The following is a 137,872-nucleotide window of genomic DNA, read 5'->3' as shown; positions in this document are numbered from 1 at the left end:
AGTGCAAATGAAAGACGAGGAAAATGGCCAAGCAGTGGGCAATGAGTACTGTGAAGGTTCAGCTGTGGATGGTCATTTGTCTCAACCTCCCCACACCCAGGCCTCAGGGAACGTCTCAAAAGTGGGGTCAGAAAAAAACAATCTAAGTGCTGGAGAGTGCAGGGAAGAGCCCTGGCTTTTGCATGCATTAACCCACGGCAGCTGTGGCCACTTATGTAAGATCCACTGATCCAACTCGGCAGCATGAAGAGGGCGGTTGTTCCTGAGGGCCCACCCTGAGCTGAGGAGCTATTGACATGTTGGATCCTGAAAGAGGGAGCCTCCGTGAGTTCAAGGGTAGCACTACTGAACTCAGTGGGTGAGAGACAGGGGGGAGGGAGCTGGGGGTTGGGAGGTCGACACACATGATATTTCTGACATGAAGTTGGGCGGAGGCATGATAGGGATAAGGGGTTATCTGCAGGAGTTGGAGCAGGAAGGGTAGGTGGATATAATCAAAATACGTTGTAAACATATATGGAACTTTCAAAGAATAAATTAAGCCGGGCACGGTGGTACCTGCCTTTAATCCCAGCACTGTGCGATCAGAGTTCGAAGCCAGCTTGGTCTATAGGATGAGTTCCAGGACAGCCAGAGCTACACAGAGATACCCTGTCTCAAAACAAAACAAAACAAAACAACAACAACAACAACAAAACCCAGAAGACAAAAGCAAAAGAATAAATTAAGAACATTACTTAAAATTATTACAGTTGTCAAAATTCCTTCATAACTGTGTACTTAATTCTTCCTAAATTTCAGAACTGAGAAAATGTTGGACCACTCATCCTGCTTCCTCCTGGGAAAATCTGAGCCCTGATCTCTCCAGGTGGCCATTTGTTGACTCACTGACACCCCCTGCTGTCGGAGATATAGAAACCTGAAAATGATATAAGAAGAAAGTGCCAAAACCTGGAAGCTGTGTGCAAAAATGTCCATAGCATTTTATTCAGAGCAGACACAAATTAGAATATTTCCCAGTGTCCCTCTACAGGAAGGCAGGCACGCAACGGTAACTTCACAGTGCATCACAGCATCAAAACGTGTGGTGGGCAAAGCTTCTCATCACAAGGGGGTCGGGAAGGAAAGGCAGAGCAGAGAGATCTAGAACAATACAAATGCTTCTTTTAAAGATTTGTTTATTTTATGTATGTGAGTACACTGTCGATGTCTTCAGACACATCAGAAGAGGGCATCAGATCTCACTTCAGATGGTTGTGAGCCACCATGTGGTTGCTGGGATTTGAACTCAGGACCTGAGGAAGAGCAGTCAGTGCTTTCAACCACTAAGCCATCTCTCCAGCCCAATATAAATCCTTCTTGGTCCCAGTGATCTACTTCCTCACTAGCCCATCCTGCTGTGGACTGTCAGTGGATTGCCCTGCTGATGAACTTACAGCCCTCTGAGCACCTGGAATCAAGCTCTCGACATGAGCCTTTGGGGACAGTTTACGTCCAGCCCACAATACCCAGCCATAAATAAGAACAAACCACAGAAGCAGGCAGCAATTAGACATGCTCATGATCACGTCAGCTCTCCACATCTGCTGCTTCTGCAGCCATGGATTCAGTCAATCATAGAATCAAGTCCCAGTGGTAGAAAGCTAACCTAGTGGGTGTAAGCTCTGGGTCCAGTCCCTAGTTCTGGGGGTGAGAATCAATCACAAATTGAAATGTTATGTTTTGTTTAAGATGGTCTGGTGATCAATATAGTTAACTTGACAGGATCTAGAATCATCTAGAAGACAAGCCTCTGGGCATGCCTGTGATACAGATTGGTGAAACTGAGATGAGAAGATTCACTGTAATTGTGGACAATATCATTCCATAGACTGGGGTCCTGGACTGATAGGGAGAATCAGATGTCTGAGCTGTTTTCTAAGCCAGGCACAGGGGTCCATCCCCTCTGTTTGCTGATATGAGGACAACGCAGCCAGCAGCTTCATTCTACTGCTTCTGTGCCTGCCTTCCTCCCTCCCTCCGCGTGAGGGAAACCTGTCTGCCCTCTCTTCGGTTGCTTTGGTCAGATTTTGTGTCAAAGCAATGAGGACAGTAACAAGACATACAGGATCTTGTTTTATCTCTCTGTCTGCCTTGGCTCAGGTAGGCTGTCCTCAATCCTCCTGCCTCAGGTTCTTCAGTGTTGGAATTGCACGTGCGTGTCACCACTCCTGATATATTGAAGATACTGAAAACATGTGCTGATCTCACAGAAGACCAGGGTCCAATCCCATCACCCACGCCAAGTGGCTCACAGCTCCAGCTCTGGAAGAATTCAGTGCTTCTGGCCTTTGTTGGCACTTGCACTTTGCACATGCACATGCACTCCCTCACACACGCATGCACACACGCACACACACAATTAAAACAAACAACAAACAAACAAAACTAAGAGGCTAAAGGATGGCTCAGCAGTTAAGAGCATTGGCTGCTCTTCCACAGCTTTAGGCAATTCTAGCATCGTAGACTGCTCTTTTTTTTTTTTTTCAAGAAACATTTATTTATTCTATTTGAGTACAGTGTCATTGTCTTCAGGCACACCAGAAGAGGACATCAGATCTCATTACAGATGGTTGTGAGCCACCATGTGGTTGCTGGGATTTGAACTCAGGACCTCTGGAAGAGCAGTCAGTGCTCTCAACTGTTGAGCCATCTCTCCAGCCCAGAAGACTGCTCTGTAGCTGCAATATTATAGGATCTCTTTCTTCTGGCCTCGACCAGCACCAGGCACACATGTGGTACACTGACGTACACGCGGGCAAAACACCCACGCACATAAAATAAAACAAAAAAATTTAAAAACAAACCATTCAAAAATTGCTATTTGCTTATTGTTTTCAGTGTTGTATTGCAGTCAAGGCCTCATGCTTAGCAAATGTAAGCAGTGAGCGGATTAGGTTAGAGAGAGACCTCAGAAACCAGAGGATCTGAAATATTCCTGGAGGAAAATGACTGCCAGGGGGTCTCAGTGACAGAGCACTTGCTACTACAACAAAAACAAAACAAAACAATAACAAGAAACCCCAGCAAACCTAGAGGGAAATGGCTCTCCAAGGACTTCAGTCACCCACCTAGATGACGCACCATCCAGACCCAGAGCCCCCGAATAGCCATCCTGTCCATAGATCCACAAGCACACCACTCAGCTATAGCAGGCTGGGCTCCGGGCTGGTCCAGGCTGTGCGCACCTCAGTTTCCACATCTGCTCTTGACTGTGGGTGTGACTAGCTACTCAAGTTCCTGCCTTGGTTTCCCAATAATGGTGAACCGTAACTTGGAATTGTAAGCTGGATAAACCCTTTGTCCCTCAAAATTGTTTTCGACAGGGTATTTGATCCAGAAATGAAACTGGGACACAGGTCTGGCGTAGCCCAGGCTGGCCTCAAGCTCTATACATAGCCTTCACCTCCTCAGTGTTAGGATTACAGTCATGCGCTACCACACCCAACCTATGCTCAGGGCTTGCTGCATGCTAGGCTGTGTTAAGTCCCCAGCCTCTCTCCGTTGCTTTTTATTCTACTCTTTGTATCCAGTCATGGTTGTGCCATGAAGTTCATTGCTTTAGATAGCTTTTTCACAACAGTTTTTAATATGATTTAATGCTATATATTTATAATGTATACATTGTTTCCCAGAACACTTACTATCTTTACCATTCAGTTATTATTCTTCCGTTTGTTTTGTTTTTTTAAGACAAGTTTTCTTTGTTTAGTCCCGACTGTCCTAGAGCTCACTCCGAAGACCAGACTGGCTTCTAATTCAGAGATCTACCCACCTCTGCCTCCGTAGAGCTGGGATTAACGGTGTGGACCACCACCACCTGGGTGGATGTTTGTTATTCTTTGTGAGGTGTTTTTGTTGTTGTTTTGCCTTTTGTTTGCTTGGCTTGGTTTTGGCTAGTTAGGTGTTGTTGTTGCTTCTGTTTGAAGAAAGAGTGCAAAGCCTCGCTCCACTTTGAGTTTCCTGTGTTTCCGGTATGAGGTTAAGATGTGATCTCCCAGCTTCCGGCCCCTGCCGCCATGCCTGCCTGTGGCAGACTCAAGTCCTCAGAAACCATAAGCCAAAATCAACTCTTCCTTAAATTGCTTTTCTTTTGTAATAGTATTCTAGTATTCTATCCCAGCAACAGAAAAGCGATTGATAAAAGTCCCCATGACATTTTAATAATTTTACACACACACAATCTAGAAAAGTACCATCTGTGCTTCGTATTCGTGCTGTGTAGATCTGAGCTGCACTTCAGAAAGTAGATTCATTCCGAAGATGCAAGAAAATGCAAGTGGTGATCTTCTGACCTTCAAAGTCTCAGTCACGTGTTTCATATCACCCTAGCCCTTGGCTCAACATTTTTACTGCCTACAGTGGCTGGGAGTCCCTGAAGGGTTGCGTAAGACTTTTTGATATTGTTGTGTGCTTTGATACATTTTGTCAACATTTTTGTATTCAATAAGTTTTGAACTGGAAATGGTAGCATGCGTCCATAATCCTAACATTCAGGAAGCTGAAGCAGCAGAATTTAGGTCAGCCTAAGCTACATAGAGAGACTTGTTCTCCGAACATTAAAAAAAATCCCCCCAAAACAAAACTCAAACCCACACAGATTTTCATCTTCGCCCCTGCACATCGGTTTGGTAGAAGCTGCCAATGAGGCCATCTGTGCTTAGAATTTTATTTGGGGAAAGATTTTTTTTTTAATCCATTGATTCAATATCTCTAAAATCTTTCTCAGAGCTAATTTTGTTGTTTCCAGAGTTTTTCATTATGTCTTTGATTTTCAAATTTATTGGCACAGAATTTACAAAACCTCTCATTTTAAAATATCTGACACACTTTAATAAATGTGCCTGAAATTTGTGAATTGAATGGTTTTGTGTGTGTGTGTGTGTGTGTGTGTGTGTGTGTGTGTGTGTGTGTTATATGCATGCATTGGATTGGAGCATTTGCTTGCCCGTGTGTGCAGTGTGCCCACTCGTGTGTATGCCTGCATGTAGAGGCTAGAGGTCTAAAGTGGATGTCTTCCTCTATCGCCTCTCACCGAACCTGAAGATTGCTGTTTTGCTTGCTAGACTAAATGGCCAGGGGGCCCCCCTCTTTACGCTCTCAGGCACTGGGTTACAGACGTATGTGGCTGTTAGGATTTGAATTCATGTCCTCACTGTGGCACTGCAGCCACAACATCTGAGTCATCCATCCAGTCCCTCTGTGGGTTTTCAAGATCCGACTACTTCTTTTTTGCTCTTAAGGATTCTTGTTTTTGACTGGAGTTAGAAGTAGAAGCTCTAAACGAGGACAGCCTATGTCGCTTGGCAGTCTGTCTCTGGCATTTTTCTTTGGCCTCCTTTACTCTCTTGGACAAAATTGTAGTGTATAATACAGCACCATCTTACTTTTCTTAGTGAGTTAGTTGTTCCCTCAGAGAAATACATTGGTGTTTGTGTCTCAGGACAGTGGAGTAATAGGACACTGAGCCTTGGGTGCTTTGGCCCCAAGCTTCTTAGCTTTTTTTTTTTGGACTGGGGATCAACAGGGCCTTTTTAGGCAATGCTCACTAAGCTAAATCCCCAACCCCACTTCTTAGCTTCTTGAAGGGTTTTTATCACAGATATCATCTTTAGAGAGATTGAAGGCTTTAGAGATTGCTAGCTAGCTTTTTCTAGCCCCAGCTGTCAAGACACAATCCAGGAGTCATCCCCACACACATGCACACACACACACACACACACACACACACACACACACCACAGAGAGAACACTCAGACTAAAACGTAATGAATCAACCAACTAGACTTTGCTCTTTCTCTCACCCATTCTCCCTGTCTATAACAAAAGTGCCCCTGCTCCAGGGCAGGCAAGCACTTGAGTTTCTGATAGCTGCTGTCAGGGAAGGACATATTCAGGTCCATGACTGCTGCCAAAAAAAAAAAAAAAAAAAAAAAAAAGGGTATTTTTAAGCCTCCAGTGGTATTTTTTAAGTAGACTCTGGCCCCTTAAAAAAAAGAAAAGAAAAGAAAAAAAAGTTTTTATTTTTCTATTGTACTTTCCTCCAATTTCATGAATTTTTGTCTTAGAGTTATTAACTCTTTTCACTATATTTGAGTTTGATCTGTTAGTTTTCTAAGTCCCTGAAATAGAGAGAGAAAACAATCCTTGAATCTGCCAACAACCCTGCCCCAAAGCCATGTTGCTATTCTACTAGTTAACAAAAGAGATTTGAGAAGGCCGGGCGTGGTGGTGGTGTTCACCTTTAATCCTAGCACTTAGAAGCCAAGACAAGGAGATCTCAAAGTGGGTTCCAGGACCGACCAAGCTATGTAGAGGTCTTGTCTCAAAAAAAAAAAAAACAAAACCCAAAAGCAAAAGCCTTACATGGTGCTGTGCTGCATAAGGACATTTTTATTTATATGAATACACTGTAGCTGTCTTCAGACACACCAGAAGAGGGCATCGAATCCCCTTACAGACGGTTATGAGCCACCATGTGGTTGCTGGGATTTGAACTCAGGACCTCTGGAAGAGCAGCCAGTGCCCTTAACCACTGAGCCGTTTCTCCAGCCCTATAAGGGCATTTTCATATAGATGTATAATGCTCTTTGAGCACATCTCCAGAGTCCTTCCCTCCCCCTTTCTCACTTCTCTGGAGTCCTATTAGTTTCTTCTGATCCTCCAGACACATGCACACACTCCCACGCGCGCGCACACACACACACGCATGCACACATGCACACAAAATGTGTGGCAGGGGTGAGTGGAGAGAGATGGCTTAGAGGTTAGGGGTGCACTCTGCTAAGAACCAGCACTCAGTTCCCAGCACCCAAATTGGTCAGCTCCCACTCATGTATAACTTCAGCTCCAGGGTGTCTGATGCCCTCTTCTGGCCTCCTTGGGAACTGCTCTCACATGTACAAAACCACTTTTTTTTTTTTTGGTTCTTTTTTTCGGAGCTGGGGACCGAACCCAGGGCCTTGCGCTTCCTAGGTAAGCGCTCTACCACTGAGCTAAATCCCCAGCCCTATGTACAAAACCTCTTAACATACACAATCCCACATGTAGATACACACATAAAAATATAAACACAAAAAATTAAAATCTAGGAACCACACATAAACGAAGACATTTGATATCTGTCTTCCTGAACTGACCTAACTCACTTAACATGATTGTCTCCACTCACACCTATTTGCCTAAAATAATAATTCCATTTTTGTTTTTTATTGTTTTATTTTTTCAGATAGGGTTTCTCTGTGTGGCCCTGGCTGTCCTGGAACTTTCTTTGTAGACAGGGTTTCCCCTTACAGAGATCCACCTACCTCCATTCATATGGCTGAAAAATCCCATCGTATATATACAACATGGCTTTCCTATCTGTTCCTCTATGGTTGGATACCTCAGTCAGTTTCGTAACAGCTATTGTGAAAAGAGCTGTAGCAAATCCTCATATACAATTATAATCTGTGAGGTACTGATGTGAAGTCCTTTGGGGTGAACACCCAAGCTTGGCATAGCTGGACCATCAGGTAGAGAGATCTGCTGCTTCACAATTTTGAGGAATTCCCATAATGCCAGCGCTGGTTTATAGCCCCACCCCCACCACGTAAAGGAATCTCCTTCATCCACAACCTCAGAGATACCTGCTGCTGTTAGTTTTCCTTTAAAATTAATTTTCTAAAAATTTATAAGCATGAGTGTTTTGCCTGCGTGCATTTCTGGTATCCTTGGAGACCAGAAGAAGGTGTTAGATCCCCCAGAACTAGAGTCACAGATGGCTGCGAGTCATCATGCAGGTGCTGGGAATTGAACCAGGAGCCTCTAGAAGAGCAGCCAGAGCTCTTAGCTGTTGAACCACCTCTACAGTACTGGCATTTGGTTTCTTTCTTTTTCTTTCTTCTTTTCTGTTTTGTTGTTGTTGTTAAGACAGAGTTTCACTCTGTAGCCCTGTCTGTCCCTGGAACTCCTCTGTAGAGCAGGCCGGGCCTGGACTCAGAGATCCACCTGCCTCTGCCTCTCGAGTGCTAGGATTAAAGGTGTGCACTGCCACTGCCTGGACTATGTCTGATTTCTTAATCACTATCATTCTGATAGGGTCTCATGTAGGTCTGACTAACTGAAAACAATATGTCACCAAGGATGGCCCATATTCTTCCTTCTCCACAGATGGGGGGCTGGGGTTACCGGCATGTGTCACTGCTCCCAGCTAGGCGTATGGATTTTTTTTAAAGATTATATATATATATATATTAAGATTATATATATATTATATATATATTATATTAAGATTAATATATATATACACTGTCACTGCCTTCACACCAGAAGCAGGCATCAGATCCCATTACAGATGGTTATGAGTCACCATGTGGTTGCTGGGATTTGAACTCAGACCTCTGGAAGAGCAGTCAGTGCTCTTAACCACTGAGCCATCTCTCAGCCCCAGGCGTATGGATTTTTAATGTGGACACATGTAATGGCAACTGACCTTGGCTGCGTAGCCCCCCTTTTGCCTTTAGATGCTTTGACCTGATGTTTGCAGCTCGGGTTGGGGAATGCCATGTGTGGCTTTCACAGTATTTCACCTTGGTGACTACTGTCTCGGTCCTGGGATGTTGAAAAGCCTTTTTTTTTTTTTTTTTTTTTTTTTTTTTTTTTTTTGGTTCCTTTTTTGAGCTGTTGAAACCAGCCTTTTCCTAGGTAAGCGCTACCACTGAGCTAAATCCCCAGCCCTGAAAAAAAGCCTTTTTCTAACGTCGTTTTATCCTTTGACCAACATGTGTCATTCAAAGTGTAGTCCCTATTTCCAAGCATATGGGCACACTCTGCTTGTCTTCTTACTGATTTCTAGCTTAATTGCATTATGGTCAGACAATATGCTCAATGTGATTTGTAGTTTTAATTCTTTGAGGTTTTTTTTTTTTTTTTTTTGAGACTTGTCTAGAGTATGGGTGGCATTTAGAGTTTCTGCTTGTGTTTAAAAACATTATGTCACTGGCAGCAGCTTTCTAGATGAGCCTATCCGGTCAAGTTTGTTTACTCTATTCAGAATTTATGTGTGGTTAGGGTCCGCTTATTTGTCTGTCTGATTATTTTCGTTTTATTTTATTCTGTGTGCATGGGTGTTTTGCCTGTACATTTCTCTGTGCATCATGTGCATGCTTGGTGGCTGAGAAGGCCAGAAGAGGGATTTGCTCTCCGGGGACTGGAATTATATGTAGTTGTGAGTGCTGGAAATGAAACCCGGGTCCTTTGGAAGAGCAGCCAGTGCTGTTAACTACCAACCCATCTCTCCACCAACCCCAATCCCCCTTATGTTTTTTTTTTTTCCTTAAATGTGGGATCTCAGTACACTGCTCAGGATGCTCTGCAATTCTTGAACTCAAGTGATCCTCCTGCCTCAGACTTCTAAGTACCATAATGCCCAACTGCTAATAATTATTGAAAGGGGGGCATTGATTTCTCTCATATTGTTATAGAGTGTTTGCATTTTTCTTAATATGCTTGTCAAATTTTGCTTTCTATGTTTTAACTTGTACCATTGTGTAATATATATTGAAAACTCATGCTCCCAATGAGTTGATTTCCTTCTTCTGAGTGGCCATCATACTTTCTGGAAATGCGTCTTGCCTTTAGTCTATTTTGTTGGATGGAAGGAAAAAGACAGCAGCTGCCTTGGGGCTGGGCTGTTGGAATTTGTCCATAGTCTGCCTTCTCTGTTTTACTCACTTTTACTTTCAAGTTGCTTTTAGATTTTTAGAGATTCGGGAGGGCTGGAGAGATGGGTCAGCAGTAAGAACACTGAATGCTTTTCTGGAGAGCCCCAGGGTGATTCCCAGCATCCATATGAGCAGCTAACAACCATCTGTAACTATAGTTCCAGGGGATCTGATGACCTTTCCTGACCTCCCAGGCATAGCACACATGTGGTACACAGACATACATGCAAAACACTTACACATGTAAGATAAAAATAAACCTAAAGAATTAAACAAGAATAGAACATAGGTCTGGAGAGATGGTTCAGTAGTTACGAGTTCTTGCTGTTCTTGCAGAGGACCTGAGTTCAGTTCCCAGTACCTGTGTTAAACAACTCACAACTGCCTGCAACTCCAGCTCCAGGGGATCTGATGCCCTCTTCTGGCCTCAGTGGGCATTGCACACAGATGGCATACATTTACACAGATAGACACATATCCACAAATAAAAATAATAACATAGATCTTAAAAATTAATTCTAAAGGGGATAACATTTGAGATGAAAATAAATATCCAATAAATGAAAAGAAAAATAGAAAAATAAATAAGTAAATAAATTCTAGGCCAGACAGTGGGTCGCACACCTTTAATCTTAGCACTTTTGAGGCAGAGGCAGGTGGATCTCTGAGTTTGGGGCCAGTCTGGTCTACAGGATGAGCTCAAGGACAGCCAGCTACACAGAGAAATCCTGTCTCAAAACCAAACAAAATACCCCCCATAATACCAATAAACAAACAAATAAATACATTTTAGAATGTGCCTTTGTTCCTGAGGACACTTTTTCTATTTGTTTGTTTATTTTTGTTTGTTTGTTTGTTTGTTTGTTTGTTTTTCAAGGCAGGGTTTCTCGGTGTAGAACCTGGCTGTCCTTGAACTCACTCTGTAGACCTGGCTGACCTCAAACTCATAGAGATCTGCCTGCCTCTGCCTCCAGAGTGTTGAGATTAAAGGCATCACCATATCTTGCTAAAAATATCTGTTTCACTTCCTTTCCTGAAGAGTATATTTTCTAGATATACATTTCTGACAACTCTCCCGGATCTCTTTTTATCCTCCTCCCTCTCCTCCTTTTCCTCCTCCTCCTCTTCTCTTCCTCCTCCTCCTCCTCCTCCTCCTCCTTCCACATAGCCCAGGATGCCCTTGAACTCACAGCAACCTTCTCTCTCCTTAGTCTCTTTAGTGCTGAATTGCAGGCATTTGGCCCAAGAATTCTTTTTCTTCTTATAATGCAGTACCATTCACAAGTCTTCCTCACACAGGAACCAATTTTGGAATTAGTACAAGTGCCACCATGGGAACACTGAGACTTCCTGTATTTGGGAATTCTAAGAAAATTATGTCCCTCCTGTCTTCCATATGTTTTGCTTAATGAGTTGTTGGTTTCCCAACGTGCTTGTTGTTTTCTCTGTAGATACTTTAAAAAGAAAAGCGAGAAGGAGAAAGGAAGGAAGTTAGTCACTTGTGCAAGGTGATTTGTCCTTGTAATTCCAGCACTGAGGAGACGAAGGTAGCCTGGACTTCATGAGATTGTATCTAAAGTAAATAAAATAATAAATAAAATGCCTTTCTCACAGTGAAATGCCTCACCTTTGGTATGTCCTCTAAGGACTGGACTGCACTTGCTCTGTACCCAGGATTGAGTATTTGTCCCTCTGCTCTGAAAGCAAACACTGTTTTTTGTAGCTATGGCCAAATGAGGTGGCAAAAGTTCCTTTTCTCCACCTGTCACAGAGTAACAGGCTGACTTGTGCTCACTGTGGGCCGCCTGTGTGTTTGGAGCTGAGGTATACAGGCTGCTGTGTTAGAACGGCTTATCTCCAGCAGGGCAGGGTGCTTATGGAGCTTAAGGAACCGTTTGGGACGGAGCCTAATGGGCAGATGCAACCTCTGGGGGTGGGCACTGAAGGTAACAGTCACCTCTGGTTCTGGCCAAAATTCTTTGCTTTCTAATCCTCCAAGATGGTAAAAAGCCATTCCTGAAGTTTCTGACTCTACAAAACAGGAACCTCTTTGGCCACCGTGGTTTCTCCACCGGTGGGACTGGCTGCCTCTGAACTGTGAGCCGAAATTAACCTCTCCTCCCTTGAGAGGCTCCGTCAGATATTCTGTGGCAGCAACCAGACAAGCAACTAATACAGCATGTCCTTGTGGGCTTATTTTAACAGCTTCCCAACTCTGCTAACTCTACTCTTCGCCACAATTTAGTCCAGAGGAACCCAGGCCAGTGGCACTGAGTCCTACTGGAGTGTGTGTGTGTGTGTGCGTGTATGTGTGTGTGTATGTGTACATGATATATATATATATATATATATATATATATATATATATATATATATATATATCATCTACAGGTTCCACAGGCAAGAAGCAGCCACCAGGACACCTGACTGAAGACAGAGACCAAGAACCTGCTACAGCACTAGTTCCTGGGGGACAGGGGACTGGGGCAATTCTGCAAAGCGAGAGGAGGCAGCATATTGCAACTTATGTCTTTCACACAAACAGTAAACTTTGGGGACAATATGTACCAAATTTGGGCATGCATCTGTTTGCCAAGTAAATTCGAGTGGGGAATCAGAGAGGGGAAGTGCTGAGGAGGCCGCAAGGCGACATGCTTCCACATGGCTTTGTTACCAGTGAAGCTGTCATGTTCTAAGTGTTGGTGGGACGTAAGAGCATTGTGTTACAGACTTGAGGGGATAATCACAGTCAAGGCAGGCATATGGAAAGATATGAGATCCCACATGGGATCTTAGCAGAACTACCCTACAATAGTTCATTTGTCACCAAGACCATGCAATAGAAATTTCCGACCATCCCTAGGTATTATTGGAGCCAATAAACTTTGAAGATGGGTATGCAACACAAAATGGCACTGTAAAAAGGAAGAGGTATTTTCGAGACTTGTTGTGGGCTGAATTATCTCCTGCTAGCCACTAGCAATCCGTACGTTGAATCCTCTACTTGAATTCGACTGTTCAGAGAAAGGTCCTTAAAACACCAGGATGAGCCAGACGGTGGCCGCACTTGCCTTCAGTCACAGCATTTGGGAGGCAGAGGCAAGTGGATCTCTGAGTTTGAGGTCAACCTGGTCTACAGAGTGAGTTCCAGAATAGCCATGCCTACGCAGAGAAACCAAAACCCTATTTGAGGACATAGCAAGAAGATGGCCATGTGCAAGCTGAAGAAAGAGGTCTCAAGAGAAATGAATCCCATCAGCATTTGACCTTGGACTCGCAGTCTCCAGAACTGTGGATGGTGACTCCCTGTTGTCTGAGCTCATCAGCTAGTCTGCGCTGTGTTATTAAGAGAGGTGTGAATCTATCTATAACGTGAGGAATGTGCCTCGCTTTGAATTATTCTGCTTTCTAAAGCAACAGCCTTGACCTGAGTTAGTTCACTTTGAGTATAAATGCCAAGGAAGACTAATTCTGTGCATCCTGTTTACCCAAGAGATCACCACCATCTGTTAGCGAAGCAGAAGACACAGATTGGTAAATAACTTCTTTCTGTCGATCAATATGGATACCTGAAAGTATACCACATTATGCCAGAAATTCGAGACACACGAGCTTATCACCCGCAGCAGATGCGAACCTGTTACCAGGACTATAACAGAAGAAGCGCCCCAGTACCAAGATGCAGAAGGAAAGACTGATCAGTTTCACGAGCCTTGCCCAGGAAAACTGTCAGAGGAAAGGACTACTGCCTCCATCCTCAGGCTCCAGTCCAAGGGTGTCTCCTGACGTGTGGCCCACGCTAATCCAACTGTGGCTTGAAAACCTGTCACCAGAGCTGCCCCTGACACTGCTGTACCTGAATAGCTTTGTGCCCACAGGTTAGCGAGGCTCCTTATCTGGATCCTACCGACGATTCCCTGTGACCGAGCCTGTATCGCTGCTGCTTCTCATCACCCCATTGTGTGAAGTACAATGTAATCTGGAGAGTAATATTAGAAATTAAAATTAGGATGCAAAGGGCTGGAGAGCTGGCTCAGTAGTTACGACACCCCCTGCCGCTCTTTCAGAAGACCTGAGTTATGATTCCCAGCACCCACATCGCACAGCTCACAAACACCTGTAACTCCAGCTGCAGTATGCTCTAGCTTCTGCATATTAACACACACACTCACACACACACGCATATGCACACTCACACACACACGCACACTCACACACACGCACACATACGCACATGCACACTCACACACACACACACGCGCGCGCACACACACATAAATAATAAAATAAACCTTTAAGAAAAGATTGGCATGAACCTGTGATTTAGCAATGGCTGGCTAGCAAACCAAGTCAAGACTACTTGGTCAGTTACAGCCAATGAAACTGAGATAGCTTGTGACTTTTCAAATGTGTCTATGATTTTGATATAATTCAAACACTCCAATAAACCAAATAAGTACAAGGCTGCTTCCATTTGGATGTGCTTGGTCAAGTCCAGCACTCGGGAGGTAGAGGCAGGAAGATCAGGATTTCAAGGTTAGCCTTAGTTATACAGCAAGTTCAAGGTCAGCCTGAGCTACGTGGAAATCTGTTTCAAATAAAAATTTTAAAAACTAAAGGAGCTCGGTATGGTGGCTCATGGCATTCTTTTTATCTCAGCACTGAGGCAGGATCAGAAATTCAGTACCAGCCTCAGCTACCTGTGAGTCCTAGGCCAGTTTGGCTCCATTAGACTCTGTCATACCCAGAAGAGTTCTCTCGGGCACATCTTCATTTCATGGCACGGGCAGCGTCCCTCTGAGTGCATTTGCTTTCCCGCTCCCCCTCCTGGTCCTTCCACCTGCAGTAACAGTTTTATGAGAAGGTCCCTAAAAGCAAGTTGGCGCAAGTATGAGAAGTAGAGCCAGGGGACAGACGAGTCTGCCTGGGTGATTGGCACTGGCTCAAAGCTGCATGGCAGGACCAGAGCTCTCCACCTGGTCTGCAATGTGGCCCCATCCCGAAAGACCCTTATTCTGGATATGATTTTCTTTCTCAGTTCACTGATCTCACACTGGTATTGTCACTTAGAGCTGTTACCTGGAGACCCCTTCACCTTACACACCCCCTCCCCCCCACACTTGCTTGTGTGCCTGTTGTGTGTGTGTGCACGGGTGCACGCATGTTTATGTGCACATGCACACTACGTGGTGTAGTCTGCTGGATCGTGGGCTACCGGAATGGAGCTGTTCACTCCAGTACTCACCCTCTTCCTGCATCTATCTACCCTGTCAGTCAACCCTCCAGCTGTTCAGAACTCTCTCTGTCGTGTGAAAGCCCAGACAAGATACTTATGTATTCTGTGAAGTTTCTTGTTGTTCTCTTTTGAGACAGAATCTTACTGTGCTAGTCTGATATTCACTATGTAGCCCAGGCTGACCTCCGGCAATCTTCTGGCCCCAGCCTTCTGGGCTGGGATTGTGCCACCATGCCTGGACACATTTGGAAATGAGTACGAAACCCAGCATGGAGGTATAGACCTGAAATCTCAGCTGCTCAGAAGGCTGAGGTGAGAACATTGCAAATTCAAGAGCTGCCTGGAAGAGAGGGAAACCTGTCACAGGATTAAAAGGAGGAGGAAGAAGGGGAGTAGCAGGAGGAAGAGGAAGAGGAGCAGCCAGTTGTTAGTGTGTCTGTAATTCTAGCCCTTTGGAGGCAGACGCAGTCAGGAGCTCATTATAAGCTGAGGCCAGCCTGGTTAATATACAGTAAGTTTCAGAACACCCAAGGATCCTAAGCAATGGTTAGGTTTGCTTGGTTGCAGGGTTTTATTATGTAGCCCTGGCTCCCCTGGAACTCTCTATGTAAACCAGGCTGGCCTTGAACTCAGAGAGTTCTGCCCATGCTCAGCCTCCCAAGCGCTGGGATTAGAGGCATGCACCACAAAGTCTGGATTCGATGATTACCTTTAATTGTCTTGTGGCACAACCTAGAGTCACCTGGGGAGAGAGTCTTACTGAGAGTTCGTTTACAAGGGGCAGGCCTGTGAGCATTTCTGTGAGGAAGTAATGAATTGATGTGATATGACCCCGCCCTATGTGTGGGGAACCCACCCCTCCAACCTCCCTCACCCCCGCTTCAAGTGAAGAAATGGAGCTGAACACGAGCGAGTAAGCAAGTGAGAGCATTCATTTCTCTCAGCTCTTGACTGCAGGTACGTGCAACGAGCTGTTCGAAGTTCCTGCCCTGACTTTCCCACAGTGATAGGCTGTAACCTGGAACTGCATGCTGAAATATACGTACTTGTTCCCTAAGTTACTTTTCATCAGGGACTATATTACAGCAGCGGAAATGAAACTAGAACGCACTATCACAGGAGAAAACAAACAAGCAAACAAAAAAAGGTGAGGTGAGGGAACGAGAGGGCTGAGATACAGTTTATTGACAGAGCACCTGGCCCTAGGTTCCATGTCCAGTATAGGAAGGAGCAGAGGCAAAGAGAAGCAGGGAGGACAGAACTGTAAGTCTTGGGATCAGGAATAACATTTGTTCCCCGAAGCCTGAAAATGTTTCTCTCCCTACAGAGCCCTGGAAAGCAGCTTTTGGAGCCGGGAAGCAAGGGGTTAAGGGTTGGGACACCCACGTGCAACTCGCGGGCGCTGCTCATGGCTGCTCACATCCAGCACGCAATGAGGGTGAGTGATTCCTACCACTGATAGTCCCTCGTAGGCGTGTGGCCCTGGGCGACCTGCAAGCACATTTAACCTGGCTGGATTTTAGATCCCCACCCGGCACAGCGGGGTCCTTTAAATCACCAGGGTCATCTTCGGCAATGTCGTTTCGCACTTTAAGGGACCCAAGACTTATTTCTTAAAGGAATAAGCACCGCGATCTGGGGAAGCCAGGGGGCAGGCGACGCTGGGCCGGCGCGGGCTGGAGCGCCCGCAGGGGCGGGCCGGGGTTCGGGGCGCTGCCCGTGGTGACGCGCGGTCCCCGCCCGCCGCGCCACTGCGATGGCTGAGCCCGGCCGTCGGACGCCGCCGCCAGAAGCCTGATCGAGGGGAACCTTGGTGAGCAGAGGTGGGATCCTCAGGATCCCACGCACCCTACAGCTGACCCGGGAGGGGATGAGGGACGCGCTCTGCAGGGCTCTTTTCGCTCCACCGGCTCCTGGCACTGAGTATTCAGGGCTGGCGGATGCCCTGCGCTGCGGACTGGAGGTGCATTGGGGTGCCGGGGATGACACAGAATGGAGCGAGGTGGTGACGCCCAGGGTAGCGGAGATGGCACCGGAATAGAAAAGGGTGGCGACGCCCAGGGTGTATGGGATGGCGCAGGGCAGCGACTCTCGGGGTGGCGCCGGGATGGAGCAGGATGGCACCGGGATGGAGCAGGGTGGCGGGGCTTGCTCCACTCCCCCTGGTGATCCGGGGTCCGGAGGCCTTGCCAGAGTTGGGGTTTTTGCCTCTCTGGGAGATTTTTCGCGTTCCACTGGCCGTTTATTTCACCGCGCCGGTTTCCCGCGGTGTGTGGGAGTAGGGCCAGCCCAGCGCAGGCCTTGGGAGCTGCCGGTGACGCTGCGCTGGGTGTGGACACGCAGGTGCGCCGCCGCCGCCAGGGACTCGTCGTCTTAACAGTACCTCCTCCAGGATGGTGCTGCCGAGCCTTTTTAGATTTTTATTTTTTGGCAGATGGTTCAAATTTTTCCCATGTTCCCGTTTCCGGGATGAACGCACAGCAGTGGGACCCATGCTGAGGATATGCAAGGCCACCGAATTACCATTTGCTTGCGTTTGGGACTAGGTGAGAGGACGCTGGCCTGGGCAGTTTCCTTAGGAAAGGGATATATGCCTATCCATTTGACCTTGCCTATTTAAAAAAATAAATAATAATAGTTGGGGTTTAAAAAAAAAAACCCAAATCCAAAAACCTTCTGCTTCCCAGCTAGATTCAGGCTTTCTCCACAAGGTGGTGAAACGCGCAAAGCCCGCTTTGCCGACTGCCTGCAAATACAGAAGCTGGTGGTGAAACACTCAGATCTGGGTGCTCTCTGGCAGAACAGCAGGGCACCAGAAAAAGCTCTGGCCTCGGTTGTGGGGCCCAAGCTGGAGAGCTAGAGAGCAGAATTGCAGAATTGCGGGAGGGAGTGCTTCCAGCTTGCCCTGTGGGTGGAGTGAAGAAGGACAGGGTCCTCTTTCCATCAAGATACAGACTTAAAACACAGGGCACAAGGCCTTGGCCCTCTTTTCTCAGGAAGCCAACGTGTGGCTGTGAATTTAAACCCTTATAGCAATCGCCTGCAGCATTTCACTTTACGCTGGTGGGACTAGCAGTCTTGTTTACTTTCTTGTTGCCAAGCTTTGAGGCACACAAACACGGAAGACATTAGAGTGTTTTCTGCAGGAAGAGCGCTGGCCAAGCCCACATGGGTCCCTGTGGTTTCTGTGCCTGTGGGGGTCTCTTCCTGGGGGTTGCCCAGTCAGAACCAAGTTCTGTGACTATAAGGGAATGCCGTAACCACTGATCTGACCCTAGTCTAAAAGAGAATAGTCAGCCATATATAAGCCACCACAGCTAGTTCAAAAAAATAGGTAAGTAAGCTTTGTGGTTTGGAGAGGAGATGGTGGATGTTGGCTGAGTCCTGATGAAACAGAGAGCCTGTCACTAGTGGCTTTTGCTGCCCTGCCTCTCCCGTTTCTCATAAGAATCTCCCACCCACAATCTGATCCTAGTAGCGGCTGATGGCCGTCAGCCAGTCAGTTCAAGGTTTGAGGTTTGGGTACCAAAGTTTGTATTCTTTGTGATTTCAAAATCCAGGAGAATGAACAATGCTATGATAATTTAAAAAATTACTGAACGTGGTGGCTCACACCCCCTGGAGTCTGAGGCAGGATTGCTTTGAGTTCAGGCTGGGCTATATAATATGTTCTGGACCTACGTGGCGTCGAGAATATGACAGTGTCTCAATACTAAATATGTCAGGGGCTGCAGAATAGGACGTTGTCTCGATACTGAGATTGGTAGAACGTGTTATTATGTGAAGTGAAAAGGTAAAAAGGCATCCTGTGGTAAGGAGCACTCCCTACTGGGCGGGGGTTTCACCTGAATCTTTCACCATCACCTGGCCTAGGTCTCAGGTGAGATCAGCATGGGCTTTTCCATCAGAACAACCAGATGGGCTCTTTTCTATTTTTGCCTTTATTTTTATGGCGGGTGAGAGCACTTTTCTGGATGTCGGGCCTCTTAACAGATTCTAAGTATAATGGTTTTGGTGTGAAACGTCTCCTGCAGGCTTGGGTGTGAACATCTTGTCCTCGAGCCCTAGCCCTCATGCTCCCCTCTCCCCCACTCTGCTGTGAAACTGAGCTACAGTAAAACCTCTTCCTCTTTTAAGTTCTCCTTGGCTTAGTACTAGGCGGCAGCAATGAGAAAAGCCACACACAAAGCTCATAATACTTCCAGTGTCATTCATGGCCAATTACCAGCTACGACTGCAGTGGCCTATAGTAGACTCCTAGAGCACATGCCTACTTCTACTGCCCACTATTGCAATCTTACAAACGTCTGACTTGACCATGTTGGATTTCTCAGAATGGAGCCACGTGGCTCTTATCTGTCTGAGATTGGCTTGTTTGACTTTCCATCATGGCCTTAGCCTGGTGCCATTTCCTTTTTTGTCAAGTACTAGTTCACTATGGGCACCCCACATTTTCCAACCCCTTCTAGATGAACATTCTTGGCCCACTCTATGCTAATGCATTTGCTGTGGGTCACCTACAACAGCGTGAGTGTGTTCCAGGGAGTCAGCAGTTGGCTGGGAAGGAAGTGTCCTCAGAGGGCTATGTGTGCTCCGCTGGGCTTGCCCTGTCCTAGTGAGGTTGCCTGTGGGAGCCAAGAATGGTGCTGGGGAAGAGGACAGCACCAAGGGCTGTGTTTCTGGATCTGGTGGCCTAGCTTGGACACAGGTGCCACAGCGTGGGGTTGGGGTGGGCATGCAGTTAGCAGAGGTCCCAGACTGGCGAACTGCTTCCTTTGAGTGTCAGGAGAGTATAGGAGGCTTGGTTGTGGTATAGCCCATACTGGCTAGCCTAGGCCAGCAAGACTACTGTATCCACTGGGTCTCTGCACACCTGTAGTTATACATTATAGTTAGTGGTGGTCCAGGAACAGATAGAATTAAACAGAGGCTGGTGCTTGGTGTGGCTGTTACAGTAAAGGGCACACCTGAGCTGCAGAGGGCTTAAACTATCCCTGGCCGTAAGTAGAACTCAAGGGCAGGGTCTACCGTGGTGTCCACAAGGATCTTCCCCCTGGTCTGCCCTGTGGAGGCCCCAGCTTCCTTTCCATGTTGTGTATCTCTTTCTTCATTCCTCTCCTTAGTGAGCCAGGTTGGATCACCTAGTGTTCCTTGTCCCCACTGGGACTGAAGGTCCAGTATGGAGTGACTAATGACAGCAGTCCTTTAACCAGGGCCTTGGTGACATTGCAACCATGCTTTCATACTCTGGGTCTCTCTACAGCCTGATGTTCAAGCTGGGGCAGCACAACCCAGAAGGGTGGCCATCCCAATCACCCTTCGGATATCAGACATAATAGTAGACTGGGCTCTCAGAAAGTCACTTCTGAGTTAGCACCCGATAGTCCAGGAAGCCCTTCCTCGTGGCTTATTTGCCTTCCTTCTCCCGTTTCTCTTTTGTGTGTGTGTGTGTGGTGTGTGTGTGTGTATGTGGTGTGTGTGTGTGTGGTATGTGTGTGTGTGTGTGTGTGTGTGTGTGTGTGTGGTGTGTGTGGGTGTGTGTGTGGTGTGTGTGTGTATGGTGTGTGTATGGTGTGTGTGTGTATGGTGTGTGTGTGTGTGTGTGTGTGTGTGTATGTGTGTGTGGTGTGTGTGTGTGTGTATGGTATGTGTTTGTGTGGTGTGTGTGTGTGTGTGGTGTGTGGTGTGTGTGTATGTGTGTGTGTGTGGTATGTGGTGTGTGTGTGTGTGTGTGTGTGTGTGTGTGTGGTGTGTGTGTGTGGTGTGTGTGTGTGTGTGTGGTGTGGTGTGTGTGTGTGTGTGTGTGTGTGTGTGGTGTGTGTGTGTGTGTGTGTATATGTGGTGTGTGTGTGTGTGGTGTGTGTGTGTGTGTGTGTGGTGTGGTATGTGTGTGTATATGTGATGTGTGTGTATGAGTATGTGGTGTGTGTGTATGTGTGTATATGTGGTGTGTGTGTATGTGGTGTGTGTGTTCGTGTGTGGTGTGTATGTGTATATGGGGTGTGTGTGTGTTTGTGTGTGTGTGTGTGTATGCATGTGTATGCAGGCACATGCATGTGGGTGCACCCGTCATATCACACATATATGGAGGTCAGAGTCAAATGAATCCTTACTTCTATCTTGAGACAGGGTCTCTTGTTGTTCGCTACTGCACACGTCAGCTTAGCTGTCTCCAGAGCTTCTGGGATTCTCCTGTCTCCAACTCCCATCTCACAGCAGGGTCCTAGGAACACAGACATTACCCATGCCTGGTTTTTTCTCATGGGTCCTGGGGATTCAAACTCAGGTTTTTTATACTTTCATAGAGTGGTAAAGATCTATTGATAAATCTCCCAGCCCTATCTCTTTTTCTTTTCTTTTCCTTTTTTATTTCATTTTTTCTTTTGCTATTTTTTTTTTTTTTTGGAGCTGGGGACCGAACCCAGGGCCTTGCGCTTCCTAGGCAAGCGCTCTACCACTGGGCTAAATCCCCAACCCCTCTTTTGCTATTTTGAGTCTCGCTGTGCGATTCAGACTGCCTTGGGTTGAACTCACTATGTCATCCAGCCTGGCTTTGAACTTATGGCCGATCTCCTGTCCTAGCCTCCTGTGTGTTGGGATAGCTGGTGTGCGCCACCACACTTAGCTTTTTGACAGCTTTCTTTCTAACTTGGCTGTTTCCTCTCAGCTGATGTTTTATGACCTTGGTACTTCAATTCTGTGTTCCTGCTACACCCAGGCTACTCTTGGGGTTGGTGTCTTTTACAGTGGACAAGTGACAGCTGGATTGTGTTGTCTCTGGTGCTCACCTTTGATTGGATTTGGCTGGCAGGTGCTTGGTCTTTCCATGTCCACCGGACATTGGCGACGCCTGTGCCCTCAGCAGTTCAGGGTGAAGTGTTAAAGAATCACCAGGAAGCCTGAGTTAGGGAACCCTCTAACTGAAACTAGCAGGCTGAAACTCCAGGGCTTGGGATCCTGTGTGTTCCAAGGCTAAAGATCTTCTGTTTTTGTTTTTGTTTTGTTTTGTTTTTCTGTAGCATTTGAATTAAAACCCTAAGAGGAGAAGAACATGTTGGATGTACGCCAGGAAGCAAACACAAGTGGAAGTGAGATTCAAGATTCCCCCTTCTGCACTCTTGCCTACCTTTATCTTAGCATGAGCCCTGACTCTCCCTGAGGGCAGGGACAGGGCAGGTAGGGCTACCCAGGACAAGTCATAAGGCCTTTCTGGAGTCAGAGGAAGCTGCTATCTCCCACACTCCCCAGAGATTCCATTGCATGATAGGAGAGGGGTGGAGGTGAATTTGTAGGCTGTGTGTGTTTTAACTGTGGCAAAGTATGCACATTATAAAATTCAGCACCTGGGCCTCTTAGCAGAGTACAGTTCTGTAGTATTAAGTACATTTACACTTTTACGAAACCGTCACGGCTGTCACCCACCTCTAGATCTATTTTTGTCTTGCAAACTTAAAGTTCAGGGGCTGAAGAGAGCTGCGCAGTTAAGAGCCCTTTCTGCTCTTCCAAGTGTAAGAAACGGAATAATCCCGATGTCTCACAAAGGGATAAGGTGATTTCTTTTTGATAAAGGGGTGTTCCACCACCCAAAAGGGGCTATCAAGCACAGCAGGGGAGGAATAGCAATTGGTCTCTATTCTAAGGCAGATGGTGACTGTATCCATGGAGACCTTTGTAAACAAAAGTTCTACCAGGTTGGGGAGGCTTGTGGACTGTTGGCCCTTGGCAGGCTGGCAACCTTTAGTAGAATAAAGCATCATTCTCACCAGGGACCCGAGTACAGTTCCCAACACCCACGTTGGCCATCTTGTAAGTGCCTGTAACTCCAGCTCCAGGAGATAGGACACTGTCTTCTGACTTCTGTAGAAACCTGCACGTGCAGACTCACAAACCCATAAAATTAAGAAGTAGTAGAAATCTTTTTTAAAACTCTGACACTTTATCCTCCTTAGAGGCCAACCCCCCATTGACCCCCCAGGCTCCCATCACCTCTGATCCGCCCACTCTGGGGACCTCAGAAGTGAAGTCGTAGTGTGGACCTCCTCGTGCCTGCTTATCTCACCAAACATCACTTCTTCAAGACTCATCCATGGTGCACTGGGAGGTGCTGGCACCCCCTTCTGTCTTCTTTTTAATTAAAAAAATAATTTATTTTTACTCATGTGTGCATGTCTCTGGTGTTAGTAGGGCCAGAACAGGGCATCAGATTCCCTGGAGCGGGGGTTCCCCACAGTTGTGATTTGCCTGACATGGGTGCTGGGATTTGAACTACTATCCTCTGGGAGAACAGCAAGTGCTCTTAGCCAATAAGCCATCTCTCCAGCCTTTAAGGCTGAGGAGGACCATAATCTGTTTGTGTTTATCCTTCAGCATGCGTCTGTGTGTCTCTCCACATTTTAGCTTGTGTACAGTGTCGCTGTGGATGTGGCTACGACAATAGCTAAGACTGTTTTAATACTGTCTATATTCAGAGTCTACTATAAACACAGTTTCATGACTATATCATCTATATCTATCTATCTATCTATCTATCTATCTATCTATCTATCTATCTACCTACCTACCTACCTACCTACCTATCTATCTATATCATCTATCCATTTTGAAACAAGGTGTGACTATGTAGCCCTGGTTGGCCTGGAGCTTTCTATGGCCTCAAACTCACAGATATCTGCCTGCCGCTGCTTCCCAAGTGCTGGGATTAAAAGTGTGCACCACCACACCCAGCCCTGAGACCTTAAAAGACAAAAACTAAAACAAAAGACAACCCCCAAACCCAATCCACCCAGAGTGGAGCCTGCAATCACATGGCCTTCTGTTTGATGTACTGCCCTGCTGTTTCCGTGGTGTCTGCCTCGGTTTCCACTCCCACCAGTGGTCGCAGTTCCCATGAAGACTTGCTTTCTGTTTATCCTGAGGATTCCCGCCATCCTGTGGATGCAAGACGGTGTCTCACCGGTTTGGATTGGCATGTCCCTAGTGGTCACTGACTGTAAGCATCCACCCCTATGCTTGCTGCCATCTGTACTCTGGCGTCCTTCTTCTTGACATCTTTTGGGGACACACATATGCCTCTTCCAGCAGATTTTAAGCTCTTTGAGAAGAACGGTACTTGACTTTCCCCCACCCACCCCCAGGCGCAGGTAAGGAAGGCTGTAGGTGTAGTTCAGGCCTTCCGCATCTTCCCCTGTTAGAGGAGCCTGGAGGGCAGTGAGCGAAGTCAGTGAAAAAATTAGTGCACATATAGTGCTTTATGAAACTAGGCTTTTATCTTTAGTTTTTTTTTTTAGGGGGCAGTAGAATTTACACAGTGGCATCTCTTGGTGGCGACCACCTTTCCTCTTGGGGGTGTGCAATCATGAGGACACTTACCTCAGCCCTGGCACACGCCAGAGAATCCCCATCCCCAAAGCCCTCCCCAGCCCTGCAGCCCTGACAGGAAGAGGTGTCTGTCTCTCTTTCCTCAGCACATTAGCTCAACCTCTGCACTTCACAGGAACAGACCCACTGGGCTGTGCCTTTGTATCTGGGCTCTTTCAGGAGCGCTGTGTTTCCGGGCTGACCCACTTTGATCTGAGATGACAGTTCTTTCCTCATTGCGTCTGTCCCATTGTAGCTGTGTCCCCCTTTCACCCACTCACCTGCTGATGGACACAGGCAGCTGCCCGGCTCCGACTCTTATAAAAATGATCTCTCTTGATGTTTCTCCTCCTCTCCTCCTTCTCTTTCCTCTGTTACCCGAGTGCTGGGATTAAAGGCATACAGCACTCTGCATAGCTTCATATTCTTTTCCTAAAAAGGAAAGTTTTATTTTTGCCCAAGTTTGTTTTGGTTCATTTTTTTAAACATGTATTTATTTGTGTGCGTGTGAATGTGTGTGTGTGTATGTATGTGTATGTGTGTGTATGTGTGTATGTGTGTATGTGTATATGTGTGTATGTGTGTATGTGTGTATGCATGTATGTATGTGTGTATGTATGTGTGTGAATGTGTGTGTGAATATGTGTGTCTGTGTGTGCATGCATGTATGTGTATATGTATGTGTGTGTGAATGTGTGTGTGAATATGTGTGTGTGAATGTGTGTGTGTGTGTGTGTGTGTTTATGTTTGTGTGTGTTAGCTGAAGGATAATTTGCAGGAGACAGTTCTCTTCTTCCATCATGGGGGTGGTAGGACTTGAACTCAGGTCCTCAGGCTTGGCAGCAGGTACCTTTTTTACCCACTGAGTTATCTAGCTGATCCTAATTATTTATTTTTTCAGTCAAATATTTTAGATTAGCATACAAAATAATGAGTTACACTGTGGCTTCTTCATACAGAGTTAAAATATACTTACGTTTTGGTTAGCATACAAAGAAATGGGTTTCACTATCTCATTTCCACACAGCCATGTTTCGTTCTTATTTGCCCCTCTGCTCTCCCTTTTGCCAGTCCCCTCCCTCTCAGGTTCACCCCTCTTCTGCTTTTGTGTTTTACTCTCTTACCTCTCCCTACCTTCCCTCCTTTTAGACCTCCTCCTCCCCCTCACAGTCCCCTTCTACATTCATGCCTCAATTTTAGATTTACAGAAAATCTACAAAACTCCTCTGAGTTCTGTTCACCCTTCACCTGGTTCCCTGTGGTCACCATCTTGTGTGAACAACCCATGTTTATCAGAAGCAGGACATTAAAACAGAACTATCAGCCTGGCCTTTAGTCCTGGTACTCAGGAGGCAGAGGCAAGATTTCTGTGAGTTTGAGGCCAGCATGGCCTACCTAATGAGTTCCAGTCAGGGCTACATAGTGAGACTCTTACACAATTAATTAATTAATGAAAATGGACTAGAAACCTTACTTATTTTCTGACCCAGAGTCCCATCCTGGTCCCCATATTGTACCGGTGGTATGTCCCCTGACTCAGCCTTCCTGTTTTCCATGGCTTTGAGGTTGGAAAGCCACTGATGTTATTTGGAGAGCTTTGCTAGTTGAGTTTTATCTGGTGTGTCACTATCCAAAGAAGGGTGTGATCTGGGACTAGAAGCCCTCAGCAGGGACACTGGATGCAAGGTGTGGTCATCCTGCTGTTCCCAGCACCAGTGCCCCTACCCTGTGAGACGTGCTCTGTAAGGGGTGCTTTCCTTTGCTAGTTGGTCAATGTCACACTGAGCCAGTACAATCCTCCCAGCTTCTCCTGCTCACTGGAAATGTCGACACGTGCATCTCGTGGGTTCTGATGGGGAGCTCCCCAGGCTGCGAGACCCTTCTTCCCATTCGCATCCATTAAGTGGAGTGAAGTGATGAGGAAAGGTGGTTCCCACTCCTGGGCGATGGACCCAGGTAGTTACTTTACGCCAAGGCTAAATCCCAGAGACAACAGCCTTTACTTAGCTCTATAAATGTCTCTAGCTTCAGCTTTCAGAGACAGGGAGGCCCCTGCAAGCTTCCCATGAGCCCGGGTGTAGCGGTTTGAATAGGAATGGCCCTCATATTCCCATGTGTTTGAATGCTTGGTCCATAGGGAGTGGCCCTGTTAGGAGGTGTGGTCTTGGGGAGTAGGTGTGGCTTTACTGGAGGAATATGTTGCTAGGGGGGTGGGCTTTAAGGTCTCACGAGCTCAAAACTAGGCCGAGTGGTTCACAGTTCTTTTTCTACTGCCTGCTGGTGCAGACGTGGAACTCTGCGCTACCTCTCCGGCATCAAGTCTGCCTGCGTGCTACCGTGCATTCCGCCATGACAATAGTGAGCTAAACCTTTGAACTGTAAGCCAACCCCAATGAAATCTTTTCCTTTATAAGTGTTGCTGTAGTCATGGTGTCTCCTCACAATAAAACCCTAACTAAGACACTGGGACAGGAGAGAGGGTCTCACTCTGTAGCCCAGGCTGGCCTTGAACCAAGAACCCAGTGCCTTAGCCTCCCTTAGTGCTGGGATAACAGACATGCACTCACTGTACCAGCTCTGTGTCCCAAGCTTGATGCCTGCTGTTTGCTCTTGCTTCTGGAACTTTATTGATCTTTTTTGCCTGAAAGCCTTGAGGATTTTTTTCTTTAGCTTTGATGTCTCATAGTTTTAGTAGATATGTGTTGAAGCCAATAAACTGGATTTAGTTTTCAAGGGACCTGGTGAGCCCTTTGAAATTCAGGTGGTTTTAAAATCTACATGGGAAGCTTTCTTGTTATAGCTTTATATTTTATTTATTTATTTATTATTTGTTTGTTTGTTTGTTTTTTGGATATTTTGGCTATATATATGTCAGTGCAGCATGTGTGTGCAGTGTCCAAGAAGGCCAGGAGAGGGTGTTGGATCCCCTGGAACTGGAGTTAAAGAAAGCCTGACTCTCTGTGTGGGTGCTGTAATAACCCGCGCCCTCTGGAAGGGCAACCAGTGCTCTTAACCGCTGAGACGGTCTCCAGTCTTCCCGGTTATAGCTTTAAATATGATCTTTGTTTTGCTATTCTGTTCTTATCTGCTCTTTGGCCCCTTTGTCTGTTTTTGCCTCAGTCTCTGTTTCCTGTCCTCTTCTCTCCTCTTCTCTTTTCCCTTTCTTGAGACACCGTCTCATTCTGTAGCCCAGGGTGGCTTGGAATTCACTGTGTATCCCACCCCGACCTTGAACTTACCATGAGTCTGCACAGTCCACTCAGGTGGCTGAAGATTAAGAACACGAGCCATGTGCTGGTTCCTATTCATACTTTTCTTTACTGTCTTTTGTTCTTGTCTCTTCTCTCCTCTCCTCTCCTCTCCTCTTCTCTCCTCTGCTCTTCTCTCCTCTGCTCTCCTCTTCTCTGCTCTCCTCTTCTCTTCTCTTCCCCTTTGTCAGGGTCTCTATACATATCCCTGACTGGCCTGGAGCTCACTGTATTGACTAGGCTTGCTTTGAAGTCAGAGAAATCCTCCTGCCTCTACTTTCCAAGTGATGAGTTTAGAAACATGCTACCACACCTGGGCCTTTTACTGTTTTCTTTATGTCATTTTAGTTTTTAAGATTACCTGGCTTATTGATTCTTCAATGCTTCTTTTTTTAAAATTATTTATTGTGTATATATCATACAGCTTTCTGCCTGCATATATGCCTGCAGGCCTAAAGAGGGCACCATATCTCATTACAGATGGTTGTGAGCCACCATGTGGTTGATGGGAATTGAACTCAGGACCTCTGGAAGAGCAGGCAGTGCTCTTAATCTCTGAGCCATCTCTCCAGCCCCTTCAATGCTTCTTATTAAATCATTTGAGTCTATTCTCCCCTGAGCATTTCAATATTAATTTCTCATTTTAAGGTATTTTTGGTGTTTCTTCTTCCCCCTCCTCCCCTACCACCACCACCACCTCCTCCTCCTCCTCCTCCTCCTCTTCTTCATCTTCTTTGTCTTCTTCCCCCCCCTCTCTCTCTCTCTTTGTGGTATTTCTTGTTTTACTTCTTGTGGCAGGATCCCATGTGGTCCAAGTAGGCCTTGAACTCATTGTATAGCTGAGGCTGGCCTTGAACTACTGATCCTCCTGCCTCCACCTGCAGAGAGCTGGGATTATAGGTGTTTGAACCATGTGCAGGTTGGTTTTTCATTTGTTTTGTTTTGTTTGGCTTTGCTTTTGTTGGTGTCTTGTTTTTTGTTGTTGGTTTTCTTGGCTTTCCTGTACAAGATTGCTGAGTGGCACATTCTATCAGGTTGATGGAATCCAGACACTCCTTTTCTCTCTCCTTCTTCCGTAGATCATCCTTCTCCCCCTTTCCTTCCTCTCTGTGTAGTCCAGACTTGCTCTGAGTTTGCTTGTTCGCTGACCTCAGCTTTCTCAGTGTCAGGACTACAGCTGTGGACACTATGCCTAGCAACCCTTGCCTCTTCAGGCAAGTCCTATGGCACAGAGGTACTATCCCAGAGCTTAGATTTTTATGGGTGGCTCCGGGGATTGAACCTAGGACTTCAAACTGGCTACGTAAAGCACTCTGCTGCAGAACTACGTCCCCACCCCTACCCTTACCTGTCTTTAAGTCATAAGAAAGCCTGTCTGCTCTTTTCCCAAAAGGGACCTTCTGTGTTCTTTGAGATCCCTGCTGTGACCTGGCCGGCAACTGCCCTGCCCAGTTTCCTCTGGCTGGTGACTCTCACCTGCCTGGGCTGTGCACTAGCTCCTTCCTCTTCTGTCTGTTTCTGGAGTGTGTTCTGGGCCTGCCTTTGCTTGCCTGGAGGGCCCATGGTTGGAGTGGGCAAGCAGCAGGAGTGATACAGGCTGGGGTCTGCTCCATTTTCCTTTTACTTTCATTTGCTTGGCAGTTTTGGTATTTTCTGTCTTTAAGTGTAGATCTGTGAAGACCTTTTAAGGCGGTGAAATTACTTGTATGGTTTAGGGAGTTGATTAGGGAAGTTAGATCTTCCGTGATGAAAGAAAGTTCTTTTTGTTTAACTTTTTATTGATTCTTTGTGAATTTCACATCATGCACCCCAATCCCAATCATCTTCCCATTCTGTTGTACTAGCCCTCCACCCTTGCAACCTCTCTCTCCACAAAAGAAAAAAAAAAGTCTTGTGGAAGCTGCAGTGTGTCACAATGTGTCCCCTCAGTATATCCTTTTGTCCACACATCTTCACTTGTAAATTTTATTCCAATGAGTCATTGGTCTGGTTCAAGGCCTCTGAGTTCTGCTATGCTGTCAATACTTGATCCTCATGGGGACTCCTCTCAGATACCCTGGTGTCCTGTATCATGGAGATCCTGCAGCTTTGGATCTGCAGGACTGGCCTCTTCATATGCTATAGCAGGTCATAGATGGGGTAGATATTGGGGTGAACCAAATCAAAGCCCTGGATCTGGTAACTAAGCTGGTCAGCCTGCCTGTTCTCCTGCACCCATACCACAAGGGCAGGCTCTCCAGCAATGCCCTGGCTGGCCAGCTCATCCAGTACTGCAATCTGCAAGGGACAGACTCATGCCCTCCCACACCAGCATGGACAGCTCTATGTGCTGCCCAGGTGAGGCGCATGGCCCATCCATCCAGGCCCCATGGTGTCAGAGGGGGAGCAGGGGGTGGGCATCTCTCCACCTGGACCCCATGGCACCAGACTGGGAGGTTGGCTCAGACTTGTTCCCTGCCTAGGTCCTGTTGTGCCAGGCTAGGGGGGTTGTCTCAAGCATGGTCTGACCATTCTTGTACAAGTCTGTGGACACTTAAGTATTTTGGGGGCAATTCCTTGGAGTAGAGCTGCTGGATCATAGGGTGTGTGTGTGTGTGTGTGTGTGTGTGTGTGTGTGTGTGTGTGTGTGTGTGTTCACATGCACATGCATGTGGAGGTTGATATCCGTATCTTCCTAAATATTCATCTTTACTTTTTGAGGCAGGGGCATGGTAGTGGTGGTGTGCACTTTTAATCGCACCACTCGGGCAGAAGCAGGCAGTTCTCTGAGTTCAAAGCCATCCTGGTCTACAGAGTGAGTTCTAGGACTACCAGTGCTAAACAAAGAAACCATGTCTTGAGAAAAATAAAACAACAAACATTTTGTGGTAGGATCTCTGGAGCTCACTGATTTCACTAAATTGGCTGACCAGCAAGCCTTGGGATCCTTCTTTCCTGCCTCTCGGCTGACGGTTCTAGGGCTAGCCACTGGCACTCAGGCTGTTCCTTCTGTCTCCCCATGAGCTCTTCAACAGCTGTGAAAGTTGGGCTTGAGCAAGACTTTCACACGAGTTCTTTAGTTCTTTGTTTTGTTTTTGTTTTTCAAGACAGGGTTTCTCTTTGTAGCCCTGGCTATCCTGGAACTCTCTTTGTAGACCAGGCTGGCCTCGAACTCACAGAGATCCACCTGCCTCTGCCTCCCAAGTGCTGGGATTAAAGGTGTGAGCCACCACATCCAACTGAGGCCTTTGGTTCTTGGTTAGCAGCAAAACCGGCTCACCACCAAAGGCCTCAGGCTCCTCTCAGCATCCTCACAGACAGCCTCAGAGAGGCTGGAGCAGGTATGAAGTGGGCTGACCCAGTACCCATGATGAACATCTTCCCTGAGTGACACAAAGCACGTGAGTTTGTGCCTTGTTGCCTTGTGTGGAGTGAGCATCACCGGCATTTGAGATGTGATGTGAGGAGTTAAGGTACAACCTTCCTGCCCCAGCAGTAGAGGGTGCTAGATGCCAGTCAGCTTTCCCAGGTTGCCTGGCAACTGCCATGGAACGGAGAGGAGGAAAAGGAAATGGTGGCAAAGCAGAACCATGGTCCATGTGCCAGCAGAGCCAGCTGGCAGGATCTGGGCATGGAGACTGCCTCAAGCCTCAGCTTTAATTAATGCCTGCCCGCATGTGTGGTGTCCCTGCCTGACCTTCCTGCTTCTCTCTGACTGACATCTCAAACCATTTGTTTGAACGTGGGGACTTTGTCAGCAGGAGCTTAGCATTGGTGTCCTGGTTTTGACCCCTCTCCCATCAAAGGTTGTACGGCTTCATGCCAATAATCAGTCTTCCCTACATGTGGGTGTCAAACCCCAATTTCCTTATCTGGTTCAAAGACCCTGAGGAGAAGTTTTAGCCCCACCTGTGCACTGGAATTTGACAGGAAACCATGTTATTCCAAATGAATTTTCAGTGTTGTTGACCCTGGTCTACCTGGGCACTGGTGCTACCCCGTCTGCCTGTCTGCCTGTCTGCCTGTCTGTCTGTCTGCTCTTACCAGCGTTGGCTACAAACTTATCATTATGTTTGGGTGAGGTTTCTGTTCCTATGATATTCAGCTTACAAAGAAGGAAGGTTTATTTGGTTCAGGATTGTAGAGGCCATGACTAACTTCCAGAGTCACAGCCTTGCACAGCATAGCACAGGAGGCTGCTCATCTAGTGGTGATCAATAACTGCAGTTCGATGTCCCCTTCGATGCACACCCTCTAACCTAGCACCCTCTGCTAGGACCTACCTCTTAAAGGTTCACTTTCCAGACTTTCAAACTTTATCTTTGGAGAATATTCATTCAAGACAGTGGTGTTCATGGATCAAAGTTTGGCTCCATAGATTAAAATCTGGGCACAGCCTGGTCCTGTCCCCAGTGGTTAGTGGGATTTGGGCACCTCTTCTTGCCTTGCCAAGTCCTGCCTTCCCAACACCTTGACCTTTTCCTCAGCTCAGCCTGTGAGGGTGAGTAAGGAAGGTGCCCGGAGTCAGATGCCTGGAAGTAGTAAATACAGCGTGTCTCTGACGCTCTTGTAGCTTGCTGCTTACAAGTTGTCCACAAGCAGGATAAAAGCCTTAGAGAGGCACATGTCTAATAACCTTGGCATTGAGGGAAGTCCCAGAGGTGAGTCTCACAGGAGGAGAAGGGGTATTAGGCTCTTTAGAAGGATGTGGGTGGTGTGGATCTTCCTGACCCTGTCCCGGGCTTTCAATGCTTGGAAAACATCCTTGCTCCTGAGTATAGAGGCACTGAACTGCCTGCCTTGCCTGGCCTGCATGCTCTGTCCTCACAGTAATGATGAGTGGGCTGTAAAAGCTTTGAAAGAACAAAGCAGGTCTTCCTTAGACTCAACACTTTAAAGCCTCAAATCAGACTCTGCCTGCTGCTGTCTGGGTTGCTAGGTATGTCAGGTAAACAGGACTCATCATAGTGGACTGCTGTTGCAAGTGGAACTCACAGCGTAGTTTATCAACACTTATGAATGAGAGTGGCAGTTTTCCTTGTTGCCCCAAAGGCGAGCTGCCTCTTCAGGGTGTTACAGTGGCTCCTTTAGTTCCTGTGGCCATAGATTGTGACGTGGGCAGACATCTCTTAATGCCTGCATCATCCACACTGAATTTAGCACCCAAGGGGAATTTATGGAGGTTCAGGGACTTGGTCACAGCATGCATATAGAGTCAGTAGCAGATGAGTGTCCCCAGCAGGTGGACATAGGTAGCAGACCCTCTGAGGCTTGCAAGTGAGGAGACCACAAAGCATGTGGAAGTAGGGACTGCAGAGAGGAGAGGGGCTTCTGTTCAGGGTTAGTTGGTGGCTGGTCAGGGGAGGAGCTTCCCACAGGACTGGTTTAAGGTTGGGGGACTACTACAGGGCAGAGAGTTTCCCACAGAGTAGGCAGGGACACATGCCCTCTTTCCATTGCAGTTTTGGAGTGCATCTCCTACATCCCCGGGCATCTTTGTATAAAGGCAACCAAAGCCCAAGCATACAGCATACACTCACAAGCCTTTCCTAAGGAGAGTTCATTGGCTTCACGTTCCTTAGCAGGTTAAGGACATAGTCCCTGGCCTTGTGTACCCAGGCCATCTTCCTATAACATACCATCTGGTTTTCTTCTTAAACACTTAAAATAAGGGGCTGGAGTGATGGCCCAGTGGTTAAGAGTACTGTCTGCTCTTTCAAAGGACCCAGGTTCAATTCCCAGCACCCATATGGCAGCTCGCAACTGTCTATAACTCCAGTTCGAGGGGATCTGATGCCTTCATGCCAGTGCACCTAACATAAAGTTCAATAAATCATTAACAGCATTTAAAATTACATTTATTTATTTTTGTGTGGAGTACAGCGTGTGTGCAGGTTAGAGGACACCGTGGGAGTCGGTTTCTCTCCTTCTAACATCTGAGTCCCGGGACTGAAGTCAGATTCTTATGATTGGTACCAGGTACCATTGCCCTCTGAGCTATCTCACCAGCCACCAGAAACTTGTTTCTCCTCATCATTCTTTCAGCTATGGTGCCTCTTGCATGGATTTTCCTGTCACCTATGCCCTTAGTGGCCTCTCGTTCTTGGTCTACCTTGGGTGCTGCTCTTCTGTACCAGGTCTGTTTGCATTTGTGATCTGCTCTGAATGTGTCATGCCAAGACTGTGGACTTGGTGCAGAAAGGGACTAGATTCCTGCTGTGAACTGCTCTCGCAGGCCTCTGAACTATAGAGTTCTTCCCTACCCATGGCCCACAGGTGTAACTAGCAAAGCTCCATTCTACATGCATCCTACAAGATCCCCGACATGACTGAAGTCTGCTTAGATCTCTGTGAGTCCACCATGGGTGGAACTGGGGGTCTTCACAACCTTAGATAAGTCCAGGGGGAGGAGGGATGACTGATGCCTCTCCTATGTGGAAAGAAGCTGTTGTTCTTGCCATTGGGGTTTGAAAAGGAGGTGGTTGCTAGGTGACTGGTGGAACAGCTGGCCTGGGCTCTCCTGGTCTGAGCAGTGAAGACCTATATCAGGCATGGTAGCTGCCACTGGAGCACAGAGAGTTTCTCCTGCTCCTGACCCTACCATGGCTGACTGGTTCCAGGTCTTCCAGGTATACTGGGAGACATTGATGTGGCTGCTCCCTGACCTTCTTAGCTTCTGAAGCTCAATTCTGGGCCTTGTCCTGGAGTAAAGAGGTTCTCCCTGGTGGCTCAGCCAGAATGTGGAGACCTGTGTGCTTCCTCTGACTTCTCAGAGAAGGAGCCCTGTGTGGAGGCTCTGCAGATACAGGGCCTCTCTCCCAGCTCTGCATCTGGGAGGCTGGGTGTTTTGTGGCTTTTCTTGGGCAGATGTTAAAAAGAAATCTATTCCCCCAAGAAAGATAGGCCATCAACCAAACAAGGAAAGGGTTCAATTAAGCCCAGGCTAGTGAGTTTGGGTTACTTCTGGAGCATGGGGGATTTACCATTGGGAAGTCCCTTGGGTGACTTACAGGCAGCTACACTTCTGGAAGTTTCGCAGCCAACTGATTGGTTTTTACATATTGACAATCGACATCTTTGGGAAGTTTAGAAACTACTTATGGATCTCAGAAAGGCCTTGTGAGTCCTGAGACCCTCTTCCCTCCTTCCAGGAGAGAACATAATGGGCACAATTCCACAAAACCTGGAGGAGGTCACCATAGCTACTCTGTTGCAAGATGCCGGTGGTTATGACAGTAAAGTCTGGAGGAAACAGCTGTACCACACTGGCTTCATCCACTACCCAGAGGAGCTCCACCCACACTCCCCAGGAACCCTCGATGGCATTTGATATATCTGTGGTCACTGTCATCTTGGACTCTACATCTAACATCCTCAGAAGTTCCGTGCTTCTCTCCCCCGATACAGTCTCTGTGAGGGGTCGCTGCAGGCCTATCAGTAGAGAGGAGGAGATCAGGGTGTGCTCGTGACTATTCCACATGGGTGATGTAATTCCTCAGAGATGGGCTCTCCCACCATCCAGATTCCCGCCCTGGATCCCAGACTGTCATCCTGGCTTGCAAACTCCACTGTGAGTTCCAGACTCCCACCCTGGATTCAGACTCTGCCCTGGGTTACAGGCTCCTTCTGTGGGGTCAAGATTCCCACCAGGGTTCCAGACTCTCACTGTGGGTTCCAAACCACTCTCCCATGTTCCAGCCATCCTCCTTGAATTCCAGACTCTTTGTCCTGGGTTCCAGACTCCCACCGTGGGTTCCAGGTTCTCACCCAGGGTTCTAGATTCCCACCATAGTTTCCAGACTCCAGTTTCCCATTGTGGATTCCAGATTCCCTACCCTGGGTTCTAGACTCCCATCTAGACTCCCAACTCTGTATTTCAGGCTCCTTCTTTAGCTCCCAGAATCATATTTTGGGGATTTCTACCACCAGACCCTGACCCCAGGCACAAGCTGTCAGCTTGTGTTCAATCACATTCTTCTCCTCCTCCTCATTGGGATTTGAGACCAGGTCTGTTTTAGGAAGGGATCAGTGATAGGGGTGACCACTTCATGGAGGGAGGGTAGACCATCCACAGGGTGTGTGTGTGTGGTGTGTGGGTTACTGTTTTTTTGTTTTTTGTTTTTTTTGCTTTTTTTCGGAGCTGGGGACCGAACCCAGGGCCTTGCGCATGCTAGGCAAGCGCTCTACCGCTGAGCTAAATCCCCAACCCCGTGTGGGTTACTGTTATCTGGCTCCTATGATTGGCTGTGTTTTGGATGTCATCCCCCAGTAACAAAAGCATTTGGACTAAAGCTCACAGTTGCCATCCTCAGAAAGGAAAGGGGAGTGCAGAATGCCCCCTCCTGACCTTGCTGGCAGGACATTGCTTATGTGTGCATTTCGTGAAGGAAACTGCTTCTAGGGTGTGGAGAAGGTCCTGGGCCGCAGCCTGGGGTAGCAGCAAAGCTAGCACCTGGAGTGTGCAGGAATACATGGCCAAGCACTCTACCAGGCCAGGCTTGGACAGAGGATGATGAGAACATACACAGCCTTTCAGTTGGTATCAGGACCTCTGGCTGAGACCCAGTGCAGAGCACACAGGTGAACCCAGCTTACAGCCAAAGCCAAGAGACCAGCAGTCATGCTCATGGCCTAAAAGCTTTGCCTTTCTACAGCCCCACGGAAAGTTACCTTCTCCCTTCCAATGTGGCAGGGATGTGGGGCCCTCAGTGCTGGGTGCTCTGGCTGAAGGCAGCAGCTGTGCCCCATATTAACCCACGTGAAAGCGGCACCATCCTCTTCCCTGCCCCGCCAGCATGAATGCTGTGCATTCTCTGCTATGGCTCGCATAACATATGCCAATTAGCAGCGAGCATAATGGTGCTGTGTTCACTTTGCACACTGAGTGCAAGTCAGAGAGAGGACCTGCCGTCAGCCGTTCTCAGGGCCAGATTGCTGTTTTGTGGGATCCTTAGCTCTCCTTCCTACGAGTGTGTGCTGGCCCACATCTCTCCTGGGCACTGCTCAGGTCTCGGGGCTCCTAGAGAGGAGTATGCATGGTACCCTATTGGTGCTTCCCCAGAACCTGTGAGTGCCACTGTCTCCGGAGTGGACCCAGCCCAGGCCTTGGAGCCTAGCTAGTATGGGAGATTGGTCAATGACTTTGTGCACGTGCGTGTGCGTTGCGTGTGCGTGTGCGTGTGCGTGTGCGTGTGTGTGCATGCATGCATGCGTGCATGCGTGTGTGTATTCTCACCTGTCACACAGTGCTATGGGAAGAGCTGCATCAGGGGTAGGGGATCACACTCTTCTGGGTGGATGGCACTATTGACAATGCTTACCTTAGGTTTCAGAGTCCCAGTTGTGATTCACTGGCCACCCTTTCCAGGCTTGTGGTATCCATCCCTCAGCACAGCTCCCAAGGTGGTTCTGACAGACGGTGGCTGCTGACTTGTCTAACCCTGGGCAGTCAGTCACAGTGATGCCAAAGCAGTGTCAGCTATACACCCATACTGGAACTTTCTTTGGGTTTTGCAGGTATGAAAAAAAAAAAGCTTTTTTCCCTTCTAAACTTTGCTTCTTCTCTGGGAGGCCCCATGCCAGCCCCTCTGTTGCCAGTGTCTGGCAGGCAGGGTGGGGACATCACTATGGTGCAAATGGTGGCACTGGCTGTGCTGCCATCGGCTTTTTGTTCTCTAGCTGAGGATAGTATTGCTTTTGTAGAAGCCACGCTTTGCTGTGTTTCTGTGGATGTGGGAAGGGACTCTGACATCTCCAGCATCCACCTATTGCTACATACTTAACAGTGTGACCATGGCCACGGTGAGGAGGCAGCCCCAACCATGTAGGAAAGCAGAGGTCAGGACCAGGCCCATTATTCTTGTCTTCCGATTTCCACCTCCACAATAACAAGTGACACTAAGCCAGCCCGAGAATGCCCCAGCCTCAAGTGCCACACTGAAGCCATTAGCTCCACAATGCGGGGCTCCGAGGGCCCTCAGGAGAAGCTGGCAGCTGTTAGTTTGCAAGCGTCACAGACTGTTGCAGAGGCCCTATCCACTCACAGTGGAGGTGGGGGACAGAGTGTTGGCCTGAGCTACCCAGGCTACACAGCCACCCACCAGTCATCAGCTGCAGTGACTCCATAGTCGGGCAGCCAGAGAAAAAGCTTACTTCAACCTTGAGGGGTGCTGGGAGGGTCAGAGTACAGACGCTACTTTAAGAAATAAATAGAATTGCTGAACCCCCGCTACATGCTCCTTCACCAACTCTTATGATGCTGGGCTTACATGCCTCTGGAATTGGCTCTACCTCAGGTTCCAGAGGAAGAGATGGAGAGATAGACAAGGAAGAGAGAAAGGGAGAGGCCGGTTTAGGCCTCAGAAATAGGAACCCTGGACTAAAAGCCAAGAGCCACAGCTGTAGCTGCTGGGTCCAGTGGCACATCTTCCTTTCCAACCCATGTGTGTTTTCTTACCATTCACAGGCAGGACTGGGAGGCAAACTCTAATGTAGGAAGCTGCAACTTAGACCCTGCTTAGTTAGTGCTCACCCCCAGCCCCTCCAGCTCCCTGATATGAGATCAGATTAAAAACTTCCACTAAGCCCCAAGAAAAACGTACCTGTCACCATCAGCTCTGTGTGGAAGCATTTTAGGGAGAGCATGAAAAGCCAGGTCTTTCCTTCCCCACCCTCGAGGCTTGCCTTGAAACTTTCCATTGTAGAGGCAATGGTGAGGTGCGTCTGCATGGTACCCTGGTCAGCAGGGACAGTGAGCCACAGATCTGAGGTTCCCCTGGAGGGGCATGACGAAAACAACATAAAGGTTCTAATAGATATAAAGGGAGAATTCTGTAAATGGCAGCATCCATTCATGGTGACGAAACACAAACCTTTAGCAAATTCGGAATGCGGGTGGGCTCTCGAACCCAATGAAAGGAGCCCAGTGGCTCCTGCAGCCAACATGGTTGCTCCAGGGGAGACCATTGGGAATTTCTCAAGTCTGAACAGGAAGAGGCTCCCTTAGTGTTCTCAAGTATTACTGTTACTTCTCCAAGGTAACAAACCCCAGCATAGGTAGGAAAATCAAAAGTAGAATTGGGAAGGAAAAAAACAAAACAACATCACCCATACATAATATCATCTATGCAGAAGACATGCATGTATATGGAACAAACTTTCAGAGCTTTTTATTAGTTTATCAACTTTCTAGTCCAAGGCCAATATCATAAGGATCACAGGCATTTTAGTGAGGGTTCTCTAGAAGAACAGAGCCAATGGCATATATATGCATATGTTGTATGTATAGAGAGTTTATTAATTCCAGCTCTAAAATGATAATAACAAGGGCTGGAGAGATGGTTCAGCAGTTAAGGGCACTGACCAGAGGTTCTGAGTTCAAATCTCAGCAACCACATGGTGGCTCACAGCCATCTGCAATGGGATCTGATGCCCTCTTCTGGTGTGTCTGAAGGCAACTACAGTGTACTCATCTACATAAAACAAATAAATAAATCTTTAAAATGAGAGCAGCTAAATTGCACCTGAGTTGCTGAGAAGCCTTTAGTTATTTATTCCATGAGGCTTGACTGCCTCAACAGCCACACAGTAGCTGCCTCTCACTGGGTAACAACTGCTAGCTACTCAGTCTATAAGGCAGGTTCCTTAGTTCCAGTCTGGTGTCTGGAGCCTGAAAGGTTCCTGAGGATTGGCTGTCTCCTAATCCATGATGGAAGCTTGGAAAGTCTGGCTTTGTCCACAGGGAGGGACCTGGTGATAGCAGCAACAGGGCAAATCTACTCAGGAAGGAGCAAGCGTGGGGCCTAGATAGCAACAGGGAGGGTGACCCTTCTTTTGATACATTTTTCCACTGGACTGCTACCAGAGGTGCCGACCACAATCAGGCTGGGTTTCCCACCCCAATGGAGACAGTTGGGACGGTTCTTCAGGTCAGGATCCCTACTCAGGTGACTAATTCGTAGCAAGCTGACATTTAAACCAGCCACAGTAGCTGGCAGTCTCTGCACCACCTCCTTGCCACTTATGGTGAGAAACAGTACTTGTCTTCCATATGGTTCTCAAATGTTAGGCACCTGGTTACTCGCATCTGAAGTCAGGCACAACCTTTCGGATAAAATTATACAACCTCACTGATACGGTGATTAGCGTTAATTGTCAGTTTGACAGAATCCCAGAATTACCCAGGGGCTGGGCCTCTGGGCATGCATGTGGATGGTTTAGCCTCATTGAGGTGGGAAGATCTGCCCACTGTGAACATTGCTGGGGTGGAGATCCTGGAGTGAATGGAGAACAGAGGGAGAGAGCCATGCATGTATGCATTGCTCCCTGTGGCGGATGGTAGATGTGACGTGACTAAGTGCACCGAACTCCTCACGGTGATAAACTGCACCCTTGAACTGAGAGCCAGAATGCGCACTTTCTCCCTCAAGTCGCTTTTGTCAGATTTTTAGTCACAGAAACATGAAAAGAAACTAAGGCAACAAAAACAACTTGTGTGCGTGTGCGTGTGCGTGTGCGTGCGTGTGCGTGTGCTTGTGTATGCATGTGTGTATTGCTAGGGATCAAGCCCAGGGCCTTGTGAAATCTAGATAGGCACCCTACCACCAAATCACATACAAGAAGGCAATGTTGTCACGGTTTCTTTCCAGTAACCCTTTAACCTCAGGACAGACCCAAAGTCCAAACAGGACTTCACTGAACGTGGCGAGTTGGCTCAGACATTAAGTCTGATTAGGAAGGCAGAGGACAGGAGCTTTCCAGACTCCAGACCCTTGTCCAGCATTAGAGAGGTAACGCTGGTGGCCATGCCAGTGACAGAGGCCAGCACGCTGTGAGGTGGTTACAGCCAAGTAAGAGTCACTGGGTTAGCAGACATGGGAAGACCACAGGTGGAAATCAGAACTGAAAATCCTTCCAAAGAATTCCTAGAGGGCAGGCCACGGAGGTACAGGCTTTTTTTTTTTTTTTTTTTTTGGTTCTTTTTTTTTTTTTTCCGGCTGGGGATCGAACCCAGGGCCTTGCGCTTCCTAGGTAAGCGCCCTACCGCTGAGCTAAATCCCCAGCCCCAGGTACAGGCTTTTAATCCAAGCACTCGGGAGGTAGAGGCAGGCAGATCTCTGTGAGTTCAAGGCCAGCCTGGTCTACAGAGGGAGCAGAGTGAGGTCCATGACAGCCAGCGCCACACAGAGAAACCTTGCCTCAGGAAACCAAGAACAAACAAACAAACAAACAAAAAACCAACCTCCTAAAGAAGACTTTTTACTTTACAAAGTAAGATTTCTTAAGCAACAAATATAATAAACATCATAAAATATAGAAGAAAGGGTAAATAAAATGTTTAAGGTCCCTGTAGAGAGAAGACAATCTAAATAATGAAAGAAAAAAAAAGAACAGTGACAATTTCACCAGCAAGAGTTAATAGCCAAGAAAGCCTCATTCAAGGCATCGAAGGACAATTACTCCCAGAGAGAAAGAGGGTGCAGGAAGGGACCCTGTGAGCCATGCACACAGAGGCCTGAGCAGCCAGCAAGCACAGCTAACATGGTTCTCGCTGGTCATTAGGGAAAGCAAATCATATTGAGTCAGTGCAGCCAGTGTGGGGGGCAGCCAGGCATGGCGAGGAGGCAGTTTACCACAACTGGCCACCTCTTGGGAGACTTCCATGTTTAGCAAAGTCAAGAATCCTGTTTCCCATAGCTAGACACCCCTCCCTCCCACCTGGGTGCCTGCTTTAGAGACACCTGAGCAGGTGGGTGTGAGATTCACACCAGAGTTTCATGGTAGCGCCATTTATCATAATACGAAAATGGAAACTCCTCACCAGTAGAGAGGAGGTGGAAAATTCAGCGATACGATTTTGTTTTATATCCGTGGGGATCCAAAGAAAGACAAATGAAGATCTGCTCACCCCAGTGTGGATAGACGTCAAGAGCACGATGCTGGGCATAGGCTCTGCAGAGTGTGATGTCACTTATGCTGTGCTCCATGACGCGTGAAGCGGTAACCGATGGTCATGAATATAGACCTGTGGAGTGAAAGTACAAAGCCATGGGAGAGTGAGAGGAGGTCTGAGTCACCAGCAAGTGCTGTGCAAGGTGTGAGCAGGGATGGGACACAGGAGCCCCACCAGAGAGGCTCCTGGCCGATGCTGACTTGGTGGTAGCTCAGACGGGTGGTGGGGCTGTGAGGTGCCGGAGAGGCAGGGGCCCGGAGTCCACTCAGCTGATTAGGGAGTCAGGAGCTGAAATAGAAGGAAGAACAGACTTGTGGGGAGGACAGACTCTACGGGTCTGAGACACGCCTGAGAGGCCAGCGGGAGAATGTATGGAACTGGGTTGCCGGGTGAGGCGGCAGGTGGCTGGGTGTGGGGATCACTGAGTAACCCAAGTTCTAAGGAGAACAGGTGACAGTGACCCCTAAAGGGAAGGGAGGATGAGGGCGACCTGGCAGAGGTCAATCCAGGGCCACTGGGTGACCAGAAAGATGACACACGATTCCCTAGGGGGGCACATTTGCCCGGGTGCTGTGACTCGAGTAGCCCTGTTATTTGAAGTTCAGGCCTGAGACTGTAGCCTCAGGGTCCACCCCTGTTAGTCTGCTGACCAGGGAGCTGGGCCACCCTGGAGGCCGAGCCCTGGATGTGACAGGTGGAAAGGGTTGTGCAGGAGCCCCAGAAAGGATTGCTGGGGGTTTTGTTTGTTTGTTTTACTATTTTCTCCTTTATTTTCCAAATTCTCTACAATGAATAGATTTATTTTTAAATTATGTGTGTGTCTGTGCCCAGCATGGGTACTGGAAACGGAAACCAGGTTCTCGGCAATCAGAGTGCATGCTCTTGATGGCAGAGCCCTCTCCCCAGCCCCCAAAGAATTTTTTTAAAGTTAGGGTCACACTGTTTAACCCTGGCTGTCCTGGACCTTACTTTGCAGTCCAGGCTGATTTCAAAATCATAGTGATCCATCCATCTCCGCCTCCTCTTTGAGCAATTTTGTTTTTGTTTTTATAGTTAGGAAACATGCATCCTTTAAATCAGCTAGCTGCTACTGAAGGGTTGTGCCTTAGTGTGGCAGACCCTGCCCCCTTTACTCCCACTCAGCCTGGGGACTCCGGAAGGATGCGGTCCTTCTCTGAGGCCCAGGTAAGGACAGCCTTTGGGGAACGAATTTTCGAATCTTCGCAGTGACAAATGAATACATCTACTCAACACATTTGCATATTTTGTTTTACAATAAAGACCAGACTCCTCTGACTGATAATACATATTCATTGTCTTAAAAATGCATGCAATTCAGAAATACAGAATGCAAAGTGTCACCTACCTTGTCACTTAGAGGTAAAGCCTGTAAGTATATGCGTGTTCAGACTTTTTTTTTTTAAATGTGGGTTTCGGGGATCAGACTTGGGTTAGGGCTTGTTCTGAGCTGTGCCCACAGCCCTTACTTTTTATTTGTCTGTGAGTGTTATGTGACTGATGTGAGGAGCCCATGCAAAGGTACTCATGTACTCTTGCAAACACATATGCACACACACACACACACACACACACGTACACCTATGTGCATGCATGAGTGCGTGCACACACAAACACACACATACACACATACATACACAAACACATGCACACACACACACACACAAACATACACACACAGAGACACACACACTTTGCATACTTTTTTCTTTCTCAGCATACCGGGACTGGAGCCTGGGATCCACCGTGTGGTGGGTATCTGTATACATGTAGAGCCCTTTTAAAAACAGCAGCAGTGTAAGCAGTTTCTGTCTCACCGGTGGGCTGGGAGCTCAGACAGGCACTTGTCAATGGTACCATTTATACACCAGTTCGCCTTTTGCTGTTGGGGTGAATTCTGTTTCCACTGTTGGACCTTCTGTTTGCTTCCGGTTTCCTGCTCTTGCACTATTGGAAACGCTGCTATAATCCTCTTCAGATGAGTCGTATTTAGTTCTTACTGCACTGCATGGCTCAGGGTGAAACTGAGTGGATTGTAAAATAAAGCAAAACCTGTGGACATTCTAATAGTTGCCAGCCCCTGACAGGGAGGGAAGACGCCATCCTCTCAGTGGATGCTGGGATTCAGGATAGCCCCACTCTGTTGATGTTCTAGCTTCATGGTCCACCTCGTGCTACAGCACAGGGGATGGTTGAGATCCTGACCTCAGTTTCCCCATCTGGTGACCCACTGGTTGGTTGTGAGGTTGAGGGCAGGTGACTTGACCTAAGTTCCCTCAGCTGTGGAAGGGCAGAAACAGTAGTGATCAGCTGTGGGGTCGCCATGACTAGCGGGTGAGATGGGACAGGAAGGAGTGTGGGACAGCATCTGCTCAGAGCATTACTGCTGTGGCCACAAACTGGTCATTTCCCCCAACAGATTATAACCCCCAGACCCAGACGGACAGCAGCTATCAGGCCTCCTGTCTCAGTATGCTACGTTCTACCATATCAGTCTTCTCTGTGAAGTACAATGCCTGCTGTTTTAGGGACATGACTTTGGGGCCTGACTAGAAGAGGCTGGTGGGAGCAAAGTGGGGATGCAGTGTCTCCCTGGTTAGCTCCATAGAGCCAGGCCTGGATTCTCATATCTAAACTGGATCAAGACTCAGCCATAGCCACAGTTCTTTTCCTGGTGCTTAAGTCCTGGCAGGGCAGCCAGGGTTACTTTGTTTCTCCCCTAGTTCAACCAAACCAGATGGAGCCACAGTGCCCTCCTACTGGAGGGGGAACTCAGAAGGACCCCCGCCCCCACTTTTCCTTTTTTGAAAGATTTTATTTATTTTATGTGAGTACACCGTCACTGTCCTCAGACACACCAGAAGAGGGCATCAGATCCGGTTGCTATGGTTGTGAGCCACTATATAGTTGCTGGGAATTGAACTCAGGACCTCTGGAAGAGCAGTCAGTGCTCTTAACCACTGGGCCATCTCTGCAGTCCGATCCCGTACTTTCTAAGGAGCTGTTTCTTCAGGGTGAGCTGAGTCACTCAGACCGTAGTGCTGAGCTTGAGTACGCTCTTCCACTTTTGTTATTCAGTGTTTGCCTATGTGTCCTTCAGAATGAAAATACCCTCCTTAGTGGGAACACATCACGCGAGTGACCTTACAGTGACATAAAATCCCTATGGGGATTCAGTGTCCCAGAGGAAGAGAGCAGCAGGATGTACACAGAGGCAGCTTGTGATGGGGAACGGCTGGAGTGGGAGCTGTCCAGCTCTGCCCTCCCCTCCTCACCCTCCCGTTTATGTGAGGACCTGTCTAGATCCTCTCAAAAGCCAGCATTGGCTGTATAGCTCAGAGCAGTCGGGATCCCCGGGGGCAGTACAGTGCTGGAGCCTCCCCAGTTGTTATCCTGAACTCTGGGCCTCCACATCCAGTGAGTGAGCCTAGGGTGCCAAGAGAAACCTCTGCCTTTGGGGAGAGCTCCAGCCATGCTGGCTGCAGGGCTCTGCTTAGAAACAGCTGAAGAAATGGTTCCTCCCCCTGGATGTAATCACGGCGTGGTAAATTCCATCTGAAAAATAAAAGCGGACTTCTTTGCTGAGTCATAGAAGCTTCAGAGCTGATTTGCAGAAGCCCGGCAAAGAGAGAGAGAGCCACAGCATCTAAATGAGAGCTGGGCAAAGAGCAGAACCCGAGGTTCGAGAATGTAAGTATGTGTTCTGAGTACAGCAAAGACTTTGTTATTTTTCCATCCAGGGTAAAGCTTGCCTCTCTAGGTTTTATTCTGTTTGAGTTCTCTGCTGTATTTAGCATGCACATGTATGTGCTTAAAGTTAGCAGTTTGTGGTATCCTGAGTGTGCAGTGACCATGTAGAGGAGGATGCTTTTATATGCACATTCATGCGTGTACTTGGGGGGTGGCTGGGGCCTGCTTCTCATATAATGCTCCTTTAAAACATGGCTGTCTTATTTGATTGACTGTGCGAGCAGAGCCTTGTCCCTGGCAGCTGGGATGGGGTGGAGGATCTGGGTGGCAACTTTGATTCCATGGTGACAAAAATCCCATGAGCAGAGTCTCTGGAAACTCTGGGCACAGCCTGGGAGCCTCCACTGCCTTTCCATTCCTCGATGAATGGGGTGATGGATTGGCTTGCCTTTGTTTCTTTGAGTGGTTTTGGCTTCGGTCCTCATCTTCTGCCTGCCCTCTGATTCCAGGGTGTCTTCTCTTAAAACTTAGTTAAGAATCACTTCTAAGCAGGACGCTAGGGGAAGCAGCAGCTTGTATCAAGAGATATTCTTCTGATATCCTAGAAAGGAGCCGCGGTCATTACGGTGTGCCTCAGTCTCTCCAGTTGCTCAGAGAAAACCCAGTGTTGACTGGGGCTGGCAGGGCCACAGTGGAAAGATTGCAGGGAACTGGCAATAGCTAAGTTATTCTACTGGTACCACGAGGCATCTGAGCAGCCAGGAACCTGCATACACCGGCTACCTTTACAGGCCATCACCAGTCATTTTGATGTTGGTTTGCTAATAGAGAAGATGTTGCAAATAGGTCAGTCTTCCTCATTTGAATCCAAGATCAAAGTTGGAGATGCAAAACCTCCTGGATTGCAGCCTCTGAATAGATGAGCACCAGCACGCTGCCCTCGTCCCCTAGATAACAGGAAAAGGCTAAGCATCAGGGGATGTGAGGAGCACACACTGAGTCCTCCATTCACACCCCAGCATCCAGCGCTGCTTGCCCAGCCTTAGAAGGAGGCTTTATCAAACCCTTGACCAGATCAAAGATGGCACCCTGCTTGCTCTACCCTGGGGTTTCCCTGGAAGACCCCAGGAGCCGCACCAGGACAGCTACACTGTGCAACAGCTTGAGAACTGTGCTCAAGGCTGTCTGTGTTGTCATTCGGCTGGTGTCTTAGCACATGGATGCCACGGGGATCATGTCAGCAGCACAGAGAGCTTGAACATCTAGCCTTGGAGGAGCCTCAATTCTGTGCCTGGTGGTTCAGGCCAGCTTGTACGAAGGAGTTCATTCAAGGAGAAGGCTGAAGCACATGGCCCTGTTGATATGGGGGTAACTTCTGCTTCAGCTGGGCAAATGGGATGTTTAACCTACTAAAGGAGAAATCCTGCCCTAGGTTGTATTTTTCCTAGGTTGTGAACTTACTAAAATCCTCTTGGGGCTGGAGAGATGGCTCCATGGTTAAGAGCACTGGTTGCTCTTGCAGAAGTCCTGAGTTCAATTCCCAGCAACCACATGGTGGCTCAAAACCGTCTATGATGGGGTCTGATGCCCTCTTCTGGCATGTAAGTGTACATGCAGATAAAGCACTCATATACATAAAATAAATAAATTAAATCTTAAAAAAAATTCTCTCTGGGCCGCATGTATGGTGGTGAGTGCCTTTAAGTTCAGCACTCAGGAGGTAGAGGTACGTGGATCTCTGAGTTCGAGGTCAGCCTGGTACATTAAAAGTTACATAGAAAGTTCTGAGCCACCCAGGGTGACACAGTGAGACCCTGTTTGGTATTTTTGTTTGTTTGCAAATTTAAATGCTTTCTAAGCCAAGAGCAGAGGTGGAAATGTCTCAGTGGCCTTTCCTGTCACTGTAACATTACCCCAACACAAACATGTATGGGAGAAAAGGTTTACTTTGTTTCACAGTCAAAAGTCCACCACAGTGAGGAAGTCCCAGCAGTGGGAGCTCGCAGCCCCTGGTTATAATGAACCTGCAGAGAATGGTGAATGCTTGGGCTCGGCTTGCCGGCTCTGTTGTTGTTGTTGTTGTTGCTGCTGCTGCTCCTGCTGCTGCTGCTGCTGCTGTTGTTGTTGTTGTCGTCATTGTTGTTGTTTTGTTTTTACAGTATGGGATCCCTGGCCTAGGGGATCGTCCTACTCACAGTTAGGATGGATTTTAACTTCAGTTGATATAATCAAAATAATCACCTTCAGGTGATTTTCTAAGGATATACTGTGGGACACATGGTGACACACCACAACTTCCATGGTGAGATGTTTTCTATGCTTTTTTTTTTTTTTAAGATTTATTTATATATAAGTACACTGTAGCTGTCTTCAGACACCAGAAGAGGGCATCAGATCTGATTACAGATGGTTGTGAGCCACCATGTGGTTGCTGGGAATTGAACTCAGGACCTCTGGAAGAGCAGTCAGTGTTCTTAATCGCTGAGCCATCTCTCCAGCCCACTCAGGTGACTTTCAAGTCTGTCGACTTAACAATTAACATTAACCAGCCCAGCACACTTGTAACTCCAGCACTCAGGAAACTAAGGCAGGAGAATAGCTGACAGTTTCCAGCCAGCCTACAAAATGAGACTGTCTCAAAACAAACATCACCAACAACAAAACAAAATTTCTTATGAGCCCCTGCTTTAAAAAATGTAATTTATTATGCTTATATGTGTGTGTACACACATGTGCATGCGTGTGTGCCTGTGTGTCCATAGCATGGTAGGTGTGCATGTAGGAGTCAGAGGACACCTTTGAGGAGTAGGTTGCTTCCACCTTTAGGTGGGACCCAGGGATCAAACTCAGGTCTCCAGGTTGGTACAGCAAGTATCTTTACCCACTGAGCCATCCCACCAGCCCTGAATCTTCTTATACAACATCACCTTGCCTTCTGGTTGTGTCTGGCTTTGACCCCCTAGAAAATCTAGGGTTTGAAGTCTCCACTAGAAATCTGTGTGAACACACAGTCAGGGTTAGCTATGGAACAGCCTAGCCAGCAGGGTCTGTGCTGTGAGGGAGTTTGGCGTCCGTGTGATGCCCACACTTCCAGGTCCACACCATCATCTACTCTGCATTAAGTTAAATCCAGTGTCGCCTTGGTTATGAGAGGAGAATCAGAGGTGGAGAGGCCTTCGGGTGCTTTAATCTCCTCACAGAACCCTCAGTGACCTTCATGGACCCCTGATAAACTCGCTCACTGAAAAGAGATAAGACCGGGCTAGTTCCTGAAGTTCAAGGGCGCGTTTGAAGTGGCTTCCCATGATTACACAGGGCTAACCGTGAGTGCTAACCTCAGGTTTCTGTGGTTGGCTTCCGGCAGTGCCAGCTGGCAAATCCCACGACAGTTTATTCAAAAGTACCCTTGGCAGTGGCTTGGATGTCGTTGTTTGCTCTATCTATGCCTTTGACCTCAGAACAAGAAGGAAATGACGCCAAGGACAGAGGCCCTACCTGAGACCTTAAAGCAAGAAAGGCGAGCTGGGTTGGAAAGTTAGTCACTGGAACATTCACAGACCATCTCTTCTGTTTATGCATCGGCAAGCATCTTCTCCTGTCCTCCAACTCCCTCCTCTTCCTCCTCTTTCCCTTCTTCTTTCACCTCCTTTCTCTCTACCCACCCTCCATAGAGTCTTGCTAAGCACTCCGGGATGATCTGGAACTCTCTCTGCCTCAGCTTCCCGAGTGCTGGATTACAGCATTACCATCCCGATTTAGGTTCCACAATGTTCTTGTCTAAGCAGTCGTTTCCTGGTCCAGCAATCTGGAGAGGCTACCTGTTTTCATCTCCACATCCGCGTTCGTCTAGGTGGTCTCTGACAGTCATGGAGTGGTGTGCTTCATCCTGGAGATGTATATGCAAATGTACATGGTCCTAGCATGATGAGAGGTTACTTTTCTTTAAATGTATAGTAGTTACTCACTGTCTGTGACAAAGTGCCTGACCAAAGTAGTTAAGGAAAGAAAACGGGTACATTTTAGCTTAAGGTCTAAAGAGAAGGTCTGGTCCATTATGGCAGGGAAAGCATAGCAATGTGAGAGGGAGAGCCTGGTCATGCTGCATTTGAATGGTGGCGAACAGCTGGTTTCTCCTCTTTCTTTCCCCTCCTACTGAGACCCCATTCGATGGGTTGGTGCTGCCCACATTCAATGGCGGGTCCTCCTGCCTCATTTATGCCTCTGGAAATGCTCTCATAGACACCTAGAGGTATTCCTCCTAGATGACTACAAATCCCACCAAGTTGACCAGACCAACCATTGGAGGTCTTTTAAGCCCTTTATCATAAATCAGTGATGACATAGTATGAGGACATTCCTTCCTTCCTTCCTTCCTTCCTTCCTTCCTTCCTTCCTTCCTTCCTTCCTCCCCTCCCTCCCTCCCTCTCTTCCTTCTTCCCCTCCCTCCCTTCCTCCCTTTCTTTCTCCCTTCCCTCCCCTCCCTCCCTCCCTCCCGCTTTCTCCCCCCCCATCTGTATACCAGTCCTTATGCAAACCCACGCTATCATGGTTGCTATAGCTTTATTGTAAATTTGAAGTCAAGTAGAAATTTCTAAGTCTAAGTTGGCCCTTTGTTTCCCAGAGTTGCTTGAGTAATCTAGATGCCTCTTTTCCTACATTTTTATTTAGGAACAGGTTGTTTGGGATTTTCACTTGGATTCTTCTCAATCTATATTGTATTTTGGAAAACAATAGCTTAGCCTCATCAAATTCCCCAGTCCACGAACATGGCTTGTTTCTCTGTGTACTGCAGGGTTCTTTAATTTCCTCTCATGAATGTCTTCCTAGCTCCAAGTACACACACACTGTAACTACTTAGTTATATTTATGCCTAAGCATTTCATTTTATTTTGGTGCTAAACTGTATGGAGTTGTCTTCAAGTAAAATTCAGAAATATAATGGTAAACAGAATTGATAAACATACTTTATTTTTCTCTTTGACCTTCTATCATTCTAACTTCCGGAACTCACATGTGCTCCTGGTAGACTCTTTCGTCCTTAATATGTAGATGATCACACCCTGTGGATTACCAAAGAGTCCTTTCTCTATATGGCATGGCCTTTAGCACTTCTGCTCAACCCCTAACCTGTACAATTCTGGACAGACGTATTAGGGAGCGAGGCTCTTGTGTTGCTTTCTGTTCTAGAGAAAAGAAAATAACTCTTCAAATGGGCTGTTAGCTACAGTCTTTACTACACTTTATTTACTTCATTGAGGGGACATGCACACATGCCAAGGTACACAAGTGGATGTCACAAGGTAGCTTGTAGGAGCTGGTTTTCTCTCTCTCTCTCTCTCTCTCTCTCTCTCTCTCTCTCTCTTTCTTTCTCTCTCTCTCATAAATATTTTAATTGGATTTTTATTTACATTTCAATTGTTATCCCCTTTCTTGATTTCCTGTCCATAAACCCCTATCCAATCCCCCCTCCCCCTGCTTCTATGAGGGTATTCCGCCAGCCACCCACCCGCATCTCCACCCTGACATTCCCTTATACTGGGGCATGGAGCCTTGGCAGGACCAAAGGCTTCTCTTCCCATTGGTGCCCAATAAGGCCATTCTCTGCTACTTATGCAGCTGGAGCCATGGGTCTGTCCATGTGTACTCTTTGGATGGTGGTTTAGTCCCTGGGAGCTCTGGCTGATTGGTATTGTTGCTCTTATAGGGTCACAAGCCCCTTCAGCTCCTTCAATCCTTTCTCTAACTCCTCCAATGGGGATCCCGTTCTCAGTTCAATGGTTGGTTGAGAGCATCCACCTCTGTATTTGTCAGGCTCTGGCAGAGCCTCTCAGGAGACAGCTCTATCGGGCTCCTGTCAGCACGCACTTCTTGGCATCTGCAATGCTGTCTGGGTTTGGTGGCTGTGTATGGTCTGGATCCCCAGGTGGGTCAGTCTCTGGATGGTCTTTCCTCCAGTCTCTGCTCCAAACTTTGTCTCAGTATCTCCTCCTGTGAATACTTTTGTTCCCCCTTCTAAGAAGGACTGAAGCATTCACACTTTGGTCATCCTTCTTGACTTCATGTGGTCTGTGGATGTGGGTCCCCAGGTTGGAACTCAGGTGGTGAGGCTTGGTGGCCTTCACCCACTAAACCACCTCAAAGCACAGCTCAGTTATTAAAGAGCTGCCATTTATCAAGCTAAAATGGCTTCTCTCATTCTTCAGTCACTGGATGGGTTTGTGTGGATGTATTTAGAATGTTTTTAATGACTTCTGCATCTTTTGAGTTGCTTATTTTTTCAGTATATTAATATAGTGAGAAGTGGAATGGATTCATTTGAAAATATTTAACCAATTGTCCTTATCTTTAATATGTCTCCATATGTTCAAAGGATGAATTTTTGAATAGCTAGTTTTGTTAAGAAGTTTTTAATCCATCTTCATGAGGGATATTCTCACTTTGGGGATATTTTTGCTGTGTGTGTGTGTGTGTGTGTGTGTGTGTGTGTATGAGTGTGTGTGTATGAGTGTGTGTATACATGTGTGTATGTGTGTATATGAGTGTTTGTATGTGTATGTGTGTATATGAGTGTGTGTGTATGTGTGTATGAGTGTGTGGGTGTGTGATGTGTGTGTGTGTGTAGTGTGTGTGCGTGTGATGTGTATGTGTGTGAGAGTGTGTGTGTGAGTGAGTGTGTGTGTATGTGTGTGAGTGTGAGTGGGTGTATGTGTTGTGAGTGTGTTAATGTGTGTGTGTGCATGTGTGTGAATGTGTTTGTATGTGTGTGTGAGTGTGTGTATTAGTGTGTGAGTGTGTGTGCGTGTGTGTGAGTATGAGTGTATGTGTGTGAGTGTGTGTGAATATGTGTGTGAGTGTGTGAGTGTGTGTATGTTTGTGTGTGTGAGTGTGTATGTGTGTGTGTGTGTGTGTGTATCTTTGTGCATGGATAGCAGCAATCAACCTCAGATGCTATTCTTTAGGAGGAACCCACTTTATTTTTTGAGAGAGGGTCTTTTGCTGGCCTCAAGCTCACCAGTTAGGTTATGTTGTCTGGACAAGTCTGAGTGATCTGTTTGTCTCTGCTCCATCAGCACTGAGATTTCAACCACACACCACCATGCCTGGATTTTTACGTGGGTTCTAGGGGTTGACCTCAGGTCCCCATGCTCACTGACTGAGGCATCCCTTCAGCCTAGTTTTGGTGTCAGGATGGGCTGGCCTTGTGAGGTGACTTGGGAAGTAGTCTCTTTTATTTTTCTGAAGCTGTGAATACAGACTTGGTACCACTGCACTTTGAACCATGGGCACATTTCACCAGCGGATGCCTCTGTGCTGATGCCAGTGAGCATCCTCTTCTGGGGGATTTTAAAGGATTGGTCACAGGGTATGTGGTGACACCCCTCTTTCCTCCTGATAATTGGTATTGCGTTTCCTCTTTTTAATTTCATCAGTTTAAACCGATGTTTATCACTGTTATTGTATTTTTAAAAAATATTTTGGTTTTATTTTCCTGTTTTCAGATATATTGATTTCTGCCTAATATGTCTTCCCACATTATTAACTTTTCTTTTTCCTATATTCTTAACTGAGGAGGGTTTGAGCATGATTAGAGATCTTTTTGTGTTTTGACATAAGCATTTTAAAAGGATTTCTTCTTATTTTTTATTTAAAAATTGTATGGTATTGATGGACTGACTGATTTGTACGTTTGTGCGGGGGCACACACGGGTCACATGCCACAGTATGCATGTGGAAGTCAGAGGACAGCTTGTGGAGCCAGTTGTCTCCTTCACCATTGGTGTCCCAGGAATTGAATTCAGGTCATTAGGCTTGGTGCCAAGTTCTTTCACCAACCGAGCCATCTTGCCAGCCCTCCAACATAAGAATTTGTTTAACTAAAAATGTACAACTAATAAGTAAAATAATTTATTGTCACAATGCTCTTTGTTTCTACCTTTAATGTGTCCCATAAGTCTTGGTATATTGTGTTATATTTTTTAGTTCAAAAATATTTTCCAATTTCTTCATCCATAATCTTTTTGTCTACAAGTTACTTAGTAATTGTAGTTGTTGTTTAAATTTCAAGATAACTAACTGGGTGATGTGTTACACATCTGTAATCCCAGGATATGGAGGTAGAGGCAGGAAGATCAAGGCCTTCTTTATCTCTAAGGATAGTGACTTTGGAACCAACTTGGGCTACATGAGAAATTGTTTCAAACACATACACAGTTAATATTTTATACCTTTCTAGTACATATCCCCAATTCAGTTTGTTTTTAGCCAGATAATATACATTGGGTCATTTCATTAATTTAACTAATATTTATATTTATTACCCAACACACTACATACAGTTTGGAGGTAATTAGACCCTACCAATGTCAGTTAGGTCGCATTGGTTGATAATGTTGGGGCCTTCCACATCCTGACTCACATCTGTGTACTTATTTCTTCTCACTGAGGTTAAATGTGCCACTGTAACTGCAGCACAGCTGGGACACAGCTGCTCCTACTGTTTCCGTTGGCCTCTGTCCTAGGGAGCTTTGAAGCTTTGTAGCTTAGAGCACTCACAGTTAGGATGGCTGTGTCTCCTTGATGAAGTGGTTGCTTTATTGTCATAGAGTGCCCCTCCTGGTCCTTGGAACCCTCCTTACTCTCAAACCAACCTTTGGCTAACAGGAAAGGAGCCACTTCAGGGTCTCACTTGCCCCATTACCCTGTTCTTTTCACCCATCTACGGCTTCTAGTTGAAGAGGGTGTTTTGTTTTGTTTCGTTTTGGGTTTTGGGTGTGTGCGTGTGTTTTAAGGATTATTTTATTTTTACTTGTGCTTGTGTGTCCATGTGCACATGTGCCTTTGGGTGTCCTCAGAGACCAGAAGAGGGTGTTAGATCCTCTGGAGCTGGAGTTACAGGTGACTGTGAGATGCTCAGTGTGGGTGCTGGGAACTGAGCCTGGGTCTTCTGCAAGAGCAGTGTGCACTCCTAACCACAGAGCCTTCTCTCAGCCTCTGGTTCTGGGACTTTGAGTCTGAGCTACAGCCAAGGACACCCTTGAACTCTTGGCCTCCTCCTGACCTTTGAAGTGAGTTTGTTGTAGATGGGATAAAGCAGATTCTTGCCTTTAAAAAAGTATGGCCTGAAAGTGTCTTATGTAGTTATCTTATTTTGTATAAGATTTGGTGATATGCATCAGATTTAGCTTTTTTCTTTCTCTTTGTACTTTTTTCTTTCTTTCTTTTTGGTTATTTTTTATTGGTTATTTTATTTATTTACATTTCAAATGTTATCCCCCTTCCCACAAACCCCGTATTCTGTATTCTGTCCTCCCTCCCCCTGCTTCTATGAGAGTGCTCTCCCACTCACCCACCCACTCCCACCTCCCCACCCTAGCATTCCCCATACCCTGGGGCATTGAGCCTTCACAGGACCAAGGACCTCCCCTCCCATTGATATCCAACAAGGCCATCCTCTGCTACATATGTATCTGGAGCCATGGGTCCCTCTAAGTGTACTCTTTGCTCTTTGGTTGGTGGTTTAGTCCCTGGAAGCTCTGCGGGGGGGGGGTCCAGTTGGACGTTATCATTCTTCTTATGAGTCATCTTCTCTCTCTCTCTCTCTCTCTCTCTCTCTCTCTCTCTCTCTCTCTCTCTCTCACCATTCTGCCTCTCTGCCACCATGTCAACAATACCTTTCTTGTTCAGTTTTTAGTGCTTGTTGCAATAAAAATAAAAAAGCGGTGGAACTGGTTCCATGCGTACTCTGGCAGTTCAACGGGCCATTTGAACTAGCGCTAATTTATCTCAGATTAGTATCTCTCCTGATGGCTCTCTGCTAGTGTCGAACTCTCTGGTTCCAGTTACCCGGCAAAATAATGGTTTTAGAAGTCTGGCAGCAGCTGGCCTATCACAGCTCCCTGCCCATACTCCCAGCAACCTCCCCCGGTAGTTAAAGTAAAAACTCCCAACCACCCCATAAAATCAAGACTCAACAAACTCTAACCCAACAATCAGATTTATATGTTAAATTCTCAATCCACAATACACCCACACAATACATTCACCGCCAATTAATCAAGATATAAAACGCCCACCTAGACAAGATAAAATTGACCTAGTCCACCTGGATCTGGATCATCCCGCTCTGTCTCTCCATTTTAATTCTCCTCCTTCTCCCTCCTTCCCAGATCTTTTCCCCGCCTACTCTTCCTTCTCATCCAATGATAGGCTTCACCTTTTCCGCCTACTCTTCCTTCTCATCCAATGATAGGCTTCACCTTATCCTGGACCCACCTTGCTGCATAATGACATCGTCCTACAAGTGCTCACTTTAGAGTTTTAAAATCACTAGCTGGCCATAGTCCTTCCCAAACTGCTCCCCCTCCCCTTCTTCGGGTGTTGTATCAGGTGTTTTCTGCTTCTTATCATTACCGCAGTGCTCTGTCGCTGGCTCTACTCTGGGTGAACTATTCTTTCAAGGGTGGAAAGTTGGAAAAAAGCCTCCCGTGACATCCAGCCTCGCGTTTGCTACCCTGGGCGGCATTGGGTTATGTGTAGATTTGGCTTCCATTCATCCATTTCTGCCCAGATGACTTTCTCCCGCATTGTTTGTGTGCAGCTTTATCTGATGCAGAAAGCACTTCCAACGTGTGCTTGCCTGGAAAAGTCTCGATTGCTCCTTTGCACTTTTAAGAACCACTTTAACAATGTACAATGCACACACCATGCAGCTTATTTATGTAAAGACAACTCATGAGACTTAACATCTATAAATTAAGACCCTATAAATCCATCAATCCTGAACTCTGAACTTTTGGCAGTCACATACCATGTCTGCCTGCCCAGCCACAAGGACAAATCTATTTGTCGCTTCCGTGGCTTCACCCATTCTGGACATTTCATATAAATAGAACCTTAAATGTTATGTTTCCTGCCTGACTTCTGTCATTGAGAACAGTGTTTTCAAGGCGTGTATTGGCTCCCGTTCTTTTAATCTACAGAATCCCATCTGTCCTCCAGCCCACTGGAGAACTTAAGGGATCTCAGGGGGCTGAAGCCCAGTGACAAATGGAGAACCTGGCCACAAGACCTCCAGAGAAAAACCTGAGTAAGGAGAATGCAGGTGAAATGCCAACAACCAGATATGGCTCGTGCATTGGGAGACCATTGTGTGCCATCATTTGTGGATCAATAGCTCATTGTGTAGATAGACCCCATTTTGCTTCTTAACTGATGATGTTTTGGTGGTTCCTACCCTTAGACTAACATGAACAACACTGCGGTGGATGCTCGTGTGCAGTCTTTTGATGGACAATATTTTGCTCCTTTCAGGTAAACTGAGGCACAGCATTGCTGTTTCTGAAGCAGCTGCAAAGCTTCTGTATCTCTACCTGTTGTGTATGAGCCTTTCTATAGGCCCCGGCAGCAGCCAGCTCTACATGCTTGACAAAGGAGTCTGTCTTAGGGTTTCCATTGCTGTGAACAGACACCATGACCAAGGCAACTCTTATAAGGACAACATTTAATTGGGGCTGTCTTATAGGTTCTGAGGTTCAGTCCATTATCATCATGGCGGAAAGCACGGTGGCATCCAGACAGGCTTGGTGCAGAAGGAGCTGAGAGTTCTACATCTTGTTCCAAAGACAAACAGAAGACAGGTTTCCAGGCAGCTAGGAGAAGGGTCTCAAGACCAACCCCCACAGTGAAACACTTCCTCTAACAAGGCCACATTTCCTAATACTGTCACTCCTTGGGCCAAGCATATACAAACCATCACAGACACTGACGAAGGATCGAATTCTTCAATTCCTTCATCTAGCCAGTGTTTCTTGCTGCTTTCATTGTCTTGTCCTGGAGCAGTAAGGAGGAACTGACTTTCACACCCTCAGGGACCCAGGTGCCCCCCTCCCAGGGGCTTAGGGCTTTTGCAATAAAGGATGTCCAAGGGACAGGCTCTGGGAGGTGAGAAGGGCTTCATTCTGTCCCCAGCAGTGTCTGGCTTTGCTGCACACTCCAGCTCTCCCAGTGTCTGCGCTCTGTCTCTCTGGTGGGTGCATGGATGAGCCTCTCAGGAGGAACATGGTCTGAGTTCCCCACATGCTAGCCATATCTGGTTGTTGGCATTTCACCTGGATTCTCCTTACTCAGGTCTTTCTCCTGTGCTCTGGAAGTCTTACACCCAAGTTCTTCATTCGTCACTGGGATTCAGCCCCCTGAGATCTTTTAATTTCCTCACTGGGCTGGAGGACAGATGGGATATTGTAGATTATGTGCCTTTTCAGGAAGACATTCTCTTGTGATTTCCTAAATCTTAAGCAGAAGCAGTTATTCTCATGATTAACACTCTCTCTCTCTCTCTCTCTCTCTCTCTCTCTCTCTCTCTCTCTCTCTCTGTGTGTGTGTGTGTGTGTGTGTGTGTGTGTGTGTGTGTGTGTTAGCTGAAATTGGAACCTATCACCTCATGTGTATTAGGCAAATGATCTACCACTGAGCTATATTCTCATTTCTATTAGATATTTCGGACATGTTTTTGCTATGTTGCTCAGGTTTGCTATGCTCTTGTCTCAGCTCCCCTCTTGAGTTCTGGGAGCATAAGTGTGCACCATCACACTCAGCTCTCACATCTACACGTATGTACCTCTGATCCTTCTGACTCCATCTTCCAAGCATTGGAATTAAAGATCCATACCAGACTGATGTGGTGCTTGGAATCCAACCCCAGGGCTTATGTATACTAGACAAGCACGCTGCCAACTGATCCTTCTTTTAACTGTTTGTTTCTCTTTGTTTTTCTGTTTATTTATATTTTTACTTATTTTTGTAGTGGGGTCTTTCTATGCATCCCTGGCTGTTCTGGAACTTGCCCTATAGACCAGGCAGGTCACAGATCAAAGGTGTGCACCACCACTGCCACCACTGCCCAGCTGGTTCATTTTATTTTGATTTATGTGCAAGCGTCTGTGTGGATGAATGTCACAGATGCGTGAGGGCCAGAAGAGAGTGTTGAATCCCCTGGGTCTTGGGTTACAAGTAGTGGTGAGCTTCCTCGCCTGGGTGCTTGGAACTAAACTCCAGCCCTCTGAAAGTAGCCAATGCTTTTCCCACAGCCGCACCTCTCTAGCTGCCTCATCACGATTTCTGCAATCAATTTAACTTCTCTTTTCTGTAAACTGCCCCATCTGGAAGTGTGTCTAGTAAGGTGGGCTCTCCCCACCCACATCTTGTTAACACATTGCAGATACTTCCCGGTGCATTCCTGCAAGCCTGGTCCCCACTGTTAGCCTCCTAATTGCACTGCACATCTATAATACAGATATGTAGTGTGGAAGTTATTGATCCTTCCCGTGTGAATCCCTTTCATCTTGTTTAAGGCTGGGAAGGCTCTTCTCTCCTGAGCTTCGATGAATGTTTGCTCTCACTTGGTCCCAACAGCATTCATGCTTTGATATCTCCCCCGCCCTCAATTCTCTTTAATCCACTTGGAGTTTGGCAGCAGGGAAATAATATCGATGGGGTTATTTTCCTCTCTCATCAGCCAGCCCGCCCTTTCAATGTGAAGGACTATGTTCCTTATTCGCCCATTGTCTAGTGCCTTAGCTGGGTTACTTTTGCTGTGATGAAACACCAGGACCTAAAGGGACTTAGGAAGAAAGGGTTTATTTCACTCACGGTTCCATAGAACAGTTCATCATCAGAAGCAGTGAGAGCAGGAACTCAAGCAGGGCAGGCACCTGGAGGCAGGACCTGAGGCAAAGGTCATGGGATGCTACTTACTGGCTTGCTCGTCATGCTCCCTCAGCCTGCTTTCTTATAGAACCCAGGAGCACCAGCCCAGGAATTTCCCACCCACAATGGGCTGGGCCTTCCTCCATCACTCATTAAGAAAATGCCCTCAGCCAGATTTTATGGAATTTTCTCAGTCAAGGGTCCCTCCTTTCAGATGACTCTAGCTTATGCCAAGTTGGCATAAAACTAGCATATCCCATGCTTACATAGAAGGTAGGGTCTGCCCCAGGACCCTATGCTCTTTTTCAATTATTTGGGCATCAATGAGGTTACCCCAACCCCTGAGGTAGCAAACTTGTATTACTTAGAATAAAGAAATTACCCTTTTCTCCTGCTAGAAACAGTTGATTCCTTTGTTAAGCATGCCTTTCCAGAACCTCAGGAGAGATTGGTTTCTGTTACCGACGTACATGTCGTGGCTAGTGGGCCCCTCCCTGAGTCTGAGTATTAACCACAGCAAACCTAGCTGCCCTTGGCACGCTGGCATATGTTCAGCAGGCTGCAGAGTTGGGCAAGCACAAGGCCTGCTCTGTTATCTTCCCTATCCCACTAACCCCTGGTGACCTGCTGCCTGAGGGAAACTGGGGGTGGTTTGCAGATGGCTCTGCACAATGCATGGTGCCACCTACAGGGGACAGCTGTAGCATCATACACCCCTGCTTCCGCCACGAATGCCTGTGCTCATTTTCTATTGCCGTTGTGAACAGTTGCACGTGCTTATAGTTTAAAGTGAGGGTGTGTGTGTGTGTGTGTGTGTGTGTGTGTGTGTGTGTGTGTGTGTGTGTTAGAACCCAAAGCTAGCAGATCAGGGTCACCCACAGTGCTAAAGAGCTGCTGACCTGGAGACTCTTTCCTCCTCGCTCACTGGATTAGTTCCTGGTGGTCTCCAGACTGATGTCCACATGCTTGTCCTGGAACAAGCCCTACCTTCTGTGTGAGCATAGAATATGCTAGCTGTGATAGCTAGTTTTTGTTTGTTTGTTTGGTTTTTTTGGTTCTTTTTTTTCGGAGCTGGGGACCGAACCCAGGGCCTTGCGCTTCCTAGGCAAGCGCTCTACCACTGAGCTAAATCCCCAACCCGTGATAGCTAGTTTTATATCGACTTGACAACTGTGGTTTCAGGTCTGAAAGATGTTCATTTAAGCACAGGTGCCAATAGTTAACTGGGTGCTTCCCAAGACAGAATCTGAGCTGGTAGTTTTGACTATTTCTGTACAAACGAGAGTAAAGATGGTGTTGTGGGACACTCGTAAATACCACTGCTTGAGCTTTTGATTGTCGCGATGCGATAGACAATTAAATAGATGTACGATAGGATTTATCATCACAATTCACAGTCTCACGATTCAGGGTATTTAATAGATCCGTTTTGCTGTGCTGCTGATCTCCAGGGCCTTTCATCTTAGGAAACTGAACTTCTCCTGGCCAGTTGTGCGACGCTGTTTCACTCTCTGTCCCTGTGAGGCTGACACTTCAGGACCTCCTGTAAGTGAATTCCTACACTAGTATCTTTTTGTGGTGGCTTATTTCACTCGGCACAATGTCTTCAAGCCCATCCATGTTGTGACACGTGCTATCATTTTTTCCCCTCCTAAGGCTACTCAACTTTAGAAGTTGTAGTTCATATGAAGTGTCCTTCATAGGCTCATGTGTTTGAACATTGGGCCCCAGTTGATAGCTATGAGTTAGAAGGCTGTGGAAGCAGCATAAAGTAAAAGCTTGCTGGAGGCAGTGGGTCAGAGAGTCAGAGGGTCAGAGAGTCAGTGGGTCAGTAGGTCAGTGGGTTAGTGGGTCAGTAGGAGCAGGCTTTGAGACTTTACGTTCATCCTTACTTCCTGTTTTCTTTGTGACCATATGACCATCCACTTCATACATCTGCCAGGAGACCTTCCCTGCCTGTATCTCTTCTTAACCACAAACCAGAAGAAACCCATTCCTAAGTTGTTTTTGTCACAACACCAAGAAAAGTAACCAATAAAGTGATGTTCCTGCTCACCTGTGAACTACAATGGCTCATCTGTAGATGGGTTCTCTGGTGGCATCCGCCTTTGGGTACATAACAATGAGTGTTGCCACTATACATTAGGGTGTGCAACATCTCTTCAAGATTCTACTTTCAATCATCCTGTGTGCCCAGAAGTGGAGTTTCCGGGGGCCCATGGCAATTCTATTTTTGATTTTGTAGGAATTGCCAGACTGCACTCTGTAGCAGTCGCACCATTTTACATTGGCATCAGTAATGCACAAGGTGCCATTCTCCACATCCTTCCCTACACTAATTTAGTTCTGACAGCAGTCAACCTAGTTGGTGGCATCAGGTGACATCTCTTGATGGTTTTGTTTATTTCCAGAGACAGTTAGCATCTCTAAGCATCTTGCCAAGTGCTTGATGACTGTTGACTATCTTCTTTAGGGGAGTATCTGTTCAAAGTCTTTACCCACTTAAGTAAGATAATGTGCTCTCTCATTGTGCTATGGGAACCACCTGCACGCTGCGGATATCAACCTCATGAGGTCCATGATCTGCCAGTGCTCTCTCTCCTCTTGTGGGCCTTTTCACTCTTTGATGCAAGGAAGGTTTTGGTCCAGTCTAATTTGTCTCATTTTCTCTGCCTTAGTGTCAGAGAACTAATCACTAACTCCAATGTCATGAAGCTTTTGCCCTGCGTTATCTTCTAAAACAGTGGATTCTCAACCTTCCTAATACTGCCACCTTTTAATATAGTTCCTCATGTTGTGGTAACCCCTCCCCCAACCATAAAATCATTTTGGTTGCTACTTCATAAGTATATATTTGCTACTGTTATGAATCTTAATGTAAATAGCTGTGTTTTCTGATGGTAACCCCATGAAAGGGTCATTTGGCTTTCTAACAGGATCATGACCCACAGGTTGAGACCACTGGTCTAGGAGTTTTGTGGGTTTACCTTGAAGACTCGATCTGCTTTAGTTAGTTGTATATGGTGGAGGCTAGGGTCCAGCCAGAAGTACTGTTCTGCACCTGGGTCTGCAGGTCCCTCATTACTGTGAGTTGGAAAGGCTGTCCTGCCTCTGCTGAGTGATGTAGGCACCCTTGTCAAAAATGCTTTGCTTATGTGTTGCCTACAGTGAAACTAGTGCACAGTGTCTGAAAGTCCACATGCTGGAGGGTTCCATATATGCATATTTAATCCTTTACTGCTTAGCTTGTGTGTGTGTGTGTGTGTGTGTGTGTGTGTGTGTGTGTGTGTGTGTACGTGCGTGAATACACGAGCATGTATGGAAGCCAGAGGACAACTTTTTTGGGGAGTGGCCAGTTCTTTCTTTCCCCTTTGCTTCAAGAAGAGTCTCTCTTGTTTCTGTTATCATGCAGTGCACTTCAGATTAGCTGCCTGTGATTCTCCTGTCTGCCTCCCATCTTACCCTGGGATTAGAAATGCATGCCACTGAATCTAGATTTTGTCATGGGTTCTGGGGATCAAACTGAGGTTGTCAGGCTTGGGTGGCTAGCATTTTTATCAGCTGAGCCATCTCCTGCGACCTGCCACCCAGTGTTTATTATAGGGCTTGGCCATGAGTTTGAAGGCCCTCCTCCTTTGCTCTGTGTAACCTAGTGGCATGTGCCAGTACTTGATTAGGGTCACCTCCTCAGGGACACCAAGTTTCTGTTTATTGAGACAGGATTTCTCTGTGCAGCCCTGGCTGTCCTGGAACTTGGTCTGTAGACCAGGCTGGCCTCTACCTCACTGAGAACCACCTGCCTCTGCCACTCAAGAGATAGGATTAAAGGTGTACCCCACCACTACCTGGCTCGCAAGTCCTTCTTATGCCGATCTACCTAACCCCTGTGTGGAAGACACTCGCATTTTGGGATGTACGTGGCTAGATGGGGCCACCTGATAGCCAGGTCCTGAGTCATCTATGTAGTACTGCTGTGATACAACACAGTCACAGTCCTCTTCAGAGCTGTGGACAATATTGGGACATTATTATTCTACCCAACACATATAATATTCCCATGTGTCCAAACCCAGCTATTTACTCTTTGCCCTAAACTAGCAGAGTTTCTTCTGTTGCTAAAAATTGTGTGCCTGAAAAATGTTATATTGAAGAAAAAATGCTCTATCCAAAATGAGACTCTTCCTTACCTTCCTCACGGATAAAATGCCTGGACAAGCATTGTAAAGAAAGGATTTATTATGGCTCAAGGTTTGAGAAAAATGCAGTTTTATGGAGGGGAATGTATGACAGAGAGAGCCATTGATGTGGCTGTCATGTAGCCTATTTCCATCTGGCCTACTGACCAGACAAAAGCAGAGACCTCAGGTCACACCAAGGCAGCTATAACCCTCTAACCCTGCCCCTGTGATTGCCCTAAGTCCATCTAGACCCATTACACAAAATGTTCCACATACCCCTAAACAGTACCCCCAGCTGTGAACTAAGCATTTAAACATATGAGTTTGTGTGGGATAGTTCACACTCAGACCAACTCAGAACATTGCAGGAGCATGCCTGGAGTCACAGCGCTCAGGAGACTGAGGCAGGCAGATGTTAAGGAACATGGTGAGTTCCAGGTCAGCCAAGGGTACATGGCAGAACCCTGTCTCAAGCAAAACATAACTAATACTAAAAAGGCAGGGAACTATGGGAAATGTTCCCACAGGTAAAAAGGCAGAGGTTTTAATTGATAATAATAGTGATTCTTTCATATAAAAACTCACCAATACAGGTGTTTTGTAACTCCAAGTATGTTTTTATTGACAACTAAATGATATGTATTAGTTAATTAAAATAGGCAAAATCAAACCTGAGTGGTGAGCAGTAAGCTTTGCAAGCACAGGCTCACACCAAACACGGAAGTGCAGGGACTTCAAAGAAACCATGGGTCATTTTAGTCCTGACAGAGGCTGGCAGCAGTGCTTCCAAGCCAGTGGACCCAAGTCTGGAACAGTTAGTCCTTTTAGATTGTGCACACCAGGAATCAGTCCTTGGTTGCTAGTTATTAGGGAATTGTCATCAGTACCAGTGGCAGCCTACATGGTGTCTATACCCATATTCCCTCAACCAGACAGACATACTGAATAAAGGTTATATAAAGGATAGACTCCCTGTGTGAGAAAGTGTCCTTAGCTGCCTGTTTAGAGGTGCCCTAAGCAAGCCTTCCCATTTTTTTACTGGATAATTTTTTTAGTTATATTTCAAATGTTATCCCCTTTCCCTGTTTCCCATCCATAACCTCCACTACCTATCCTCCTTTCCTCCTGATTCTATGAGGGTGTTCCCCCAACCAACCACCCCCTCTTCCTGCTTCCCTGCCCTGACATTTCTCTACACTGGGACATCAAGCCTTGGCAGGACCAAGGGCTTCTCCTCCCATTGGTACCCAACAAGGCCATCCTTTGCTACACGTGCAGCCGGAGCCATGGGTCAGTCCATGTGTACTCTTTGGATGGTGGTTTAGTCCCTGGGAGCTCTGGTTGGTTGGTATTGTTCTTATGGGGTTGCAAACCTCTTCAGCTCTTTCAATTCTTTCTCTAACTCCTCCAATGAGAACCCCGTTCTCAGTTCGATGGTTGGCTGTGAGCATCCACCTCTGTATTTGTCATGATTTGGCAGAGCCTCTCAGGAGACAGCTATATCAGGCCCCTGTCAGCATGCACTTCTTGGCATTAGCAATACTGTCTGGGTTTGGTGGCTGTATGTATATGGGCTGGATCCACAGGTGGGGCAGTCTCTGGATGGCCTTTCCTTCAGTCTCTGCTCCAAACGTTGTCTCAGTATTTCCTCCTATGAATATTTTTGTTCCCCTTTCTAAGAAGGACTGAAGGAAGCATCCGCACTTTGGTCATCCTTCTTCTTGAACTTCATGTGGTCTGTGGATAGAATCTTGGGTAATCTGAGCTTTTGGGCTAATATCCACTTATCAGTGAGTGCATACTATGGGTGGTTTTTTTGTTGTTTGTTTGTTTGTTTGTTTGTTTGATTTTTGTGATTGGGTTACCTCTCAGGATATTTTCTAGTTCCATCCATTTGCCTATGAATTTCGTGTTTTTAATAGCTGAGTAGTCTATTAGCCAAAAAGCTCAAGTTACTTAAGATGCAATCCACAGACCACAGGAAGCTCAAGAAGAAGGATGACCAAAATGCAGATGCTCCCACTCCTTCTTAAAAGGGGAAAAATATCCATAGGAGGGGATATGGAAGCAAAGTTTAGAGCAGCAACTCAAGGAATGGCCATTCAGATCCTGCCCCACATGTGGCCCATATATATACAGCCACCAAAACTAGATAAGATTGATGAAGCTAGAAAATGCATGCTGAAAGGGACGGGATATAGATCTCTCCTGAGAGGCACATCCAGAGCATGTCCAATACAGAGGTCAATGCTAGCAGCAAACCACAGAACTGAGAATAGGACCCCCTTGGGGGGAATTAGAGGAAGTAGTGAAAGAGTTGAAGGAGCTTGCAAACCCATAAAAACAATAATATCAACCAACCAGAGTTTCCAGTGACTAAACCACTACCGAAAGACTATACATGGACTGACCCAGGGATCCAACTGCATATGTAGCAGAGAATAGCCTGTTGAAGCATCAGGGGAAGGGGAAGCCCTTGGTCCTGCCAAGGTTGGACCCCCAGTGCAGGGGAATATGGGGGGCAGTAAGGGGGATGTATAGGGAGAATATCTGTATGGGGGAGGGGGACGAAAGGGAATGGGGGCTTATGGAGAGGAAACCAGGAAGGGGAAAACCTTTGTAATGTAAGTAAAGACATATATCTAATAAAAAATTTTAAAAAATAGCTGAGTAGTACTCCATTGTGTAAATGTACCACATTTTCTATATTTGCTAGAAAGTAACTTCAAGAGTAAAAGTTTGAGATTTACGGGCTGGAGAAGCGACTCAGTGGTTAGGAGGCTCTGAGCTTGGTTCCCTGCATTCACGTCAGGTAACTTGACCACCTGAACTCCAGCTCCAGAGCATGCAGTGCCCTCATCTCACCTCTGTGGGCACCTGCACACACATGGCGGGCACCTGCACACACATGGCGGGCACCTGTGGGCACCTGCACACACATGACAGGCACGCACACGTCTAAAATTATTTTCTGTTTTTAACTTTGAGATCAGAGTCATGCTATCCTCAGCTCTCCTGTACCAGCTGGGAGCAGCCCTGAAGCTGTTAGCTCCTGGCTTTCTCATCCCCAAGTTCCCGATACAGTTCTGGTTTATAAACAAGCATTGTTCTTAAAAGATACATATGTTCTTTCTAGCTACTTTTGAATAATAATAATAATAATAATAATAATAATAATAATAATAATAATAATAATAATACAGTGAACCAACGACAGTAGCATTTTCTCCTAAATTACACTTGCAAACTACAAATAATAAAAGGTTTTTGTGAGAAGAGGCCTTCCCGATTCGTCTGTAGTTGTGATAAAGCAACTGTTCTCAGCCTCATTCGAGACTTTCAAACTGGTCACCACAGAGACACTGCACGCACTGTCTTCTGCCATTAGTCCTGGATGGTGCAGAGCTCTGAAGCTGGGACAGGGGCCCCAGGCTGTGACCCAGATGGAGCCCGGCCTCTGACTGCTGCTGATCGATGCGGCCACAATGAGCCAGACTCAGAAACAGAAGATCTAGAGATGGGAGCATTTGGGGTGGGGCGAGGCTTGCTGTGGCCTGGCTGGGGGTTCACAAGGCCTCTCAGAGCTGGTCTGCTGCACTGACAGTCTCTGTCCTCCGTCCCTAATTGGGGAGGCACTCTAGCCCTCCCCTGCCCAGCATGTGGAACTCTTTCTGGTTTTTGATGATCTGCTCCCCCAGACCTATCTCTGTGCTCATGGCATGCTCTGGGGAATGCCTGCCCGTGTCTCTTCCTATTGGTTGTCTGGCTTTTCCTTATTGCCTGTAAGAGGTCTTACATGTATTTTGAACACAGCCTCTTGTGAGGCATTTGCATTCTGAGTGTTTTCTTTGACTCAGGCTTTTTCATGATTCCAAACATTCATCAACTGTTCTTCATTTAGCCTCCCTGTTAGGTATGACCCTTCACTGAAGCAGAGGCCACCGGGCATCACATGTGTCCTAAGGAAGGTGGTGCACTGCAAGTCAATGAATACCTGATGCTTATTTTTGGTAAAACATAAATCTCCCTCGAATGGGCAGATCTTCATCCAGGCCCAATAGAACTCCAGGAGAGGTAGGAAGAATTGTCAGAACTTCAGATGGGGTCTTCATGAAGGAGGAGGTGTAGGCCTATCTTTATCCATCCGTCCATCCATTCCTGTGTACCTGTCGACCCAGCTGCTCACCTCATCACAGTGTTTCCCTACGCTCAGACTGACTGCTGCTTGTTCTGCACAGCCTGGATGTGAGAAGAAAGGCCCTGCGCTCCCCAGCTTATGCAGCCACTTCCCTAACTCAGGGCCCTAGTGTTCGGGCTCATGATGGCCTCAGTATTCAGTCTGGGTTGCAGACTCTGGGATTGGAGTCCCCTGCTTACCCAAGGCCTCTAGACATTTAATATGTCTGTGTTTATTTCAAACAATGATTTAAGCTGCCCGTTTTCTCCTTCAGTTATTTGGTGTGATCCATGCATCCATGTGCCATGGCATGCACATACGTGAATGTCATAGGAAGACGTGAGAGTCAGTTCTCTCTACCAACTGGGTCTCTTGGGTCAAACTTGGGGCATCAGGCTTGGTGGTAAAAATCTTTACTTACTAAAAACTGTTTTACATTTATTTGTTTTGATGTGTGTGTATATGTGTGCACACATGCATGTGTGTAGGCCCACAGATGTCGTGGTGTGTATTTAGCAGTCAGAGGACAGCATGTAGAAGCTGGTTCTCCCCTTCTACCACATGAGTCCAAAGGATTAAGTTCAACTTGTCAGGCTCAGCAGCAAGTTTTTTTCTTTTCTTTATTCTTGTTCTTGTTGTTGCTCTTGCTCTTCCTCATCCTCTTCCTCTTCCTCCTCTTCCTCCTCTTCCTCCTCTTCCTCTTCCTCTTCCTCCTCCTCTTCCTCCTCTTCCACCTCTCCTCCTACTCCTCTTCCTCATCCTCCACTTCTTCCTCCTCTTCCTCTTCCTCCTACTCCTCTTCCTCATCCTCCTCCACTTCTTCCTCCTCTTCCTCTTCCTCTTCCTCCTCCTCTCCACTCCTCCTTCCTCTTCCTCCTCCTCTTCCTCCTCTCCTCTTCCTCCTCCTCCTCTTCCTCCTCCTCCCTCCCTCCTCTCCCTCTTCCTCCTCCTCTTCCTCTTCCTCCTCCTCCTCTTCCTCCTCTTCCTCTTCCTCCTCCTCCTCTCCCTCTTCCTCCTCTTCCTCCTCCTCTTCCTCTTCCTCTTCTTCCTCCTCCTCCTCTTCTTTTTAACATTTATTTTCCTGGTTTCTACAGGATAGTGGTTATCACGTCTGTCTTGCATTTAATTTTTTTGTGTGCACGTGAAGGTCAGAGGATAGCTTGCAGAATTGGGATTTTCTCCTTCTAGGTGAGTTCTAAGGATGGACCTCAGTTCATTAGGCTTGGCAGTCAGTAACTTCATATGCCAGCTCAGTTTCTGCTCATTCTTAAGTCTCAAATAAACTAGCCAGGTCAGCTGGACCCACATAGCTCAAGGCTTTGCAACAAATCCTGAAGGTAGTCATTTCCTGAGTTCCAGGAGGTACTGTTTCTTCACACTGGGTGATGAGTTCTGTGATCATTAATATAACGTCTGTCTTCGACCTTGAGAAGAACACTGGAGAGTTTTAAATCACACAAACTGTGTGCATGAAGTAATGGTTCAATTGCCAGCCCAAGATTTTCTCTTGCTACAGCAGGACGGTGTGTCTGGGAAGACGTGGACAATGAATGTGTTTTCCCTGCTGTTAACGTGGTCTTTGAACTGTGAAACCAACATAAAAAAACACTGGAGAGGAACAGAGGTTGTTGACTAGGGGCCTGGTGACCTAGGAACTCATAGCAGAGAACTCCAGATTCTCCTTTTGCTTCACATATCCCAGATGGCGAGCTGAAAGAGCCATCCACTACCAGAGGATAGGCAGTACAGCCGAGGGAACAGCCAGATCCCTCTGTCAAGGAGCCAGGGCATAGCAGCCTAGCAGATGCCTCAGTGGGTATGCTTGTGGCAACTAAGCTGTGCAAACACGCCTGGGTTGTTACAGGATTTTAAAGCATGACCGTAATGCAGCCTAACCTTCTGAAATGCCGAAAGAAGAAAGAAGACAGACAGAAAGGTGACAACATCAATTCCTCAACTGAGTTTCCCTCGTCTCAGGTGACTCTTCCGTGTGCCAAGTTGACAAAAACTGACCAGTACAAAAATGGGTTCAAACTAAAACCCTTTCCCAGCTCCTGTCAATCATAGCCTTAGAGTGGGCATGGCTTGTCTAGCAGGGCTGTGATTGCCTCACAGAGACCCCAGACGGAAGCTAACACTTTTTCTTCTCAGTAGGCTTCCTTTTCCTCTCCCCTTTCCCCGGTTCCCACAAAATCCCACCATTTGTTTTCTGTAAACTTCATTCCTCCCAGGGGGTTATAAATGATCAATATAAGCGATTTCTTTGAAATGCGGTTGGAAGTGAGGCCACAGCCCAAGTCTTGGATAATTCCATTTTTCAGCTAACTCATGACAGCTGCTATGCCCGTTTCCAAGGGCTGCTGTCAGCTCGTCATGCTAAGCACTTCTTCTCACGTTCCATCGCACCTGCAGCAAGCTGTCTCGGTGATTGTCATAACTGAAGGACAACATGTCAGAAATCTATCAGCCTGATGACTTTGACAGTACCCAGATAGAATATTTTGTTTTTCTTGTCGAGTTGGTAATATGCTACTTCCTGAAATTTTCTGGAAAAGCAACACAGCACAGTAGATGTTCTTGGAGTTGGATGCAGGAGAGAAGGGACAAGGGATGTTCCTCGGAAGAATAGTCACTTGGTGCCCAATCTTGAGGGCCAGAGAGGAAGGTTCCTTAATTAACCACAGACTTACCCGATGGTAGCTGCAGCAGGTACCTAGACGTGTTCTCTCTGTGCTGGAATACCCAGGGAAGTTAAAGCCATACTGTTTCGAGTCAGTGGCTTTAGAGATAAGCATCACTTTGGTGACTGGCTTATATATAACCAGTTCCCCTCTGTGCCAAGGAGCCAGTGCTGGGTTCCTAAGAGGAGAGGTCTTCTGCCCAGTTACACAGAGTTGTAGACTTCTCTCATCCCAACACAGGACAAAAGACGTGTATTGAGAGCCTTGAGCTGGAGCCTCGTGTCAGGTCTGGCTGGGGTGGGTGGGGTGTCCTGTTGGACACGTAGTGGCTGGCATGCTGCCCTGGAACCACTTCTGTACCTGGCCAGCCTAGGGAGCTGCCACTGTGGTCACCTGGCTATGCTTTCACTTGGGGCCTCTTCTAGCTCCTAGAAAACACAAATGCAGTCAGACTTTTCCTGGACATCCTTCCATGCAGCGCCTGCTCCATGTGTGATGGGGTAGCCCACATAGGACCCCTGATTGGCTTCTTTTAGAATTGGTGATGGTGCAGCTGTGCAGTGGGGAGAAACTCTGAACACTGGGATTCAGCATATCCAGTCAGACCTCAGCTCTGCTCTGCGGTGCTGTTTGTCCTCCAGTGCCTTCCACCCAAATCCTCTTCCTATAGCCTCCAGCTTCCCAGCATCAGTCAATCCAGGGATCCAGAGACCCACCTCTTCCAACCATCCCTCATGCTATGCTAGCCTCCACTCTGGAAGCTCCCTGTCCCACCTGTGGGTGCTCCTTCCTCTGGCTTCCAGCTTGTATCCTGCTCTTCGGTCACCAGCATTTGCAATTACACACCAAAGGCCAATTGATTTACTCCCACTCCTCCAAACCCTGAGTGGCAATTCTGTTTATAGGAAATTAGCTGCAGTAGAGCTGTGTCTATCTGACTACTATGGAGCCTTACCCGCTCTGTATCCCTACAAGTAACTCAGGTGCGGACTCTGCTGCCCTCCCCCATGGCCCTCTATGGGCAGTAGGGCCGGCTGGATCACTGTGTGGGTCCTACTGAATAAGGGAATGCTGGCGCCGTGGCCTGGAGCTTTCTCTCTCCTCCCAGTTCTTCTCTCAGACCCTAGATTTGGGGGGACCTGTCACCTGCCTCCCCTCACTTTAGTTTCCACGGAAATGAATTGTCAGAGTGGCAATCTCTTCTCCATAAATAAGGTAACCAGAAAGAACCAGACAGATCGTGAATCATGGGGCAGACCAGGGAAGGAACAGTGTTCCCAAAGGCATTGGATGTCGAGGGCTTACTCTGGCCTATTGATGTCTTTTAGGTCACACAGTGACATCAAAACACACATCAGAGCTGGATATTAAATAAACCCAAGGGCCAGCAGGGATAGAGCGGGGAAGGTAGCCTCCCCAGATGGGCCTCCAGCGGGCACCCTGAGGTTTACAGTGGTTATTAACCCGCACCAAGGGGTACATTTGTCAACCATAAAGCTCTGCCTGTCTGCTGTATCTCTCCTCACAGAGTGACTGGCAGAGGTCACCCTAACCCTTCTATCGTGGTCCTGGGAAGAAAATTTATTACTTCCTCGGAGACCCCAAAACAGATGATGGGAGATGGAGCTATTAATGTAATGACTTCACCAAAGCAAATGAAAATTCAATTCTGCTGAGCACTGAGGACAGCAAAGCCGTGCTCGCCTGGGAGCTGCGAAGCCCTGGGGTAGAGCTCAGGCTTCCCCTCAGACTTGGAGGAGAATGTCTGCAGCTCCTTATTTACTAATGATCAAGCAGACTTTAATGACCATTTAAGATGCCAGCATTAACAAAAAGAAGATTGGTTTTATTGTATGCAAGTGGATATTTTTGTCTATGATATTTTTGTCAAGTAGGTCTATGTGCCATATTTATGTATGGTGCGTGCAGATGTCAGAAGAGGGCTTTGGAGCTCCTGAAACAGGAATCACAGATGATTGTGGGCTGCCATATCAAGGATTGGGACTCGAACCTGGCTCCTCTTGAAAAGCTGCCAGTGCTCTTAACCTCCCAAGTCACCTCTCTTGCTCAATAACCAGTCACGTTTGTCCTATTTCTTATACAAACATAGCAAGTCTCAGATGCTTAACCAGAGGCTCTTAAAGTGACTGTCCCTTGGCTGTCCCTGATCTCTGCCCTCTGGGTTGAGTACATATTTCAGTAGCGTCTTGCTCTCATCCTGTGACTCCGCTGTTCATCCTCTCTGCATTTGTGTTTGGGGCTGAGCTGATGTGAAGTCAAGAAGAACATCCTTATTGTCCAGGGCTCTGTATCTCTGGGTTCCATCCTGAGGTTGCTATTGCACACTTGCCCTGTTGCAGCCTGCTGCTGACTTCTGCCCCAGTGTTACGTCAGGCAGGCTCTGCCCATTGATGGCTCTAGACGACCCTTCTCAGAGCCCATAGGCCCGCATTGTCTCATCAGCCTAGCAACTTGGGCTGTGAGCACTGAGTTCTGGAAACTACCCTGACACATACACCTTGACATTGGTTTCCTCTGTATGGGGCTGGTAGCATGGTTTTATCGAAGCAAAACCTGTAGATTTTTTTTCTGTTTTTGTTTTTGTTTGAGATGGGGGTCACATTTAGTAGTCTTGACTGTCCTATGGTTTGATATGTAAATCAAGCTGACTTCAAACTCATAGAAATCTGAATCTGTCTCCTGAATGCTGGGATAAAAGGTGTGTGATACCGTACCTAGAGGAGTTTTATTTTAAAATAAACATAAACAACAAAACCTACTGAAGACACGGGTAAATGTTGGTGTCTTGGAGTGGCCATGGCGGTCCTACAGGGCCCCTGAACCTTGCTGGAAGCTGATGAGGCAATGGGAGGTGTGTGTGTGTGTGTGTGTGTGTGTGTGTGTGTGTGTGTGTGTGTGTGTGTGTGTGTAAATTAAAGGGAATCTTATGTAGATGGTTCTGGGCTGTGTCTGATACTATTGGCCGGAAGCTGGTACAGAATCGCCATGATGGGATGGGATATGGGTAGGATAAGCAGTAGGCTTAGCTGGGCACGGTAAGAAGCTGAAGAAAAGGTGACACCTTGGTCACAGAGGTTGGTGAAAGCACACTAGGGCCTATGGGTCCTTCCCCAGCATCCATGAGAACTCCCTATCCCAAGACCATCAGGGTACTTGAATGCAATCAACCATTTTGCTCAGTCATTTTTGTAAAGATACTGGTGTTTCTAGCCAATAGTATAAACAGAGTAAACAAACCCATTTAAGAGACCAGCAAAGGTGGCTCCCAAGTCCTAGACACGGGTGATGGACAGACACCTGGGAGGTGTCACAGCTAGTTGCATAGCAACAGAGAATCCACACCCAAGGCTTCCATTCCTAGGAGGTAAGGGCAGCTAGCCCAGGGTTAAGCTGGGATCTAGTGCTCCAGGGAGTCCTGCCAGGGTTTGTTGGTTATTCCTTAGTGAGCTGGTGCTCTACTTATATGTGAAAGTACAAACAGCTCCTTGAGACCTGTATGTTCCCTCCCCTCCCCTATCCTCCCCTCTCTTCCCCTTCCTTTCTCTTTCCCTTTCCCTCCCCTCCCCTCCCTACTCTTCACCCCCTTTCTGCCCCCACCCCCTGAATTTCCTAGATGAAGTTTGTGAATCCCTGGATTGACCCTGGGTTGGAGCCTCTATTCCACCAACTTTTCTTAGCTCATGGTTTCCACCTATTGTTGCTGTCATGGGTCTCACACCCACATCTGAAACTCTAGGTTTAAAGTTGCAAACCAAATTCTTTGCACAGGAGCAAAGGGGTATCATGTCTGATGCATGGAGTCCCTGTCTGAGGACACTGCACAGTGGCAGATGCCTCTGTGATCAGAGTTGGTTCTCAGTAAACATAGTCAGGACAGCATCTGGGATGAGAGTGGACAAGGAATCAGCTATGCCCCTGCCCCGACACCAAGGCCCCGAGCTCTAGGCTGAAGTTACTGTGGCATCTGGCCATGTACAGTCTGCTCACTGTGGGTGTGGTTTTCCTTCAGGTGACTGAGAAGATGTAGCGGAGTGACACCTGCCAAGAGCTTGGCGTGGATACCCTGGCCCAGACGGAGCAGCTGCCCCTGGGCGTCTTTCTGGCCAACCAGCCTCACCATGTCAAAGAAGGGTGCAGGCAGCCGGGCCAAGGGGGACAAAGCAGAGACACTCGCTGCATTGCAGGCTGCCAACGAGGAGCTGCGAGCCAAGCTCACGGACATCCAGATCGAGCTGCAGCAGGAGAAGAGCAAGGTGGGCGCTTAAGCCTCTACCCCTGGTCCCCTGTCCTGAGCTCCTGCCCCAGGCCCCCTGCCCCAGATCCTCACTCCAGGTTTCCTGCCCTAAGCTCCTTCCCCAAGTCTCTGGCCCCAAACTCCTGCCCTTGGAGTCAAATGATCCTATATAAAGGAGGATGTGACCAGGTCTCTGCAGAGGTCCCCACTCCTTTATCCTGGTGGGTATCTCTGGGGAAGAGAATGGCAGGTGGAGAGACTTGGGAGTTCAAAATCCATTGGGAGTCAATATAGGGACACCTGACCAATGGGGTGTCCCTCCTACAGAGGGAGTTTGGTGTGGGTCCTGGGGGGCCTCATCAAACAACACAACACTGGACCCAACAACACTGAGTTTGCCTGGGGTGTTCCTAGTGGACTAGAGTAAGTCGGTGTGAGCACACATAAACTCAGCGTCCAACCTCGGCTTCGTGAGGCCAGTACTGGCTGTGCACTGAAGAATAAACTGCCCTGTGTGTGTGCAGCGAGAGCCCCCTGCTGTGGCAGGATTACATCTGGGACCGCTCTCACAACCCCAGGCATTTTGTTTGTCCTCCAAAGCATTTTGCAGATAGGGTGAATGACTTGTGAGGGACCCAGCAGTAGCGGTGCCTTCTGTTCTCATGTAACGACAGGGATCTTCTTCATCTAAAGAATGTTATGCGTGGAGATCACCAAGCAGAACATTTCTGTCACATCCTCAGAGGCTCTGTCACCAAGCCCACTGCAGCAGTGCATGTGTGTTGTGTGCAGTTTGTTAAAACACGGCCACCTCACAACATCCTGGGGGTCCCTTCACCTGCTTATAAAAAGCATTTTGGCTGCTTCCAAGCCCCAGCAGCTCTGGAACCATGTGTAACAGAAATCTCACAGACCAGGTACTTAACAAGAGTGACAGCAATAAGAAGGTATGCCTGTCCAAGTGACCCAGAGCCCACTGCAGGGACAGGTAGCTGCAGAAGGAGATCCCAGAAGCCAGATGTGCTCAGAGTCCTCAAATGCTGACTAGTGGGAAGATGTGGCACAGGGACTCACATCTGGTTCCTTCTCCAGGTCTCATTGGGATTTGCCTCTTCCCTTTACAACCCACTCATTAAATGAAGACACACAGCAGACACATCCTTTGAGTCTCCCTGCAATGCAACTTCTCTCAGCAACTAGAAACAAGACTGTAGGAAGCTGTCAGGGATCCATATGGTTCTCATGGCCCCTCCTACTTACCACTCAGCTGACGATGATTTGCCTAAGTCACCATATTAGTTATTCTCTTTGTTGCTGTCACAAATACCTGAGAAAAACCACTTGAGGAAGGAAGTGCTTAGTTTGACTTACAGTTAGAAGGTGCAGTCCATCATGGTGGGGAAGGCGTGGTGGCAGGAGCGTGAGGCAGCTGCTCCCACCGCATCCATGGCCAGGGAGCAGAGAGATGAATGCTGGTTTGCATCTTGCTTTTTCCTTTTAGTCATGCCAGGACCCCAACACAAAATGGTTCCACCCGATATTAGGATGGATCTTCTGACCTTAACTAACTAAGTCTAGAAACTCCTTCGCAGGCACGCATGAAGGTTTGTCTCTCAAAGCCCACTCCCACAGTGACACACTTCCTTCAACAAGGCCATACCTCCTAATAGTGCCATTCCCTGAACCAAGCATATTTAAACCACTGCACATATTAGAAGTCTTTTTCCACATAATGAAGTCACTATGTGTCTACATGAGCAGAAACTATGCACAATAAAAACTCTGTGGCTCGCAGTATGTTTGCCTTGCATCTAAGTCCCAGTGTTTTAGGCACTGTTGTCTGAGAATGGCTACACGGTGTATTGTATTACTCAGGAAAAATCTGCTTCTATTCAGGACAGAGGTAATTTTCAGTTTTAGATATTTCCTATAACTTAAGATACAGAGGGCCGAATGCACACTGACAGTTCAAAACACAAGCAGGATACTGTGGAGGCTGGGGAAGCAGAGGGAGCAGTCGGGAGGGTGGAGAGGATGGTAGCCAGTCCCTTGTGCCCTGCCTGGATGGACCAACTTAAAGCTGTGCGTGTGCTTGTGAGCATGCATGCAGGATAGCCCCCAGGTTTTGGCTTAAGTTGGTGAGAGAGCACTGGGTGAGGAGTTCGTGGGGGCATCCAGAGCTGTGTTTTGGCAGGGACCTGAGAGGCTTGCCAAGATAGCCAGTGGAGGCTGTTGGCTGGGCAGCTGGGCATCCTTCGGGGAGCACTGGGCTTGAGTGGGTGTGGGAGTCACTAGGTACTGGGGAATTTCAATTTGAGATTTTATAGGAACAGAGACCCAGTGCCAAGTGTGGCGCCTTCGGGTGAATAGCAGTGAAGGAAGACGAGCAGGAAGGAAGCCCTGTGGCACTGGCCTAGTGCTGGAATTCTCTTCTGGTCTTCGTTATTAAGTTATATGACTGATAGGCACATGCTGTGAGCCTTTCCTCCACTGATTGTGCACAGTCATGGCTGATCTGTGTTTTTGTCTGCACAGTCCCAAGTGGCTATATTTTCACAGCACTTGATGCTAATGTCTTGAACTTAAATAGAGGGAACTTGCTAGTGTTTCCCTGGGGGACTGTGCCCATACTATTCTGGGTATTAATGCTCTGTGCTCGTGGAGTGGGAAAAATATTCCCATAAGGAGCTTTGGATATGGCTGGGGCTCAAAGAATAAGATTCTTCTTATTGCCCATAGCTGAGGCTCTTTCTGCAAGTAACCTGGCTTCCTGAGACCCTGCCTGAGGCCAGTCTAGTTCTGTACATGTGTCAGACCTCAGCTGTCTGGGTGTAATCCCCTCTATTCCTCTTCACCTGTCTCTCTCTACAGTCTTGACTGGTTTTCCCATTTCCCCCAGTCCTCATAATGAAACAGATAAAAACAAAACAGAACGAAACCCTTTGGGTCTCTAAATCTGATACTACATTGTAGTTAGGCTTTTTTCTTTTAATAAAAAATTATATAGTGGGTGTTTTGTCCACATGTATGACTGTGCAACACATGCATAATTAGTGCCCTTAGAAGTCCTGGAGTTAGAGGCAAAGATGGATGTGAGCTGCCATGTGGGTGCTGGGGATTGAACTCCAGTCTTCTGGAAGAGCAAGCAGTGCTCTTAGCTGCTGAGCCATCTCTCCAGCTGCATGGCTAGGTTTTGAGGCTGTGACCTCACACCTTTGTGTTGTTAGCGTGACCCAAAGTAAGAAATGTGCCTACCTTGTGATCACAACGCCACCCACACACCTAACCTCAAAGCACCTGTCACCTAAATTCATTGCCTACTAATGGTCTTGACCGGGTTCCAGCAAACGAAGCTTCCAGAAGATATTAATCCAGCCCAGAAAAAGTAGACAATGACCAGAAGCTCCAGAGCGCTTTCTCCAAGTAACACAAAGGAAAGCAAATCTTTGTCTATCACATTGCTTTAATGTGTCCCTAGTACTCGAGTTCCCAGGTGACTGGTTGGGGTGGACATCCTTTGAAGCTGATGAAGACAGTGGAGTGGTTCCCCTGTTCTGCAAGTGACTCCACAGCAGGTACCAGGACATGAAAGATGCTGCCGTGGTTTCGTCACAGAGCTTGCTGGGAACGTCTGTAGGAGAAGAGTCAGAGATGAGCATACATGTGTAGGATGCTATTCTCAGCTCTGCTAACGAGGGGGAAACAGTACACAGCCACCTCATTATCCAGGCCTGGGAAACAGCCAAGGAGATCAGGGCACGTGTACACAGTGCGCTGACTTAGGGCTCAGGGACCGCGCTGGGAAGGAATGGTTGCTGATGAGGAAGCCATTGCTGCATGGTTGAGAGGCCCAGGAAGCGCAGACAGGACAGCTGTGCAGATTCCTCTTGAATTTGTTTGTTGAGAAGAACTCTTGCCTGTGCCAAGGTCACAGAGACACTTTCCCATGCCTTCTCCTACAAGTTCAGTTTTGATTGAGTGTGCGTGCATGTATGCATGCGTAGGGGAATGCGTATAGGTGTGGGTATGTATGCATGCCTGTTCACATGTATATGAAGGACCAAGGTTGACACCACATATCTTTTTCGATCACTCTCTACCTTAGATTTTGAGGCTCTCTCTTGAACTCAGAGTTCACTGATCAGGTTAGTCTAGCTATCTAGCTTGCTCCTTGCTTTGGAGATCCTCTGTAACCCTGAGCACTAGAACCATGAGTGGATTGCCATGGCTGCCCTACATTTATGTGGCTGCTGGTTTCTGTAGCAAGTACTAAGCCTACTGAGCTATCTCTCCAGTCTCTTTTCTAGAAATCCTATATTTTGCCTTTAACACTTCCAAAGCTCTTCTAGAGTCGAGTTCTGTGCCTCACGCGTGTAGAGACAGTCTTCCATGTGAATGAGGAGTAGACATAGCACCATGTTTCTGTTGGGGATGTTTGAGACAAGGTTTCTCTGCATAACCACCCTGCTGTGCTGGAACTCACTTTGTACACAGGCTGACCTTGAACTCACAGAGACCCGCCTGCCTCTGACCCCTGAGCGCCGGGATTAAAGGCGTGCACAGCTTCACATTCACTTATTTTTAATAATTTATTTTATTTTGAGCATTATTATAATATAATTATATAATTCTCATTCCTTTCCCTCCATCCACATATTTACTTTTCAAGGCTGTAACACAGAGCACAGAGGGTACCCATACATGATTTCAGCACTTGGGGTGGGGAAGCTGGAGGACAGCAAGTCCCAGGCCAGCCTACAACCCCTAGAGAGATCCTGATTATATTTTGTTTTTTGTTTTTTGTTTTTTTTTCCTGGAGCTGAGGACTGAACCCAGGGCTTTGTACTTGCTAGGCAAGTGCTCTACCACTGTGCTAAATCCCCAACCCAAGGTCCTAATTATAAAGAAGTGGCCTTGGGGTTGGGGATTTAGCTCAATCAGGGGGTAGAGCGCTGCCTAGCAAGCGCAAGGTTCAATCAGTCCCCAGCTCCAAAAAAAAAAAAAAAAAAAAAAAAAAAAAAAAAAAGTGGCCTTATACCTTGCACTGTAGCCCATGCTTATAACCCCGGAAGGCACTTGTGTGTGAGTATGTACAAGACAGCACTGTGGGCTTCATCTTTTTGCCTTCCCAAGTGATGCCCCACGTCATGTGACTCTGGAATCCAACTTTGCTTTGATAACATAGGAGTGGCCTAGGCTTGGGCCCCGTCCTCTGTTTTTTCTGCTTATCCTCTTGCCTCTGGCATCACTCAAAGGAAGACTCATCTAGATTAGCTACTACTCTCAAGAGAAGCTCCATTTAACCACTAGCTGAACCAGCCCCCATTGTGAGCCAGGGGTCTATTTTTCTTGTGTCTGCCTGAGGCCAGTTCTGTTCCTAACTCCTCCATGGCAGGCAGGACTTGATTCTACAGTGGGTAGGTTCTTGTTTTGTTCTTTCTCTTAAAAGCTGCTTTAAGTCATCTTGGGTCTTTGTATTTCTGTACAAATTTTAGAATCTCCTTGTTAATTTCTGTTTTCATAGAACTCCTGTGGGTGGATTGCATTGAATCTATCAGTCAGTTTAGGGAAAGCTGGCTTGTTTCATAATATTATTCGATGTTTAATTTATAATATTTGGGTTTATGATACAGAACTGATTCTGTTTTTTCACCCTTTTGAATTTCTAGCAGGCTGTAGTTTTCAGTGCAGAGGTCCCAAATGTCATTCTTAGCGTGTGTTCACAGGCGTTTACTCTCCTGATAAATGGTACAGCCTAGCACTCCCATCCCTAATGACATAGCACTCTAGCTGATTGGTTCACATTTGAACTTCTCGTCCCTCATCGCATTCATTCAGCCGATCTTTAAAAGCACACATTTTGTCAGGATGTGGGGGAGCCACAAGTGAGGGCAAGTGCTCCCAGTGAGAAGACGTACCCCTGACAACAGGTGTGTGAAACATTAGCAGTGGTCCTCCAACCCAACAGACAGTTCTTACATACGGCACATGCCAACCTATCCAAATTAGAGCCATCAAGCAATCACAGAACACAGCTCTGAATCATCCTGCAGCCTTGCTGGGGATCCTCTGGGACTGCTCTAATGAGCAGAGGTCACCTAAGGACACACACGCGCACACACACACTAACACCAGACCAGAGAGACAACTGAACTCCTCCCCCAACTAATGGCCAGACAAAGGCTTCAGCAAATTCTACCTATCATCTCTGTTGCTCACTGGGGTCTTTCCAGGGCAAAGCTTTGCATGACAGCTCTTTTTAGCATCTTCCAACCATCTCTGGTGAAATTAAAATAGATAGACCATGGGTACAGACGTGGTGGATGGGAGCAGGTGTGTGTGCTCTGTTCGGTGTCTGTTTTTATGAAGGAATTAGTCCTCAGAGAGTTGATCTTTTAAGATGACCTTGATTCTAGAACACTCGTAGTTGAAGGCTAGCAAACTATTTTCGTAAAAATAATCAGAGAACGTGTCCTTCCCAGCAGAAAGTGGCTAACCAGGCATCACTTTTGAGTGCTCCCTGTCATCTGTCTAATTTGAAACCTCAAAACCTTCAAGCTGTCTGCAGGGTGTGGCAGTACTGTTGACTATTATTCTAGAACCATAAATACTTTTGTTACCGCCATGTGGATGGCAGCTGCATCTATAAACGACTGAGATGTGGATTCCTGGGGGACAGGGGCTGGCACCCTCCCTCAGATGGGAGGTGGTCATCCCAAGTGAGTCCCGGCACCGTGTCTGACACAGAACCTCTGAGCCCGCACTTCACTTTTGGTCCAGTTATCCCTGTTCTGAAGAGCATCTGCTCAAGCCTTCTTGTGTGCTGCCTCTCAAGTCCACACAGCAATTTGTTGCTTGGACTACATACTGCTTGGGGGACATTTTTAGACTTATTTTTATGTGGATGAGTGTTTTGTCTGCACACATAGTATGTACACCATGTGCATGTAGTGCCCATGGAGACCAATAAGGTGTCAGATACCCTGGAACTAGATAGACAGTGTGAACCACCATATGAATACTGGAAACCTGGATCCTCTGGAAAAATAGCCAGTGCTCTTAACCACTGAGCCATCTCTCCAGCCCCTTAAGGAGGCCGTTCTAAGGTGAGTGAGCTTCAAGTAGAAGGGTATAAGGTATATCAGTCTATAGTATGAGGCAGAGGCTGTATGCTCACAGCTGATGAAGCCAAAGTCACTGTCCCTCAGTTCTAACCTGGAAGTATAAGTGTGCAAGAATTGGTAGGACATGGATAAACTGGACAGTAGGAAGAATTGTTCCGAATAGATACGAGCACACACTGTGAAGTTGTCAGACAAGATAGATAATTAGATTGGATCAGAAAGACCACAAGCTGACCTGAGTTGCGTCTAGTGGCTGGTTTTGTAACCAGGAAGTGACAGGAAAGGTGAAGTGTGGTGGCCATGTTTGGTGCATAACTTCACAGTCTCAGCAGGTGTTTGGCTTCGGTTACTGGCTGGGGCTCATCCACTTGGCTACAAGGGACAACTCATGTTGCATCTGTTGGATCACCAAGCCAGGTCAACGCTACTGTACGCAGAGGTCCCGTCGGATCAAATTCTCTGTTTAAGTATTCTGTGGCAAAGGCGTTATAGCTGGGCTTGTCCTATCACAGCCTTCAGTGTCTGCACACAGGTGGAAACTTGATGGATGGGGTTGGAGATATGCTCGGTGGTTAAGAGCACTTACTGCTCTTGCAGAGGATCAGAGTTCGGTTCCCAGGTGGCTTACAACTTCCTACAACTCCAGCTCCAGGAACCCAGTGCCTTCTTTTGGAATCTGCAAGTACTCACACATAGGCACATACATACATGCATGCACACATACATAAAAATAAAATACTTTTTTTAAAAAAATGGGAGCATCAGAGCTAGTCTTAGACCAGGCTAGCAAACATATGATGGAACCTTAGAAAATTGTTTCAGTTTCTAAAATGAAAACATATTAAATGTGAGTTTTCTATAACTAGTTACAGTGACCAGGGAAGGAAAGGGACACACATAGCAAACCGTCACTGGCGAAGAAGTACAATTTACGAGCATCTATTACCAGATAAGGTGGGCGTGACCTTCACGGCAAAACTTGTGTCCCTGGGCTTCCTGCCACTCACTCCCTCAGCTGCCACCCAGACACTGAAGGGCTTGCAGACTCCAGTCTCTGCATCCTCTGAAGTTTATGCCCCAGGAAAGAAGAGATGAGGCTCGTGGTTGTGATCTACCTGGTGCTGAACCAGTCTCCTAGCCAGGCATGCTGGGATGCTGAGCTGAGCTGAGCCTGGACCTATAGCCCCACAGTGATGGTCAAGAATGAAAATCAGCAACAGCAGATGCATGGGGAGAGGTGGTCATACATGTAGCATGGAGAGAGGTGGTTGGTCATACATGTAAAGCACCAAGGGAGCCTGGCAGGCCTCTTTACCAGGAAAGGGGTTCTGCTGTGGGAGCCAAGCACCTTTTAGTTGAGATTTTGAAAAGTAGATATGGGGGTAACTGCTTGTAATGCTGGCACTCAGGAAACTGAGGCAGGGGGCCAGCCTGGACTGTATGTACATACAAACACACATATGTAAATTATAAAAAACAAAAAGGCACCAGGAACACCCCTCCGGTTTTCCAACTTACTCCAGGGAGCTTGAGGACAAACAACTCCAGAAACCGCAGGTGAGAAGCTCCGCCCTGTAGCATTGGTCATTTTGGAAATTTTCCAGTTAGCTGTGGCCTCGCCCCTTGGAAAGTATTGAGGAGGTGGTTACACGGCTTATAGCTGCCGTCTCATTGTGGAGACGTTAGGAAGAAAACTCCAGAGCATCTGTGTGATGGGGGACACAACCCTCTAAGGGGAAATGCTGGGATGGAGTGGGGTGTCAATGCCAAATTACCATTGGAGAATCTCAGATCATACCCAGATTCAATAGGGAGAGACAGGGAACAGGAAACAAAGAAATGTCCATACGAACAGTGAAAGCACATCACAGAAACCCACTCTCATGCAGAAGAGACCAAGAAGGTTATTTTCAGTGGACCTGAAAGACGTCAAGAAAACTGGGTGAGACAGGACATAAATCCAGGTTAGAGAAGTGCGTAACTGATGTGCCGAGACTCTCAGATTAGAAACGACGTTTTAGAAGTATAGATATGGAAGGAACATGAATATATGATCCCAACAAATAATACTTTATGAGAAATGGGAGAAAAGAGAGACCGAGAAAAATATAAAGAAAATGGGCCAACACCAAAGATGAGCAGTTACCCTAACATAAGGACAGTAGGGGTCCTTGCAGATGACGGAGACACAAAATCAGAGTACAGAAACATGCCACTTAGGCTGCTTCAAAAGGAAGCGAGGGGCTGCTGAGATGGCTCAGAGGGTAAGAGCGTAACATGTGCCTCCTGCCCAAAAATAATCAAGTAAGTAAATAAATATAAATAATGTAATCTTACATTTAATCTATTTAATTTTTTCCATGTGCATGCATGAGTTTCTATGTACCACATATGTACAAAAGCCAGTGAAGCCTGTGGAGACCAGAGAGGGTATTAGATCCCCCATGGAATTTGAGTTATAGGCAGTTATGGGCCTCAGTATGGATGCTAGGACTCTAGCCTGGGTCCTCTGCCAAGGTAATGGGTTCATTTATCTTTCGAGACACAAAAAAGGTTTTAGGAAGGAAACTGTTTATTGGAAGAAACATTCATGAAACCAAGACCTAGAGCAGCAGCCCCAGAGAGTCCACTAGCAACCTGAGAGAAGTCACAGGGGCCGATGTACCCTGTGCACAGAGAAAAGGAGACAAAAGCATGATCGTGGGTCAGCTGAGAGCAGCTGTGACCCTGAGAGAAGGATGAGCGGCAAGCATAAGGTCCAGGGTGTGTGTCTGGTAAAGCCTGCATCCGGTCACAGGGTGGATATCATGCAGGAAGTCAGGTGGCGTCATTCCTACAGCTGCCCCTAAGGACTCCTCAAATCCCGGAAGTGATCAGAGACACCAACCAGGCCATGAGCATGGGACCCAGAGCCCCTCTGTGACCTAGACCCCACTGAAGGCATAGAAGTCACATGTGACTTGTACCTAGGGCAACCTGCCAGGCTCGATCTGGATAGATCCATTGGGAAATAGGAAGTATTTTGAGGTTCCTCACCAGGGTGTTGGGGGTGCAACTAATGAAAATACGAAGGATCAGCAGGTTAGAATGGCTGTGTCCATGCAGTTAGGATGCAACCACACAGTGAGGGTGGGGGGCATATAGGAAGTCAAGGCCACCATCCACTCATGGTTATCACACTCAGGGTGTCACTATCAAAACTACTGAGTCCTGAAACCATTGTCTGTACAATGTGAGTGCAGGGGATGAGTGATCACATCACCTCCTGATCACTTGAGAACAAAATGCTCAGTGTGAAAGAACAGAGATTTGGCTGAGGGCAGGCGCCAGGCAGAAGCTTTGTGGTCCCGCCTTTGAATTTAATGTTGATGTGAACTTGCAAGATGTATGTGTGTGTAATATTACATTGTGCATCTATCTCTATAATCTGCATCTATATCTATCATCTATATCATATCATCTATATACATACATATATACATACATACATACATACATACATACATACATACATACATACATACACACACTATGACTTGTCCCTGAAACATCACCCTCTGTGAAAATGAAAGGCAGTCAGAGCATCTAGAGAGAGAAGTGAAACAGGCCTGGGCTACACCACACCCCACGCCCTGAGCAACTGCGAGGGTCTCAACAAGAGGATTCAAGAGCCTCCTGAAGAGGTGTTCACTGGCCTCTAATGTGAACAGCACTCCAGGTCTCAAAGAGAATGAGACTTGCAAAGAGCCAAAGCCCATCAAGTACACTTGAACCCACATGCTCCTCAGGAAACAGTTAGTTGGTACCTCAAGGTTGGCAGGGAGCCAGTTTATTAGCTCACAGCTGAGTAATTAGAGGAAAGAATCAATTATTTATTTTTGCTTTGCCACCACAACCAAACAGCAGCTAAAGGAAGGACCCCCAACCTCGAGTGACGAACCCCCCCTCCCATTGCACTGTTTGGATCTTGCTGGAAGGCCAGAAGCACCAGCAGGAAAGTGAAACCCATGCATGAGAATGCAGGGGCAGACCCTGCCCCTCTGGGCCGGGCAGGCTTCTGTGGCTGCCTTGTGTCTGAGAAGGCTTTAGCTTTTCTCACAGTAGCTAACACCCCTGCGGCATCTCACCGGCCACAGGCTTCTGAGAGAGTCAAGAGGCTATGACCATTAATCTTGATTATAAACTTCGCTAGTCTAAGAGAGACCTGCGTCACTAAAGCACACCTCTGGGCATGTCTGGAGGGTGCCCAGAGGCAGGTGGCATGATCAGCAGCTAGGAAATAAAGAACCATTCTAAATGTGTATAGCACTGTCTTTGGGGGCCAGAGGAGTGAAAAGGAGAGGCAGAAGGTGGCCAGCATCTGCTCCTGGCCACCATGAGGTCATTCACTTTACTCTCCCTCCTGTCTCTTCCCAGATATGATGCTCTTCCTCCCCACACACAGGCCCAGCAGCAGTGGAGCCGAGTGACCATGGACTAAACCCCTGACACTGTGAGCTAAGACCATCCTTCCTCCCCAGCATGTCTGTCTTTAGCCAGCCTCCCAGAATTCCAAGAGACCTTTTGTGTTGAGCCTTGAGTCTGCCTAGAGCTATTTCTCCAGGGCCTAACTCCTGCCCTGTTTCCATGACTGTCCCTGGATGGTATCCCACTCTGCCACATGCTTTGTTGGAAGCTGGTGGCCCAGCCTGGGGCACTGTGAGTACTTTGGAAGGGGCAGAGAGGAGAGGTCTTCTGGTGGTTGGCTGGATTTTAGCCAATCTTTCTACACTTGGGGGAGAGGCAGAGTCTTTGGTCCATGACCAAGCCTCGGGCCCGGGCAGGAGTAGCTGAAGGCAGGGGTATCAGGTGGGATGCAGCCTTACCCAACCTTGGGCTGTTGGGCTCGCACTGTTCTCCATTCTCCATAATCTGCTCCGTGGCACAGGATGTGCCCATCTGGAACGTTTTCACAAGGTCTGAGTATTTATCTGCTGAGAGAACAGAGCCAGGCTCTATGTCCATAGATATTGTGTTGGTTCTGGTGTACCTTGTCCTACTCGGGACTCAATGTACCCTTCAAGGTCTAGCCCACAGTAGCTATCCATACGGCCATTCTTCGCTCCTTCCTTTAAACATATAGAGTGTTCTGTTTTGCATATGATTCACAGAGGAAAAGAAGGACTTTCTTCAATTAATTCAGAAACACCGTGTGGTTGCTCATGCCTGTAATCTCATGGAAAGATTTCTGTGAGTTCAAGTCTAGCTTGGAATGCAATATGAGCTCTGGGCCAACCTCAGCTACAGTGTGAGACCCCGTCTCAAAAGACTAAAACCAAACACTGTTTTTTTTTCTTTTTCCATATCTGGGGTGCTATCAAAACTGGAAAAAGAGGACAGTCCCATCGAGCTGGGGTGGCGGCTGCCTGTGTGCTCTACTTCCCAGTAATGCTCTATTCAGCAAAGCAGAATTCCAAACTGCCGGGTGGCTGCCTGCTGCCCTGTGTACACAAGGGATAGTCAGGGACTGGACTTTAGGAGGACAATAGGGCTGCCAGCCCTGGGGCCAGCTGTGCGAGTCAGTGTCACATGCCTGACCCATGGGGAAGCATCAGCAAACAGGCCTATCTGCTGGCCCCTGAAAATGGCCTCCGCTGGGGGAGGGGGAAGGGCAGCCAGAGAGGCAAATAAATCAGGAACAGTTTGGATCTTAGATGACCGCAAAGACTGCGCATTAAAGGTTTTGTTCCAAGATCATGGCACTAAGTAAGCATAGCGGAGCCTTTAGGAAGTAGACTTGGACTGGGGAGACAGCTAGGTAGATAAATGCTTGCTGTGCAAGCATGAGGACCTTAGATATACTCGGAGGCAGAGTGGCCAGCTTCGCCACTGATCTGCTGGTGGTGGTAAGGAACGTGCAACCCTCGAAGATGGCTCTAGCACGATTCTCCCCAAAGAATATAAGGAGAAGTGGAGACGAGGGGCATGCAAGGGTCAGTTGATATGCAGCACAGAAAGGAGTCACTACAGTTGGCTGCTAGGGAACAGTGGCCTGTGCAGTCTGTCAGTCCCATCACCGCTGAGGGTCCCACTATGGGGAAGAGAGACTTGAAGGCAATCGAGACCTGGGAAGTTCAGCAGAGGGTGACTGGTTCAGGATCCTGGCAGCAAGCAGGTGGCTCCCCAGAGTGTCTGAGACCCACAGAGGCACTGTCTTCCAGAAGCAGGTCTGAAGAATATGCACCCTACTGTGAGCAGGAAGTTGATCAGAACAGTAGCAGCCTGGGAGAGGGATGTTTAATAGAAGAAGACTACTCCTGCACCAGGCAGTGGGACCCATGGGGCTGTGACACCATCCCTGTATCCTGCTGGGGCACTAGTTACTGATCCCCAAGAAGGGCTCAGAAAGCCAGCAAAACCATCAGGCCCATAGTAGGCTGCAAGCCCCTCTGGGGTGCAAAGGGTGGGGTATAGCTCTCAGTGTCACCAAGCAAACTGGCCCTTGGAGATCTGAGAGTCAGGACCAGAAAGAAAAAGTGTTTGGGGATCAGTGTATGTGCGTGCCTGGAGCCTTGGGAAGCAAGGGGAAGGAAAGGGGTGGGTACCCTCCAGATTGAGTGGTCAGAGAGGTGTAAGCTATAGATCTGGGGAAGTCTTTATGTGGAAGCAGCTTATCAGGGCCTGCGGGGCTCATGGAGAGATATAAACTCAAATGTTACCAGGAAGAGATCACCGTGGAGCTTTGTGAGTGTAACTCCTTATCAGGGAGAACTGGGACTCTGCATGGGTAAAGGCAGAAGGTGAGCTCTGTGGACCACAGGCCAGTTCTTGGGTTCTCCACCATAGGATAGACAGGGCATGTGGAAATTTTAGCCATTATACATTATTTGTGATAGTGGAGTGACTGCTTAGACAGAGTCCCAAACATTTGGATGAACATGAAGCATGTGCTCACAGTGTTTCCAAAACCTAGATACCAGGTGTCATCTAGACAGCTGGCCTGGCTGGTAAGAGGCTTCCCCATTTGCAAAGGATGCCCTAGAAGGTAAGTGTAGCAGGTTCATTGTGTCAGGAAATGGAATCTGGAAGGAACCAGCAGAAACTGGCTTCAAAGTTCTTCACAGGCATGGAGCTGCCAGTGCCCCTCCACCATCCATCTAGAAGCTTCTCTTGTCGTCCTGCTCAGCTTCTACCTGGAGGGACCGGGAACAGATTTCCTCGAGCAGAGAATATCCGTGGCCTCCTCTTCTGCTGCAGTGCTGGGCTGTGTATGGTGCAGACCACCATGCACGTCCATGCCATCCACCACGCAGGGTGACTAATCTTAATTGACAGTTAAAAGGACAATTGGAATGTCAGACAACCCCCAAGTTTGCAGGCAAGCAATCCTTTAAATGTGAAGGCATATTTCAGCCGGTATAGGCATGTTTCAACAGGTGCAGGCCTGTTTAAGCTGGTGTAGGCATGTTTCAGCCGGTACGCGTGGTTCCGGGCTCTAACAACCTCAGTCTCGCCTGTCTTTCAGGTCAGCAAAGTTGAGCGGGAGAAGAGCCAGGAGCTAAAGCAGGTACGTGAGCACGAGCAGCGTAAGCACGCCGTCCTGGTCACGGAGCTCAAGACCAAGCTGCACGAGGAGAAGATGAAGGAGCTGCAGGCCGTACGGGAGGCGCTGTTGCGGCAGCACGAGGCCGAGCTGCTGAGGGTCATCAAGATTAAGGACAATGAGAACCAGCGGCTGCAGGCCTTGCTCAACACCCTGCGGGATGGTGCGCCCGACAAGGTGAAGACCGTGCTCCTGTGCGAGGCAAAGGAGGAGGCCAAGAAGGGGTTTGAGGTGGAGAAGGTCAAGATGCAGCAAGAGATCTCAGAGCTCAAGGGGGCCAAGAAGCAGGTGGAGGAGGCATTGACCATGGTCATCCAGGCCGACAAGATCAAGGCTGCGGAGATCAGGAGTGTCTACCATCTGCACCAGGAAGAAATCACCCGGATCAAGAAGGAGTGTGAGCGTGAGATCCGCAGGCTGGTACGTGGCCGGTGAGCAGGCGGGAGGGGTGGGCAGCAGGGCACAGTTGGTTCCTCACCAGTTCATTTTCTCACTCACTTACCTCACACCCTCCGTATTAGTTCTGAGGACTCCAGAGGTGCAGGAATGCAGAGCCAGGTACCCACAGGTAGGTAAGACCTCATCTGCTCCTCCATCCTGGATCTCCACTTAGAACAGGAAAGCTTCAAGTCAGGAATTCCTGCCTTTCCCCAAGGGGCTGTAGAGGAAACTGTGGAGGTAGCAGAGGGTAGGCCTGGGGCAGTGACTGGGAGCTCACATTTCAAGCCACAAGCAGGAAGCAGAAAGAGCACTGGGGGCCGTGGAGGTAGAGGCTTAGGAACCTCAAACCTGCTCCCCAGTGGCACACCCCCTAATCCTTCACAGGAAGCCACACAGGGGATCAAATATCCAAATGCCAGGGACGTATGAGGTACATATCATTCAAGCTGCCAAGGATCCAGGTACTGAGGTACTCCTCTGTAGGCTGTAGCCATCTTTCTGGTTGTGGTACCCAGAGAGTTGTCCTTCCTCCACTTCCCTGGGTTTCTGGTGTCTAGAGACATCCTACAGACCACCACTGCATGGATTTCAGGAGACGGGACAAAGAAGGACATTGTAAAGGAACCACGACTTTACCATGATAAACAGAGAATGCTCACCTTATTCCTAACCCGCAAGCCCAGCCCCTTTCCAGAATGTTCCTTGCTCTAGTTACCCCTTCCACTCTCTATCTGTTCAGAACCATGGTCATTGCCTTTCATGGCTCCAGGATAAGGCCTGAGATTCCACATGATGTAATGTAACATTGTGTGGCTCTGGGAAAGTGAGGAAGCCACCGTCAGGCTGCTAGGAAAATGCCCTACGCCTGCTCCATTGGTCCTTTCTTTTGTCTTGCTTAGAGTGTCTGCAGCAGAGGAAGGCAACCTTACTTCCCCCCCCAAAGCTTGTAACTTAAAACAACTGCACTCCATGACCCCTTCCCACTCTGTTTTGGGTCCCCAGAGGCAAACAAACCCCTGTGACTCTGCCAGTTGGTATCCCTGAACTTTATCCCAGAATGTCCCAGCATGCTTGGCCTGTGCCTTCACCTCAGTTTACGTGGTCTTCTCTCTCCTGCACAAAATGCCTCCCTCTCAAAGTGCTGTACCTTTCTTGCTCCTAGACTGCTTCACCATAGTGGACTGGGTACATCTCAGCAGGAAACATCCTCTGAGAAGCCCCTGAGGAAAGTTGGAGGAAGCTGAGGAGAAGGGTCCTAGGTGTGATGGGTAATCACTAGCTCTGACCACTGGGGCTCCAGGCCCAAAAGAAAGGGCAGCATTGCAGCCCAGGAGGGCATCAGGGGCAGGACCTAGCCAGTTACTGTAAACTCCCTACTCCACAGAGATCGGGGAGCACATGTCCAAACCACTCACCCCCCACTGACACATAGACCAGAGGCCAACATGGGGATCTGGTGGGAACATTGCAGAAGTCAGGGTGCCCCCTGGAGGGTAGGAATGTGTCCCCCCCTCATACATGCTAGGCAAGCATACTACTGAGCCACATTCCCAGCCCTCCATCTTTTGGGTTACAGAGCCTGACGGGGTGGGGGGGATCAAGGGGCAGAGCAAGCACCCGGTGTACAGCTCTGTCTTGGGTAAGGGGAGGGTACGGTTCCATCCCTGCTGCTGAGAGTTACACGCCTGTGCTCCACACAGTTACATAGGCTCCATCCCGATTGGATCACGTAGCTCACACATCTGCATGTATCCTTTTGAGTTGTTTTGTTTGCTTAGTTTTCTAAGCGTCGGTGTCACTAATGCACCACACACGCCCAGCAGAACCAGAAACCTCTGGACATGTCAAAAATGGAATTTCAGCCATTTGCCTTTGAGGTACATCCTTTACACACCGCATCTCCTCCTGTCTCTTTACCCAGCTAAACAGGACATGGCCCAGTAATTCTGGACCTTTCTTCACCGTTCGAGTACCTTTCTCTCTCCTCCGCCCTGTTCCCCACCAGCCCTACCTTCTCCTAGAGCTCAGGACACCTCTGAAATGTCACTGCGCTGTGTGGATAACACAGACACTTCCTCCTCTCCCACAGGCCGGCAGGAGCTCTCTCTAATTGTCCTCCAGCAGGGGAAACCTGCTGTGAGTGTCCAAATCCCCCTTCCATGTCTCATCTTCCTTCCCAGATCTGCTCATCAGAAGTTGGCCCTTTCCGTTCACACTGAATTTATTATTTTCCTCCCAACCTTAAAATTCTGTTCCATTTTCTAGGAAACGCCCTCAACTTCCCTGTTCATTTTTGTCATTCTGTCAAAGAAACCCACCCTCTGAAGTGAACCCTTTGGCTCCTCCCTTACCGCAGCTCTTCTCTGAGAACATTCTACATTCAAAGGTTCCGCTTCTTCATGGTCTGTGGCAGTGCAGACCCTCCTTCCACTCCTGTCTTTACTGTTGAGCAATTCTCTTAGGCTCTCCCTTACAGCCCACACACGGCGTGTGTGTGTGTGTGTGTGTGTGTGTGTGTGTGTCGCGCACATGCACGCATGCACAACGTCTGATACCTGCAGATCTAAAGTGAACTTTCAAAAATTAACTGAGTCGGGGCGAGCCATTTTCTTCTTTTCTTTCCAAAGAAGAATTCCAGTCTCTTTAGTTGGAGAAAGAGAAACCAAAGGCATCAGGAAGGAAAGGAAGAACTAAACCTTTCATTGATTGTAGGTAAAAACAACTTTGTATGTAAAGTATCCTAACAAACACACAAAGATAGAGCTGAAGGTGGACTTGGCGCTGGCGCCTTGCTTCACGTGCTCTAAGTCCTGGGCTTAGTTTTATCCCCAGAGCACACTAAACTCAGGAGGAGACAGGTAAGATCCTACACAGCCACAGAGATGGCTCTCGGCTGCACATCAGACACAGGGAATGCCAGCAGTATTCGCCAAGACAACCATTCTCTTCACAGGGCCATGAAATATTCAAGCTACATACAAGATGCCTTCTCTACGAGAACACACAGTCCTCAAAAGCCCTGGAATTCTAAGGAAAAGACAATTAAGAAGTGTTTTTGCCCATTTCAAAGTCTCTCAGGGTTTTTCCCTATAGAATCTATGATCAGTCTGGAAAATATCTATTACCTGTCATTGAAGACATGCACAGCTTATTGACGGGCAGGTACTTCCCTCTTGAGACCAGGCCCAGCTGTTCAAGAGCTGTTTCTTCTCATTGGATCCCATCCAACACTGAAGGCCTGAGGCTCCCTTTCCATCTGCTGCATTGCTCACCACTGCCACCAGGTGTCACTCTTGGAGACTGTTCATATGTTCATGCTGGACAGGAACTTTCTTCTGGCCCTTGACCTCAACTACCCACCCATAGCCATTTGAGATGCAGCTCACCTCTTCCCTACTCCTGAGTCCACCCCCAGCCTGCTTCCAGAGACCAGCCCTGGATAAATCGTGTGCAGATGACATAATTAAAAACCCAAAGAACAGGCTGGACCCTGTGCCAAGGAGTTGCTAGAGCAAGCCAGTGTCAGCCTAGGCCAAACTACTGTTAAATTGAGTCCAGAAGCTAGGCTCAAGGCTCTGGGTGCAGGACCATCTCTTCTTGTGGCACTGCCCAGTGGGGACCTCCTTACTGAAGGAGGCCTCAGGACTGCCTATATTATCCCACTCGGTCTGTAGCTCGAAAGAGAACACTCAGCTGTCTGAAACCCAACCGTGAATTCGGCCTGACTCTATAGACTCCATGGTACAGATGTATCTGAGGCGAGTGTCAGACTTAAAAACAAGTCGCTGTGAACTGGGAAGGTCTTGCTAGCAGGGCAGAGGCCTGTAGCGCTGGGGAGAGAGGGCAAGAGCTTGGCAGGGGCAAAGAGCCTAAGGCATTTCTGAGGACGCCAGAGATAGAAGCTTTCTGGAGCAGAAGCTAAAGCAGGGCAGACCAAAGGGTGGGGAGGGGAGTTGCTCACAGGCAGTCTAACCCGGGGACTGGGGACAGGACTGAGAGGGTTCTAGATCAGAGAAATGGCAGAGTCACTGGGTCCCAGAGCAGGACCAGTCTGTCTGGGTGTACAGAGGTTGGCTGGGCCTTTGACCTAGAGATGGGGCAATGGCCTCCCTGGGCCCAGCAGGGCAGAGAATGCTCCCTCCTAAACTCATTCCCAAGCAAGGCAAGATAATCTGGGATTCTCAGGACCTTTCCCATGGAGAAAGCTTGGCTGCAGTTACACTTGGAAACATTTCTCAGTCTATGTCCCTTACACCACTTGGCAGAAACTGTCATTTCTTCACCAGGCACACTGGCTAGCATGGAGCCTTAGACCAGTGTGGTATGGATAAAGGCCAAGAACTCCAGGTCAGCAGTGATGGTAATGAAATGATCCATGAACCTTGGGAGCTCCTTACAGACCGATGTGGGACGCCTGGGAATCCTGCTGAAGTCCAGGCCCTGGGGATAGAACATGTGGACCAGGATCCTCTGTTCAGATGTTCTGGGAGAGCCGCGCTGGGGATGGGGAATTGAGAAGTCTCTGGGTTCATCTCAGAGTTCCCAAAACAGACCCTGTAATCTGAAGTTCTCTCTATGCCCTGGCCAGTGGCATTGTTTGACTGTAATTCAAGTCTGTTCGACATGGTGCATATAGGAGGTGCACAGCTGATAGTTAGATTCTGGTCTGGGGCCAGGCTGAGCCATACCAGCCAGCAGAGCCAGAGTCCTAAATGGTGGTGGACTAGGATGTGGCCTGGTAGAACTCAGGAACCTCAGAGAGAGGCTGGTAGAAAGAAGTCAGAAAAGGAATCATGGCCAAAATGCCACCGGTAAACACCTGAGGCACATCTGTCCTGAGCGGGGCAGGGCTTGGGACAGCAAGGGCTTTGAGACTCCTATATGGGTTCTAAAGTAAGGAGGGATGACTACTACCCCACATTCCCATCTCCTCACTTTGTCACCGTGTGGGGAGGGAGGAGTCACAGCTGTCTGTCCACTCCTGGCCTGTGTGATCCTCTCTGGTAATAGGTGGGTCCTGTACAGCTCTCTTGGCTGCTTCTGCGTACATCCTACTCAGCGTCTCTGGGCAGGTGGATCCCTGGTGGCTTTTGTGGGTCAAATTTTCAGTAATGCCATAGTGAAGTGGGAAGAGTGGGGAATCTCATGCTCAAAGTTTCTGGAACATTCTTCATAGGTTCACTGTGGTCTCAGATAGGGATGACAGGGACAACTATTACCTCCCCCGCCCCTGCCTTTCTCAGAGTAGCCAGCCCTGAGGACAGGGCTCTGCTAATAAGCACTGGAGTGTTTGTGCAGGTTGCCATTGAGTGTGGGAGAGCTCTGCTGAACAAGCATGGAGCAGTTGCACACGGAGTGCATTTTCTAAAATACAACCTCGGGCTGTTATTAAAAACTCTATAAAATAGAGGAATTACAGACAAAAAGCAATTTCCTCTCCCTCATAAAAGTCTGCGGTTTACAGTTTTAGCTCCTTCTGCCCAGCCATCAGAGCTGATAGCTAATGTGCTGTGCTAATATACAGCTCTAATGAAAACCCTATAAAGAAAGCTATAAAATTGAGACCAATCCCCAAAGCACCCGGTGCCTGGTGGAGGGCTCTGCCTCGCCTTGAATTTCCATGATTTTGTTTCAGCAAGGACATGGGTCTCAGGCATTGAGGCACTCTCCTCAGATGGAGCAAGACGGAGTCACTAGTTCTCTTAGAAAACAGTGCCACTGTCTGGAAAGATGGCTTAGTGGTTAAGAGCACTGGGTGCTCTTGCAGAGGCCCTGGGATCAATTCCCAACACCCACATGATGGTTCCCAGCCATCCCTAACATGCCACTTCCAGGGGGATCTGTGCTCAGGCACACATGCAGGCCAAACATACATAATATAAAACAAAACAATGCCACCAACGGCAACAGCAGCTTTCTCAAGTCCCTGCTCTCTGACAGTGCTTTGGGGTTTTGCCAAAAGTCCATGAATTCCAACTTAAGCCACCACAGTCCAGTTTCCAAACTCAAGCTGATTTGTCTAACTTCTGGGAAACACATTCCCAGCAAGGCAAGATATGATCCCAGGGGCCACAGATGTCCTCTGAAGGTGCCTTTCTGGAGCATGCTTAGGCAAACCAAGAGCCCTTAAGAGCCTCAGTGCACAGATAGACTAGATCCAGGCATAGCTGGGGTTGAAGGCTTGGCCTGTGTCCTTGTTCTTTCCATCCATCTTGTTTAAACTGAGAGGTAACTGTTACGCAGGAAAGCCACAAATCCAGAGGACGGTGCAGTTGACTGCAGCTTGGGTCTGAGTGTAGCCACCATTTACTTAAGAGACCAAGCACCTGCAAACCCTTCCCAGAGACGCCTTCCCACATACTCTCGCTGGTCTCAGCTTCCTGGGAACCACACCAGCTCCCTGGGGATCTGGCACTGTGTTGTCCGTTTTTTTGCAGAAGGAGTTCAAGCTGTCTTGGGTTTGTTGCAAATATCCCCATCATGCCCTTGGGTGGCCTCATGTACTGGCTTCTCCTGCCATCTGTGTGGCCAAAGGGAGTGATGGGCCATAGGAAACCCAGTACCAATCAGAGCACTCAGTTGACCAATGTGGGTGAACCCACTTCCTACCCTCCCTCTAGAGAGCAGGACCCCATTTTGGCTACATTGAGGTCACAGCCAGCACTGCAGTGGGATCACGTAGAGAGAAGAGTCTCCCTATCCTTGTAGCCATGGATACACTACCTTTCATAAAGCTCCTGTTCACACATGTTGGCTCTTTAAACTGGAGAAAGTCTTTTTCCTGATTTTGAGAACTCACCAGCAACATTTCTGGATGAGCTTTGTTCCTAAAAGGAGATGCAGCCTGTCAGTTCTTCTTTTTTTCCCCCATCATTTCTTTTAATGTGCAGTTTGTGTCCTGCTTAAAAATCCTTTACCTACCCTGAGGTCACGCAAACACTCTTGTGCTGTCGTCAGACACCATACTGCTTTGTTCTGTGGGCCATGTGACGTCTGCTTTTGTAGAGCACACCCCGAACACCCCTTCCTGAAGACAGTTCCCAGGAATCTCTCTGTGGTTCCCAGACAATGTAGATAACTGAGAATTAGGGGCAGGGGCAAGGGAGTGACAAAAAGCAGGAGGAATCCGTGTGGTAACCAGCAAGCAGGCTCCAGCACAGTTCAAATCTCAATCTGGGAAGGGTATTCCCAACACAGGAGCCAGGACACATGGTTTCATGTGTCCACACTGATTCTGCTGCAGGGCAGATGGGTACCAGAGAGGCTATGTGGTGGCACGTGGTACCTGGAAACTGCCACCAACATCTAGGAGAGACAGTGGCGTAGATGACATAGTTAGTGGGACTCCCTAGGTTCAATGGTAGGGAAGATGCACTGAAACCTCTCAGCCCAGACTCACAGGAGTGCTGCTCACCAGATGTGGAGATGGGTGTGAATGTAAATAAAGGCAGCCTGCCCTCTGGACTGGAAAGCTAAATGGTGGGAGAGGAGGGAGGGGCAGCCTTGGCCTAGGAGCCCCAGTCTTCACCCTGCAGTGACACAAGGCACATGGTTAGCACTCACTCACAGAAAGGGGGTGATGTCTGTGGGCACCAGTATGCATGTGCACAGGAACCCTGGGCTGTGTGCTATGGTGTCCTGGGCCGCCTCACTCTCTGTGGTTCAGTACATACAGTAGTGCCTGCTATGAGTGAGGGGCCATCCAGCTAGGTAGAACATCCCATCTGGGCTGGGTCTGGCATACTTCAGATATACGCTCTCCTCCCACAAAGGCCTGCTGGTCTAGCCCAGCATGATTAGGAGACAGAAGCCCAGGTTCAGCTGAGTGAGAAAACCCATGGTCTTGGACTTGGAAGACCCCATCACCAATCCCTACATGGGTATCCGGGGCCTAATGACCTCAAAGACAGGGCTGCCTTCACTCACACCAGATGCTCAGGCAGCCACTCAGGCGGTGTCTCATGCTGTCTCATGCTTGCACAGAGGCTCTCCTGTCCAGCTTCCCAGAGGTGAATATCGATGAATGACCGAATGAGAACCTAGCCTCAGAACCTAGCTGCTTTCATATGGTCTTATTTTTACCAGCCCAGCCGTTCTGCTTCCCTGATCGAGCACACTGTCCTTTCAGCACCACGGCGTGCACCACTGAACAGGAATTGAGCCGGAAAGGGTTTCTTTTATCTTGGTCTGCCCATGGCTTGCCTGGGATTTGAGGTCTGGGTTAATTAGATATCCGTCTGAGTTTCCAGCTAACTTCAACGAATGGCTGGCTTATTAGAAGTTTTAAACTTTAGACAACGAGCAAATACTGCTTCTTTGGAAATCTGTTTTTGAATTGAGCTGTTCCCCTCAATGATGTCCTGTTACAAACAGTGCTAGTTATAATACTTACAGCACCCAGGTCCCTCCTTCCCCGTGTAGGGTCAGCCTCGTGGAGAGCTCACACCTGCTTGGGCAGCTCCAGTAAAAGACTCAGGATACAGGTAGCATCCATGTCTAAAAGGGTTCTTGCTGCCATAATTAGGACACGCACAAATCACACTGCCCTTTAGGGAAGGTGGGAGGGCCAACACTAGCCCAACAACGTCCAGGGACTGTGGCAGGCTAGATATGGTGGATGTTGCCTTCTGCTTGTCCAGCAGCCCCTACCCTACCCTGAAAGCCTCACCCTGCAGCAAGATGCACAGGAAGCATGTGTGGCCTAGACATGCATGGCTGTGCTGTGTACAGCTTTTGGCTATACTTTAGAGCCAAGTCTACCTCCTACTTATTCTAAAAAGGAATCTCGTCCACCATACCCTTAGCGGCAGGTGTGGATAGGTCAGGATGATTCTCTGCTTTGCCCATTGTACTGCAGGAAGCACGATCTGCAGGTCTTTCAACCCTGCCCAGTGATGCCCAATACCATGGACGGTGTGTACAGCAAGGGGTGGGGGTTTTTTGCTGGGCCACCCTGGCTGGCAGTGCAGGGAACACACATTACCTGAGGCCTCTAGAAGGGACCTATCATTGGAACCAGCCCAGGGTGAGCCAGTTGGATTTGGGTGGCCTAAGGCTGGGTTTTGTGCAGCATGGGTACCCAGCTCTCATCCAGAATGTCTGCTTTTGCTTCTGGTCCCAGAGCCCAAGATGCTGGCTGGTGGGGCTACCATCACAGGGATTTTATCCCCTAATGCCCCTCTGCCTGTTTCTATGGTAACTGCAGATCTTGTACCCTGCCTGTGCGTGTGATTGTGTTCTGTTCTCCTTGTAGATGGAGGAGATAAGATTTAAAGACAGAGCAGTCTTCGTGCTGGAAAGAGAGTTAGGGGTTCAAGCCGGGCATGCCCAGAGACTGCAGCTCCAGAAAGAGGCTCTAGATGAGCAGCTTTCCCAGGCCAAAGAGGCTGAGCGGCACCCAGGCAGCCCCAGACGGGAACTTCCTTATGCAAGCGGTGCAGGAGACGCCTCAGACCACTCAGGAAGCCCTGTAAGCACCCCCAGGTCTTGTCTCAGCCAGAGGCGAGTCCCTGAAACATAGAGCCATGTAGCTGTATGACCCCACGCAGCAGTTCCATGGGTAGTCCAGAACCTATATCCAGCCAGACCCTCCTGTCCCAGACTCTGTACAGCCAGCCCTTGTTTACTTGGCTCTGGGCAGAAGGGCTGATACACTGTTCTCCTTCATTATCTGCCCGGCAGAAGCAATGATCTTGTTGCTTCCTGGTTCCATGTTGCTAAAGGTCACTTGCCAGTCATACCCTGCCCTTGGTTGGTGGGGAGGACCCAGTCCAAGCATGAGCTGCTTCCCTTCCCTTCCATCCTCCTGTGCACGGGCTCCAGCTCTCCTTCATCCATGTCTCTGGCTCGGCCCCTCTTATGGCCGTTGCTAGCACTAGCATCAGTCACTGCCCACCTGCTTTTCCTATGACCATGACACTTTCTGCTCCTTCTCAGGCTGCTAGTGACCTTGTGGGGATAGCCAGCAACTGCACAGCTGTGAGCACATGCATCTCATCACCACTCCTCATTCAGATTCTCTGTGGTGGTCTGCAGTACCCTGGGAGACCCTCAGTGTTACCCCTCTAAGTCTTTGGTCCCCAGCCTCTCCTGCACCTGTTGAATGAGGAATTTGACCCATGTCCGGTAACTTCCTGGACATCTTTTTCTATGATTCAGGGACAAAAGTTTGTGCTGATCCAGCCTTGGGCCATTGACTTTGGAGAATATCATTTATGAGCTTGTTACGAATGGCCTAACTGAGTTCGAACCAACCCCCTTGTTCTGGACAGACCACTGCACTAAATATGCATTGGAAAGTTTTCATGATTTTTTTTTAACCTTCCCATGGTTCCAAAAGTGAGTTTTAGAAACTCAATTTGAGGGAGCAGCTTTAGGAAGTCTATAAGGGATGTCTCTTCCTGTGCTCATCCTTTGAGAGCGACTTGCTGCTTGGCAGGGCAGGCCCGTCTGGAAGGCACAGCTGGGCAGTGGCCGAGAGGGAAGCATGTGGCTGGTCCTCACCCACACTCGGGCTCCCACACTTGCACACCCTCACCCGCCACATTTGCATATTGCGGACATCTTTGCTTTCCCATCTTGCTGTGTGATGTGCATGAGGTCCAGGCCAGGCCCCTCTGCCAGGAGGACCCCGCCAGCAGCCATTGGGAAGCAAAGGCAATCACAAGGCAGAAGTGTGTCGGTCTCCGGTTGGGTTGGGGTTTGCACAGCCTTGCATCTAGGAGCAGTTATTTGCAGTTGATTTTTGTTTTAGGAACAGCAGTTGGACGAAAAGGACGCCAGGCGCTTCCAACTTAAAATCGCGGAGTTAAGTGCCATCATCCGTAAGCTGGAAGACCGCAACGCCTTGCTGTCTGAAGAGAGGAATGAGCTGGTAAGTGACTGCTAAGGGGCTTCGTATTCCATAGGCTAGGACTGCAGCCTGGGGAGAGGTGAGGGTGTTCGTATCGGAATTCCTTATGAATATAGGGAGTGGTAGTGTCAAGGTAGGCCTTCCCTCAAGGCTTCTTGTCATGCACATTAAGCTTTACTAACAAACAGATGTGAGCCAGGGCGCACCTCACTTCCTAGTAAGCAGAGCATTGGTCCCACCCTGCCGGCCTTCGCCTTTCTGTCCATCTGCAGATGAGCTGAGTTACATCCCCTGAGATCCCTCTGGCTCACCTAGGTGTCACGTGGGCAGAGTTACCTGCTGGGAGCTCCACCTGCAGCTTGAGCCAAACTTTCTGTTTTGCACGCCACACCTACAAGTTGTACACCTACAGGCTCTGACTCTATGGACCTCACACCCACAGATCCTGCACCTTCAGATTCTGTAGCCACAGATCTACGTATTCTGCATCTACAGTTATGTATTAACAGGTTCCACACCTATAGGTTTTGTATGCGATCAGGAATCCAGCCATGGATCAAAAGTAACTTTTTGAGAAGTGCATCCATCCTGCACCATAATAAGCCACCTCTCTGTCTCTCTGTCTCTCTCTCTCTCTCTCTGTCTCTCTCTCTCTCTCTGTCTCTCTTTCGCTCTCTCTCTGTGATTTTGTTTCCTAAACAATATCTTCCATCGACTAACTATACTTACATTGTGAGCAGATTATTATAAACAGCTCTACAATGTATAGCACAGCAGGAGTGTGGTAGGTTCCATGCAAATGCCCCTTTATACAAGGAACTTGAGCACCTGCATATTGGGGTCCTCAGCCTAGCCACCTCCCAGACACAGAGCTCTGACCGGTCAGTTTGCTGTCTTTATATAAAGACCTGTCCATCCTGTCACTTAAAAGCTCACATTATGGGGTAAATATTGTTTCAGCTAAAGCGGCTGAGAGAAGCTGAAAGCCAGTACAAGCCATTGTTGGATAAGAACAAGCGCCTTACTCGGAAAAATGAAGACTTGTCTCACACCCTGCGGCGCATAGAGAGCAAGTTGAAATTTGTCACTCAGGAGAACATAGAAATGGTAAGCACCTGCTAGGTCTGCAGAAACAGCCTCCTGCGCAGAGCTAGGCAGCATCTCATCTCCTCTGTATTCCTCCAATGCCAGAGGCTTGGGCAAACAAGCTGATAGCCCAGAAAGTCCTATTACAAGGTAGCAAGAGGCCCTGAGTATAGAAAGACAGGACTTTCAGACCTGGCGTGAAGCACTAAGCCAGGGTCAGGGTAAACTCTTGCCTCTGCCACTAAGTCAGATGGCAGAGTGGTTAGTGATGTCCACCTGTTCCTTCTTGCCCTGAAAGTCCTAGAGCCCATGAGGTAAGTGAGACAGGTCGTTTGTCTGGACTATCTGGGAAGCTGTCTGGGGCTAATGTATAATCCAGATACAGGCCTTGGTTTCCCCTGTGATCTGCAGCAAGCCCAAGCTGAACAGTCCTTGCCCACACCAAGGAAACCTGAACTGTCATTCAGGGAGGTCCCAGTTCTTACCATCCAAGTCAGTCACTATACCCACCTTGCTTGGTGTTTCAGAGGCAGAGAGCAGGGATCATCCGGAGACCCAGCTCCTTAAATGACCTTGATCAAAGTCAAGATGAGAGAGAGATTGACTTCCTAAAGCTCCAGATTGTGGAGCAGCAGAACCTCATTGATGAGCTTTCTAAGGTGAGTGTACTACACTTCCCTGCTGCCCTGTGCCCTCTGGAGCCATGCCCTCTGCTCTCCTGTGCACCAACTGGAGCTGCCCTCCCCTGACAGCCTGTGTCCCTCTACAGCAGTACCCCTGCTCACACAGATCCTCTGCCTCCATGCCCTCTGCGCCCCACCCCTAGCCACCACATGCTGTCTATTGCCACACACCCCAATCTGCTACACCCCTTTTACTCTCTGCTGCTGTGCTCCCTGCCTCAGCTCTCTACAGTAGAAATGAGGCATGGGAGAGCAGGGATGCATTTGTGGGGGTCTCCTCAGCTGCCCCACCACAGTCACTACTTAAAATGACTTCTCTAAACGGCTCTCTGACCCTGAGTCTCCTGACACTGTGAACTCAGAGCCCAAGGCCAGCAAGCATTGCCCATGTTGGTGACAAGCCACCATAGCCAGCGATCTTAAGAACACGATATCTATGTTCTCCAAGTTTTGGAGGCCAAGGGCACAAGTCCAAAATCAAAGAGTGGGTGGCTGCACTCCATCCACATACTCTGGTAGAACCTTCCCCTGGTCCGCCCTTGCAGACTCCAGTGTTCCCTGCTGTGGGCCTATCTTTCCTCTCAATACCACCGTGGCTTCCTTCTTTTCTGTTGGAACTTCTGGTTCTTGTAGGGAACATTGCTGCTGGGCTTGGTCCATCCTAAACTAGAACAGTCAGTCTCATTACAGCATTTTCACTTACATATACCTTCCAGAACCCTATTTGGAAAGCAGGTTCCATTCACAGGTTTGATGGATAGAGACCTGGACACATTTTGTGGGGGTGCTACCACATCGGTGTTTCCATTTCTCTGTCCTTGTGTCAGCCCCCACATCCCAGCACGGGTTGGTACCCAGTGCTTCATAAAATCCTGTCTTGGAGCATCTTCTTCCTGTTGGAATCCTGGTTGAGTTCATGACAAGGCTGTTTCAAAAAGAGGTGCCTCTAGTCACTCCGTGTTCTTTGGAAAGCAGCAGCAGACAGTGGCATAGACTCTGTCTCTGGCCTGCCTTGTAGTGACCAAACCTGCCGCCCCCCCCCATTAAACTACACAGAAAACCCTCTCCCAACTCCCCAGACTATGGTGGTCTCACACAAGTGGCCCTCACTGTCCCTGCTGGGGACCTAAGTCCTTTTATCATTCAATCTCAACAATGATGTCTGATAAGAGAAATGGGAAAAGGTCGAATTCTGGGTTGATGGCAGTTTCTGAAAGGCCTCTTTCTCCTGCTCTGAGGGAGTAATGGGCCACCCACTGTAAACAAAGACCCCTGGTACTCTAGAAGGTTCAGGGAGTTCCCTCCCAGTAAAGAGGAAGGAGTTTTAGGGCCCAAACCTCCCTCTGGGGAGTGAGTGCATGGCCCTTAGGCCTCTACCAGCCACGCTACTCTGAGATTAGAGTTCTGAGATTCTGGCGGCCATTCTCTCTGGCCTCTGCACTGTCCACGGTGTGACGTGGTGTTTTCTCCCCCTAGACCCTGGAGACAGCAGGCTATGTGAAGAGTGTGTTGGTAAGCACTGACTGGCACCACCTTGCTTGCTGCATGCTTCCCTTGCCCCGTGTAGACCCACTCTGTGCCCCTTATAGTCTAGACAGCAGCAGTTGTAGCAGTCTTGCATGGGACTTCTCACAGTACTCCTTAGCCAAACTTGCAGTGGTGGCCTGGGTCACACTGGAACAACTGCTCTAGGCAACACAACACCAGCTCCAGTGGTTTTTCTGTTTACTCCTGAGAGGCCAGAACCAAGAGGCCACCTTTGCCACCCCAATCAGTTTCTCTCAAATGGCAGGAGCAGGCTACGTGGCCATAGCTGCTTCACCCTCGCTCGTGACAAAGAAAACACAAAGGCACAGAACAGCTTCCCAATAGTGAAGCAGGCATTGTCTCGGGAACTACCTCTCCATCAGCAAGAACACTTCTCATGGAGCAGAAGGGGCCTGGACCACCCATCCTCCTTGAATGTACAGTTTACCCCAAGCCCAGAGCTCACCCACCTGGGGTTTGCTGACCTCAGGCTGACAAACGATCGCTAGTGTGCATGATCTCCTTTAAAAGCCATCATGCCCCAGCCCACCGTCTACACGGCGTGGTGCAAGCCTAAACCTGTGCGCTTGCCAGACACCTGCTCAGCTGCTTAAACAGACCTCTCACTGGCTTTTGCAGGAGCGTGATAAGCTGTTGAGGTATCGGAAACAAAGAAAGAAAATGGCGAAGCTCCCCAAGGTAAAAGAAGTGGAGGGCTCGGGCATAAAATGAAAGCTTCTAAAGACCACGTAAGAGGAGTGAATCTCTTCCTTTGGGCATGGAAAGAGGGTTTTATTAAAAAGGGTCATTATGAAATAACCCACATAAGACACAGAGCATATCCTCTGTTTATCCTTTTAAATTTTGTCATCCAGGAGAGGACTGTTTATCTTCAGGGTATGGAGTGTAGCTGGGAACATCAAATTCAAGTGGCCTTGGAAGTGTGTTTCATGGGTTTTGTTCTGTTGTGTTTGTGGCTGTTTATTTTTATAATTTTCACTCTTTCTTTGGGACGTTCATACAATGTATTTATACAATGTATTTTGATCACATCAACCCCCTATCCCCGCCTCCCCAACTCCTTCCCAATCCCTCTCCTCATCCACGGACAGCACTGATAGATTCAGTAGGTTATACAGAGGCTCCGGCTGTCTTTACAGCTCAAACCCCAAGGTGATGTTAGGTTCAGTGTCAGAAATGCTGCTGATTCCAGTAAATTGTGAGAAAGAAACTAGGCCTCTAACTTGGGAGTAGAGGGGTGGGTCTCACACTTATGAAGACAGGCGGTGAGACTGTTTCCCTCAGTTGATCTTTAATGCGTTTCTAAGGCCAGTGGTCAGCGTGTGCCCCTGTGGTGTGTACAGCCAGCTGGGCTCAACAGTCAGGGCACTGGACACACCTGGGACCTATTCCACCAAGACAACCCCACCCCATTCTCAGGGTTCGAGAGGCATGAGGTCCAGGTCAGAAGGTAGGTCAAAGTCAAAAGGCCTGCAGGATCAGCCTGGGGCCAGGCAGCAGGTACCAGTGTGTGGTGGGAACTGGCCAGTGAAAAGTGGGAATACAAAGAGCTGGTGGGGCTTCAGCACAGAAGCTCTTGCAGTCCAGCAGGTGGGACAACAGGGGACGAAGCCAAGCAGGAGGTGGACTGTGCGAGGATGAAGGCCTTCAGAGAAGAGTGATGTGATAGACCAGGCCACCAGTATGGTTTCAGTTCAGTAATCAGAGACCAGAGGGGCTGAAATAAAATTACCTGTTCTCTGAACATTTCTATAAGAAAGTTTGGGGAAGACTTGGGTACAGGAAAAAGCCTGCCTCAGAGGGGTTGGGGAAAGGTTGGGGCTTAGGGGAATTGTTCTGAATGTGCAGGACTCTGTTAAGCAAGTGTCTAGTAGTCATTCAACCAGAAAGGTGAGATAGCGGGCAGCTACAGGAGGAAAGTGGGCAGCACTGCTATGTGGGAGGAAGATGTGTATCACCCAGGAAAGGACATGAAGAAAAGGGCTAGAAAAGTGGTCCTCGGGGGCACCCGGTGTTCCTAGATCCCAGGTACAAGCCTCTCTGAAAGGTTCTGGAAGAAGGACCAATAGAGAGACCAAGGTGACAAGGGCCAATCAGTGATGGAGAATCAGTTGAGGAAGGGAGAGAGCTTGAGTGTGGCTGAAAGAAGATGGGGGTCTTCTGGACTTTGTAACACTCCCAAAACCCAGACGAACAAAGCTTAGGATTTTGAAGGGAGAGCCTCTCAAACTTGCCAGCAGAGGACCCAGCTTCTCCAGTTTCTAGTCTGATCTGTCACAGAGAGTGGTTGAGGGTGAATGCACAGCAGACTGGAGCTCATTGTCCTCCCTCTGTGAGTTCAGCAGGCATGAGGGGCAGGAACCCACTTATCCAGGGACCAGGGGCTACTTCTCCATCCTCCCTCCATGATAACGAAGCTGGCTTATAAGGCCCAGACTTCTATCTGGGGCTGTGTGAGAAGGGCCCCAGTCCTTGAAGGACAGCAGCAAACAGATAAGGGGGTGAATGCATTGGAGCTGCCCAGTGGTGGGGAACCGCTTCTCAGCTGTGACTGCACACCTGGGCAACAGGAAGAGGAGACAGAAGGCGGCCTAGGGCTTCAGCCATGCCCAGCTGAGCTTGCACTAATGCATTGCATTTGGCCCAGAAGCCGGTTGTCGTGGAGACGTTCTTTGGATATGATGAAGAAGCTTCCCTGGAGTCCGATGGATCTTCCATTTCTTATCAAACTGACAGGACGGATCAGACCCCATGCACCCCCGAAGATGACCTAGAAGAGGTAATCTGGGTCTCCCATAGAGTTATTTGACTAGCCAGTCCTTAGGGATTGGTGACGCACAGTCAGATGGGGCAAGAGATAGGGTGGAGGTCTCATGTGAACCCTGCTCCCTTTGGGTCTTCTAGTCCACCCCGGCAGTCCTCCCATTTGCACAATGACAAACACCATTTACATTGCTTGGGTGTGTGGCTCCTGAGGGTTCCTCCTTACCTATAGTATCTGGTCTTGCTTCTTCTCTCCATCGAGTTTGAGACACTTATGAGGGGTATGGTGGGCTCCCTAGTCCCTTCAAAGGCTTCCTAGATATTTCTGAGCCTCCAAGCAAGAGGCCAGCACCATTTCAGGGCCCATCAGAGCGTCAATGTATTGAGAGGAGCCTTCAGGATATTAAGACAGTCAAGTGTCTTGTCTGGCTAGCCCTTTCCACCAGAATAATGGCCAAGTGACATCCAGCAACCACCTCAGCACCCAGGCACGGAAATGAAGATTCGTCTTTGCGGGGACTACTCCAGCCCCTATGGACAGGAAGTGGTGGTTCACAGCCTTGACCAGGCCTTGTGGCAAGGCTATGAATAGCCTTCCCTGAAATGCAGAAGTGTGTCCCAAAGACTTTGGACTTGCTTAGAAATCTAAGCTATCATAGCACTTCCATCAGCCTTGGGGAACTAGTGGGCAGGGAGGAAAGATGGATTCGGTCGCTCCTAGATATGGCCTGCTGTCCAAACTGACTCCACCGTGACATCAGAGCGGTTGCACCTGCTCTCTAGCTATGACCGTATGTGTCAGCACATCTAGAAGCACACATCCAGGGGTGGGTCTGCCGGTATGAGCCTGAAGTAGACAATCTTGGCTCAGGTCCTCCTCTCTCATAAAGAACACTCTGCGTCAGGGCAGATAGGTGTGGCAACGGAACCCCTGGTCACTGGCTCCCAACCAATGAGGCTCACCTTCATTATGGCTAATTCACCCCTCCCCAGGACCCAAGGGTTACCTTCCAGGAAAGCCTCCTTCTTAGTCACTCAGGATCCCAAGTCTTACTCCTCCCCACGGGCTGCAGAGTCCTCTTGGCACACTTCTTAGATTATTTCACTGTACCTCACAGGGCAGAGTAGAGCCTGGCTGTTTGGGGGTGCTACTGTGTGGGGCCCAGGTTAATGCTGTCTCTCTCTCTTTGCACATGTGGTGCCTGCATGGTGCCCGTGTGCTTCTCTAGGGTATGGCCAAGGAGGAGACCGAGCTGAGGTTCCGGCAACTGACCATGGAGTACCAGGCATTGCAGCGAGCCTACGCCTTGCTGCAGGAACAAGTTGGAGGGACCCTGGATGCAGAGCGAGAAGTTAAGGTTAAATGACTTCTACTCTGCGGCGTTCCAGCTCCCACTCAGCTCCTTCCCATTTGTTCCTAAGACCCTACAGGGACACTCCACTTGCCTAAACTTTTGAGCTAAGCTCCTTTATCCCCCAGTTACTGGGTCCTAGGTATTAGCACTGAAGCCATTAAAAGCCAGTGTTATAGAAACTGAGGCTGGGTCAGTGTAAGCTAGGGATGGGGCTGGCTGGCTGGTTGAAACACAGATGTGGATGAGGGTCCCTATCTCTAGCAAAGGCTGTAGCTGGTGTACACAGGGCCCAAGTCTTCTACGATGACACCAGCTTTACAGACTCTGAAAGCAGTTACGCTAAGGGCAGTGCTGAAGTACAGGTTTGTAAGCAGGAGCTGCAGGGCTCCCGCCTGCTCCTCTGGATATGTCCCATCAGTCAGCAGCATCCAGGCAACACTGACCAGCAGGACTGGGAGTGTGGGTGGGGCTCTCTGCTGGCTATTTGGAAGCAGTGAGGGCATCAAGCCTCAGGGACGGACACAAGAAAGTGACCCTTTTCACAGCTTTCCAGAGACAGCTGCTTTAGGAGCTGTGGCTGTTGCAGTAAGGAGAACAGGCCTCTTCCTGGGAAGAGGTGGGGCTCTTCTGATCAGGCAGCTGTGAGGTCTTGGCTCTGGTTGGCCACAATCTTCCTATTCACTCTGCAGGGAAAGAGGCAATTTGTTAACTTGGGGTTTTGGAAAAACAACACAACTACTTCTCGATGAGCTGAACCGAGGCGTAGTACTCTGCAGCCTGCATCTTTGAGTATGTCTGTCTGTCTGGGCTGTTAGAGAAAATTTGATGTATTCTTCCTCCTATCCTACAGACCCGTGAGCAGCTGCAAGCAGAAATACAGAGAGCACAGACACGGGTGGAGGACCTGGAAAAGGCTCTGGCTGAGCAGGGGCAGGTGAGTTCCCCTGGTTGCTTGTAGCTTTTATCTGTGCTAGGGAGTCCTGGGAAGGGCATGGCCCTCAGTGGTTCCCAAGTTTCCCATTCAAGAAGAATGGCGTGGGCAAGCACATACCTATGTAGGAAGTATTCACTGCATACGGCAAAGCTGAGCGGGTACAGTGCGTCTCACAGTTTCTAATATGTGGGATGAATTCCCTAGTAAACTGCATATGGAGCAGGAGTCTACCTATGCACGGAACAGGGCTTCTCCTTGGTCTGTCCACCGTTGTTCTGAGCCAGGGTCAGACCTTCAGGCCATATGTACTTTCACCATAGACATCTGTCTTAGTTAGGGTTTACTGCTGTGAGCAGACACCATGACCAAGGTAACTCTTATAAGGAACTACATGTAATTGGGGCTGGCTGACAGGTTCAGACGTTCAGTCCATTATCAAGGCAAGAGCATGGCAGCCTGCAGGCAGGCATGGTACAGGAGGAGCTGAGAGTTCTACATCTTTATCTGAAGGCTGCTAGTGGAAGACTGACTTCCAGGAAGCCAGGAGGAGGGTCTTAAAGCCCACACCCACAGTGCCATGCCTACTCCAACAAGGTTACATGTACTCTAACAGGATCACATCTAATAGGGCCACTCCTTGGGCTGAGCATATACAAACCATTACAACATCAGAGGGGAAATTCCAAGCTACTCCTAGCTTAGCCCCCGACCTGAGTTTCTAGGGACCCATCATTTCCCTGGAATCAAATGACCCAAAGTGTTTGTTACATTCCTCATACCAGAACACCACTTCCAGATCCTTCGATCCCATGGAGGGATCTGTCCCCTGTGGCCATGCTCCCTTGGCCCTTGTCTAGCCCCAATACCAGGTGTTGGACAAGCAGGAAGACACTCCATGGCCACTGTCTTAGAATTCAATGCCATAGAGCCAGTCGTCTCTTGACACACAGAACCCACTCACCTCTATTCCCTGGCCACCATGAATGGATGGTGTTCAGATCACACCATGCACAACCTTCACAGAACAAGGGGTGGTCCTGGGCCAGTTAGCACAGCTGGGTCATGTCCCAGGTAGCTGCTGTTCTGTTGTTTGTGTTGAAAAAAGAAAAGTGGCCAGGAAACGGATCAGAACACCAAGCCCCAAGCCCTAATTCAGAGCTTTCTCCAACTGATAACCACCTGCAAAGAAAAATCAGTTTGTCCCAACGCAGACTCACTGGGCACACAGACCACTGTTAAGGGCAGGCCCAGCAGCAGATGGCCAACACAAAACGAACTCAATGTTATTGTAGAGGGTTTTTTTGTTGTTTTACAATGCTTTGCACGCACTTTCCTTTTCCTTTTTCTTTCCCTTTTAATCTTACAGGTCTTTTACTTGTATGTTGTGATGTCTGATTTGGTGTTTTTATAGGATTTCTGTGTGTGCAAATGTGTGTGTGTTTTTACGTTTCTATGTCTTGTGCTCTTTTTCCTTGACTCTATTCTTTCCGTTTGTTTGTATTGTCCTATTTTGGTTTGCATTATTATTATTATTATTATTATTATTATTATCATTATCATTATCATTATTATCATTATTATTATTATTTCTTTTTTGATACCTGCTTGTTTTCTAATGAGAGAGAGAGAGAAAGAAAGGGTGTGTGTGAATTTGCATGTGTGGTGAAGTGGGGTGGATCTGGGAAAAGTTTTTAATACATAAAAATAGATCACCATGTCCCTCATCTCTAGACCTAACCATACCTCTACAAGGGCCTTTGTGGGGAGGAGCTTCTCGGTGAAGCCCAGTGTCTAAGGCACCCGACTGTCTTCCCAGCACAGGTCCAAACTTAAGAGAGGTGGTAGAGCATGAAAAGGATGTGCTGGGCTCACTGGATTTCCTCCCAAGTCAGAGCTGGAGGCTGTGTCGGGAGGCAGCCACACATGTCCTCCGACAGAACACAAACCGACAATCTGTCTAGGTGTCACCCTAAGTGTAAAGTGAACAGGACTCTGCCCTGCATGTGCCACCTACTCCCACTTGCCTGAGTCCTCACAAGTCAGCACTGCCTGGACATGTTGACATTTCCATTCATAGAGTGCCTGGTTCAGGACCCCGGCCTGGAATGCTGCCCAGGCTGTGGCACTGTACACCATGGAGATGTCCTCTCGATGCAGGACTAGCTGTACCTGCCCAAGACCCTTAGCTAGAACGGGCCCTGCACAAAGGTCTCCCTCACCACACACTGCCCATGGGCGGTCACTTCAGAAGCAGTGGCTGGAGCTCAGTCCCGCCCAGTCCTGTTGGAGGTAGCCCCTCAGTGTTCTCGTGCAGCTTCCTCATGTCTGCATCTCAACTCCATTTTCAAGGATATGAAGTGGATCGAAGAGAAGCAAGCATTGTATCGACGGAATCAAGAGCTTGTAGAAAAGGTACGGCCTACCCTCCAGCTGTGCGTGTTTCTGGCAAGACACCTCTGTGCTTGCAGGGTATGTGGTAGACGTTGTGGACTGGTGGTAGGCTTTGGGCACAAGTTCCAGGCCTTTCTGCGGTTCACCCTGTAGGAGCCCAAGACCCTCCACTTCCTGTGGAAAGATCTAGTAATGGCTGAATTGGCTCACTTACAGGATATCCGTCCACACCGACGCTCTCCATATTAGAACAGGCTTACAGATCTCGAAGTTCAGTTCAGGGAGAAGTGGATATCGCTGTCTGCTCTACAGTGGACATCTATCTTCATGGAGTTGCTGAGAACGTAAACAATGAATGGCAGATACTGTATTAACCTTTGGTTCTTGTTTTGTGATGCCAGCAATCAAACCCAGGGCCTTGTGCGTGCGAAGCATGTACCTGGACACTTAATACTGAACTACATACGGGCCCCATGTCTTCACTCTCAGGAAGGCAGGACACTACATCTGGTCCATTCATTGCTAGTGCCATTACATTACACATGAATTATGTACTTTAAATCTGGAATGTGGCCAGGTAACCACATACGCATTCACTCTTCCCCTGGGCCTTAGACCAGCCTGAGCTCCAGCAGCTGCACAGGGACAACTTGTCCTCAATAGCTTCCTTCCTGCTCCATCTTTGTGGAGTCTGTCTCCCTGGGCAGCCCTGTTGTACTGCGCAAGTGCCCTTTTCTCACAGAAACAAACGGCTGTCCAGAAACCTGGTCTGCGTTCTCTTGAGAGAATCAGATGACTTCTCACCTCGTCCACTTCCTATTTTTCAGATAAAACAAATGGAGACGGAGGAGGCGCGGCTGAAGCATGAGGTCCAGGATGCAAAAGACCAGAATGAGCTGTTGGAATTCAGGATCCTGGAGCTCGAGGTAGGCTAGGGAGGTGGCTTACCCAGTAGATAGGCCACAGGGCCATGAGCCGGGCTCCTCTTCTCTAACCTCTCAGCTCTTGTGAGTCTAAGAATAGAAACCCAAAGACCACATGGGGTCAACTGTAGCTCCCAGGAAGGATGGGGCAGGTGGATAGAGTGAGGTCACCTGGGGTAGGAGTGAGGGGTGACAAGCAAGAAGCTATTGCTGTAGAGGAAAACAAACAAACGAACAAACAAAACCCCAGAAATCCCAGGAGAGCTTCTAGACCTGTGACCTCAGCAAAGCACTGTGTCCCTCAGTGCCCAGGCCTAGTACAGCCCAGCGGACATTCATTCTTGGTTGTAGACGTCTCTTAGTGGGGCAGAGGTACCATGCAGTGGTCAGGCGCCCTTCAACTTTGCCCTGCTGCCCCTGGTCTGTGACCTCTGCTATGACCTACAGAGTAGGAGAGACAGAGTTGGGAGAAGGTCAAGCTGGGCTTGGGGGGTGGTGTCACTATGTCACCTTTCACTGTGAGAACGGATGGGCAGTGTGGCTCAATATAGCTAGGGAAGTTCTTACATCCTTGATGGCCATTCCTACACAATCCTGTGTCCTCCATCTCAGTCCAGTGGGCAGAAGCCTGTTGGATACCAAGTTCACATAGATTCACTGCTCAGAGTCCTCCCACACACCTTCCTTTGCGCTGGAGGGTTATGAATCTGACTGTCCTCCATGAGTCCTGGGCCCCTGTGTGTATCCTCTGTATAAGGTCCATGAGTGCTATCAATTGCCTCGTCCAGTGCTATTGTTGCCAGTCCCATGGGTGGCTCTACCTGAGGCCTGTCCTCTAAGCCTTCTCAAACTTCCTGGTGCTTGGGAATGGATGAGCAAGTGAACCCTGGGATGGGTCCCAGTAAACCACATGGGCAGGACTCCATACAGTCAGCATCCTACCACCTGGGGCAGCAAGCACACAAGGACAATTTTCTGGGCAAGTCCATGGATGTTTCTGCCCAAAGACTCCACTAGAGTTGAGTTTGAGCAACATCACCTTAACTCTTCAGGGGATGGTCTTAGTGCTCCCCTGGCCCCAGCACTGGGAGGGGAGGAGATAGGATGAGAACAGCCCACCCCTGCCATGCCCAGCCTTCTGTTCTTTGTCTCAGGAGAGGGAGAGGAAGTCCCCAGCCATCAACTTCCACCATACTCCTTTTGTGGATGGGAAGAGCCCCCTCCAGGTGTATTGTGAGGCTGAAGGTGTGACGGTAAGGCTCTCTCCTCCTTCCCTTCCATGGTCTACCTATCTGCCACTCACATATCCTCCTGTCCCTCTGTTTTCCTCCTAGGACATCCTGGTCACAGAGCTGATGAAGAAGCTGGATATCCTGGGGGATAACGCCGTAAGTGTATGTTGCTCTCCTGACTTGTGCATGCCTCTTCATGCTGACCACCCCAGCCCAGCCCTCAGCCCAGGGGCCCCTTGAGCACAGTCCAATCCCACCATAGGCTACCCTGGACAAAGACCTTTCCTGAGGTGAAGAGCCTGCTCAGAATGGACCCCTGCATTTGGGAAAATTTGATGTTGACTCATTGCTTCTAAAGCCCTGGGGCCTAGTGTTCTAGTTCTCGTTACTTCCAGTCATGGATGCTTTGTTTCTAGACCCTCTTGCTATCATAGCACTTCTGTGATGTGACCACAGGGTGCTGGTTTCGGGGAGCATTGCTCTTAGGCAGCCCAGGATCACTGGGATTCTCAATTCTGTGATTTGAGGACAGAAGCAGAGTCTACCCATAGGTAATCTCTAAATCTCATTTGGAGAAAAGTTCCAATTTCTACAGCAAACTCCTGAAAAAACTATTAATTACTAAGTGGACAAAGTGAATTCAACCCTTCACCATACCTCCTATCCTTCCTTCCTTTCTTCCTTTCTTCCACACATTTCCTTCTCTGTCAACCATCTACATACGTACATACATACATACATACATATGTACATCTTCCACTCATCCATACATTTCTATCCAGCCAATCTTTGCTGACATCTACCCACCAATTCCTTCTCCATCATCAATCTATCTTTTCATCCATCTTCTGCCTACCATCCCCCATGTATCCACCTTTTATCTATCTATCTATCTATCTATCTATCTATCTATCTATCTATCTATCTATCTATCCATCTATCCATTCATCTATCCATACATCTATCTATCTGTCCATCTATCCATCCACTTATCCATCCATCTATCCAGACATTCATCTATCCAGACATCCATTTTAATTCTACTCCTCCATCCTCCATCAGTCCTCTCTCTCTTCCTCCCTTCTTCCCTCCCTCTACCTTCTCCCTTCTTTCCTCCATCCTCCATCTACTTATCTGTCTATCCTCCACACACTATCACGTACTTGCTGATCTCTGCCACTTCTCCTATGTGAGGTTTGGTGTTGATAGGATCCTTTCTCTTTATCTACTCACCTCTTGGGAAGCATTGAGTGGCAGAGTAGGGAGAAATGCCTTCAGGGAACTCCCTGATGGCTGTGTTCACTCTTGGTGGCTCCATTACAGCAACGGTGGCAAAGCCCAGTTCCATAGCAGGGATAGCTATGGGACCTTGTGCCCTGAGGTCTAATCTTAGGTATAAGTTCTGTCATGGAATCTAACTTCTGGTTTCCAACTAGTGAAACTGAGGCCTCAGAAAGTTACAGAGCTGATATAATGGCAGCTAAGCTGATGGTCCCACCCAGATCTGGGCCAAGGCCCTTCTTTAACCCAGTAGCTGCTTACTTAAAAGCACCATTAGCATGATTGCCCTAGGATCATCACACAGCCCCTGAGATCACTCTCAGACCAGTATGTCAGAGAAGGATGGTAATTGAAGGGAATATGGCCAGATCTCACACTTAGGAGACCCCAGCAGTTCCTACCAATGGGCCAAATTCTAACTGCAATTGTCACAACATTGTACTGTGCAGAGACCCTGAGCTTGTGAGTCCTATCTGGAAATGTTCAGTGGCCCTGCTCGTGAGGAACCAGGTGACTGTCATCGTCATAGTTGAGCACATAAGTGTCATGGCTGCCATGCACAAAATCCCAGAGCATTTCCCACCAGCTTCATGTCCCTCAGGAGCCAGGATACCAGGGGCAGAGTGGAGAATCCAACAGGATTAGAATGGAATCCCATCCTTCACTGCAGACGATGCAGCTCAGGCTGCTGCAGTCACACCCTGTTGTCACCCAGAGAAGAGAGGGTTGTAGGCTGATTAAATAGAGTTCTGACAAAGAAGGGCATCGGGACAAGACCTCCAGGGGTCAGAGGGTCAGACTGCATTACCCAAAAATGTATCAGCTTGCTTTGATACATCCAAGTAGACCCTTCAAACACCTTGAAACTACTTTGTTCAGCCTCCCCAACATTCGTGTTTCTGACCAGCAGACAAAGCTACAGTCACCCAGCCCTTAGGAGAATGAGCTTCTCCAAGTCTCAAAGGGCTTCTAGAACATGAGGAATGAAGAAGAGTAGGAGGGATGAGGAGAAAGAGGAAGAGGAGGAGCAGAGGGATAAGGAGGCGTGTGAGGGAGAAGAGCAGGGGTGGAGGACTAAAAACACTGAGGCCCAGCACTGGGAGGTGAGGCTGCCCCCTTGCCCATCCCAGGGAGCACAGCCACCTGCCTATTTCCTGTCAGAATGGTCACCTGTGAGGAATCTTGCTCAGACTTGGGGGTTGGGGGAAGGAAAGAGGCACCTGGAGCCTTTCTGGAGCTCACCTAGGAGGGAAGATCCCTGAGTGACGACTCAATCGTGGAAATGCTAGGGGTAGAGCCGGGCTCCTCTCCTCTAGCCTTAGCTGGCCATGCCTCCTTCTCCTCTTGTTCATCCCACATAGGGGCTGGGGAGCCACATCCGGTGCTCCAGCAGTCTTCCTCTGAGTGTGAGTGTGTGGCTGACTACGTCCAGACAGAGGACCCCCAGGCCAGACAAATCCTGCTGTTTAGGGCCACCTAGAGAGGCCCTTTGGGAACAAAACACGAATATAGAAAAAGGCAAAAACAAACACCCCACAGACACTGGGATCACTTCACAGCCATGGATACTTGGTCTTCAACATGGCTGCACGTTCCTAGTGCTGGCTCTAAGTAAAGACTGGGGCAGGGCAGGCCAGAGAAACACTTGACTCCAAAATGCCTACCTGCTGGCTAGGCTGCCCCAAGAGCTGATTCACTTAGACTTCGTATGGTCTGATGGTGAGGGTTGATATGGACAGTGCCCCAGAATAGACGAGGTGGGGACAAAGGGCATCAGAGATCCAGAAGGTGACAGAGTAAAAGTACCTTTAGCTATAACCCCAACCCACATCCATTTGCCACCCACCCCTACCCCACCCCCACCTCTGACTCTGACTCTGTTCTGCTTTTGCACACAGAATCTGACCAATGAGGAGCAAGTGGTTGTCATTCAAGCCAGGACAGTCCTGACCTTGGCAGAAAAGGTAACGGACTTTCTGGATATCTGGGAGAGGGCCAAGCTCCTGTAGGTAGATTCTCTCCCTGGGACCTGGGAGGAGGGCCTTCAGGGAGAGCATGGTCTCCTAGGTCTTTCTTGTCCGTCTAGGGAAACTGGCCCAGACAGGTTATACAGCTGTACCATGTGCCTTTGTAAAGATTCAAACACTGGCCCAAACACCTCTGACACCTTCTCCCACAGACACTCCCCAATGTAGCCTCCCACCCCACCTCCCTCCAGAATTAGGTTGAGCTTATAAAAACTGATGGTGAGGGTTGGGGATTTAGGTGGTAGGCTTATAAGCGCAAGGCCCTGGGTTCGGTCCCCAGTCCAAAAAAAAGAACCAAAAAAAAAAAAAAAAAAAAAAAAAAAAAAAACTGATGGTGTTCCTTAGTTCCCTATCTAATTCTCTTTGGTCTCCCAGCCTCATCCTGGTTCTGGCCCCAGCCTAGACTTGTTTAGCAGGCCACCATTAACACTTACTTAGACCTACACCCATGCAGGAAAAGGGGACGCCAGCAAACGAATTGTCCCTTCTCTCCTAGGGAAATCAGGAGAACCAGGCATTCTGAATGTCAGGCGGGATGGGTGCTGGGTCCTGGATTGGGCTGGGTACCTAGAGCCCACAATGCCTGCTCATTTCTAACTCCGGTTTCTTAGCTGGCCTCCCTCGATCTTCTTTTAGGCCTTCTCCTTGGTGTTGGGTATGTGTGTGTGTGTGTGGGGGGTGTTTGACATTGATATTCATATGGGAGGTGCTAATCGCTGTCACCTGTTTACTGTGTTTGTGCCTAGTGGCTCCAGAGGATTGAAGAAACAGAGTCAGCACTACAGCGGAAAATGGTAGATCTGGAGAGCGAGAAGGTCAGTGGAATCTCCCGAAGTGCCCTTGAAGCTGATGTCACCAGGTCTGAATGCCTGAGGCCTAGGCTTGGCCCTCTGTGTTTCAGGAGCTGTTCAGTAAGCAGAAAGGCTACCTGGATGAGGAGCTGGATTACAGGAAGCAGGCCCTGGACCAAGCCCACAAGGTGAGAGCAGTGGCAGACATCTGCCTGCTTACCCACCCTAGTGAACATCTCAGAGACCTGTGGCCAGTCTCAGAATTTTGAGGAGGCACCAAGACTCTGTGGGGCCACTCTCTGCCAGTCTGAGTTCAGAAAACATGTTGCTGCTCACCCAGCAAATACTTATGGCGTGCGAGCACGAGAGGACTCTTGGATACAAGAGTGTAGGCACACTGAGGACTAGTAGATACATTAAGTTAGTTGATATAACAATTAACAAGAGCACGGTGCATGTAAGAGTTAACTGAAGACAGCTAGATGTTCACAGGAAGCACAGTTCCACTGGAGACCCTCCCTTTGTTCGTCTGAAACCTGGAGAAATGCAAGGTTGACCTGTGATGACCTCTGGTCATCTTTGGAGAGCCATAACCTAGAGGGAATATCCTATTTAAAGATAACATTGAAAGCCCCAAATGCTTCATGATTACCTGTTAGTCTGCATTCTGATGCTATTGGAAAAAAAATACTTGAGATTAGGTAATGTGTAAAGAAGTCGGGTTCTGGAGTCTGAAAGTCCAAAATTGGGGAAGTGCATCTTCTGGGGTCAGGTGAGGAACTGGCGTGTATTCCAACATTGTAAGAGTGTCTGGGGAAAGGAAAGCTCACAGAAGGGAGCCAACCAGAGGGATTTGGAGGTCAGGATTGCTTTCCACTTCCGAGTCCCAGAGAACCACACTGATTCCTTCTAAGGTCAGTATCCTGATGACTAAATGGTCTCCATAGGCTTTTAAAGGTTCCACTACCTTAGCACCATTATGCTCAGAATCAAGGTCCCAGCACAAGCCCTCCAGAGGCACAGTCAACCCACTTCCAGACTAGGTAGCTCGCCTCCGTTCTGACAAGCAGTCCTTGCTGGCATCTGCCTGTAAACCTGAGTTCCACTGGAACATTTATTAACCTTTCTATTCCAAGAAGGACATTGAACTCACTCAAGTGTCGAATGACAGTTGATTTAACAAGGACACTTAATGCTCAATTCTTAAGACTTCCTAGGGAAACCAAAGCCTGCATATACTTTCTAGGAGTTAGTTACACTTGTGTAGAATAATTATCTTGAGGGCTTTGTCTTGTCCAGTTGAGAGTCCTTAAAGGCACAGAGAGGCACAGACGGCAGTAGCTCAGGAAGAGCATCCAGTGGTCTGAGGTGTGGCTGAGGACAGGTGTGGGAGTTGGAGCATAACAGCCCTGAGCTTGGCCTTCTCGGTCACTCACTAGCAGGAGATCTGAGTCTGGTGGCTTTGGCCCTTGTGGCAAGTAAGGATGTTCATTTCTTCCTCCTGCAATTGTTAGGGGAATTAAACAGCAATTCTGAGAGGCAGGGCTGTCCACTCTGGAGATGGTGGGCCCACTCCTGAGGAAGGGAAAGGTTATTCTCACATTATCTTTCCCCCAGGGTTGCAGAAGGCTGTATGTCATATGGTGGTGACATTTACTCTAGGGTCATTGCTAGTTAAGGACAGTAAGCAGGCTATAGGCTACCTAAAGGCAGTAACAGTTCCTCTGGTGGCCTATGCCACATCCCATGGTATATTCTTGTCTGTAAACAAAGTCCAGAATAAAAATTCTCACTAGCAGGAGTATGTGAAGCCTCTGTGATGTTTATTCTAAGCCACTTGTAATCACATTTGTTTTTAAAAGGCTGGTGTTCAAAGCTTGGATCTGACCAATAACTCATGGACAGAGTTATTGCCTAAAATCCCTACATCCACGACACCCAACAAATGCTAATATAGTGGGGTTCTGATTTCCCTAAAGTCCCCTTTTCTCCCAGCAGCAGCTGATGCAGGAACATAAGCACACTGAGGACATCAGCAGGGAGTCTTGGCTGGTGTTTGTCCTCAGCTCTTCTAGGGGGCATATGCTCTCCCCAGTAGGACCCCTGCTGAGAGGCAGGGCTGTCCACCCTGGAGATGGTGGGCCCATTCCTGAGGAAGGGAAGGGCTGATGCCTGTCTCCTGTTCCCAGCACATCCTGGAGCTGGAAGCCATGTTGTATGATGCCCTGCAACAGGAGGCCGGGGCCAAAGTGGCCGAGCTGCTGTCAGAAGAAGAGCGTGAGAAGCTCAAGGTGGCCGTGGAGCAGTGGAAGCGTCAGGTCATGAGCGAGCTGCGAGAGCGAGATGCACAGATCCTGAGAGAGCGCATGGAGCTGCTACAGATCGCACAGCAGGTGCTGGGATAGAGGCTTGTCCAGGGTGGGGGTAGGGTGGGGGAGCTTCCCACAGGTTCAACAGCTGTGCCCTCCGGTGACCGGTGATTGACCACACCCTTTCACACTCAGTCCACAACCCTCCCTAACTAGCTCCTAGCCTGGCAGCTGTGTTGCCTAAGCCTTTGAATGGCAGCTCCATGGACTCCTGCCTTCCACGTCTTCCACATTGCTGTCCCCTGATGGTCAGAGTGTTGTCTGCGGACAGCAGCAGAACGACCATTACCCAGCCCTGTTGTTTATGGCAGTCGCAGCGTCTACCTGTATGGAATTGGCCTGAAAGCAGATTCTATGGACACAGCCCAAGCCAGGCTATCCTAAACCCAAAAGAGCTTGGACTGCAGATAAACCACCAGACTGAATGCTACTTTCCCATGATGGTCAGTAGGCCTCTGACAGGGCTTATCGACTACTTGGATGTGCCTGTAGCCCCTTTACTCATGAACCCACCAGAGGTCCCTTTGGGCTCCTGGGTAATCAGGGAGAGGAAGTTCACCCCATCCTCTTGCTCCATCAATGGGCTGTCATTGTCACTCAGCTGCTTCCAAGACCCCAGGCCTCAGCCCCAGAAGGAAGAGTTGTTTAGTTGGTGGTTCTGACAGCCGGTTGCCTGATGCTCTGTCTAACAGTCCTGGGAAGGACAGTAGGCTAATTCCTCGCTCTTTCACTTAAACACTGTAGTTTCTGACTTGACCAACTCAGAGGACACAGGTCCCATCACAGGAGAAGTGGGGAAGGTCTCTCCCTCTCCCTCTCCCTCTCCCTCTCCCTCTCCATCTCCCTCTCCCTCTCCCTCTCCCTCTCCCTCTCCCTCTCCCTCTCCCTCTCCCTCTCCCCCACCCTCTCTCTCTCGATAGATGTGGTGAGCTGGAGACCACAAAGTGCTCAAGGCTGGACCAACACAGCTTTGTGGGCTATTGTCCACCAAATAAGTGAGGGGAAACCTTGACCCTTTTATAGTTGGTACGCCCAGTCTTCTGATTATTGAATATCTTCCTTCTTTTAATGTTGCAGAGAATTAAGGAGTTAGAAGAAAGAATAGAAACCCAGAAGAGACAAATAAAGGAGCTGGAAGAAAAGGTAAAGCAAATGAATGGGGGAGGGTGCAGCTGCAGGGAGGGAACTTGGGCTTGCCTGACATCACGTTATAAGAACTCAAGCTCAGGTCTGGCGTGCAGAGTGGCCCATGCCAAGCAGAGTGGAGACAAACAAAAAGGAGCCCATTGGGCCAGAGCCAGGAGCCCCTTCACACAGCTTCACCCTGTAGCCTCTGCGCTGCCTCAGTTTCCCTTTTAGACCCATATGTTGAACCAGCGACCTGGGGTCCTGTTCCATGCTGGTGCCTTGTATGGTACAGAAGGGTTTAACCTTCCAGGCTCATCACGCTTGGCTGTCTGAAGATAAAGTTCCTGAAACACAGGCCATATCCCCAGGAGCTGCTCTTAGGGCACAGGGACATTTTGTCCCTGGTTCCCAGGAAGTGTCTCCAGTACCAGAGATGCTAGTGTGCCTGCTCAAAAACTTTCTCCAGACCCTGTCTCTGCAGCCTGGGGTGCAGGGCCTCTGTTCACTGGTATCGACACCCACGACTCCCCAGACCAAGTGGAAAAATGTGTGCCTGGAAAACTTGACCCCTGTGGGTTGCCGTGCACTCATTTCGGGGAAGTCCATATCCTCTGTGATTTGGGGCAGGTTTCCAGGTTTCTCGAGTCAGGTGCTTTCTTGAGTCTTGTAATTGTTCCTTCCCGTGTGGGACAGATCCCATGCACGTGACCAGTCACAGGAGGTGGCTTGTGGGACCGATCTGCCAGCCTTATTCCTTCTGGGAGAATAGGAAGCAGTGCTTGGGCAGGACACCCTCTAGACCACCTCCTCACCAGTCTTAGCCAGAGCCTGGAGGTGTTCCTTGTTCTCTGCAGAACAGTCCCCAGCAGCTGGCCATTTCAGCCAGGCCATCTTGCCTTAACCGTGACAAAGATTGTCATCTGTGGGACACTTGTCACCGTTCAGCAGACCTCACATAAATTCATAAGTCTACCAGGAAGAGAGGACCCCAGAGTTGAGCAGGGCATAGGCTGTGAAAGAAGGTACCAACAGGGACCGCCTACAAACTTGGCCACATGGGCAAACACCCGATGTGCACACTAGGCACCCAGCGAGTTTAGGAAGGGACATGGTCTTACGTTTACCTGAGCTTCTAACGTTATAATTTCTGACCTGACAATCTACCGAGAATAGAATCCTGGAGAAAGATGACCACTCTGTTTAGAGACAAGTGGCAAGTTGGGGACTGCTAGGTAGCTCATTGTTGGGCCAGCAGGCTGTCTACTCTATGGTCCATTTGCCCATCAAATAAATACAAATCCCTAAGGTGGCAATGTAGTCCCCAGACTATATACTTGTTTCATTTTGTATCTTAGCCCAAGGGCTCATGCTCGAATTAACAGTAGAGCAATGTTAGATTCCGTGTCTGGGCTTTCAAACTGAACTAAGTGCCTGAATATGATTGCTTGGTTTTCTTCAAGTTAGTCTGGCCCCACCCCCAACCCAACCAATTCTTCAAGTGTCAAATCTACTCAGGGTGTCAGTATATTTTGTTGTTTAAAAGAAACCTCCACCAAACTATGGTACTTTGTATTTGCTGGGTACTAGGACTGCCCTCCCATTCCAGTGCTGTCATTCTCAGCTCAGTGACTCTCCACAGACCCCTGGTTCCAAGAAGCTCAGCTTGCAGAGCCTTTGTGTGGTGCCTAGTGCCCCACCACCATTTGGGGTAGCATTGTCAGCCTCTTACACCTACCCCATCCTTGCCTGATCCCCAGCTGGCCACGACCCCCTTCTCTATGGTCTTGGTTCACTTCTTTCCAGACAAGCTAAAAACTCTTTTCTTTTTCTTTCTCTCCTGTCTTTTTCCATCCCTCCCTTTCCTTTTCAGTTTTTATTTTTGTTCTTGTTTTTCTCCCTAGCTTTCATTCTCTGGTCATAGCTGTTCTTGGCACCCTGAACTGGTGAGTAGATCAGAGACCGGCACTTCCTGGTCCTGCTCCGTTTTATGGGGGACAGTGGTGTACCATGCCACCCAGGCAGCTGCCTACTTGCCGTCAAGGAAGCAGAAATGCCACTCCAGGGTCTTCCAGAAGCTCCTTGAAAACCTACCCACCCTTCAGAAACCTGAAGCCCTTTCCAGTCACTAGGTCCAGGAGAGGGTATAAGGCACGCTCACGACATGCACCCAGTGCAGAAGTCAGCGTTCATAGCCAGCAGAAGGAGGTTTTGTAATTTTTCTGTGTCCTCTCTAGCTCAGATTTCATATCCCCAAGTTACTGGGTCACCTACAATCACAGGAATGGTACGAATGTAGAGCCACTGCTCTGGCTGCACACAAAGGTCACACTTGGTCACCACTCTGCTCAGATGTGCGGACACTTGGGACATAATGATACCGTTCATCTCAGGGCCTCTGCCATCTCCCTTCATCCACTAAGCCCTGTGCTTGTTTCCCCTTTTTTCTAGCCCTCTGCGAAGGCGAAGGTGGACCTTTGTCCTCTAACGAGACCAGAGAGCAGCAGGTGCCAGAGAAAGTGTGGGAAATTGCATTTCAACACTGAAGACTTGGGAGTGTTCAGGCTCTGCGCCCCGCCTTGTGGAGGATGAGGGCAAAAACACTGTGACCTGCAGCCACTGTCCGCTTGGGGTGAGCCAGGACTAGAACTGGTCTTGCTGGCTAGCGCTTCTCTAAGAGAAGTCTAGCTTTGGCTGCTGGTGACTTTCAGCCCAGAGAGTAGGCCCTGCCCCAATCACAGCAATGTGTAATGTTTGTTCCCTGCCATGCAGGGGTAAGGATTGCTCCTCCAATGGAGCGATGGAGCCCACGCTGGACACACCCCTCGTTCCCATAGTGACCATCAGCACTCTTGGAAGAAGATCTCAGAATGCCCAGACTTGCCCCTAATGGCAAGATGAAGGCTGTGGTCTCAGGGGTGACCCTGAGTGTCACCCTGTAGCCACTCACTATGGTCCTGAGCACTTGCTGCTGGACACATCCCATGCCCAACCTTGTTCTGTTACATTGGCGTCTCTGTGAGGGCAGATAGAGTCATGACCTCCCGCTGGCCTACCCTACTCCCAGACACAAAGGCTAGAATCCTATCCCCAGCTGCTGGCCAGGAACACAGTGGAAAGATCAGAAAAGAGGCCAGGGAGCACATGGGATGAGTATGCAGAGGCCTGGCCTTGAAGAATGTGGATCAAAGCACAGCCAAAATACGGTGGAGTTGTGGCCCTCCTAACCTAGAAGACCCTCAGCAGATGAGCCTCGCCTGAGAGCCTCATGTGACAAGGGCCAGTGATGAAGGTAGCTTAAGATGGCTTCGTCCACAGCCTGTGCACATAAGAAAGGGTCCAGAAGAGAAGATGCACCTAAGGGTCCATGAACTTCGGATGGTAGCCACAGTGCAGTGGCCTACAGGTAGGTGGCAACATCTGTCCACTGGGGACAGCCTTCCTTCCTGCATTATTTGAAGCCTGCTGTTTTAGCTTGATCAAATGTGCCATTTGAGATGTGAACGAGGTCTCCCCTCCAGAGGAGCCTGGAGTGCCTATGTGGATAATAGGCTGGGGGCCTCCTGCATCCATTTCTAGATTTGGCTCAAGAGTTATAGGCTCCTCACTGTCCCCGTTCATGCTAACTCAGATGCCAGCGCTCTCTGGGAAAGCTACCATGGCTAGCGCATTCCAGCCCTACCCTGCTACTAGTAAAACTGGGACAGAAGCTTTCTACTTCATCTGTGGTAGCCAGACCCCTCACACAGTGGGAACTTCCATGTCCCCAGTACAGTGGTGATCAAATAAACACAGGGCACCCTCATCCCCATCCCTACAGACTGGAAGCTCATCCCTGTGATACAAAGTGCTCCACCCTGCCCAGTCCCCACTGAAGATGGCAGAACCAGCAACAGTGTGGGTAAAAACAATCCACTACATACCTAACATGAACCCAGCGCCTGGCACATTCGAGAAAATTCTCTACCCCCAAGCTATTTTTTATTTTCACTCAATGCCCTATTAAGTTGCTTGGAACTCAGTCTGAACCCCAGGGGTGGAAATCGTGATCCTGCTGACTCAGCCTTCTGAGTAGCTGGGATCAGAGCCCTAGCTATACTGTGTTTTGAACAGATTCCCATGACAGGAAGATCCTGTTGGCTCCAGGCCCTGTGGCAAATCAAAAGAGCTTGGTCCCCTGTGGGCCACAGCAAGACCATTGTGGGGATGAGGTAACTGAGGAAAGACTCCCAGAGACACTCTGAGGCTCTCTGGGATTGGGAAGCTACTGTCTCTGTATGTGTCTCTTGGGACATGAAGGCCTGCTGTAGCATGTTTCAGTGTCCTCTGAGGGATGGAGCTTGCCCAGTTTGGGGAAGAGCACAGAAATTCCAAGTCCTGCAGTAGGGCTCCAATACGGCCTGTTCATCAGAGACATCCCACCACCTAAGAATGTATTGTGGTTTCCTGTTAAGTGGTCCTGGTGAGGCCACCTGTCCTGGCACTGACTGAGCAGAGCCTAGAGCTTACCAGGGAACATGGCGGAATCTATTGCTGAGCATAGGGGACAGGAGTTTATGAAGGCAGGCATGGGAACTTAGACAATGTCACATATGGAGACCCAGCACATGCTCTGGAGTGGTAGAGGCTAGCCCTCTTTTCAGCTACAGTAAAAGAGAAATGCCAAGTAGCCAAAGAGTACTTTGTCTAGTACACATGCTTCTCCTCATGAGCACTGTGGGTTGGCCCGGTGTCCCTCTCTCTCTAGTATCTTTCCACTCTAGGAGGCCCTTGAAGCTGAGCCCTCTATGCTGAGACTTTCCCACAATCTGAGTATCTAAACAGGGCGTCAGGAAGACTAGCGTGCCCCATGGACAGTGAGCTGGCTTTTGTGTGGCAAGCTGAACCGCTCAGCAAGAATGTCTTCCCACCAAGCCTCTTCTCAGGGCTATGGGCATTTCCCCTGGTGGGGCTAGGCAGGAGAATTCCAGGAGACAGCCTTGTTCTGGAGAGATGCGCCTGCGTAAACGTATCATGAGATTGTGGGACCTGTCTGTTCAGCAGGTGGTAGGAGGTACTTATTCGTCTTTTACGTCACATTCAAATACGTGTTCTTACGAGCAAGTCTTAGGTCATTCTCTGGTCTTCAGTGTGGGCCAGGCCCCCTATTCAGGACCCGGTATGACCTCTGTGGCTTCTAGTGTCTATAGGCACAGTCAGAAAGCTGGCACAAAGGCTAGTTCTAGAAGGGAGCAGGAGGCTGCCTGGCTCAGAGCTACAGGAAATGCCAGCGCGAGCCACACGGGGGCACTCCAACCAAGCAAACTGTGTGACTAAGCAACAGGCTGCAGAGGCTCAGGCCGTGTAAGTCCCACTGTGCGCTCTTTGTACCTAAAAAGCCGGTGGCATTTTTTGTTTATTTTTGATTGTTCATTTTTTCCTGCTTGCTTCGCTAGAACAATCCCAATCTCATATCCTTAGGTGCCTGGCCTTAAAGGTTGCTGGTAGCTGGATGAAGGACTGTAGACATAGGTCTGCTCAATGCCATCTTCCTATGGAGACAGCCCTAAGTTCCTGGGAAGGCTCCTAGATGACAGAATATGCCTGTCCCATTGGTTGCAACCATTCCTATACTTGTGGCCAGGTAGACCTCTGGGATTTGCAGTTAAAGCGCCTTAAATCCGGACAGTTCCCACATGAAGGATATATTAGAGTTTCTATTGCTGTAATAAACACCATGACTAAAAGCAACCCGAGAAGAAAGGGCTTATTTTATGTAGTGTCCACCATCCAAGGAAGTCAGGACAGGAACTTAAGCAGAGCGGAAACCAAGAGGCAAAAACTGATGCAGAGGCCATGGAGGAGTGGCGTTTAGTGGCTCAATCCTCCCAGCTTGGTCAGCCTTCCTTTCTTTACTCCTCCTTTTCTTCCTTTTTGTATTTTGTTTGTTTTTCATGTGCATGAGTGTTTTATTGACATGTTTGCATGTGAACGAAGCATATGCCTGATGCTGTCAGTGCCAGGGGTGCTAGATCCCTAGAGCTGGAGTAATGGATGGTTGCGAGCTGCCATGTGGGTGCTGGGGATCTGGGTCCTCTGGAAGAGCAACCAGTGCTCTTACCCACTGAGCCATCTCTCCAGCTCCCAGCCTACTTTCTTACATACCTGCCCAATGATGGCAGCATCCACAATGATCTGGGCCCTCCCACATCAACCAATAATTAAGAAAATGCCCCACAGGCTTGCCTTCCTCCAGTTTTATGGAAGCATTTTCTCAGTTGTTGTTTCCTCTTCCTAAATAACTCTAGCTTGTGTCAGACTGATGAGAAAACAGGACCAGGACGGAGGGAAAACGGGGCAGGTGAGAGGTGCTGGGAGCATGGCAGGACCGGCCCACACAGATGCTCCTCCTCATCCGGACAGTAATAGATATAGACAATGTGTTAGTTATCTTTATATTTCCCCATTATTTCTACCGACTTCTATCTCTCCACCTATCATCTATCAGTTGCTATTATAATGCCATAGATTCAGACCCCCCACAATGCCAGATTTACTCTAACCTCACTCTTTTCCTGTTTCCGACCTCTTACTTTGACAGTGGCAGGGCATGTGACTCGTACTGTGCACTCATTTGTTTATTGTTCAGTTCTGTATGTATGTCATCTCAGAATTGCTAAGACACAAGATCACTACCAAGAATGCAGTACTGTGTACAGTTCTGGTCATCCTTGGTCTTATGGTGTCCACACAAAATGTTTTCCCCCAAAATAAACTATCTTAGACAGGGTTGCTATTGCTGCGGTAAAACCATGACAAAAGCAATTAGGGAAGAAAAAGGTTTATTTGGCTTGCACTTCCATGTCAGTTCATCATGAAAAAAAAAAATCAGGACCAGAACTGAAAGAGCAGAAACCTGAAGGTCAGGGATGATGCAGAGGCCGTGGAGGGATGTTACTTACTGGCTTGCTCCTCATGGCTTGCTCAGCCTCCTTTCTTATGGAACTCGGGACCACCAGCCCAGGGATGGCACCACTCACAATTGATTGCCCCCCCCTCCAAGATACACTAAGAAAATGTCCCACAGGCTTGCCCACAGCTTGATCTTAGGAAGGCATTCCCTAAATTGAGATTCTCTCCTTTTTGATGATTCTAGCTTGTGTCAAGTTGACATAAAACTAGTAAGCATGGCTGCCCTTGTCAACTTGACACACAAATACATCCCTGTTAAGCCACAACCTTTCTTTTCTTGTTTATCACCAAGATCACACATTAACAGAAACGTCACAGTATAGAACATTTTGTAGACTTAAAAAGTTCCATAGTCTTTACAGATCCAGACACTTTAAAATTCAGTCTTTTTTAAAAATCCAAAGTCTCTTTTAAAATCCAAAATCTCCCTACAAGTTCAAAGTCAACTGTGGGCTCAAGTGAAGTACTTTTGTAGTTGGCTAGAGAGATGGCTCAGTGGTTAAGAGCACCGACTGCTCTTCCAGAGGTCCTGAGTTCAAATCCCAGCAACCACAAGCTGGCTCACAACCATCTGTAATGAGATCTGATGCCCTCTTCTGGTGTGTCTGAAGACAGCTACAGTATACTTATATATAATAAAGAAATAAATCTTTAAAAGAAAGAAAGAAAGAAGGAAGGAAGGAAAGAAAGGAAGGAAGGAAGAAAGACTTTTGTTCTTCAAGAGGGAAGAGCCAGGGCACAATCACAATCAAATCTAATCAAAACCAAACTCCAACTGTGTAAATAACTCAATGTCCAATGTCTGGGCTCCTCAAGGGGGTTGGGTCACATCTCTGTCTCTACTCTCTCCTGCACATACTGCATGTCTTCTAGGCTCAGACCAGCTCCACTCCATCACTGCTGCTATTGGTAGTTGTCTCTCCATAGTGCTGGCACCTCCAAATTACTGGGGTCTCTGCTGCAACTGGGTTGTACTTTCATCAGTAGCCTCAACTTTTCTTCATGACCCCTTCAATCCTGGGGCTTCAAATGCTACTGCAGCTGTACCATAAACAGTGCCCTTCCCTGGCCTCTTGCAGTGCCAGCCTCAGCTACTCTGCATGGCCCCTTCATGCCTTCAAAACCAGTACAACCAGAGTGACATTTAACAGTACCAAGTTTGACTGCCAGTGCAAGGCACAACTTTAGCTGCCCCTGGAACACAGCTTCTGTGGACCTGCTCTCAGGAAATACTTCCCAGAAGATTTCATATCAATGATGCAAGTCTCTTCTTAGTCACTACTAATTTCTCAGCTCCAAGTAACAAGCATCAACTGTCCCATCAAAGCGAAAGTTTCACTTCAGTGGTGCTTATCTTAGTTAGGGTTCTATTGCTGCAAAGAAACACCATGACCAAGACAGCTCTTATAAGGTTCAACACTGGGGCTGGCTTCCAGTTTCAGAGGTTCAATCCATTATCATCATGGCAGGAAGCATGGTAATGTCCAGGCAGACCTGGTGCTGGAGAAGAAACTGAGAGGTCCACATCTTGATCCATTGCTGCCAGGAGAGACCGATTCTGGTCAGACTTAAGCATATATACATGAGACCTTAAAGCCCATCCCCACAGTGACATAGCTCCTCCAAAAAGGTCGTACCTACTCCAACAAAGACATACTTCCTGATAGAGTGTGTAGCTCTCAAACTTCCCCCTGGTACTTCACAAGTCAGGCCTCCATCATTTGCAGTTTTCTCAAAACTCTTTTCTTCCAAGCTCCCACAGAACAGTTCACCATGCTTTCAGCACCCAAAGGCCTTTCTAGCCCAACATTCCAAACTCCTTCCACAATCCTCCCCCAAACAACATGGGTCAGAACTATCACGGCAATACCCCATTATCCAGGTACCAATTCTGGCTTAGTCAGGGCTACCATTGCTGTGATGACCAAACCATAACCAAAGCAATCGGAGAGGAATGGATTTATTTGGCTTAAACTCCCATATCACTGTTATAAAGGCATTTTCTCAGTTGAGACTCCCTCCTTTTTGATGACTATAGCATGTGTCAAGTTGACATAAAGCCTGTCAGCACAGTAATGCAGGTAGTCTTTCTCCCTCCTCCTCTCCCAGAACAGTTATGTTCTGTCCCTAATGTTTGGGATCCTTGGTGACAGCCTGTATTCTCTTTATCCCACGATCTGATTTTTTAAAATTTCACATGTGATGCTGTTTACTGTTTGTGATGTGCAGTAAGCATCTTTGGGTTATGATATTTTCATGACACATTGTCCACCACCATCTTGACAGACAGACACCCCCACTCCTTACCTACTTATTATTCAGCTCCTCAGCATATTCTGGTAGCCCTGGTCTGTTTCTTCCCTTAAGCGTTGCCATTTCAAGTCATATAAATAGAATCACATAATCTGAAGCTCTAGGGCCTGGCTTTCCTCTGAATTCCCTTTTTATTTAGAAGCATCTCCAGCTGAAGGTCGTCAGGTCTGCTTCCAGTTTGGGGCAATTATGAGCAGAGCTAGGACTTGTGTGCATGTTTTAGTGAGTGGGAGTTTTCGTTCTTCTTGGGACAATAACTAGGGTGGAACCTCTGTATTGCCTGGCAATGCTATGTTTAATTTTATAGGAAACTGTTCAGTGCTGCTGTGCACCGATGTCTGTATTCCCATGGGCAATGCAGGAGAGCACTCCTGTTACTCTGTGGTGCTTTGCATGGTTAGTCTTGCACGATCTCATTTTGGTTGTACTTTGCAGTTTTCTAATGACTAACAGAGCTAGATGTATTTTTTGTGTTGATTTTCCATCCGTATATTTTCTTTGGCAATGCTTCTTTTCAGATTCTTTTACCCATTTTTAAAATGGGCTGCTTGCTATATCCACCTAATGTGGTGATTATAATTTTTTTACATATAGTCGAGATACATTTGTTTTCCATATATATATACATATATATATATACATACATATATATATATATATATATATATATATAGAGAGAGAGAGAGAGAGAGAGAGAGAGTTCCAAATCATTTCCTCATGTCTTTTTTTATCTTAACCAGGCTTTATTGGGAGATGGCTTATTTTATAAAGAGCTTGCTGTGCAAACAAGAGAACTTGAGCTTGATTCCCAGAGTCCACATTTAAAAAAGAAGCCAAGTATTGGGTTATGTATTTGTCACCACAGCAATGGAGGGACAAGACAGGTGGGTCCCAGGAAATCATTCCCTGGCCAGCCTAAGTTTTGGCCAATAAAAGAACTCATCTCAAAATTATAAGTGGGTAGTACCTAAGGAATGACACCTGAGATTGTCTTCTGATCACACATACACATACATGTACTCATGCATCCTTATACACCTGGGCACACACACACACACACGCTGCATACACACACACACACACACACACACAGAGAGAGAGAGAGAGAGAGAGAGAGAGAGAGAGAGAGAGAGAGAGAGGAGAGAGGGGCAGGAAGCCCATTTTGCATGTAGCCCAGGCTGGTCTCAAACTCACAGCATTTCTCTTGCCTCAGCTTTCTATGTTGGTATCACAGGTGTTACCCACCATGCCCACCCCAATCCTTTGTTTCTCTTGAGTCTCTTGAAAGCATGCCATAAAGAACTTAGAATTTTGATAAAGTCTAATTTATCAACTGGAGCCAAGGGTACAGCTCAGCTTAATATGCAATTATGAGGACTAGAGTTTCAATCCCCAGCTCACACTTATATATTGGGTAGGCGTGACAGCCTGCCTATAGCCTCTCAAGATGGAAGTCAGAGGCAGGGATTCCCAGAACAAGCTGGCAAGCCCCAGGTTCAATTAGAGACCCTTATTCAACATATAAAGTAGATAGTAATGGAGGAAGAACAAGATGTCAATCTCTGGGCTCCACCTCCATGTGTGCACACATGTGTGTCCACACACATATAGACATGTATGCATACACAGTTGCCCAGACATATATGTAAGTGTAAGTTTAAGTGTATGTGTAAGTATATGTGTAAGTGTATGTGTGAGTATATGTGTATATATAAGTGTATGTGAAAGTGTATGTGTAAGTGTATGTGTATGTGTAAGTGTATGTGTAAGTGTATGTGTAAGTGTATGTGTATGTGTAAGTGTATGTGTAAGTGTAAGTGTATGTGTAAGTGTCTGTGTAAGTATATGTGTAAGTGTATGTATATGTGTAAGTGTAGGTGTAAGTATGTGTATGTGTAAATGTATGTATAAGCGTATGGGTATGTGTAAGTGTATATATAAGTGTATGTGTATGTGTGTATGTATGTGTAAGTATATGTATAAGTGTACGTGTATGTGTAAGTGTATGTGTAAGTGTATATGTAAGTATAAGTGTATGTATATGTACACAGATCAGCTTTTTTAGCAGTGAACTCTCAGGTGTGGGGGGAAAACATTGCCTTGTCCTAAGCTACAGATGTTTTCTTCCTTGTTTCCATCTAAAATGTCTATGATTCCTTTTGTGTTGGAGGCACTGTGAACGTAGAAGTTCAGTTTTCATGGATGGCCTTGTCCATCCTGAATCCCTAATAAGGAGCACCCCTCTTCCTGATAAGCCCTTCTGCTGAGCTGGAACAAGCCTGCATTTGATAGTCAATGCATCCTGGTTGGAGTGACCCTGTCCTCCCATTGAGGGAACAGACAGGGTAAGGCTACTGGTGGCATCTTTCCTGTTGGCCCAGACAAACTGTCTGGTCCCATTTGATCCTGGGGGTTGGGGCTGGATCTCCAGGGACTGTGTTCCTTCTAGCTCAGGGTCTGGAAGCTCACAGAGTATGAGATTAACTGTCAGCGGCTTCAGATTTACAGCTCCTCATGGAGCCTGCACGCGAATGCCAATGAGCAGCCTCTCCTGAGCACAGTCACAGGCCGATTCCAGTGCTCTGTGGCTCAGGCAGGCCAGAAGGGATGGTGTAGATATTAAGTCTAAGGATAAACTGCTCTTCTCAGAATACACCCAGTCTGTGAGCATTGTGCACACATAGAATTATGTATGTATGTATGTATGTATGTATGTATGTATGTATGTATGTATATATAATTCATATATATATATGTATATATATGGTTTCATAAATGTGGACACTGAAGGGACGCTGTCCCTTCCTAGGGCAATTATTACACTTAGAAAGGCTCCCCCTGGCCTCTGGTAAGCATCTAGTCAATGCCTGGCCTTAGGTATCAGGCTGTTAAGCTGTCCATCCTGCTGCTGGGGCCTGCCACACAATAGCCACAGGATCTAAATCAGTACTTGGTGTGGGTCCTTTCATATTCGTGACCTCTGTGGAGTTATTATACATAACCAACACCCAGCTCTGATATATGGCCCAGCTGGCCATCCGAGGCCTGGCCCTTCCCCCATAGAGCTTTTCAGAGAACTCTAGTGTTACTATGAGGATAGCTTTTATTGTATTGGTTCTTTGTTTTGTTTTTTTTTTAATTTCATTTTATAATTTTTTTGGGCTTTAAATTGGATTTTTAATTTTATTTTCTGGGATATTTTATGTATTTAGATTTCAAATGTTATCCCCTCCCCCACCTCTTCCCCCCCATCCCCCTTCCCTTGCTTCTATGAAGATGCTCCCACTCCCACCCACTCACTCCACCTTAACGCCATGGCATTCCCCTACACTGGGGAAATGAAAAGTGCAAAACCCGTACCCACTGGGTCCTTAATAGAGACTTAATATGTAGCAGAGGATATCATTACTTCTTAAGATTTTATTAAGGACTCGGTGGGTGTGGGTTTAGCATTTTATAGCATTGTGCTGAAATTCATCCAGTAGCATCCTTAAATGGAGGTGACTCCCTCCCGGTAGGATGTTACCTCTTACCTGGTGAACCTGTGTGCTGTTTACCTGTAAGTGGCACTTCTTAAGTGTTTTGCAGGAGTGTTCCCTGGTGTGGGGTGTGTGTGTGTGTGTGTGTGTGTGTGTGTGTGTGTGTGTGTGTGTGTGTGTGTGTGTGAGAGAGAGAGAGAGAGAGAGAGCTGCTGTTGTTGCTGCTGTTGTTGTTGTTGTTGCTGTTGTTGTTGTTGTTTCTGATTACCCACTGAGGAATGAAGATGCTGCTGGGTCAGGTGACATCAGTGTCTAGCTCTGGGACCCTTTTCCAGCTTGTCCTGGCTGCAATGCTTTTATTTTTTCTGTGTCTTTAAAATCTTTGCTTTTCTTGGCAAAGACATTTCTCAAATGTTCCTGGGTGTGTTGCACTAAAAGCTCAGACCAGACTGGAACAATTGCTGGGAAATGGAAGGCATCCCCTCCCCCTCACCGTTCCATTGTCTAATCCCCACCTCCAACCCCACCCCCACCACAGGGAGCTTTTGCCTGTGGGACAGCTGCTACCCCTCTATAACATGGCCATCTTGGTCTGCGCAATAATGGATCCTTTCATAGCACGACTGGGAGGCCATTAATAAGAGATGTCACTGCTAGAGAGGTCAGTGTCAGAAACGTAAGCAGGATACCCCCACTGTCAGCTGAGAGCAGCTGCCTGCAGCCAAGACAGAAGAATCCACGAACCAATAGGAAGCAGGAGAAAAGTGCTCAAACCTGCATGTGCCTCGGAGGGTTGCAGGAATACATGCTTATACATATTTGATTATATGTGTACACCTGCATGTAAGTGCCTGCCCATTTGGTTGTGTGTGTGTGCACACCCACCCATTGGACTAGCTGTATATAGTCAGGCAAAGGGAGGGAGGCGTGAGCAATGTGCTCAGTATCCAGTCAGGAGCATAGGCAGAGCCTTGAGTAGCGTAAAGCCATAGCCCATCTGTTCAGCATGAACAAAGCCCTGGATGTGTCTAGCCTGGCCCCACCCCTGAAAACTACTCCTTACCTTTACCCAGGATTGGCTTCTCACTTTCAACAGTCCTCTAAGAGCTGAGGTGAGGGCCTCTGGGTAAGAACAAGCCAGTGCTTCATGTCTCCTGACGGAGATGACAAGGTAGGAGAACTGTGGTGCTTGTGGTCACGGCACTGTGCTGCCCCATGCTCCATGGGACACAGCACATTTCCATAGCACAAATCCCCCTTCTTGCCTGGTGTGGAGCCCAGAGGGTGCTCTTTAGGTTCTAGTCAATTTGGGCTTCCTGCTCTTGCTCTCGCACTCATAAGAGCCCTGGCTCTCTAGACTTGCTATTAGCCGTTTGCTGCCTCCATCTGCAAAGGGCCTTCTGTAAACAAAGCCAGGAAACCTCAGAGGCTGCTCCTAAAGCCTCAAGGATCACAGAGCAACTGAGAAACAGCAGGCAGAAACCAGGGGTGGCTGCAGAGATGCTGGGGTCCCATGCTACACGTACCCCTTTCTCACAAGCGTGAGAATGGAGTGTCCAGAGATCCTCACATGCTCTCTTTCATGAGCCTCTGTCTTCAAGCCATTAGGCAAGATCACAGTGCACCCTACTGTGTTAGAGTGAGCCTAGAACACAGCACATTTCCACAGCACAAATCCTCCTTTCTGCCTGTTGCTGGGCTCTCTTGTCTGCTTCCAATCTCTGCTTGCCTTGTCCTCATCATACCTGGGGTGTAGCACTCTATGGCAGTAACGCCCCCCCTCTGTTTTACTGGGGCCTCCCCTAGGAGGCTGGGACAAAAGAGAGATTACTAGAGGTTCCACATGGTGAATTTTGGGTAGGAGCATTGGGAATGTGAGTCCCTCTATGTCTCAGGATGTGGCCCAGCCTTCTCCCTGAACCAAGTCTTTCTTGTCTACTCTTTTGGGGAATGAGTTGGGTTGGTATATTGAGCCTAGAGAGGTCAGGCTCTTGGATTCCCACCAAACAAAGGGTCATTCAGAATCTCAAATGGGGTCCTCCAAGCCTTGGGATCCCAGAGGCAACCACAACTATTTCCTTGGAACATCTGACCTTGCTTTGTTGGGAGGATGGCAGTGTCCCCAGGGTGAGTATGGTCCTCTAGAGAAACAACTCATTGAAGACACACAGACATATACACAGAACGGGCTGGTTGCAGAGGTTGGCTGATGTAAGCACAGAGACTGAGACACACCTCCCCAATCTGCTGCTTTCAAGCTGGAGTCCCAGGAGGAGGGGCCGAGAGGTCTGAGCTCTGTTCCTAGTCCTGCAGTGGCAATTTGGACGATTCAAAGGGAGAGTTAGTTTCAAAGGGAGCTTGAGCCAGGGATCAAGCTGAGCCCTGCTCAGGAAAGTCAGGGAAGTGACTTACAAAGCAGGAAGAGGCCAGGCCTGCAGGATCAGCATCTGTGCCTGCCAGCTGGCAGATATCAAAGCAAGGAGACCCGAGACCACCCCAGCCCCCACTGCATTTCACATGGGAGGGGCTTGGGGCCTTGCGAAGCTTCTGAGCTGGAGAGAGCCTTATGCAGAGTGGTCAATGCCTCTGGGAAGCTCCAGAGGGAGGCCAGGTATGGCTGAGCCCTTTTCAGGAGGCAGGTGAGGGGCCGGGTTGACCTGAGGCTGAGGCTTCAGGAGCCTGAGACTGAGGGAAGCTGCGGGGAGCTGGCTCATCTGCTAACCTAGGGTTTAGATAGTGTCTGAGAGGAAAAAGCCGCTAAGTCACTGTCTCATCAGGTTGCCTATTCCTTCATATTACCCCAGATCGCAGGGTTGGGGAAGAAGGTTTGGGCTCCAAAGTGGCCTTGGTTCTGCTGCTTGGTTCTGTCTGGCTTGAACATGTTTGGCTGATGTGACTAGACAGACAGAGCTTATCAGAAAAAATCTTTATTTAGCCCATCCCTTTGTATCTTGAGGTCCAGTACTCTGGGAGCCCTGGAGAATAGTGTTTGGGGTCTGCAGGGTCCCAGCCTCTCCAGTGGGCTCCACAGTTAGCTTTTTTGTCTCTGCACCCTGAAACTGCGGGCCCCCAGCTTTTCCAGTGTTACCATCTGCAGCAGTTGATTTTGATCCAAGCTGCACTCTTGGGGACCCGGGAAGGTGTTCATCTCCTGTGCCAACAGCTTACTGTTTCCCAACAGCTGAGAGCCTGTGGAAGCTCTCAGTGCAAACACAGGCGGCGGGGCCTCTCCCCGGCTCTGTTTTGACATAAATCAGCCTGCTGTCTCCTCATCCATATGCCAGGGCCATTTCATGTGCTACCCATGGGTGTTGCTTCCACAGCTCCGAAAGCCTGAGTCCTCATGGCTGCTGGCTACACTCCCTACCTCAAGTGTAGGGGGCAGGGACAATAGCGAAGTCCTGGTCTTCATCCCCACCGCACTCTACTCATCTTGGTTCTATGAGCTGAGCCCTCGTGTTACCAATTCCCGGTGCATCTCCAACTCCACTGAAGCCCAATACTGAAGCTTCATTAATTGCTCACTCACCAGAGAGAGAGGGGAGGTATGGCCCTGCTGCTGGCCTTTCAATGTGTCACACAGCCATGGGGCAGGTAATGGCCCCACAGTCTCCAACTGAAGCAGCTTGGAGCTGGCAGGAGACTTCCCCTCTGCACCCAGCATCTTCCTTATATGCTGTTGTCAATTCCACTCTTATCGCTTGTCTTTGTAAACTGTGAGCTCTTGAGGAGATAAGCAGCCATCTGAGCCCGCATTTGTTACTGAGGAGTCCTCGTCTGACCCCTGACACACCCAGAGAAACACTTTGCTACCTGAAAGGACAAATGACTATGCTCATGATCGCTAAGGGCCATGTCCTATCCCACCCAAGTCTGCTAACTTCTCAGTGGCAGAGGAAATGGAGTATTCCAGGTGTCTTAGGGTTTTACTGCTGGGAACAGACACCGCGGTCAATACAACTCTTATAAAGGACAACATTTAACTGGGGCTGGCTTACAGGTTCAGAGGTTCAGTCCATTATCATCAAGGTGGGAGCATGGCAGCATCCAGGCAGGCATGGTGCAGGAGGAGCTGAGTTCTACATCTTCACCTGAAGGAAGCCAGGAACAGACTGAGCATCCCCAGACAGCTAGGAGGAGGGTCTCCAAGCCCACCCCCACAGTGACACACTTCCTCCAACAAAGCTACACCTAATAGTGCCACTCCCTGGGCCAAGCATATGTAAACCACCACACCCTGGTCACCAAGATCACCCATGCTGGGCATCTCACTAGGACTTGAACCCCCTGTGGCTGAGTCATCACTGCTGTGTCATCAGCTACACAGTTCCATCAACACAAGGGCTGCACAGGCAAGGTCATGGGATCCTGAGCAGGTTTCTTTGTTCTTCTCTTCCTGTGAGGT

The 137,872-nt window shown here is 48.1% G+C and overlaps 1 protein-coding gene across 2 annotated transcripts; it reads left to right on the top strand.

Annotated features, from left to right (window-relative positions):
- The first annotated feature begins 16,692 nt into the window (after positions 1-16,692).
- Jakmip3 (Janus kinase and microtubule interacting protein 3) lies at positions 16,693-123,278 on the top strand. Of its 2 annotated transcripts, XM_032892364.1 has the most exons (22): positions 73,998-74,236; positions 88,846-89,343; positions 98,618-98,833; positions 100,118-100,237; positions 101,177-101,323; positions 101,830-101,961; positions 103,462-103,497; positions 104,152-104,211; positions 106,184-106,312; positions 107,526-107,654; positions 108,502-108,585; positions 110,935-110,997; positions 111,804-111,902; positions 113,054-113,152; positions 113,234-113,287; positions 116,311-116,376; positions 117,186-117,254; positions 117,341-117,418; positions 119,420-119,623; positions 120,677-120,742; positions 122,598-122,670; positions 123,176-123,278. In XM_032892364.1, the coding sequence occupies exons 1-21, from the start codon at positions 74,102-74,104 to the stop codon at positions 122,646-122,648; spliced, it is 2,535 nt and encodes an 844-aa protein (XP_032748255.1). In that variant the 5' UTR covers positions 73,998-74,101; the 3' UTR covers positions 122,649-122,670; positions 123,176-123,278. The 2 variants fall into 2 exon arrangements, 1 of the variants encoding a protein (XP_032748255.1); XR_004386832.1 differs by lacking the exons at positions 103,462-103,497; positions 117,186-117,254; positions 117,341-117,418; ... (2 more) ...; positions 122,598-122,670; positions 123,176-123,278 and adding an exon at positions 16,693-16,792 and having other exon boundaries at positions 73,993-74,236; positions 113,054-113,287.
- Positions 123,279-137,872: the final 14,594 nt, after the last annotated feature.

Source organism: Rattus rattus, chromosome 2 (genome assembly GCF_011064425.1).
Source record: "Rattus rattus isolate New Zealand chromosome 2, Rrattus_CSIRO_v1, whole genome shotgun sequence".
Taxonomy (NCBI): domain Eukaryota; kingdom Metazoa; phylum Chordata; class Mammalia; order Rodentia; family Muridae; genus Rattus; species Rattus rattus.
This window is presented reverse-complemented; position numbering and strand designations above follow the sequence as displayed.

Excerpts from the sequence above, each read along its gene's own strand:
- Jakmip3 (XM_032892364.1), top strand. The coding sequence starts at position 74,102 with ATGTCAAAGAAGGGTGCAGGCAGCCGGGCCAAGGGGGACAAAGCAGAG. Across the intron at positions 100,238-101,176 it reads CTGAAGAGAGGAATGAGCTG|CTAAAGCGGCTGAGAGAAGC; the intron begins GTAAGTGACTGC and ends ATATTGTTTCAG. Across the intron at positions 120,743-122,597 it reads TAAAGGAGCTGGAAGAAAAG|TTTTTATTTTTGTTCTTGTT; the intron begins GTAAAGCAAATG and ends TTTCCTTTTCAG.